This window comes from Morchella sextelata (genome assembly GCF_020137385.1).
Source record: "Morchella sextelata strain SCLS chromosome Unknown scls_6, whole genome shotgun sequence".
Classification (NCBI taxonomy): domain Eukaryota; kingdom Fungi; phylum Ascomycota; class Pezizomycetes; order Pezizales; family Morchellaceae; genus Morchella; species Morchella sextelata.
Genome location: NW_025408621.1, coordinates 2,150,652 through 2,266,258, shown reverse-complemented (window position 1 = coordinate 2,266,258; position 115,607 = coordinate 2,150,652). Strand labels below are relative to the sequence as shown.

At 46.4% G+C, this 115,607-nt stretch overlaps 21 protein-coding genes across 21 annotated transcripts; 10 read left to right on the top strand and 11 right to left on the bottom strand.

Moving 5' to 3' along the window:
- Positions 1-1,996: 1,996 nt before the first annotated feature.
- H6S33_011690 (uncharacterized protein) lies at positions 1,997-5,512 on the bottom strand (the record flags this gene model as incomplete). The annotated part of the gene is made up of 1 exon (XM_044843079.1): positions 1,997-5,512. The coding sequence occupies one exon, from the start codon at positions 5,510-5,512 to the stop codon at positions 1,997-1,999; it is 3,516 nt and encodes a 1,171-aa protein (XP_044696458.1).
- A 577-nt stretch (positions 5,513-6,089) lies between these two features.
- H6S33_011689 (uncharacterized protein) lies at positions 6,090-8,018 on the bottom strand (the record flags this gene model as incomplete). Its single annotated transcript, XM_044843078.1, has 1 exon — positions 6,090-8,018. The coding sequence occupies one exon, from the start codon at positions 8,016-8,018 to the stop codon at positions 6,090-6,092; it is 1,929 nt and encodes a 642-aa protein (XP_044696457.1).
- Positions 8,019-9,293: 1,275 nt separating this feature from the next.
- Positions 9,294-9,566, top strand: H6S33_011688 (uncharacterized protein; the record flags this gene model as incomplete). Its single annotated transcript, XM_044843077.1, has 1 exon — positions 9,294-9,566. The coding sequence occupies one exon, from the start codon at positions 9,294-9,296 to the stop codon at positions 9,564-9,566; it is 273 nt and encodes a 90-aa protein (XP_044696456.1).
- A 1,554-nt stretch (positions 9,567-11,120) lies between these two features.
- H6S33_011687 (uncharacterized protein) lies at positions 11,121-11,789 on the bottom strand (the record flags this gene model as incomplete). Its single annotated transcript, XM_044843076.1, has 1 exon — positions 11,121-11,789. A coding segment is annotated over one exon (669 nt), but the record flags the coding sequence as incomplete, so codon positions are not given.
- A 2,693-nt stretch (positions 11,790-14,482) lies between these two features.
- On the bottom strand, positions 14,483-14,695 carry H6S33_011686 (uncharacterized protein; the record flags this gene model as incomplete). The annotated part of the gene is made up of 1 exon (XM_044843075.1): positions 14,483-14,695. A coding segment is annotated over one exon (213 nt), but the record flags the coding sequence as incomplete, so codon positions are not given.
- Positions 14,696-21,746: 7,051 nt separating this feature from the next.
- On the bottom strand, positions 21,747-21,965 carry H6S33_011685 (uncharacterized protein; the record flags this gene model as incomplete). The annotated part of the gene is made up of 2 exons (XM_044843074.1): positions 21,747-21,845; positions 21,910-21,965. Coding segments are annotated over 2 exons (155 nt in total), but the record flags the coding sequence as incomplete, so codon positions are not given.
- A 5,304-nt stretch (positions 21,966-27,269) lies between these two features.
- H6S33_011684 (uncharacterized protein) lies at positions 27,270-28,354 on the top strand (the record flags this gene model as incomplete). Its single annotated transcript, XM_044843073.1, has 5 exons — positions 27,270-27,394; positions 27,469-27,591; positions 27,654-27,687; positions 27,739-28,229; positions 28,306-28,354. 5 exons carry the CDS (start codon positions 27,270-27,272, stop codon positions 28,352-28,354), a joined length of 822 nt encoding a protein of 273 aa, XP_044696452.1.
- Positions 28,355-30,175: 1,821 nt separating this feature from the next.
- On the bottom strand, positions 30,176-31,040 carry H6S33_011683 (uncharacterized protein; the record flags this gene model as incomplete). The annotated part of the gene is made up of 2 exons (XM_044843072.1): positions 30,176-30,219; positions 30,299-31,040. 2 exons carry the CDS (start codon positions 31,038-31,040, stop codon positions 30,176-30,178), a joined length of 786 nt encoding a protein of 261 aa, XP_044696451.1.
- Positions 31,041-35,815: 4,775 nt separating this feature from the next.
- H6S33_011682 (uncharacterized protein) lies at positions 35,816-40,102 on the bottom strand (the record flags this gene model as incomplete). Its single annotated transcript, XM_044843071.1, has 1 exon — positions 35,816-40,102. One exon carries the CDS (start codon positions 40,100-40,102, stop codon positions 35,816-35,818), a length of 4,287 nt encoding a protein of 1,428 aa, XP_044696450.1.
- A 594-nt stretch (positions 40,103-40,696) lies between these two features.
- H6S33_011681 (uncharacterized protein) lies at positions 40,697-41,161 on the bottom strand (the record flags this gene model as incomplete). The annotated part of the gene is made up of 1 exon (XM_044843069.1): positions 40,697-41,161. The coding sequence occupies one exon, from the start codon at positions 41,159-41,161 to the stop codon at positions 40,697-40,699; it is 465 nt and encodes a 154-aa protein (XP_044696449.1).
- An 840-nt stretch (positions 41,162-42,001) lies between these two features.
- On the bottom strand, positions 42,002-43,030 carry H6S33_011680 (uncharacterized protein; the record flags this gene model as incomplete). The annotated part of the gene is made up of 3 exons (XM_044843068.1): positions 42,002-42,404; positions 42,462-42,584; positions 42,960-43,030. The coding sequence occupies 3 exons, from the start codon at positions 43,028-43,030 to the stop codon at positions 42,002-42,004; spliced, it is 597 nt and encodes a 198-aa protein (XP_044696448.1).
- Positions 43,031-53,636: 10,606 nt separating this feature from the next.
- H6S33_011679 (uncharacterized protein) lies at positions 53,637-55,804 on the bottom strand (the record flags this gene model as incomplete). The annotated part of the gene is made up of 4 exons (XM_044843067.1): positions 53,637-53,870; positions 53,927-54,695; positions 54,759-55,565; positions 55,629-55,804. The coding sequence occupies 4 exons, from the start codon at positions 55,802-55,804 to the stop codon at positions 53,637-53,639; spliced, it is 1,986 nt and encodes a 661-aa protein (XP_044696447.1).
- Positions 55,805-59,426: 3,622 nt separating this feature from the next.
- On the top strand, positions 59,427-61,139 carry H6S33_011678 (uncharacterized protein; the record flags this gene model as incomplete). The annotated part of the gene is made up of 1 exon (XM_044843066.1): positions 59,427-61,139. One exon carries the CDS (start codon positions 59,427-59,429, stop codon positions 61,137-61,139), a length of 1,713 nt encoding a protein of 570 aa, XP_044696446.1.
- An 84-nt stretch (positions 61,140-61,223) lies between these two features.
- On the top strand, positions 61,224-63,404 carry H6S33_011677 (uncharacterized protein; the record flags this gene model as incomplete). The annotated part of the gene is made up of 1 exon (XM_044843065.1): positions 61,224-63,404. One exon carries the CDS (start codon positions 61,224-61,226, stop codon positions 63,402-63,404), a length of 2,181 nt encoding a protein of 726 aa, XP_044696445.1.
- An 8,789-nt stretch (positions 63,405-72,193) lies between these two features.
- Positions 72,194-73,658, top strand: H6S33_011676 (uncharacterized protein; the record flags this gene model as incomplete). The annotated part of the gene is made up of 5 exons (XM_044843064.1): positions 72,194-72,287; positions 72,327-72,825; positions 72,889-73,117; positions 73,170-73,229; positions 73,290-73,658. 5 exons carry the CDS (start codon positions 72,194-72,196, stop codon positions 73,656-73,658), a joined length of 1,251 nt encoding a protein of 416 aa, XP_044696444.1.
- A 735-nt stretch (positions 73,659-74,393) lies between these two features.
- Positions 74,394-79,698, top strand: H6S33_011675 (uncharacterized protein; the record flags this gene model as incomplete). The annotated part of the gene is made up of 2 exons (XM_044843063.1): positions 74,394-74,878; positions 74,937-79,698. 2 exons carry the CDS (start codon positions 74,394-74,396, stop codon positions 79,696-79,698), a joined length of 5,247 nt encoding a protein of 1,748 aa, XP_044696443.1.
- A 3,848-nt stretch (positions 79,699-83,546) lies between these two features.
- Positions 83,547-84,404, top strand: H6S33_011674 (uncharacterized protein; the record flags this gene model as incomplete). The annotated part of the gene is made up of 1 exon (XM_044843062.1): positions 83,547-84,404. The coding sequence occupies one exon, from the start codon at positions 83,547-83,549 to the stop codon at positions 84,402-84,404; it is 858 nt and encodes a 285-aa protein (XP_044696442.1).
- A 3,094-nt stretch (positions 84,405-87,498) lies between these two features.
- Positions 87,499-90,428, top strand: H6S33_011673 (uncharacterized protein; the record flags this gene model as incomplete). The annotated part of the gene is made up of 7 exons (XM_044843061.1): positions 87,499-87,729; positions 88,701-89,258; positions 89,479-89,588; positions 89,641-89,760; positions 89,815-90,095; positions 90,159-90,304; positions 90,363-90,428. 7 exons carry the CDS (start codon positions 87,499-87,501, stop codon positions 90,426-90,428), a joined length of 1,512 nt encoding a protein of 503 aa, XP_044696441.1.
- A 3,030-nt stretch (positions 90,429-93,458) lies between these two features.
- H6S33_011672 (uncharacterized protein) lies at positions 93,459-96,103 on the top strand (the record flags this gene model as incomplete). The annotated part of the gene is made up of 7 exons (XM_044843060.1): positions 93,459-93,899; positions 93,969-94,184; positions 94,239-94,298; positions 94,357-94,635; positions 94,683-94,908; positions 94,968-95,243; positions 95,271-96,103. 7 exons carry the CDS (start codon positions 93,459-93,461, stop codon positions 96,101-96,103), a joined length of 2,331 nt encoding a protein of 776 aa, XP_044696440.1.
- A 6,849-nt stretch (positions 96,104-102,952) lies between these two features.
- H6S33_011671 (uncharacterized protein) lies at positions 102,953-106,271 on the top strand (the record flags this gene model as incomplete). Its single annotated transcript, XM_044843058.1, has 12 exons — positions 102,953-102,975; positions 103,075-103,188; positions 103,252-103,419; positions 103,497-103,775; positions 103,985-104,029; positions 104,092-104,264; positions 104,327-104,865; positions 105,027-105,255; positions 105,317-105,498; positions 105,544-105,776; positions 105,831-105,890; positions 105,944-106,271. 12 exons carry the CDS (start codon positions 102,953-102,955, stop codon positions 106,269-106,271), a joined length of 2,373 nt encoding a protein of 790 aa, XP_044696439.1.
- A 2,190-nt stretch (positions 106,272-108,461) lies between these two features.
- H6S33_011670 (uncharacterized protein) lies at positions 108,462-109,785 on the bottom strand (the record flags this gene model as incomplete). The annotated part of the gene is made up of 2 exons (XM_044843057.1): positions 108,462-109,493; positions 109,549-109,785. 2 exons carry the CDS (start codon positions 109,783-109,785, stop codon positions 108,462-108,464), a joined length of 1,269 nt encoding a protein of 422 aa, XP_044696438.1.
- Between the last annotated feature and the right edge of the window lie 5,822 nt (positions 109,786-115,607).

Genomic DNA, 115,607 nt, shown 5'->3' with positions numbered 1-115,607 from the left:
ACCCTAACTAACCCTAACTAACCCTAACTGAACTTGGCCTGTATCCTTGGCTAACCCTAACTAACCTTGGCCTGTATCCGTGGCTAACCCTAGTTAACCCTAGTTCGGCCCGTAACCCTAGTTAACCCTAGCTAACCCTAGTTAACCCTGATTTGGCCTGTAACCCTTATTTGGCCTGTCATCCCAGTTAACCCTATCTACCCCTAGCACTAGGTTACTCGAGCTAACAATCAACAGCCCCCACCAACTACCTCCGCTCCAGATATCACAATCATGTTGCCTTTTACCCACATACCTGACGATGCTGATGGATTCTATTCATTTTGCCCAACGTATAGCAACGGAATCGGGAATTGTGCGGCTACGGTTCTCGCCCAACTGAAGAATCCTGTCCTAAGTTGCCCTAGCAGAATGGGTTCTGTACAACCACCAACCGTTACGATCAAATCTTAACGCCCAAAGTCACCTCAGGTCTGCAAACTAACACCGGTGCTGCTGGACAAATCCGGCCTCATTCAGCTTCAGACCCTGAGTAATTCTCCTCGGAGGGGGCTGTGGATCACACCTTCGGTAAGACAGTAGACCGAAACCTAACTTTGAGACACGGTGATGTCTTTTAGAAGAAAAGATGCTACATCCCAAATCACTAAGAGCTCAAACCAAAAATCATGAGCGTCCTACATGATTCGAAGCCCGCAAGCCACTTGGGTCAATTCAAAACTGCAGAGCATCTTCGGGCACTGTTCTTTTGCCCAAAGATGGACAATGATATAGGAGAATACGTATGGAGTTGCGATACATGTCAAAGCAATCAAAGCTCCAGTCATGAAAAGTACAGGATGCTACCACATTTAGAGGTCCCCAATACTCCTTGCAGCTCCATCTCTATCCACTTTTTCGTTAGTTTGCCAGAATCTGAAGCCAATACCCTCATCGGGGTTATTGTTGAACGCTTTACCAAAATCTCCTACTTCATACCGCTCAAGACCGAGGCAACATTCAAGGAACTTGTGCATATATTCCTTCAAGAAATATGGCGACTACATGGACTATCCGAAGTAATCATTTCTGATCGGGACTTCAGATTCGAAAGCAAGTTCTGGCATTCATTGATCAAGCTTCTCGGAGTCAACCTTTGTCTGCCTACGGCATATCGTCCTCAAGCTGACAGGTAAACTGAGAGGGTCAATCAAACGCTAGAGCAATATTTCAGAAACTTTTGGTCCTACCAGTAGGACGATTGGGCAGGGTTACTCCCGCTTGCACAGTACGCCTACAAAACGGTAACCTAATAGTCCACTAAAGTATATCAGTTCTACGCGAACTATGGGTGTTTGGGGAAATGCCAATGCTAAGCGATAGTTCTGTAGCTTTTAAACTTGTAATATTGTAAACCGGATTCCGCTCGCTGAGTGACTGATGATGCCACTAAGACGAGGCGGAACCCTTCCCTATTTATACATATGGGAACCTATGCCAAGGCCCGCTTTCTAATACTAATGAGATAACGATAATAGAATAAGACAATCAACCCGAAGATAACCCCAATAGAAAAGCGCCCCCGCATAATTCCGTTCCTCCATTCTAATTCCGACACGTAACCATGAACCCTGCAATTGCCAGTAACCGAGCTGTATCGTACTATTGTCCCAGAGCTACTTCCCTAAGTAGAACGGCCTGCAGCCGTAAGCCCCGCTTCTATTCCATTCCGGGCGAGACGCCCAATAGTAAGCGTGCCCTCACCATAGCCTAATACTAGTGTGGTTGCACCCGGTGCCCCCACACCCCTCGGTACCTTCCTATGCTTGTTCCTTCGTTACCCGACCGTACTCGCATCACAACCCATCACTCATATTATCCTTGTTCCTTGACTTAGGAGCAGTGTTCGTATTTCCTGTAACACTACTCCCCCTTCCTAGACGTCGCCCTCGACCGTTAAAACCTCTCTATGATAAAAACCCTGTGGGAAAAGTCATAGAGTAGGAAAGGTATCGAGCTAGTCTTCCCTAGTCCGTTGTCGTTTCGGAGGCCGACTCGAGTCGATGACTGGCCCTTGACTCCGTGTGTGGGGCCGAGTATTCGTGGTTGGTTTGAAGTTCTCGTCTAAGAGCGCTTCTTGAGGATCGGGTGTTGCGAGTCGTTTTCGTGTGTTCTGTTGTCTGCCAGGGTTGGGATCTTCTCGATAAGGTCGCAACAACATCTCGTGGAATACGTCATGAACCTTCCATTCTACCGGAAGATTCAACCTATAAGCCCGGTTTCCTACAGCCGCAGCAACCTCGAAAGGGCCTGTAAACTTATCCGACCATTTATTGTAGCCGCCGAGGTTCCGAGTATCCAGCAAAACCTTTTGACCGATTGTGAACCGCTGAACTGCTGGCCCTGGCCTTGACGCCATCCTGTCAAAGGTTTTCTGCAGCGTGTCTCTCGCTGACTCATGGGCTAGGAGAAGGTCTTCCAGATAGGTACTTCCCTTGGCATCCAGCTGTCCGATTTTCGCATCCGTTGGCCAATCTGTCCGTGGGTGGAAACCATAGTTGCAGTAGAACGGCGATTGTCCTGTCGACGAGTGTTTCGCATTATTATATGCATACTCGCAAATCGGTAGTAGGTCCTTCCATTTCTTTCCTGTTCCTGCGGTATAGGACCGGATGTAGGATTCGAGGTGCTGATTGGTTTTTTCTGTCTGGCCATCTGTCTGCGGGTGGAACGAGGTCGAGAGTCTTCTACGAATCCCTAGTCGTTCTGTAATCGCAGCCCAGAATGCCGATACGAACTGTGTTCCCCTGTCAGAGACAATGCTCCTAGGAAGTCCGTGAAAGCGCCAAATGTCCTTGACAAAGGCGTTAGCGGTCTGTTCCGCGTTGATTCCCGTCATTGGAATGAAGTGAGCCATTTTCGTAAAACGGTCCACGACTACCAATACGTTACGGAATCCTGATTTCTCCTTTGGCATTTCTACTACGAAATCCATTGAGATATCAGTCCAAGGTGTGGTGGCTAACTCTAGGGGTTGAGGGAGTGACAAGTGTCTCCGACGTTGCTTGGCTCTCTGGCACACGTCGCATGTCTTGATGAAGTTGGCTACATCCGTGGACATTCCTGGCCACCAGTAGTTCCTATCGATCAACTCAAGGGTTTTATCCCTTCCTAGATGCCCCGCTACGGGTCTGTCATGATGATCCTCAATGACCTGTCTGACCGCGTATCCTGGCACTACCCAACGACCATCGTGGGTGGCCTCATTCGATCCCGGGGTCCATTCAGTAGCAAGCTCCGTTATTACGGCATCAGCTTCCTCTGTCCCGAAGACTTCAAGGTTTGCGTCAGGGAGAGGTTCATCCCGGAACACTCTCCGAACCCATTGTCTGTCCTGTTCATACCAGTCTTGTAGTGGCTGAGGCAGCTCAGTACCTGGTATGTCGTACCACTGATCCAACGGAGTCCATTCTTCTTCGGGGTTGCCAATAATTTCAGGGCCAGTTTCTACGCTGGTCCGTGATTTTCTGACAAATTGTTCTGCGCTGAGCAACTGTTTTCCAGGTTGTTCACGCATTACTCCCCCTTCCATAGCGAACTCTGGGCGCCTTGTAAGTGCATCTGGCTTGCCATTCTTTTCGCCTGGTCGGTAATGAATCCTGAAGCGAAAAGGTGCTATCTTTTCGGCCCATCTGGCTTGTCTTCTCGACAACTTCTTGGTCGTTGTGAAGTACTGTAGGTTCTGATGATCCGAATGTATCTGGATAGGAATGTCTGTTCCTTCCAGCCAATGTCTCCAAGTCAAGAGAGCAGAAACTATAGCGAGCATCTCCTTGTCATAGATCTCATAGTTTACCTCTGCCTCGTTGAACTTGCGAGAGTGGTAAGCTACCGGGTGTAGAATACCGTCCTCGAACACCTGAGAGAGTACTGCGGCCTCAGCCCAGTCACTCGCGTCAGTTTCTATGATCGCTTCACGGTGTTCGTCATAGTGTCGTAGTATTGGGGCCGACGTAAATTTTTCCTTGAGCTCATCGAAAGCGCTTTGCTGTTCACTACTCCATCGCCATACGGAACCTTTCTTCAAGAGATCGGTCATTGGTCGGCAAACTTCGGAGTACCTGTGGATGAACCGTCGTAGGAAGTTGGCGAATCCGAGGAAACATTGGAGTTCTTTGACCTTGGTGGGTGGTAACCATTCCGTAATTGCCTTCACCTTCTTAGGCGAGACCTGGTTCCCTTTCCCTGATAGTACAAATCCCAGGAATTCTACCTCCTGTTTGTACCATTCCGTTTTCTCGAGGTTCCCGTATAGATGGTTTTGTTGCAGTCGCCCCAATATCTTCCTCACAAGAGCCGTATGTTCTTCCTTAGTCTTTGAATATATTAGAATATCATCCAAGTAGACTACTACGCCTTGATCTAGAAGATCCTTGAATATGGTATTGACCATGACCTGGAACGACGCCGGTGCATTGGTTAAGCCAAAAGGCATTACCCTATATTCAAAGTGGCCGTACTTCGTTCTGAAAGCTGTTTTCCATTCCTCGCCAGCAGCAATCCTAATCAAGTTATAGCCATTTTTCAGGTCTATCTTGGTGAAGAACTCTGCTCCTTTCGTCGAATCGGCCAACTCTGTCATGAGTGGAAGGGGGTAGCGATTCTTGACCGTAATAGCATTTAAGCCACGAAAGTCTACGCATAACCTTAATTTTCCATTGGCTTTCTTCACGAACAGGATCGGTGCTGCTGCCGGGCTGGTGGAGGGGACTATTTTGCCAGAGGCTAGCATTTCGTCCAAGTACTCCCGGAGTGCCTTTTGTTCCACTGGGAAGAGCGCATAGATTGGTCCCCATGGAGGCTGCTTTCCTTCTATAAGGGGAATGGTGTGATCCCATTCAGAGTGATCAGGTAGTCGATCGGCTCCCTCCTTAGAGAAGACGTCGACGAAATCCTGGTACTCCATCGGTATAGCACTAGCGAGAGCCTCGCCTACCAATGCCCTTGCCCAGAAGGGGTGTTGCTCGATCATCATTTGTGTCTCGGGTGACGTCCTCAACAGCCTGATGACCAGCTCTTCTGGGTCTTCTTCGTATATATCATACATGGTCCTGAAGCATCCCTTCACTTGACAATTGATGTTGTCGAAGGTGACCTTGTTCTGACCCCAATGTATGGTAGGTTGATGCTCCTTGAGCCATCGGTGTGGTATGACGAGGTCTTCTCCTGGGAATGAGCCAACCTCACAGACGATATCTCTGTCTAGATGGTTGCCGACGCGGAGGGTAAGAGATTGGGTGATGTGAGTGCCGGAGTTAGGCATAGGGGTACCGTCAGCCTGTCTAATGATGAGGGGCTTGGGTCGAGGTTGAGTTGGGATCTTAAGACGATGGACACAGTTCCAGGACATAACCCAGTCCTCTGTTCCGCTGTCTAGGAGTGCATTGACTGTTTCTGCATGTTGGGTACTAGTTGCGGGGTGGTTCCAAGAGATCTCAATCTCAAGGCGGGTTTCTTGGTGATGTAAAGACATATTCGTATGTTTTTGAAAGTGTAAGGTAAGGTAGATTATTCTTGGGTATGAGTGGGTTGTTGTTGATGGTTCTTGTTCTGAGCGCGGGCGAGGGAGTTTATATAGCAAATTCGAGCGTTGATGAAGATCATAGTACAACACTTACGCACCAGGCGTTTCGGAATGTGACCCCGCTTCTCAAAGTGTGTGTAAAGAGAATTTTAAATTGCGCGAAATAACAAAACCGATAGAACATAACATAACCCGATCCCTTAAGGAAGTCTTTTTCTCAAACAGAATGAAAGCCGTAACACAACATAGAATAAAACACCGCATAAATAGAAATACCCAATCAATTTAGTCCTCCAAATTCGTAATCCTTGCCCTGAATGCCTCATTTTGTGGCCCCAATTTCCGTTTCTTATCACCCTCCCTTCCGTGGTCCTTTCTCCCGGAAGTATACTCTTTTCTTTTCAGGTTCGTTAACCTGACCTTACTCATCGCCACGCAATCCTTTACGAAGTGGTTATCTCTACCACAACGGAAACACTTTCCTTCTTTCTGCCATTTCTCCTTTTCTTCTTTGGTGACACCTAAGTCATCCGAGGTCTTGGAGTTGTTGGCTGATCCGGGAAAAGTTTTCCGAGGATTTGCGTTGTTGCGCGATTTCCGCCGTTCCGTTTTCCTCCTCGCGAGGTTTCACAGTGTCTTTACCTCGCAGGATTTCCTTCCGAGCCTTCACCTCGTGGTCCTTACGTCCAACTTTTCGTACCCAGGCTAACCAGTCCACGAAATCTTCAGGCTCCTCAATCGCGTTAGAGAGCCTCTGTTCCAGCGAGGAGTTTATTCCTGTTAGGATCATGGACCTCATGACAACTGGTCCAACTCGTGCATCCCATTCCAGGTTCTGCATCTCGTTAATGTAGTCGTCGATTGGGCCAGTTTGACGGAGCTTGTCCATCTTCTGCTTAGCCTGTTCCTGACTCGTACGATTGCCATATTGGGTGCGAAGTTCCTGTTTGAACCGTTCCCAGGTTCCGATGCTTCTATCCACAGCCAACCTCTCCGTAAAGTTCCGCCAAAAGTTCGCCGCACTACCGGTAAACTCGAGGGATGCCCACATAATCTTGGTGCCGTCATCCCATTGGACCTTTTTCTGGAGACTGATTAGAATCTCCATCTGGTCGATCCAGAGTCTTACGTCTTGATCGGCTCTTCCGGAGAAGGGAATGTTGGCCTTTTTGGGTGCATCGCCTACGGTGGCGCGAGGGGGATGCGAAAGTTCTTGCTCTTGTTGGCGCCTCCTTTCCTGTCTTCGTTTTTTTCGTTCCAGCCGCTTGCGGCGTTCGCCTTCCGAGTCCGAGGAATCCGATGGGGATGATCCGGGTGCTTCCGGGGCGTTACCTCCCTTATTGCCATTCCCGTTACCTCCCCCTTGTGCTCCTTGACCTCCTTGCTTCCCTTGTTGGCTTTGGTCTTCGAGGCCTTCACTGGATTCGGAGCCAGCTGGAGGGACGACTGGTTGTTGGGGAGGTGGTTGGGGAGGTGGGCCAGCTGGAGGGACGACTGGTTGTTGGGGAGGTGGTTGGGGAGGTGGGCCTGATCCGCCGCCACCCGTTTCTGGGGCCAGTGGTTTTTCCGCAGCCGCTTTACGGGCTGTTTCCTTCATCTGCTCCACCATTTCTTCTAAGGCCGTCTTTGTTCCAGAGAACCCATCTACCAAGGAGACCTGCTGCTGCATGGTCCTTTCCAATTGTGCTAGTGTGGCTGCTACGCCTTCTGGGACTTGGGCTGGACCATCTTTCGGCAGTCTTTGAATCCAGTCAGCCAGCATGGTTATGTGCTGGGCCTGCTCTTCCTGCCGCTGTTGATGGGCCCTAGTAGTGGTAACGATCTGTTCCAAGACTTGGCCGAGGTTCGTAGTGGTTGCGGCTGTTTCCGCCCGCACTTGCGCGAGGATATACCCCTCTCGGCGCTCCCGTTCTTCTTGGTCCTGGTTGAACTTCATCTGCAATTCGCGGATGAGTTTGGTCTGCTCTTCGTGCTGCCGGGTAAGCTGCGCCGCGTGCTGCCGAGTAATTTCCCTGATTGCGGGCAGGTCTTGGACGCTCATAGTGAGGTCTCCAAGTCCGCGACTCAGCTGCTGAACCACTGGGGCTCCTCTCCGTTCGATCTCTTGCCCGATGATTTCTCCAAAGGGGTGCTCGATTCGGCGTTCCTCTACGTCCATATCCGTATCCTCGTCTTCGTCCGTTTCCCTGGGGACCGAGGGCCTCGGAATAGAAGATCGTTCTCTGATTGGCGTTTTGTACGGGGAATAATCTCGATAGTTCCCTTGCCTGCGGGAGCGGGGTTGGCCATAGGATGCGGCCGGCTGAGTCGATCTGAAGAGGTCGCTGATCGGCATGTCCAGATCCCTCCTGTGGTGCTGTCTCGCCTGGGTCTCGACTATACCTCGATCTCTCACTGTGATTGAACTCTCCATGTTGTAGTCTTCCTCCTGTTGTTGTTGATGACCCCTTGACATCGCTAAGTTGCTCGATTCTGAGTTGTGGCTGTCTTCTGCACCAGGGTTGAGCGGTGAACCAAGGGATGGAGTGAGCTAATCCGTAGGATTGCTGACTGAGGGTGACTTTGATGGGGAAAAGTTCGGGATAGTTGAGGATCTCCGGGTCGTGTTCTTCGAACGTGCAAGTAGTACCTGCTTCGGTAAAAAACCCGGCGTACTCAAGGTATCCGCAGTAGAGGTGTTCGGCACTGCCTCTACGAACGACAAAAGAGGTGGTGCAGGTAAAGTTGTTGATAGCTGCTGTTGCTGCTCGGGGATGCATACGGTATCAAAGAGTCCTTCTAATAGACTACTTTCTTATTCTTTTACTTGAGCGCACGGTGACTATCCGCCACAAACAAAATACTCTCAAATATTGGTCTAAGCAAGTAGTTGTCTTATCGGGACGTTGATAATATGCGATCGATAAAATAATAGCGTAGTGGATAAGGTACAATATAGTGTTTGGGGAAATGCCAATGCTAAGCGATAGTTCTGTAGCTTTTAAACTTGTAATATTGTAAACCGGATTCCGCTCGCTGAGTGACTGATGATGTCACTAAGACGAGGCGGAACCCTTCCCTATTTATACATATGGGAACCTATGCCAAGGCCCGCTTTCTAATACTAATGAGATAACGATAATAGAATAAGACAATCAACCCGAAGATAACCCCAATAGAAAAGCGCCCCCGCATAATTCCGTTCCTCCATTCTAATTCCGACACGTAACCATGAACCCTGCAATTGCCAGTAACCGAGCTGTATCGTACTATTGTCCCAGAGCTACTTCCCTAAGTAGAACGGCCTGCAGCCGTAAGCCCCGCTTCTATTCCGTTCCGGGCGAGACGCCCAATAGTAAGCGTGCCCTCACCATAGCCTAATACTAGTGTGGTTGCACCCGGTGCCCCCACACCCCTCGGTACCTTCCTATGCTTGTTCCTTCGTTACCCGACCGTACTCGCATCACAACCCATCACTCATATTATCCTTGTTCCTTGACTTAGGAGCAGTGTTCGTATTTCCTGTAACAATGGGTTCGAGCCTGATTCAAATTGGTATTCGCACAGAAGGAAGCTGGACACTGCCAATGTTTCCAGCGCCATACTAGAGTCCAAGTGGAAAGCTCTTTGGAAAACTATGAGGAGTGATATTTTTCAGGCACAGGCCCGGCAGAAGAAATGGTATGACCAGAAGCATATGAAAGCTCCAGAACCTAAAGATGTGGATTAGGTGATGATGCACCGACGCAATATGGTTACCAATCGACCCTCAAGCAAGCTTGACTACAAGAAACTAGGTCCCTTTGAGGTTGATGAGAAACTAGTTGTTGCGTTCTACAGGCTGAAGCTTCCCTCTCAATGGAACATTTGTGATCTCTTCCAAATATTTCTGCTGGAGTCCTATCGGGGACTGAGATACCCTCAACGCACTGAAGTGCCTCCTACTCCAGATGAGGTCGAAGGAGAATACAGTCACGTTGTCCAAGAAATAGCTAATAGCCGATGGCAACAGGTTGGGCATTAGAAGATATTTGTAGAGTATCGCATTGTTTGGGAGGGCTATCGTTCGGAAGACTGCTGAGAACCATACGAAATTCTGCAAGGAACAGCCGATGAGGCCCTGAAAAAATTTCATCAAAAATACCCGCAAAAATATCGGAAAATACGGTGAAACTCTAGGGATCCTCAAAACATGGCGTGAGTAGCTCTGTATCCCAGAAGAAATCCGGGGAAAAAATCAACTCTCCTATACCAGGTTTTTCATCGTTCTGACAGAGCTCGGATACCATCTTTCCCTGAAAACAATGCAAGAAACGATAGAAAACTGAAGCGTGGGGAAACCCGCGTAAAAAAGACAAGGGAAAAAGAAAGATTCTTGCTAACATCGAAATCTCCACTAGTGAAACGGAAGGTTCTGCGACAAGAGTGGAGAATATGTCATTTTCTTTGTTTTTAAAAGGAATTTCATTTGAGAGTTTTCCTTCTCTGATGGAGATAGAAACAGACATGTAGTTTGTACGTAATCACCAATAGAGCTACAGTTCTTCTTCTATGCCAAATACCAATGTTACAGTAACACTACAGTGGACTCAAAACGACTCTACAATAGAGAGGACTAATGTAACAAGGCCACTATCAGGCTGTTACAAAAGAACCTATTCTATCAGTTAAGCCACCGACCCAAAGTAACAGCAGCTTGTTCTTCATCGACCCGTAAAGACAAGGGCAGTTAGGCTCCTACCTTTAGTGGTATAGAGGACAGTGATCTGAATGATTAAGAAGTCTTACAAGTCAAAAATAGGGGCTGAGCAAGCCTGGAACAGAAGAACAAAGATGGCTGATAGAACAGGGAACCCCGGACGGCAGTTCCATACCTGGTCAGTCGAATCTTTCAGGTTTCATATATCTCCAACCGATGCTCAAAGACCATGCTTTAGCACGACAGAAATAATTATGGCGGTGTCCCGGAGCTAATGGAAAATCTAATTCCAAAGACACGTTTTAATCCCCAACACTAACCTCCGGAGTGTCAAACTGTCGAAATGCTCCTGTTTTGCTCCGGAGCATCTTTGTGGAGTGGGAGTGCGACTCAAGCTACTAAAGCAAAACTTCGGTTTACAAACACCCAACTCGGTTCTAATAAAGTTAGAATCAACAATTATTATCTGGTCGGCTGTTTCCAATAGTTCTTGAGATTCCAACCACAGATTTCAGCAAATTGCATGATTTGACTCGGACAGAAGTTAATCCAAGGTGTCGTAGTTACTCTCCTCTCCCTTGATAGAAAATAGTTGCTGTACCCCTGACTATCAATAGGCAGACTGTCAGTCGGAAAAAAAACTTGAGCAAATGCGCCGTATTCCTATAAGGGACTCGGTGTTGCCCCAGGTTGGCCTCTCATCATCAACGGATCTTTAATAGAGAGAAGACCCCTTAAAGTTATAATTTTCTAGACTTGAGAACGTTCAAACATACAAACTCCCTTTTATTCGTTCTGAACGAGTATCATCAAAACTTGCTCTCTTTATTTACACTATTCGAAAGAAAATCACGGTTGTGCCTCATCATAACACGTCAGTCACATGTTTTTATCGATCGTCACTGACATGCTTGCATATGCTTCCAACATATTGGCTCTGTCCGTTCGATAGGTCATGATGTCTTTAAAGTTGTCAGACAATCTTTCCGCCAATTCGTCAATCTTGACCCCTTTATTGTAATGCAAGTGGGACACGTTTCTGATGAACTGCGAGTAGTAGGTGGCAAAGTCTCCTTTGCCTTGCCTCAGGGGGACGAGTTGGCGGTGGTTGGTACTTCGAGTGTTTAGTTCTCTAAATGAGCCTTTCATGTGGGCAACAAAGAAGGTGACGGAGGAAAAGAAGTCAGCAGGATTGGCGTTAACAAGTTGTATTACCTGATCAAGGACTCTTACCTCCAAAGAGCTGACCGCATGGATAACCTTTGCTGTCCCATTGCGGAATCGATCATGGTTGACTTCGTGCTTCATTTGGAGTTGGGTAACGAATCCGGAGATTTTGGTCCGGATGCCATCAAACTTTTCGGGGAAAGTTTCAGACCCAAAGGTGGAGACAGTGGTTGGTGCAGTAGCAGCGAAAATGGTGATAGGAACATTGGGGGCAGAGGTGGTGTGTTCAACATTGAGGTCAAGGTTGACCTGTATTACTTGCTCTTCCAGGTAGCCAATGGTTTTGTGGACGGCGGAGAGCAGTGTACGAGCACTATCCCTCTTATTTCGGATTATTTAAAACCTAGTAGGGAGGTGGTCAAACAGGGCAGCAGTATTCTATTCGTACTGATGGTTAAACTACTCGATTTTGTTAGATGAGACCCATGTAGGTCAGTTGAGGGTGGATATGGCGTATGGTGCGGATTACGACGCAACGTAATCCTAGGGAGTTGGGTAGCGAGTATTCCGCAGGGTACGGGAGATGGTCATAGGGGCTGGTAGGTCAATCAGCGAGAGGGGTTGGAGAAACTTACAGTAGTTTAGGTCTAGCGGTGTTAAGGACGGACAAGTGAGATGGCCTCCTTATAAAGGAAGAGAAAATAGTACTTGAATAGCAATAGCCAGCGTAGATTACCTAAGCCTTTGCGTACCAAAAGAAAGAGAAGAAAAGAGAGGGAAAGAGAATAGAATCGAGGGTAAAGCGCCTTAATATACATAAAGAAAGCTTAGCAATCACAAATCCCAAGCGACTCATACCCTTAAAATCAACTGAATCTTCTAGAAATCCATAGAACCTTTCTGATCAATTCGACCCTTTGTAACCTACTAAATTATTCAATCGATATCTGAAATCGGACAAGGTTTTAGGATCTGAATTGGGTTACACTGATTACGCTCAAGCCATTGAGTGCTATACTGACCGCCAGTCAGCTCAAATTTGATATTCTCAATCAAAAGAACCCATAATCCTAATTCTAAAGGCTTGGGGGAATTCAGGCGCATACTGTTAATAGGTAGGTGAGGTGGAACAGATGTTATCTTGCGGACATCATCAAATTCCTACCCGTTTACAAAAATACAAAATATCAGAATACACGTTATGAAGACTGTTATCAATTAAATAAATGAGTTTTAGAGATAAGTGCTCAATATTGTTCACTCTCAAGTTCAGAATATGATCATAGATTGTATATATTTCAGAATGGATTGGAAAGCCGCAACCTCGTGTTTTGGGAGAAGATATTTTGCAAACCATAGTGCAGTATTCAATCTATTCAACATTGATCCAGAACATGGTATATCAATCAAGCCATCAAATATATTGAGTTTCAATTTCAGTATTTTACTGTGCCAATAAATATTCATAGCTTTCAAACCTTCATGAACGATTGTAAGAAATGAGAATTTCAATTTCCGATACACTCGCTGTCCTGATACATACCCATCAAAGGATTGTAAATAATACAAAAGGTTTTGTTTGTGAATAACTGTTAAATTTGCTGTTCTGATAAGAACGGATAAGTATGAACCAATTATTAATGATATCAACCAATTTCACTGCTAATTACTGATTCGAATATTTTTCTGACAGGTATGGACTCCTATTTAGTGTTGAAACATCATACAGAAAACTTTTCTTATCGGTATACACTTTACTTGCCATTCCGATTTCTATGCATACGTATCAAGCGATTGCCAAAAATCCTCACAAATCTTATTTACTATTCCTGATTTACATTCTGCCACAACAAGTGTGCATACAAATCGAATCATAGCAAACCATACCAACAAATCTCAATTGCAAACTCTGATTCACTTTCTGTTTCGATTGATATTTATACCTCTCAAGCTATCACAAACAGTAGTAACCAATTTCACCATTAGTGTTTGCTTTACATGCTGTCCTAGTAGACATGCATATCTATCCAGCGATTCAATATTGCTCAGTAGTGTCTTGAACAATGATACGATACAGACCGAAGACTGGTAATTGCAACCTTCATGGTTATGTATCGGAATCAGAATGTAGGACAGAATACTGAATTGACACTTTTCTATCTGTTTTTGTTCAGGTCGTTATGTTATTCTATTGGTACAAAATTCAATTTTTGGTCAAAATGTAACAGATCAATCTGTATTTGGTGGTAGTTGAAACCTGGTTATGGGTAGTTAGGGTTACGAACGTTGAAAGTGGATTTTGTTACTACATCAATGTGTATTTGATGGTGATTGAAACCTGCTTGTGGTAGAGTTACGAGCGTTGAAAGTGTATTTTGTTAGATCTGCTACAATCTTCGCTCAAAATGAAATACATCAATGTGAATTTGATGGTAGTTGAAACCTGATTGTGGGTAATTGGGTTATGAAAGTTCAAATATTGTTTGGTTACGTGTACAAAATACAATGTTCGGTCAAAATGAAATACATCAATGTGTATTTGGTGGTGGTTGAAACCTGCTCGTGGGTAGTTAGGATTACGAGCATTGAAACTCAGTAAAGTGGTGACCTGGAGTATAGAATCCGAGAGCGTAAGAAGATACAGCGGAGACAAATAGTGGCATTCGCCCAATGCGGTAATCTAGAGTTCACAATCCGAAATATATATATTCCCTCGAAGCAGAGGATGGGGAAACACGGCATCATTGAATTTCGTGCACAGTCATGATCGTGGGCTCGAGATGGCTTGTTCGGTGCCATGCAGTCATCGATCGTTGTACCCGCCCGGTAAGTGGCGGTGCCGGGAGTGAACCAAGATGGGTTGCCAAGACTCATAGTGAGTAACCCTACTCAACAGTCCACAACCACCACCTCCGCCCCTGCAATCACAATTACGATCCCCTGTATGTATATACCTGGCGATGGGAATAGACTCAGGTCATCCTGTTCAACCCATAACTACCGAGCCGGGAACTGTGGGGCGACGGTTCTTGGGCAACCTTAAAATCCTGTCCGACATTGCCCTACAAGATTACATTCTCCCACTCGACAACCACGACCTCCAATCTGCCATCACGATCAGGTTCCATTTTAACGAAATATTTCACCAAGGAGATGGGTTCGGGTTGTGTTGCCCAATGCGTTATAATTCTAAATGTTGACAAGGTGGAGCTGGAGGTGGTTGCATCATTATGGATTATAACTCTTTCTATATCACAGTCTATTGCCCTCTCTGCCTTCCACTCTCTCTGCCTATCTTCTAATATATCAGTAAATATTCCTGGAGACCTATACACCATCAGATATGGAGATTTTTCAGGAAACGTTAAGTGCCGTCGTCATGTGTGGTCATATATATGGCGAAGGGCACTGGAGCGCTAAAGTGATTGACGAGTTCAACTGTCATGGTGTCATCATAATAGGTAGTTCCTCTCACATGATTAACCTGTTATCAACGCCAATGTGCTGTTGGTAGGACTCTGAATGTAACCAGGCTGCTAGAATAAATCACCCAGTTTTATAGAAATAAAGACTCCACGCTGCTATTGTTAGTTTTTCAGGATTGAAAACAGTGTGAAAGAGTCTCTCACTAGTAATATACTTACGTTTGTCATTGTAGGCGTGTAACCTATGGTATAAATTTCCAATGAGGTATTCCTATATCTGCCATAGAGCCAAATGTTTCAATTAAATATAGTTCAGACCAATTTGTTAGGGTTAGAATTTTTGAGACCCAGTACAGCCTGTCTGTGGATGGATTGCAGACGGGATATATCTTTATGAGTAACTGAAAAAATAACCTGCAAATCTCGAGTAGCGTTGTCATAGAGGTGGCTGAATCTAAAATGCTCTGCCAAATTATCAACTCCTACAAACAGAATCTCCAGGTCAGCTTGCAACAAAAGGTGGAATCAGAATTGCCACGGGCTATGAGCTCAGAAACACTGACCTAACTCTCGTTAACAATAAATAAATAATTTGTAACAGGATATCACTCAAATCCACCTGATCATGCGACATCACCCACATCCATCTACTCATGTGATATCACCCCCTTCTACCTACAATTACGTGCCAATTCAGGGCTTGATTACCTGCAGGTGTTGGCAGTTCTGTAGGATGCACTGTATTGATTTAGTGGGAGAAGCTGGTAACTATCAGTAGGTTTATAACCTATTATTTGCACAATCCCTGAAGATCGAGTGCTCAATTTGATGGTGGTGTACGTGTCGAATTGCTGCCTGAATTGCTGCAGAATTGCTGCAGATTTGATGCAGATTTGGTGCTGATTTGGTGATGGTGCAGGCACTCAATTGACTGCAGAGGGAGGTGCTTGATTTGGTGGTGAGGACCCAGTGGCGGAGATTCGTGGTGGAGAGCCGGTGGTGGATGTAATGTTGAAGTGGGCTTGTGCTCGGTTGCGGATTTGCGGCTGGTTGTGGATTTGCATGGTCGAGAATTTGTACGGAGAGGTTGAGGAAGTGCATGGAGAATCCGATTTCTATATAGAGTAGGTGAATTTCAATGTTTTGCACACTCAAGCTTGTGTGTGGTTCAAATCCAATTCATACATATAAATAAGTATTATATAATCATTCTAGCACCTATAATATTATTCAACTTGAATCAGGTATTGTACGCTCGGTGCACTACCTGGAGCAATGCCAAATTAAATACTGTACTGTGGTTCCAGCAATAGTAACATTGTCTAGATCGCAACCATACGGTCGTTACAGAACTTGAACATACACAATTTGTATCATTGCTAACCTCAACGCTGAGCTCACTTCCCTGAGTTTGCAGAGATACACTTGTCAAATCAGTCCCATACGGGGCAATTTTGCAGAGGCAGAGTTATCAAATACCTCCCGTACAAGAGAATTATATAGAGGTAGAGTTGTCAAATACCTCCTGTACAAAAGGACTTTAGAGATGTAGAGTTGTAAAATACCTCCCCTGTGGGGTGATTTTGCAGAGTCAACTGCCTGCACCTACATCCCGTAAGGGGTGATTTCTCATGGAATTTTCTGCTTATACTTTCTGTGCGGGAGGATTTTGCAGAGTCAACTGCGTGTACCTGGCTATCGTACGGACCGATTTTGCAGGGGTAGAGTTGTCAAATACCTCCTGTACAGGGTGATTTTTCAGGGAATTTTTTTTGCACACCTCCCATACGGGAAGATTTTGCAGACTCAACTTCCTACATGTAGCTCTCGTACAGAGCTATTTTGCGGGTAAATTTCTGCGTCTACCTCCCGCACGGTAGAATTTCACAGAGGCAGAGTTGTCAAATACCTCACTTGCAGTAGGATTTTGCTTAGGCAAAGTTGTCAAACCATTGGTCTTAATGGTTGAGACTAGCCATAGAGCCAATCGAACATAAGTGTTAGATACCTGCTTGAGCTAGTATTAGCTCAAACAGGGAGGCTCCGAATTTGACAGTTTCATCTTTCAAAAGCATACTCATTATTCCTATTATAATTGGTTCACATACAACTAACTTCAAGTATTATCTAGAGTACATGCAGCCGGCACGAGTAGTATCACGTGAATGCCTCTTCGAAATTATCGCTGTCATTCTTTAGAACCGCCAAGGCTTTATCAAGGAGATTTTCCGGTAGCCACATTCCCATTACGGCCCTCACTCCCGTTTTTGAGACACTGGCTGCGCTTCGGAAGTTGTCGGCATGTATCTCGGTAGAAATCATCTTGAGCTGTTCCATTCTTGTAAATGGCGTACCCCTTGGTACGTTCACAGATCCCCAGAATTTCCAGCAGTCTACCCATGTTCTTTTTGTGTTCTAAAGAGTAAAACAGGAAACAGTCAGTAAATCACATAAACATAATACACGTGTTACACATATTAACTATAGTAATCCTCACCTATAATCTTTTTGAACTCCTTTGATGTGCATATCTTATCCGAATATCTGTCTACTTGTTCTGGATCGCTATACATCAAACACTTAACAATGAAAATAAAATACTATTCGTCTTTGACTGCACCTGCTTTTCTACCAAACTCGAGCTTTTTATCCTGAAGTCTTATGTCATTGTACTCAATTCCGACAGGAGGTGGGCTACAACGAGATAAGATAAAACCTATCAGTAGGAAGAGGTTGTGCTGGGGGGTATTGAGCTGTAAGACACCTGCCCTGTGCCAGACAAAATTGGCTATATTCTGCTTACTCCCCCCGAAGCGGTGGGTCTTGTTGCCGGATATTTGTTTTCCGGATATCTCGTACTATGCTATGAAGCTTTTCATTCCAAAAACGTAATCAGCAGGTAACTTTTGAAGAGGTATCGCCAGGGGGAAAGCCACCATCTTCCTCGCTTGTTTTGCAAAGACACTCTGCAGTGAAGTGCGAAATTCTGCGCTGTTCTTGTAAAGTGTTATCGTGCCTTTTTTCGATACAGGGCTCAAGAGGCTATTGCCGTAGTTGGTGGTATCTATGCCGGTATAGTCCATAACGTGAGTGAACCGTCTCCTACTTATCGAACCGTTACATGGACCCGGTAAGATTCGGACCGACTCCTTTTTCAGCGCCTCAATGAGCGTGCTCTCCCATGCACGTTGAGTGATGGAGTACCTCCCTATAGTTATTGTCTCGATAATGGCATCCAGCCAATACATGCTGGGCTTGACAAAGCTCTTCCGCTGGATTGAATTTAGGCAGCCTGGCTTATCCACCGCATAATCCGGTAGGTCAGCCTACAGCAAAACCAATTGCGCCACCTCTGACTACTGTAAAACATCGGTTTATGCCTTTGTGAATTGACATGAACATCCAATCGAGAGTTCCTCAAAGGAACACTGATAGAAATCCTTTATCAACGGCTTGAAAACACTACAGTGTATGGTCAAAGTTAATTGGCTCCCATCATCATCACCACGACCAGCGGAATATACATACTGTTGATATAGCGGATAGTCAGACACAGCGTAATGCTTTAGCAAAATCTCTCTTTTGCGAGAATACTCTGATACAAGAGCGGACTGCTCCCTTGAAGATTGCTCCATGGAAGAAGAGGAAGTAGCGTAAGCGGATGAGATTGATGCGAGGTGGGCATGCTCCTAACGAAGAGCCTGTGTTAATATGTTCACTAGCTCAGATACCATAAAACACCTAATGGTTTTCGTTCCTTATATCTCACAGAAATTTTTGTCACATAGAATGGATGGTAATAGAACAGTTATCGATCTAGTAGACTAAGATCCAGCAAGAGCGGAGTAGTGTAACAGAAACATTTCAATTGTCTGATGTATGAGTACACATAGGGCCCGGTTACATACTGAGAGTTATTGTTAGAAGCCAGTTGCACAATGATATGTAAGTACCGGCAGTATAGTTAGCTACCATCTGTTAGAGTAACTACATTCTGGGCACTAGGAAGGGGATCTATTCATGGCAGCAATAACTAATGAGTCTTTATCTTACCAGTGACTAGAATGCTGGCCAGAGTGAAGCACTGATTGTCCGGTGATCCTCTGTATTCTCTGAGTATTGCAAGTCCACCGGTAGTGGCAGAGACTGTACCAGGGAAGTCTACAATAAGCGAAAGCTCCACAGGAATGATTAAGCTTACACATTAGTGGCAGCTCATTCATGCAGGCCCTGGTTGTGTGGCGACTAAGGCTGCAGGTATTACAAAAGCTTTGACTAAGATTGGTTGCCTTGAGTATCGGAAACATCTGCTGGCGCTTAGAGAAAAGCGGGTAGCAATTTTATGGTTTTCCGGATCAAAGAAAGGCTTCACCGAAACTTAGTAAGGAGTTAGGAGTAGAGAATAGAAGTCTTCAGAGTATAAGTACTCAGGTTTATTCTCGCCCTTCAGTGCTATTCTCTCCAGTCTTCATCAGAAAAAATCAAGTTCTTATCGGTGACATATCCCTTAAAGGTTATTGTGTTCTAGCGATAGTATCTTTGAATAATCTGCATCCTGATTGTATATCTTCCACGGCCATCTCTATTCTATCCAATTCTATTTTTTCTTAGAAAAAACCCCCGTTATACTTCCTTTGTGACATCTGAAGTATCTGGGAAAGTGGTAAAGTCGAAAGAAACCAGCATATTAAATGCATCAGCTTCTTCGAGTGCGGAGAGGCCAGAGTGGTCGGGAATCCAAGAGAGATCTAGTTGTGTGTGAAATGCAGTACCTGATGCGACGTTGAGGTTGCTAGATGTAGCGGACTTCTCTTTGTCTCTGAAAGCTTTGAGTTTCCAGCAGTCTTTATGCGTTTGGCCTTTTGCGAATTCGCCGTTCTTGGTGCATCATGTGCATGTGAGATCCTTTTTGTCTTTTTTATTATTCCGTGCCTTGCCGACTTTGTTGTTTCCATGTCCTGGATTTCCTCACCTAATGTTGTAGGCTTCTCCACCCGCTTGTCCATCGTTATTGCGCCGTGTGTCCAAATCCAACCGCTTTTTATAGACGTCATCAAAAGTGACGTTGGGCTTGGTTTGCAGGTTGTCAACGACTGATTCGAGGGATTCGTGCCGGAGTGAGAGGAGTAGGAATGATACCTTAGCTTCTGAGACTGATGCGAGTTGGTGGAGGTGGTAACCGAGTGGGTTTTTGATTTTCTCTGTAGAGTTACTAGTTCTAGTGAGGAGGGATGACCAAAGAGTATTGAACTGGGTTAGATATTCCTTGATGCCTTTGTCAGGCGTATACTATAGGGTTATAACGTTGGCAAGAAGCGAGTGGAAGGAAGATACAGTTTTCCGATCAAATCTGTCCTCAAGTTGAGTCCAGAGGTGGTGAGCGGTATCGGCCGGAGTGAGTGTGAGAATGACTTCAAATTTGATGTTGGATTGAAGGAAGACGACAGCGAGGTTATCTTTCTTGTCCCATTCACTGATTTCTTCGGTATTGTCTGTGGTTTCTTCTTCGTCCTCTTCTGCTGGTGTTGCTGCTGCTGCACCTTCTGCTGGTTGTTCTGCAAGTGGTGCCGCTGTAACCGTGGTGGTGAACGCAGGACGCTTACTCATACCATTGAGTAGATTCCACAAATCGTCAACTTTTAACATTCGATAAGCGAGGTCCCTCCAAACAGTGTAATGGCCTTGGCCAGACAGCTTGCATGGTAAAGCGGGAATTTTTACACTGTTGTTCGACATGTTTTTAAAGTGAAATAATAGAGTGTACTTTGATAGTAAAAATGGTTTGGAGTGTTTTAAGCGTAGATGGTCTCCGGGCTCATAACCTAGACAAAGTGTATGTAGAGAAGTGTAGTAATTGAGCGTGTTATTCCAACTAAGTAGAGAAGGGGGAATGCCCCATATTTATACTAAAGAAAGGTAACACAAAACATAGTAAATCATAGCCGTATGAGTAATAGAAAGACATGACTAATAAATACCAAAGAGATAATGAGTCAGAACCCGTGACTCATAATGACAAATGAGAATCCTCCAATACTATGAAATGTGCTGAGCGTACTATTTCAAGAGATGTGTGTTAGAATTCCATTTGGAGTGGAAAGTAGACCTTCTTATATGATCTCATCTCTCCCCTCTGAGGTTTTAATGTGGGCCTTCAGAATTTGCAATTGTGATCATTTCCGCAGACAACAACATTCTGCGAAGACCAGTCCACACGATACATTAGCTTGTAAAAATCCAGAAAGTAAAACCTCTGGTGTCAAGTTGCAAGAAAAAGTATAATCAGGCCAGGCACCAAGCCGGCATGTGGCTTGAACCGTGCCTCCAGGACGTAAACAAGGAAATTCTTTTTCTGTGGCGGCTAGTTATCTCCATTGTAATTGGGTAGTAGCCGTTGTTTCTTGCGCTGAAACATTCTCAAATTTGCCAAGAGGCACCAATGTCTTGATTCTGTGGCTGTGAAATATTCGGGTCTCAGATCCACAAACTTGACCCTGCGAGGAAACAAAACTCTATTTACGCCAAGAAGACCTTACATCTGCCTGCAAGAAATAAGGTTTTGACAAATCGATAATTCTAAATGCCACAGCTTTTGTTCGTTGTGGAATTACCCCACTATTTCTTTATGCATGTGATTTAGCGCCCAAGCCCGAGGTATTTGCAAAATACATTAATTACTTACCGGCAAAGGCAAATAAAAAAACTTCACAAACTCTAAATCCATAGCGATGGCTTCCACGTCCAGGGGAAAATAAAGAGTTGTATCTCAGACCGGCTACATCTATCTGATCTGGACCTACTCAACGGCTTTCTCCGCTGGATGCCGCTGAGAAAAGGCTTGTTTTTGCCTACGAGAGTCGCCTTGAGATCTAGACTGATTCATCTGGACCTGAGCTGCCTGGGACGACAGTACCGGAAGCCAGACTTCTTGTCCCCAGTGCATAGTTCGAAAGCCTTTGAAACCTTATAGTGGGATGAGATTCTATTGAACCTTCGTTTCCTGGCGCACGACCTGAGCCAATGAGGGATATGTGTACTTTAGGTCAGAGTTTGAACATTAAAGGATTTTCACTTACTCCGAGTCTATTTCAACCGAATTGTTATCGTGATATCCATTTTTGTATGTGTGCATATTCGAATCCCGTGGATATTTTGCAAGAGGGGGCAGCATGGAGCATATTTTTCCCCCAAACCCCTCACCCGTGTCAAGTTAAAGCAACTCATAATGTCTTTGATTGTGTGATTTGGTTGATCCAAAGCTTTTGCACGCCAGGAAAACCTTTAATCACTGCGATATGCGAATATGTGATGTCTCAGATCATGGGTTACAAAAGAACACGAGGTGATATGGTGCCAAGTTGGGGGAGAGAAATGCATTATTATGCTTATAAGAGATATCCGGGACACTTCGGAAGAACCTACCGCATGGCACATGTTTATCGAACGGCTTCGTTATGGAGGCGCTTGCAATTGCTCAATACTTGTACACAAATATGGACATTCGTGCAAAGTAAAGGTTAGCAAAGGCGGGAGTGCTAACCAGCAGAGGAAAGGAGGGAAAGGGGAGCGCTGAGCACCAAAGCTCTTTCACAAAGGGGGTTAAGAGTTTACTGTACGTATAGAGCGAAGATACCGAACCCATCAAAATCAGACCCTAGGGCAGACGGAAAATGGGCCCATAAAAACTGAGAAAACATTATCTGAGCGGCCTATGGACGCAGTATCTGCTCCGCATTCCCACCAAGAATACTTGTTCTGTGCTGGGTGACTGCCGTTGCCGTTGCCAGTTGCGACATATTTCTCGAGAGTACCTGTTTCAAACACACGCATAAATTAGATTCAATGACCTTCAGCCCACAATTCTGTTGTGGCGGCCTTACCTATATCTGACTAGTTGGCATTATGAAAATCAAAGTTGATTAACTAGCCTATATATCCTTCCCGTTCTTTGAGACATTGTCTCAGGTCTATCCAAGACATGTCCAGCAGCTTCTATCGGTTGAGAGCTGCAGGTACATACAAAATTTCGATACACGTCCCTCTTGAGATGCTTGTCTTTCCCCACGGCTTTAACTAAGTTCTCCGGTACTAATTTCCTCTCCGCTTCTCGGCGCGAGTACACACTCGGTGTAGATATCAAACATCAGACATGCGAGGTAGGTTTCTTCCCTGGCTTACAATCAGGTACAGGCGCTGAGCATTAACGTATATTGCTGAAAGGGTTTGGATACCAGGAACCCATATTCAGGAAACTTTGACTGATCCGGATACAGCCCATGAAATATGGAGAAGAATTTTGAGAGCCTTGAGAAAATATGAGACCCCAGTAAATACAGTCACCTGACTGCCTCCGAAAATCTCTCATGAGCACGCAATTCCGTGAGATTGGATTTTTAGCTAGGCAGCGTCTTTAGAAAGCCTTGTTTCCAACCTCTGTATCTAGATGTAGCACCTCAGGTATAGATTTCAATTAAGGTCCGATCCGCCCCGTCTCACCACACCAAGCTAGCGAGAGGGACGTTGGCCCAAGCACTAAGACCAGCCTTCTCAGACATGTTCCAGCCTGAACCTTAGTGGTTTGCTTGAGTACTATCACTCAAGGTGTAATGACGGATTACACCCAAAAGAGAACATTAGAGAAACCAGGTTCTTTCCCATTGGCCAAAGCACCCCTGTGCATGAGTGACAGTACTTAATCTGGTGTTAAGCTTCAATCGCTACTAGTGTTGAGCTGTCACAGGGTCTTTCAAGCCAGAACTCTGTAAATGTTATTCCCACCCTACTAAATAGATAGTCTAGTACATACCTGTACTTTGTTCACTATTCGAACGGGAGTACCTGCAAAGATCCTTGGCGGTATAGAGAACAAGCTCATGCCCGCTTCCCCGCGGCATCTTGAATATATCAAGGGCGAAAATTAGTCCCTTTGTGCGGACAGAGCTGGCTCCAAATTCTACTTGCATGATTGATTGATGGGAGGATCGGTGCCAATCAGGTTACCGGAATTTGGAGCTGGAGTCTTTGGCGCAAAGGGCCTATTATGTCTCAGGTTTTGTCTTTTCTAGTCTCACACTGAAGTCTTGTGGGGAGGGGCTGTTTTTCCATACCCGAACGAGATAGTCCCATCAAAGAGCTTCAAGGTAGAACTTAGGATCGATCTACGACGGCCATCAGATCTGTGATTATAGCCAAATATTAGAGATGTAACGAACAGGCAATAGGTTTTCAGTACCTCCGTTTATGAATTAATGAGATCGTGGGTACATAGCTAAGATATGAGGCAGTTAGCGTGGGTCTTGCATCTCTCACTCTACTTCTTATTTGAAGTGGAATGAACACAACGAGTGGTCGTACTTGTTTCAAGGCGGCATTGAAGCTATTGGCGGCCTTAAGCTTGGGAACAGGACTTGATGTGATCGAACCAATTTTAGTCAGGCCTCATCTCGTCTCTCCTCAATTCATTCCCATATTCAAACCTCGAGCCTTTTACCAAATTCTCTGCCTCAGTATTGGTGTTTTTGCGAAGTCTGCCCCACAAAAGCGGGACTGGGGTGTTCCCGATGATGCAAGATGCTGTTGGAATCGTTAGAACCATGTATCATTATTCGGACCTCTCAATACTTACAGAATGCTCTCTCGAAATCCAATCCAGTAAAAGGCCGGTTAATTTCGTCAAATCTCGAGGCCTTCGTTCTCACACCCAAATGAATTTTTTTCGGTGGCTACAGGGCTCGCCCCAGGACACAAGCTGAGATATTTCCGGCTTGAGCTATGCGCCAAGACTCACGTGCACCACTGCGCAGCACGCCGGCTTTCATACCATCTCCTTCCTTCACAGCAAGTAAACAAGCCAGACGAATAAACCCCTCACCGCTAGCGGTGAGTTACCTTCCCTTTAGACCTGTGTCCTACATCAGACCTGTGTCGAGCCTTTCTGTGCGAAAGAGACTATCTGCGCTTGGCTTCATGCAATATCGATTCGACCACCCACAGTCACGCCTTCACAACCCAACAGCCCCTTAGCGAGACCCCAGAATGAGTACTGAAGACTGCGCGGATTTCTCTATTGCCCACGCCGTGTGCCGCATCACGAGCACGACCATCCCCGTACGGTGAGGCCACAAAAACGTCCCGGGCGACGACAGTTCAGACGCGGCGTGTGTATGAAACTGCCAGCCCAACCCCCCAAAACCGAACCCACCACCGAATTACCGTAGTTTCACCGGTTGCTGGTGGCACGAGGGGGTTGGCGCGAGACCATGGCGTGTCTGTGTGGATCCATTAATGAGTTAACAGAAGGGAGGCGTGCCGGCAGAGGAACAGATGTACATAGATGCCGCACCAAAGAAGGGTCGATCGCAAGAGTGTTGTGATTGATGGATGCGGCGTCAGCTAGTATATATAGTCGGAAGTACAAAGACCGAGACGTCGTAGGCCGGAGACTGCAGGGTGAGATGTGCACTGCGGTGTGAGGTTGCGTCCTTGCAGATTGGAGGCTCTGAGGCTCTGAGGCTCTGCCAGGGTGCGGGTGCGGGTGCGGGTGCGGGTGCGGCTGCGGGGTTCGTTTATCTAATCTCAGATAAGCGAGAGGATCTGTCGGGAGTGATGACATCATCCCGCGTCACACACAGAACATGGGTGCGGCTCAACAACAACACAACCACAATCTACACTTTACAACCACAACTACAGAACCAGACTCTTACCACCGGCACCTGCTCCACCACCATGGCCACGATCCAGCAACACAGTAAGACAAACAACACCCATCAATCTACAATTCGGCCGATGACTAGTACTCCGGGTGATGCGTCATGACGCGAGTGAGAGCCGGTGAATCAACCGAGTGACCCGCTACGACGCTATCGGATGTTTCCGCGGTGTTCCGTCCGCTCAAAGAAAAACACCCGCGCCGGAACGTTAACAAAATCACCATATCCTCTCCCCGCGGAACTCCTATCAGGTTCTAAAGTTAGCCTAGGCTACTGCCATCCCGGTGTTCCACATCAATACATGTAGCTACAGACCTCCCCCGACGATCTACCCTATGCAGCTCTAAGACGTCAAATAGAATATACCCCATCGCAACCGTCGGCAGACTAGCTACATGCAGTTATCGGCCGCAGAATCTGACCACTCGGTCCGGACCTAGGGGTTAATGCGAATCTGTAGTTAGCTTCAACGAAACAGGTACATATCTTGTGAATTCTAAAAGGGAGAGAATGGGCACGCTCTCCCTTGGATCGGTGGTGTCCCATCTAGGGTTTTGCATTTGTTTTGTTTTCTTTGATGCGATATACCCCTCTGTCCTGTGGGGTTAATTCTGTTTGCGCGTGCATACATGTACTTAGTTATACGTAAGATCTACTGTATCGTTATCTCAACACAAATTTTCCTATATAGCTAGAATCAAATCCCTACTACATGACAAACCACCAGGTGAGCCAGTAACTGCATGTGGCATCAGACACCAGCTTTAGCAAAGTCACAATTGAAGGTATGTTGACAGTTCTTTTTGATATCAATCATGTAGCGGAAACAGGCTCATCTAAGCCACATGGAGCCCCAAATTCTGCATCGAACTACATGTAACCTTACGATCGACAGATGTAGAGAAAGCAATTGTATCCCTTTACGTAGTAGAACTTGCAGATTCCGGGACTTTGCCACTGGAAGGGCCTGAGATAGGAAGCCGCGGCATCGGCAAGTTTCACGGCCGTGCCAAGAGATATACCCGGTTCCGGTCAGCTTCACGGTGTTTACTTTGTCCATAGAATGTACATGTTTTCTTCTCAATCATGCCCGTTGGAATCATGTGGTGCCTATCGGCCCTTCAAGGGACATTCTAAATAAGTACATGTAGTTGGTTTTTTTCTGTCGCTCAATTTGTTCTACTATTTTGTTGGCTTGTAGGACGTATTTAAAGGGACCATGGCGGCTCTCGGAATCAAGATCAAGTGATTCTAAGCCCAATCATCATGTAGTGTACTCGACGAGTCGGCTCAAGCCGAACCTTGCCCATAGCTTGAGCCAACCTGTCTCGTAGAAGGTTGGGCTCGTGCTCGTGGGAAAGATCTCAAGCTCTCAAGCTAGGCTCAAGCCGAAATGATGAGTTGATTTCTGAGAAGATAAGTCCCATTATGCTTAATTGCGGGTACTCTTGTACGTATCAAAGTCAAAAATCAGAAGAAACGTCTGATTAGAGCTATTTCCACTGCCCAAAGTTACTCCCCTCAGGCCGGATATCTAACAATAGTAACGTACACATAGCCCAAGCTATATCTCAAGTCGATCGAGCCATCGATATAGCTGCTGCATACATGTATGTAGCGTTAAAACAGGTGTCACATGATTACGGTAGCTAGAGTGAGGTTAGTAAGCAAGGATAAGCGAGTTATAAGAACGGTTACAGTGGCCATGCATATGTATATACATCATGGATGCAGTTCCATCTACATCTTGTATCTTTCCTTCTTCTTCTTCCTATTTCCGCTCAGATATATCGATCATCATCCCTCATATTGGTTCAGAAGTCAAGGAAAGACATTGCATCATCAATAGGTACCTCCCTCATCTTTGTCCGCTGAAAAACAACAGGAAGTTTCCTCGTAATAGCGAGGGCACTGGGTATACAGTAACCGACAATCAACAACCTCAATCCGCTGCTCCTTCGCCTCCAAACCGCCCTACGTTCCATCCGAGAACACAATCATAGCGCACATCATGTTCAGCTTCGCCAGAAAGGAAATATGGCCTTTGTAAGTTCTTGAATCCCCCCCAGTTCTCCTCCTCCTCTAGAATCTCACACGCACCTTATCAGTTGTAGCAATGACATGCGGACGAGATACTCTAAGGTCCGCTCTTTCGTCATGACCTATCGTGCGGAACTCGCTAGACGCACTCAGATGCTCACGGAGGCCTGCTTCCTGATTGTGCATTGGAGTGGTCTCCACCCTTGGCTGACACTCACGGGCCGCCGCTCGCGCCACCCATACGGTGCGGTTAACGATATATCCCGATTCCTGAACCTCAGTCCGCCACCGACAACGCGGTACCGCGCGCAGGACCAGGAGGAGGAAGTCAAGGCGCTGCTGTGCTGGCTGGAGGAGCTGGGGGTGGCGGGCAACGATGCGTTTCTGGGACTTTTTCAGGAGGTGGATACTCTGAAGAAGCTGGAGAGCGGAGGGGACCTGCTGCCGATGCTGGAATACTGGGAACAGCGGCAGGAGCGGATACAGGCGATGAAGCCATGGGCAGAGGAGGTGGAGAGGGCGATGTGGAAGACAAGAAGGCTCTTAGGGTCGAGGGTTCGGGGCGATGAGAAGCCGTGGGGACTCTTCGACGAAGAAAGCATTGCCTGGTACTATTATCGAGAGGAGAAGGCCCCGGCCCATACGTACATCCCCATATAAAACCCGTGCTCAGCTTCATCGACATGGCTTTTAAGGTTTGACTGTGTGTCAGGAGAATAGGGAGTTGGAGCCCATTGAGTTTACGATCGTTCACTACATCTTCGTCTAGCTAGCATGTGCACCGTTACTCTATGTTCATAGACTTCACTCAAAGAAAGGGACAGTAGGCTTGCGGAGACTCCCCTTTCTTAATAGATTGTGTTAATCCCCCATCGAGGGAACACACACATGGCCGGCTTATCAATATATTATATATCACCCGCACACAAATCAAACAGCAATTTCTCAATGTGTAAGTACATGTAGTAACGGAATACTTAGTATGAGCGGTACCCGGCGATATAGTAAATGTATAGAACCTAAACCGCGTTCAATTTTGTCTGTTACTGCTGATGCACTATAAAAGGACCATCAATACTTGTATGGATTCATGTATTGTTACTGGTGATACAACGCATGATTTAATGATAAAACTTGAGCTCTTTTTCGATAACGCTCTTCAACGTTGTTGCGAGCACCTTCCCAGGAACTAATACGAACGTTTGGGGCGGAGCTTAATATTTCTAGAGATTATGCTGATTTTACTATCATTCGATATCATGCTACAGAAGGGTACCTTACCGTCGAAACGGGTATTTTTTTAAGCCTTATTTTAGGCTTATATAAGCATGATATTCGCCTTTTTTGACGATTTTCTCTTATTTCTTTTTAAGGTCCTTATTAGACAATGGTTTTGATAATCTTAAAATATTTTAAGGCTTAACGGCATTGATCAGTCTTATTTAAGGTATTTTTTGAAAATAAGACTTAATAATGTTTATTCATGGGATCAGCATGATGGCCTGATAGGTATGTTTTTACACTTATTCGCCATAGTAATTTTCGGGAATGAAGTTTTTATTAATACTGGATTTAATATCTACATTGATATAAGACAACCTATTATCTATCTATCCGTCTACCTGCCTGCCTGCCTGTCTGCCTGCCTGCCTATAGATACCAATTCGCCAAATTTGATGCATTTGGTGCTAGATTTGGTGCTGTATTCGGTCTTGCATTACCTGCTTGATTACTTGATAGATTAGCTGATGGATTTGATGCTTCGATTCGTTCGGTGTTTAGAGCTACATACCTGCTTGATTCGCTGCTTGATTCGCTGCTTAATTTACTGCTCAATTCACTGCTCAATTCGCGGATTAGCTAATGTTTTAATATTGATTTTGATTATTGGGAGAGGGTTTTGGGGGGGGTAGCGGAATCCGGGGTGGAGGTGGTTGAGAGATGGAGGGGAGGAGGTGGAGATGGTAGAGAGGTACGTATAGGGAAGAGAGGTTAAAGAACAGATAGAAGGACACGGTTTGATATTTGCTAAGTGACTAACCCTAACCCAGCCTTACTACCCTTAATCCTGACGAGTTTCCCTAAGTCTTATTCATTTGGTAAATCTAATACCAGAACAAGTCTTAAAAAAACCTTATTTGGAGGCAATATTAAACAAATGTCATGCTTTCGCCCAAAACAGGCTTATTTTTTTGCTTTTTTGACACATATGCCTTATTTAAGACTTTTCTACGTCTTAGAGCTCAAAATCAGCCTTATTATTTTACCCGTTTCGACGGTAAGGTAGTTCTTTGGAGCGAATTGTGCATGAACGAAGCTATTGCAGAATAGTTATCTATCTAACAATACTTTAAATCCTTATTTTCAAGGATCTGCTACCACCCCCTTCTCCCGCCCCAGCCTAAGCATAGAGACCTTCTAGTCTGAGGAGCGGAGAAGCATCAGTAAATGTGCCAGCTTTGTGCGAGAGAAAGTCAACAGCAAATTCCATTTTTCTCTGGGGAAGTTCATTATTTCCTACATACGGTTAATTAATATTATTGAAATTCTTCTAGTTTTTTATCTTTCTGTGTAGCTATGAACAGCCAAGTTATTGATTGTCAATCGGCGAAGACACCTTCACCTTAATTGTGCCTAAGAAAGACATATGTGCCTTTTAGTAACGAAGTTATGAGGGTCTCTAAACGGTAGACAAGGGTTATGGTTAAGTTACCAATCATTACGGACATTAATAGCTCTTGCAGCACTGGATCAGTCAATCGTTCCTTAAAGGGAGCCACATTCTCAAATACTGCACCACCACTGAAAATACCCGGTGTCATCACAGGCGTGGCTCTCACGCAATGGACATGACGGACACCTGCCACAATGGCTGGACATAAGGCATTGAAGTATCCCACTGTACCTTCTACCGGATCCGCTGGTTGGACAAGCCGGGCAATGAGAAAGGCCTGGCCCGCTTTGAAGCTTAGTGTCGATATAAATGCAATAAGATCGACTAGTAGAGCCGATGTTGTCACCGTGTCGTGTAGTAGGAGAATTAGGAACTCGGTTATGTTGCAAAAGACGTCCAATATACGAATCTCAATAGCCTTTTGTATCTTACCGGGATAGGTTTCGGTGCACGAAAATACGATCATTAGGATAGTGCAAGAAATGCTAAGAAAGAGGAAAGACATTTGTCTCAAGGCGAAGTTATATCCAAGTTTCCACACCTTCGACTTATGACGCTCTTGCTGTTCTTTTTGCTGACACGCTTCCTCGAGAAATTTATTCAAATCATCAATCATATCTTCATGGGCCGTAATAGTATCTTTGTTGTTCCTCCAAATTGTGAAGCTCTCTGCCGCGTCCTTATGAAGACTGTTCATGCTCTCATCTGAAAAGGACCTTTCCTGCCTCAAAGCTTGCTCAAAAGGTAGTGGTAAGTAGCTTTTTCCCTGCTTCATTTTCATTCCTACCGCTAAGCTGTGCTAAGAAGAAGATGTGACCTGTCTCGTTTATAGATCCGTTATCTTTGCTGAAGTTGAATCGGTACTGGATGATAGGTATGAGCTTGTTGTAGGAGGGGAATGTGATCTTTAACGATGAAGCGATTGCTATCTCAATGAAACGTATACCTTTAGCTTATTTCACAGCCACGCATTCAAGGGTAGGGGGGATATACTCACAGCAGATTTGAGGGTATGGTGTTTGCGGGAGTTAAATCAATAACGAATGGTAGATAGAAGCTTATTGCAGGGCCGGAGTGTGAATGTGATCTTTAACTGAGAATGTGATCGTTAACGATGAAGCGATTACTATCTCAATGAAACTTATACCTTTAGTTTACTTCACAGCCACGCACTCAAGGGTGGGTGGGTGGGGTATACTCAGAGCAGGTTTGAGGGTGTGAATATGGTTGGGGGAGTTATATCAATACCGAATGGAACGGAGACTGGTGTATACGCAATTCACGACCGAATGATGATGAAAGATCAACAATCTTGAGCTTAACGTACGATAATGACCAAGATGCAACGGGTATATGTTATCTGCAGCAGAAGAAAGCGTTCTTTTTGACGTGAAAGGAAGATCACTGCTATTTTTAGATGGAGAGCGGATAGGTTAAGTAGTTGGAAACATGTATCGTGTTAGGATGGAGAGAGGTGTAGTTGATCTATGGTAACGAGTGAAAAATTAAATACTTTTATTTAAGGCCGGGTACGTGGCATTCAACTGTACGTGTACGTAAATTGCGTACGTATACTTTGCACCCGCCCCCGGCTGTAAACATACATGTAATTTTGCTATAACCTTATCACGAAGGCGCTTTGGTACTAGAGCGAACGTTCTTTTCTTACGCTACCTGCAGGATGTCTAGAAATCAATTAAACACACATATATATACTACATATACACAAGTACGTAAATAAGCAGAGGTTTTAATCAATTGAGATAATATAGGCCTGCAGCTGGATCCATGGAGTTATACGGTCAATTGATCAAGCCCTGTACTTAGCCTAGTACTACGACGTAGCTAGGGCTTATTCCTGATATAAATAAGCCCCTGGCTTCATACGCAGTTTATAGGAGCCAAAATATCTGACATTTATTTCTGCACGTCTATAAGTAGCTAGGTCCTATTGGATTATATGAAAAAGGCCTTGGAATAATCTTACATATTTTGAGCATCGATGCATAGCGAAGAATATTTTTCAAAATGGTATAAATTTACGTAAAGCTTTAAAGGCCCGGGCTTCATTCCATACATAATACAATAGACAGGCCACCGCCTGGTTCCGTTTGGCGGGACCAGTCCAAGTTGCTTTTAGGCCGGCCGGGTCAGCCTATGAAAAACTCTGTAGATACATGTACAAAAGATGGTCACTTAGTATACATTCATACATGTATTCATGTATGATGCCCCTGTCTAGTGAAAGGTAACTAAAAGTGACGAAAAGTCAATCTCTAATAATCTTTCCAGCAGAAAACATAAAGATTTCCTCCATAAATTAGTAAAGGTGTAGTAGTAGTGATGAAGTTTAATTTGCTTTTAATTTGCAGGTTTTTGATATCTACATGTATCCTAGTATACGTACTTGTGAAGTTATTAGAGATTGGGATCGACTATTTTTGCATGTGAGTAGCGCAATAACTGTGCAAAGTGTAACAGTATTATCGGCATTTATACCCCCTCAAATGCGAATTGCGGCAGGAAAGCAACAAAGTGGCTAGAAATAGGCCCTCTGGTTGGCCTAGGAGTCATCTTGCAGCCACGATTGTTCAACTTCCAGATACCGCTGTATCACCTTTTAAGATTGTCTGCACCATATTATCTCTATATATATCTAGATCTCTTCCAAGACCCCACTATAGTACTAAGTACGCGATTAGATACTTCAAACGATTATAACCTTAGACACCGCCTGCGATTCGAGCTAATTTGAGCGAGTATTTCTTTTCTAAAACGCGACTTGGTCATTAAAAGTCAAGGGCAATGCCTACAGTAGTAAAAGTCGTGGTGAAATCACTACTCTAAGCTGCCCTAATAATATTTTCTGTACTTCGGACCCACCTGAGATCAACTCTGTCTCTCCTGGTTCCTCATGGAAGGAGAATGCTACCCCAGAGTTGAGCTATTTGCAGATATAGTCGTTTACCTATAAGTGACGGCGGATCCTGTCTGGTGATTCTATTTATGAATTTAGCCTTAGCAGTCCGAAGTTAACTCTGCCATTGGTCTCGAATCCCTGGCTCCAATCAGACAGGAGCCGTCCTCGCCCCATGGAGTTGCATGGATTGATCTCTACCACATCAGCAAACCTGCAGCCTTCGCCAGATGCCCGAGGTGCTCAGGGCGCTCAGGGCACTCGGTAGGTAAACTACCTCTCCAAACATACCGCAAGCACTCCTGGTGAGTTCTGGCGTACGGTTGTCCACTCCAGCATACACTAGTCCACCCAACGTGCCCCGATACCTAATCAGAGTGCTCGGCGCAACCCGGATGTTAGTCCGGTCGTCAGAGAATACCAGTTGCTCGCTAGTATATCCTGACTGCTCTTGGAGCACTCCCGACTACTTCTGGAGAACTTCCAACTGCTCCAGTTGGCCCTTGGATAGAATAATTGCCCTGACCCCCCCTGACTTTGCCGGATTAGGTGTTTTGAAACTTGGTTCACGCTCGACATACTGGTTCCTATATGTCAGCGCCCCATTCTCTCCAGGCATACACTTCTCCACCGTACCGCCCTCTGGTATTCACAATTCCCCCATGAGATTACCAACATATCACTCATACGACGATCTCTACTGCCTCCAGAGCACTCGCGGCAGCACTTTTAGAATTGGTCTATTCAACAGCATGATCCTCCAACTAATACTAAAACAATACGCTATTTAACACCCTAACTAATCCTAATACAATATACAGAAAAGAACAAATCCTCCACTATCTTCCTTAGTGCTCGCTATTGTTCTACACATCCTGCTCCTCCCCCTTTCGTAATCCCCCGCTACAGATAATTCCGGTTCCTCTTCTTCCTCTTCCCCTTCCTCTTCGGTGTCAATGCCGCGAAGTTGAGCATTAATCACCTCATCCTGGGCACTGTGGGAACCAACCCGACCTCCTGGAGTACTCATGGGAGTTCTCCGAGCATCTCAGAATGCGGCAAGATCTGCACCCAGTGCTTGATCGTCCTCGCTAAAACCCTCCTCCGGTATCACCTCAATAGTTCCACCATTTTTGTCTCGTATCTATTAGGGTTAGCATTTAGAATACCACTCGCATTACCGGCATCTAGACGTATCATAAATTTTCTCGAAGGTTATCTTTGATTACCTCCAAGGTGGCCTCCCAGTTCTATTCACTTCTTCTCAAGGGGGCGAGTAGCGAATATTCCGCAGGGTACGAAGGGTGTAGTAGGGATCGGTGTGGGAACTCGCAATAGGGGCCCTAAGGGACTCTAGTGTCAGTAAGGGTCAACGGGACAAAGGGCGGCGAAGTGGTGGTCGTCCCAAGTAAAGAAGAGGAGGATAATATTGTAGAGTAATAGACAGCGGAGAGTAATAGACAGCGTAGATAGAGAAGACGTTGCGTAAGGAAAGAAAGAAAGACAAAAGAACAAGAAATAAGAAAGAACCCCATTAATATACCCAAGGAAATTCTAGCGATGACAAATCCCAAGTGACTCATACATTAACGATCAACAGAACCCGGTAGAACCCAATAGAACCTTTCTGACTAACCCAACTCCTCGTAACCCAGTACATTCCCTAATCGATCCATGAAACCTATTTAATAATGACCTTATCAAGGTCTACTCTGCACCTCACTCAGCGACTTGCAGTTGCCCACATGCTCACTACCAGTATCGAAAGTCTTGCTGCAGGTGGAAAGAGCTCATATAGAAGAATATGCTCCCCAATTAACACGATTCACACCTTCTCAATTCTCTGAGCCTGGACTGAGAGCACATATGCATTCGTAGAGTTAGAGACCACAGACCTCTGAGTCAATTAGCTCGAAGGAATGTTGTCAGTATTCTCAAAGACATCGTGAGTGTCCTCTAGAATATTAACCTCGCTTCCTGGAATCAATAACCATCACTTTCCGGCATCGGAGCACTCTTGTCCTCCTCTATAGATGAGGGAAGGTACTCGATTTGGTAGACTCTTTGCGATTGACCTTGACCTTGAAGTTGGTTTGAAGGAATCTGACGACTGCTCACAGAGTGCTCGCCAATTACCCCACTAGACAGTGAAGAACGATATGTCCGGTGAGTTGGGGACTACTCCCCGTGTCGAGAGCGTATCGATGAAAAATCGATATAGTGCGTGAAAGAGGTATACTCATGACGATAAATAGGTGCAGAGGCCCTATACTGTGAGGGTGTTAGGGGTTCTCTCTGGGATGCCAGGAGTGCTACCTGAGATGCATTCTAACTGAGTGCTAAAGTGGATGCTGTGGATTGGAGTGTGGGAGAATAGACGACTTGAGGAGGGTTTGAACACGTGACCTTTGAGAGGGATATGTTTATAGTGCAAAGAAGATACTATTGCGCCGCTGAGTTCCAGCGACAACTATGGGAGTTTGTTACTCCTTATATACAGATAGTTCTTAGTACCACGTGATCCCCTGATTACATAATCCTAGCGCTAAGCCTCCTTGTTCCAACTATGAGTCATCCCTTATACATGAGTAATTACCATACATAACCGATGTCGCAATGCCATATTTTTACACTTCCCCTCACTTGCCACATCGTATCAATTCTGACAATTTTTGGTGAGCTGGTTTTGGTAGTCCTTTGGTCATTATGTCCGCGACATTGTCTTCGGTAGGGACGTAGAGGATTTCGAAGGTTCCGGCTTCGAGTTGTTCACGTGTATAGTGGTAGTGAACGTCGATGTGCTTGGACCGATCGTGGATGCGTGGGTTCCGACAGAGTTCAATAGAACCTGTGTTGTCGGCGTGTATGAAGTACTGGTATTGTTGTTGGAGTTCGAGCAAGGCGTTACGAATCCATACCAGTTGTCGAGCTGCGAGGGACAGGGCCATGTATTCGGCTTCTGTTGTTGAGACTGCGACTGATTTCTGCTTCCGGCTTCTCCAGCTGATGGCTGACTTCCCTAGTCTGAACACGTATCCTGAGAACGATTTTCTGTCATCTAGGTCTGAAGCGTAGGAACTGTCTGAGAATCCGTCGAGTGTTCTAGTATTCCCCTTCGGGTAGAACAAGTTCCAGTCTTTGGTTCCATTGAGGTATCGGAGAGTTCGCTTGGCTGCTCGTAGGTGGTCCTCGGTTGGACATGAGGAGTACTGGGAGAGAGCGGTAACGGCATGGGTGATATCAGGTCTGGTAGCTATACTCGCGTACATCAGTGATCCTATTATGGATTGGTACTCAGTTGGTTTCTCGATTTGGTCTTCCGGTTCGCCTTTGTGAAGGTTGAGGTTCGGTTCGAGTGGTGTGCCAACTGGTTTGGAGTTACTCATTCCAAATTTATCCAGGATCTTGTTGATGTATGCGCGTTGTGATAGTGTGATACCGTTGTTGGTTACCGTTATTTCTATTCCCAGTATGAACTTCGAGTTACCGAGATCCGTACATTCGAAATCTGCCTTGAGTAGTTGTCTGATTTCTTTTCTGAATGGGGAGTCGGGTCCGAATATCATGATGTCATCTACATACACCGATATGTATAGATGGTGGTTCTTATGTATGAAGACACATGGGTCGAATTTGGCTGGGACGAATCCTTTCCGTTGAAGGGAGTCTGCTAGGCAAGCATACCATTCACGGGGTGATTGCTTTAGTCCGTATATGCATTTTCGAAGTTTACAAACCTTGTTGTCCTGCCTGTAGCCTTCAGGCAGTTCCATGTAGATTTCCTCCTTGAGTACACCATACAGGAAGGCTGACTTGACGTCCATTTGTTGTGGTATCCAACCGTTGTGTGCAGCTAGTGCCAGTAGGAGTCGTAGGGAATCATATCGTGCGACGGGGGCGAAGGTCTCATCGTAGTCTTGGTACTGTACTTGGGTGAAGCCTTTACCAACGTACCTTGCTTTGTACCGCTCGATTGTTCCGTCCGCGTTGTGTTTCACTTTGAATACCCATTTTCCTTTGACTACTGCTCGGTTGGATGGTCTGTTGACAATATCCCAGGTGTGGGCTTTGTCAAGGGCGTCTTTCTCAGTCTGTATCGCCTTTTTCCATAGGTGTTGATCGTCGCTCTGCATAGCTTGATTGAAGGTGGAAGGTTCTGTTACGAGGTGTATATGGTAGTTCGGGGGGAGTTTGGATACGTCTTGATATTCCGTGTCTAACTCAGCCCTATAACGTCTGAAGTCTTCTTTGTATTGATCGATTAATTCTTGTTCAGTGGCTTTGTTTCCTGGGCCATTTTCTTTCACATCTTCGATATAACTTGTAAGTAACTTCTGTTGTTCTACTACCTTCTCGTCATACTCCTTCCTTCGTACTTCTATTTCAATTTCTCTATTTTTTCGCTGGCGTATTCGATCTGATCGTTTTGGAGGTTGTGGTGGTGTACCTTTGGGTGTCGTTGACACAAGTGGTTTTCCTTTGAAACCTTTGAATGGTACGACTGGTGCTGGAATTTTCTCCCAGTTGTCTCTTGGGTCTCGCGATTGTCCCATAGGTACGGCAGGTTGTTTTCCCTTGTCTGGTGTAGCCGGTGGTGGTTTTCTAACCAGTTCCGGTGATTCCGGGAACAATCCTGGCATTTCTGTACGGTTCTCTTCGATTGCATTTGACTCGGGTTCTGGATCAGACCTGTCTTCTGATTCGTATCCGTCGTCTGATGGTGCATTTGCCGTTTCTGGTTTCAGGCTGGGGATGAAGTCGAGTTCCACTGAGACTTCCCCTGATTCAGGAGGGGGGAATGTGACGTCCCGACTTTCAATTACCCTATGTTGTGTTCCTATCCAGATACGGTATATTTTATTACTGTCTGAGTATCCAACTATGATTCCTTCATACGCTCGGGGTGCTAGTTTGCTTCCTGCTGGCCTAGAGTTTTCTGGGATGTGGACATAGCATTTTTTGCCGAATGGTTGAAGGTGTTGTATACTTGGCTTGGTTCCTTTCAGGGCTTCAAAGGGGGTTTTTCCCTTAAGCGTACTGTGAGGTAGCCTGTTTTTGAGGTAGACAGCTGTTGCATATGCTTCCCCCCATAACGACTTAGGGTGGTCCATGATCATGCACCTGACCATTGTGGTTACCGTCCTGTTGAATCGTTCTGCAACTCCATTAGATTCAGGAGTGTATGGGGGAGTCTGTTCGTGAACTATTCCTTGTGAATCGAAGTAGTTCGTTATGTCCTTGTTGATGTATTCACCACCACCATCCGTTCTGAATCTCAGTATTGTTGTGCTATACTGTTTCTCGATCCTTGTAACGTAATCCTTGATGGCCTTTTTTGCGTCTTCTTTCTGTTTCAGGAGGTATATCCATGCGAAGCGGGTGAAATCATCGATGAAGGACATATAGTACTGAGATTTTCCTTGTGACTGTATACTGAACTTTCCAGATAGATCGGAGTGGATTAGTTCGAATGGTCGTTTGGATCTAGTACTAATTGGTGCAGGTTTCTTATGTACGCTTTTTGATAGTGCACATTGACTGCAGTGGAAACTTTCTGGTTTGGGAGGCAGCCTTTGAATGTCGTGATACAAGTTTTCTAGTGTCGCAGGGTGGCCTAACGCTTGATGCCATTCATCGTAAGAGGTCAAACGAACTGTATTGCTAACTACTTGTACATTCCAAAGTCCCTTCTCCAATTTTGCCCAAATTATTCCTTTCTTTTCTTTTGTAACCAACTTGCTTCCTCCTCCTGACTCCGTTCTAAATCCCTTTTTGTCGAGCACGGTTTCAGAGACCAATCCCACATTTCCCAAGGTTGGGACCAACAGCACATCGGTGAGGAGTATGGAAGATCTACTTCCATCGGGAAGGTGGCAGCTGAAACTAGCGCTTCCCATTCCGGTGACAGCGTGGTTGGTTCCATCAGCTGTTCGGACATTGCCGGTGTGAGGTCGGATGTTGATGAGTTGGTCTTGGAAGGGTGTGACGTGAGAGGTCGCTCCAGAATCAAGGATCCAAGTAAGGGGTTGGGAGATGTCGTGGCGTACCATACAGATAGTGGTTGTAGAGTCATTTACTACAACCGATGCCGAGTTGTCCTTCCTCCTTCCCTTTCTGTTCTTGTTCTGTTCTTTGAGCTTTCTGCACTCCGTGTACTCGTGGCCTTTGTAAGGCTGTCCCCTTTTCTTGCACCAGGTGCATTCCTTGTCGCTTGTGGTACTCCTGGTATGGAGCACTTTGTTTCCTGTTTGAGGGGGTACCTCATCCAGGTTCTGTAGTCGTTGGCGTACGTCTTCGTAGGTAACATCCTGCTTGGTCTGGATGTTGTCGACGACGTTGCTCATCGATTTGGGTAGCGAGCTTAGGAGGAATGCCGCCATGGCTTCGTTGGATTTGGTGAGTGGTAGGAGGGCCTGAGCGAGTTTGTGATCTGCGCTTTGGCATCTGGACTTGAGAGTATTCCAGTTCGCATCGAAGGTCGCGAGATGCTCGGTCAGTGATCCGCCTTCTTGCATCTTCGTGTCTAGGACGCGGCTGAGGAGGGTGATCGTGGTGTTGGGTGAGACACGATCGTAGAGGTCTTTGAGCGCCTTCCATGCGTAGAATGCATTTTCGGCGGAGACGACTGTTGGTTGTATTTCTTCGCATACAGCAGAGATGAGAAGGCTGTGCATTTGTTTACGAGCCTTCTTTATCTCGGTTTTGCTGAGTTCGGTGTCATTCTCGTCAGGATTCTCGATACTCAACGCTTCCCACCAGTCTACAGCGTCGAACGTTATCCTCCAGGCACTCGCCCAAGTTTGGTAGTTGGATTGCCCTTGTAGTTTAGGGAGTCCATCAAACTTGAGACGAATGTTACTGGTAGCTGTTGTCTCTGAGGGTTTAATCTCAGCAGCCTTGGATGACGATTCTCCTTCTGAAGGCATGATGTTGTATGAAGTGTTGTTGAGTTAAGCGAGGTGGCGATGGTGTAGTGCGGATTCTATTTGGCAGAACCCGGGCTCATAACCTGTGGATTGGAGTGTGGGAGAATAGACGACTTGAGGAGGGTTTGAACACGTGACCTTTGAGAGGGATATGTTTATAGTGCAAAGAAGATACTATTGCGCCGCTGAGTTCCAGCGACAACTATGGGAGTTTGTTACTCCTTATATACAGATAGTTCTTAGTACCACGTGATCCCCTGATTACATAATCCTAGCGCTAAGCCTCCTTGTTCCAACTATGAGTCATCCCTTATACATGAGTAATTACCATACATAACCGATGTCGCAATGCCATATTTTTACAGATGCTACTCTCTCTTGTTTATATATTACTTTTGAGCCCCATCGAGTTCCCCTCTGAATCGTTAGCCACCAGTACTTACATGTTCAAAAGCATCAGTGAGTGAGATAGAGTCGAACCTGGACCACGTTCACCAATACCTTGGAAGAAGCAATGACCTTCGCTGCCGCTGCAGTTGGTTTCCTCCGAGCATTACTCAGTGCTCTGGCAGTGGTTGAGTGAACTGTATGAGGTCACTTTCCGACAGTCTGAGACCTCTGAGTGGAAGAAGGGGAGGGGGCTTGAGGTTCATTCTCTGGTTCATCCTTATCCTCTTCAGAGCTCTTGTTATCGTTCTCCGGAGCATCATCATGGTCTGATTGGCTAGTATCAACTATTTCTTCCATCTCAGGCACCTGAATTGCCTCAGGCTTCTCCTGCGCTTCAAAATTATCAGTATGATCCTTGAGGAGATGAAATTCTACCCCCCAAGGACTGTTCCTCCCACTGGGGGTTTCAGAAGAACCGAGAAGACCTTTCCAAGTTATTTGGGTGGCGATGGTCGATTGACTACTCTGAGTGCGGGCTGGCACTGTAGTCAATGGTCGGTAAAACATCTCAGACTTATCGGTCTCTCCATCTTCTTCAGGTAGTCTTAGGAGTCGTGGACGCTTTGGTGCATGAGGTGCTGTACTAGAAAAGTGCTTGGTGGGAGCCATTCTGATGACTGGTAGGAATATCCGCAGTGCTCTAGAATCACTCGCGATATCTTCAAGTAGAAATCAATTCTTGGTGAGAAAATTTGCGCCGTTAATCTTCACAAGGCAAGGATCATCAAGTGTTACCGTTATTTCCGCACTCAACCACATCATTTATCATCACTCGTTTTACTGCACTTTCTGAAGCGGTACTGATTGCTTTGAGAGCAATCTAGGAGTTTGATTCGACTTTGAAATAAAAGCATTGCAATTACTATCTGGACTAATCTAATTTAATTTAATCTAATCTAATCTAATCTAACCTAATCTGATATAACCTATCCATTGATATACAAAGGGAAATCCAAAACACCAAATTGTGTCGCACTTCAACAGCTAACGTGAGTGCTCAGAGAGTAATCATAACAACTATTTTAAGGTTAGTGATAATTCCACAGGAAGGGAAGTTAGAGATTATACCAAAGGGAATTAATGATGCCCGTCACCATCACCACCACCACTATTGACACTGCCTCCAGCTGGCCCATTCTCAAGGGGGTGTGTAGCGAGTATTCCGCAGGGTACGAAGCGTAGAATAGGGGATGGTATGGGAACTCGCAATAGGGGTACTACGAGACTCTAGCGTTGGTAAGGTTCGACAGGACACGGAGAAAGCGAGGCGATGGTCTTCTTAAAGGAGGAAGAGGTCGATAATATTGTATAGCAATAAACAGCGTAGATACAGAAGACGTTGCGTAAAGAAAGAAGAAGGAAAAAGAACGAGAAGTACAAGCGACCCCCCTTAATATACTCAAGGAAATCCCAGCGATGACAAATCCAACATAACTCATACATTAACAATCAACAGAACCCGATAGAAACCAATAGAACATTTCTGACTAATGCAACTCTTCGTAATCCCGTACCTCTACTAGTCGATCCATGAAACCCATCATCTCCACCACCATCACTGTCTCCAGCTGATCCTCCACTAGTACAGCCTCCAGGAGGAGGAGGAGGTCCTAGACCACTACCACCACCACCAACACCACCACCACTATGGCTACCTCCACCACCACTACCTCTACCACCTCCAGCACCAGCAACCGTGAGTGCATCAGCAGCTCTCTTGGCTGCTATCCCGGCAGGTGTCCAAATTGTCCCCTGTAAGAAGTTTGGGTAAGCAAGCCTGACATCCAAAGGATACTTCCTAATGTATTTGGGGTCTAAATCGTCGGTAGCATCCTGCTGTCTATTGCGATGCCTAACAAGAGTCTGAATTAGCATTTGATTACTGGCATCAGTTCTAGACATATATAACCTTAGTCCTTTGGTATTTATCCAGTGCTTTTCCTCCTCGTAATCCGAATCCTCTGCACGAATATCGATCATGCTAGAATCATCTTCCTCCACTTGAGGGAAAGCCGGGTTCAATGGGGGGATTCTGCACCACTCAGGTTAGCATCTGCACCTGCTCTGTTGATGACTGCCAATATCCTCCGAGGCTTGGCATTGCTGTTCTTCAACCAACCTTCGAGCTACTCTGAATCCGTAATTTGTACCTCCACCGGCTGAACGGGAGAAACAGCTGCTAGGAGGATATTCTCAATTGCTCCTCAGATAGTCCTGATTGCTCTGCCAGATGCGGTGTACTTCATGATCAAGTTGCATAACTTGGGGAAAGTTATCTTGGTCAAAATTCCGATGAACAAAGGTTCGGTCAGGGGATCATTCCAGGCATAAGCAAGTAGTGATACAAGGATAAAGACTGCCCTAGACCATCGGAGTCGACCACGGTAACCATTATGGAAGGTCAAACGAGTTGTGGGGGTACTGCACACTCTTTTTCTTTGCGTTAGTCTCTTCCAGCTGCCTGACCACTGCCGTCATTGTCATCATCACTATCACTGGCAGCATCTTTCAACTGATAGTCTCCCTGTCCCCTTGAGGACTTATCCTTCGTACCAATATCCACGATGAGCTACTGTAGACTACTCACTAGTGCTCTATAGGTATCAGCGTCACCCCTAATTCAAATTGTCAGAAAACTATTAAGGGAGGGCGGGTTCATTAAGTAAAGGCATAGGGTATTAGACGCAGCCAATCCGGAGGTGTTTTTATTGGCTCAACCTAGATTTTGAATTTCCGTCTTTAGGCCGTTGCCGATGCTGGTGTACAGTTTAGGTAGCTTGATTAGACCTAAAGTCATATTCGCTTTGGTTGCTTGAGTTATCTTAAATGTCCTCGAGCTCGAGGATATCTCTTGAACAGTCGGGGATGTCTCTTGAACAATCGGGGATCTCTTTTGGAGAATCGGCGATGACTCAGGTCTATTTCGTCTCTGTGGTACTGGTGAGGGGTGGTCTATTAGTTCAGATAGACTTGTACAAGAAAATAACCGAGAGGGGCATCGGGGCTTCAATATAGGGGTCTCCAGTGCAAAAGCCTTTGGTGGAGCACTGATGAGTGTTGAAGGAGTAGTAGAGCCTGCTGGGTGTGTTGCTGGGCCTGTTGCTGCTGGGCCTATTGAGCGGACTGGACTAGACTTGGACCGAGTGAGAACTTGACCTGATACTATGATCTTCTGGGCAATGTTTTTTCATGTAGCACTAGCGGGTGGTAGTGGGGTAGCACTAACCCTAAGTACGGTAGTCCGTACAAGGGGCTCTAGTGAAGCACTAGTGTGTGTTGAAGAAGCAGTGGAGACTGCTGCTAGTGGTCCTGTTGCTGGGTCTATTGCTGGACCTGTTGCTGGGTCTTGATTGGCGGAATCAGTTATAGTTGCTCCCCAGTTACTCGGGAAGATCCCTTCAGTGTCCAATGGAGCTAGATTAGTATTTGGCGGAGTGTGGGGTTCAGTCTGGATTGGTGGAGGTACATGGTCTTGTTTTCAGCTCTTGTCGATCAGGATGAACTCAGAAAGCACAGGCGACTGCCTCCAGAGTATTTCTGATATCTTCTCCAGGATAGGCTTTACAGTTTTGCAAGACAATTTGCGACCTGAGGAACCTCAGTGTTTCTCATGTTTTCGGGACGATTTGTCTTTCTTGGATTTTCGTTACGTCTTTTTGTTATCGTCTTCGTCTATGTCACACAAGGAATTCTTATTGGGAAGTTGATTTGTGTTCCTGTAGCTACCGGGAGTGCTCTGAGTGGTGTTTGGAGTCTGATAATATTAACGTATTACTGTGGTGAGTATGGTTCTGAAATTAATTAGATTAGGAGAGAGCAATACCATCTTATTTATAAAGGTTGCAAAGGTTGAATCACTTGAAAACGGAGGAACTTGAAGGATGAGATTTCACCAGGTAATGTTGAAAGCAATGGAGAACTTGAAGTGATAAGTAGAGGAGAACTGAAGGTGTTTAGGAATTTCTCATGAACTTGAAGGAAGGGAGGGGTGCTCTTATACAGAGTACGATCAGCTTTTTTCTTGAGCCTACCATGCTTCCGAGAGCACTCAAGGATGCTCTAGAAGCACTCCGATTCGAGGGTGCTCATACTCAATGTTTGCTTCAATACATGATGTTGATGATCTAAATGCTCCAGGCGCATTCGGAGATACTCAGACGGTATCAATGGTGACATTGATAACGTTCTGGTGTTGGAGTTGATGTTTATACGCTTCTTAGTATTGGTGCTCTGTCTCCTAGGAGGCTGATTCGGAGAGAATGTATTCTTTGAGCTCGTAGTCAATATTAGTGTTGAATTTGACGCTGAGAACACTGTCTTGATCTCAAGACACTCTGCGAGTACTCAGGGAAAGAGTGCAGATGCTCAGGGTAATAGAATCTAGCATAACTGGCCGCCTAATTGGGGTAGTGAGTGTTTCTTCATGTTGGTGTTTGTGTTTGAATTGGGCTGATGTATGACATCAGATTCGTACTGAAAGTCAGCCTTGCCGACGGGGTGCAGGTGAGAGCCTCATTGGCTGACAAATCAAATCATTCGAGCACTCTGCATCCGCATCTGCAGGAAAGTGCCTCCTCAGCCTTGGCAAAAACAATTCTTCAGTGCTGTCGGGAGTACTTTGGTACCATTGTGAGACTTCAATGAAATTGTATTGCCCTATTTGCAGCAATTGGTGCAGCTCCTCCGCGAACTTCGATAAACATCTTCGAACTACACATCTATTTGAAGCAGATGAATGGCTGAGAAACTAGTTTTTACTCCTGGAGCGCGATCAAAAGATACCCAATAACACTCACGATAGCCCGGAATGGATTTACGATTCCTATTCAGATGCCCATGACCACTCGAATAGTTCGGAGAGCAACAGTATCAATTATCATGACCAAGATACTGATAATAATTCAGATCTGGACTTCAAATCAAATTTTATGATGGAAGAGGCAGATGGAGATGCAAATAGGCATGAGGCAGCGACAACGATTTACGAGTGTGTTGGAGAGCGTCTCTACCACTCGGATCTCAAGGGGGTGAGTCGCGAGTATTCCGCAGGGTACGAAGGGTGTAATAGGGGACGGTATGGGAACTCGCAATAGGGATACTACGGGACTCTAGCATTGGTAAGATTCGACGGGATATGGAGGAAGCGAGGCGGTGGTCTTCTTAAAGAAAGAAGAGGTCGATAGTATTGTATAGCAATAAACAGCTGTTACAAACCCTACCGCTATACTAAATGTATGAGTTGCTAGGAAGTCTGGAAGGTTCCGTGGGATTAATAATCGGTTGTCATCTGCTTTGTTATAAGAGTCGCTTGTGTCTCCTGTTGTCTTTCTTTGTCTTTCCTTACGCAACATCTTGTATTCTACTTTGGATTATTACTTTGGGGGTTCGCTCCGCTTCAATACATTACTTTCCTCTCAGTCCACGTTACGTCTGCTGTCCCTCCTGCCTGGTACGTCCGCTGTTATGATCTTCGCCGCCTCTCTATCCCTCGCCGCGCCCTTCTCAGTTCACCGACCGACCGCCGTTATCCCCGTCCTCGTACGGACCTTTACCTCTATCCTCGTACAGATCCTCGTCGCTGCCTTCTCCTCTGTCCTCGTACAGACCGCCGTCTCTGCCTTCGGGTATATCTCTACACCATCCCTCGCCCTCGTGTGAGGCCAGTCCCTTCCCTCTGGGAACCTAACCATGTCCCTCGACTCCTCAGCTTCTACCTCACCCATGGTTCTTTACAACAGCGTAGCTACAGAAGACGTTGCGTAAAGAAAGAAGAAGAAGAAAAAGAACGAGAAGTACAAACAACCCCCCTTAATATACTCAAGGAAATCCCAGCGATGACAAATCCAACATGACTCATACATTAACAATCAACAGAACCCTATAGAACCCAATAGAACCTTTCTGACTAATCCAACTCTTCGTAACCCCGTACCGCCACTAGTGGATCCATGAAATCAGAGAACTACGATGAATGGTCACAAAACCTTCTCCGATACCCATAGCACCCATTCAACTCAGCATATAAGTTTAGAATGGCATGTTATTTCATACTGTCGAAGGCCTCACAATGAAATAACGATAGTTTCTTCCCACACGCTCCATCAAGCAGTAGCAAATGCTCCTACAGGACTGTATGAGGTGTTATAAAGAGATTGGAGGAAATCAAAAACATATTGGGAAAGGCGAGCTGGCATCATTCAGATGTGGATATTGGGGAAGAGAAAACCCCTTACTATTACCGGGATCCAATAGTAATTGTGCGATATCTTCTACGCCAATGGGCCTTTCGGGAGTCATTGGGGTACATACCAGTGGTAGAGCATAATGAATCTGGAAAGAGAATGTACGGAGAAATGCATACGGGAGATTAGTGGTGGGAAATGCAGGTCCAGTAAACCTCACAAGTGCTCTATGAGCAGTCGCTAATGCTTTCTGGACAGAATACCTTACCGGAGGGGTTGACTGTGGTACTAGTTATATGTGCCTCAGATGGCACACATTTGACAAATTTTAGTGGGGACAAGAAAGCCTGGCCAATCTATTTTACCATCGGGAACATCAAATTATCGGCCCCAAGTAAGCCCATTGGGCATTTGTTAATTCCCCTAGGGCTACTGCCAGTCCCATATAAGCTCGGGAATAACTTACTCGCTAATTCCGCTCTACGACGTCAGAGTCAAATGGTGCTGCATTGCGCCCTTGGAGAGATCTCTTTGACCATTCAGGAGTGCTCTCAGGAAGGAGAGCTAATCACATGCGCCGATGGGTACGAACTTCTATGCTTTCCGATGTTGTCGGGTTGGATTGCTGATCAACTTGAGCATGCAAACTTATAAAAGATTAGCACTAGTTCTTGTCCAAGATGCGAGGTGGAATTCCAGAGTCTTGTGAGCACTCGCCAGAGCCCTATGCACGATCACTAGGATTGCCGGGAGAAGGTAAAGCTATTGAGGGAGAACCTGAGAAACCTGAGACCGGTGGAATATCTTGTCACGTGATCAGTGAAGACACTCTTCAATGCTTTCTGGTATACACCAAGTATTAATATATACGATCTCAACAAACTGGGCATTCTTCACAATATCTACCTAGGGATATTGAAGTACATGATGGAGTGGGTTCAGGCTTTCTTGAAGTAGCACAATCAATTGGAGGAATTTGACAAGGCTTGGGCCTCGATTCCACCTTATCCTAGACTGGCAGTACCGAATAAGGCATAACATGCTACAACCCAATAGCAACTGAATGAGATAAGAAATCTGGGGCGGGACATTCTTGGAGCACTTGCGGCTGCTTTGAGAAACCCGGAGGTGGCTGTTAGGAGCGACTTGGGAAATGCGTTGAAATGTGTACGAAGCTTAATCGACTTCCAATTAATAGCGCAGTATGGGAGTCGTACGATGAATACAGTGAATTATGTGGAGAGCTATCTCGAGGATTTCAATAAGCACAAGGATATCTTTTTGGAATTCCAGACGTATAAGAGCACGGTTAAGGATGCGAGAAATCGGACAAAAGCCTTAAACGCCTTAGGCTCCCAGAGTGCTCAGTGAGACTTAGAGGAGATTCACGAGATAGGAGAAAGGTCTCACTTCAACTTCATCAAATTGCCCTTGTTATCGCACTATCAGGAACGTGTCGAGCACCTTGGGAGCATTCCCCAGTACTCCACTGACATCGATGAACTCGTATATATACGTCAGATAAAAGATGCATACGGAGCATCCAACAAAGTCAATACTGCAATACAGATACTGAACTATGTGGGGCGGCGGTTGGCGTTAGCGATTCGAATGCTGAATCTGAAAGACATTGTTGGAGGTCCTGAGAGTACTGACGATATCCTTTGGAGCCATTGAGATAACCTGAAGGAGTTACATGAGATTTTTAAAATCGAAGACTGGAAAAAAACTCCAAATGAAGGTTCCATAGTAGAAAGAGGTTTGCCTCTAAGGCGTCTTTGCAACCACTCCACGAAATCGGAAAGTATTTTCAATATCGTGGATGGACTGCAAATAAAATATACCACTTTATATCGCCTGATAAAGGAGTATGCAGAGGATGCAGGATGCTCTCAGACCTTTGACGGAAGCTCTGAGAGTATTTTAGAGCACCGAGTGGAGATATTCATATGTTTGCAGGTTCCGATACCAATCTTCCAAAGACATGAGGTGTAAAAGGTTCACAATATTAGATGTACGGGAAATGCAGCTTTTAGGAAAGGGAAAATAAGAAAGGATTGGGTATGGGTGTCAGTAGCATTCTCAGAGGAGTGAGGAGTGTTTCGGGGATGCTTATCAGGACGTGTGGTGTAACGGGGGTCCTTTCTAAGAGAAATGGAATGGGATAGAATAGAGACGGCCGTGCAAAATAGACAATCAGGTTGCAGATTATTCAAAGATACTATCACTAGAACTCAATAATCTTTAAGGGGTCTGCTACCGATAAGAACTTAGCTTTCTTTCTGATGAAGACTGGAGAGAACAGGACTGAAGGGCGAGAATGAACCTGAGTACTTATACTCCGAAGGCCTCTATTCTCTGCTCCTAACTCCTTACCAAGTTCCGGTGAAGCCTTTCCTCGGTGCCGGAAACAAAACCACCGCTACCCCGCTTTTCTCTAAGCGTCAGCAGGTGTTTCCGATACCCAAGGCAACCACCCTTAGTCAAAGCCTTTGTAACGCCTGCAGCCTTGGTTGCCACACAACTGAGGGCCTGCATGAATGAGCTGCCGCTCAGGTGTAAGCTTAATCATTGCTGTAGAGCTTTCACTTATTGTAGACTTCCCTAGCATGATCCCTGCCCTTCGGCAAACTCACAATGCTTAGAGTATACAGAGGATCACCGAGCAATCAGAGCTTCACTCTGACCGGTCTTCTAGTCACTGGTGAGGCTTAGACTCGTCAGTCATTGCTCCCATGAATAGATCTCCTTCCTAGCGCCCGGAATGTAGTTACTCTAACAGCTGGTAGCTAACCACACTACCGGTACTTGTATATCACCGTGCAACTGGCTTCTAACAATAACTCTCAGCATTTAACCGGGCCCTGTGTGTACTCATACACCAGAGAGTTGAAATGGCTCCGTTACACTACTCCCCTCTTGTAGGATCTTGGATTCCGAGATCTATAACCATTCTATTACCATCCATTCTATATGACAAGAAATTCCGTGATATGCAAGGAAATGAAAACCTAAAGGAAAAACTACACCCCAACAATCCGCTTGTCCTTGGGTTTCTTAGGATACCTCATATGGAAATCCCGAAGGGTTTCTTCAGCATTCTTCTTGAGATGCTCCCAAGGTTCCCATGTAGCATCCTCGTTGTCATAACCTTCCCACAGAACTTGGTATTCCACTCATCTCCCTTTCTTATTGACCCGGCTATCAGCTACCTCTCGGACAACCTAGTTCTGTTCTCCTTCAATCTCCTCGGGTTCTGGGGGTAGAGCTCTTCTCTCAGCATCTACCGGCACTCTATAAGGTTCTAGAAGGGAGACTTGAAAGGCCGGGTGGATTCCCATTTGAGGGGGAAGAGAGAGCTTGTAGGCACGGGTACCAATAGCTTCTAAGACCTTGAAGGGTCCCATCTTCTTCTGATCCAATTTTCCCAAAGGCCGCTTTGTTTGCACATTGCGCCGGTCCAACATTACTTCATCTCCGGGCTTGATTTCAGGCGGTGCCAGGGCATGAGCATCATACTATCGGGCCATCCTTGATCTAGCTTTACCCAATCTGGCATTCATAGCCGTCAGATAGATTCCCATTAAAATATCATTACCTCGCTTGCTGGATTGTTCTATTCTACTCCTTCCTTCGAGGCCAGCCAGTTGGTCCTGGGTTCATAACCATAGTTGGCATAAAAAGCCGATACTTTGGTAGACTCAGAGACCGCCGAGTTATATGCATACTCTGCCAAAGGCAAGAGTTCTGCCCAGTCATCCTGTTGGTATGAATAATAACTTCGCAAGTAATGTTCCAGGGTCTGGTTAACTCTCTCTGTTTCACCGTCCGTTTGGGGGTAGAAAGATGTGGACATCTTCAGCTTCACATTGAGGAAACTCATGAGAGATTGCCAAAAGTGAGAGATGAACCTGCTGTCTCTGTCCGAGACTATGTCATCAGGTAAAACATGGAGTCTCCAAACTTCCTTCAAGAACAACTTAGCCAAATCTTCTGTTTTATTGAGTGTAGGAAGAGGGATGTAGTGTGCCATCTTCGAAAAGCGGTCCACTATTACTCAGATCTTTATAAACCCACTAGATTCCAGTAATCCCACAATGAAGTCCATAGAGATGGAAGTCCATGGCTGATAGAGTATATCCAACGGTTGGAGCATACCAACCTTCTTGTCTCTTGAGGTTTTATTCCTCTGGCAACTGTCACAGCTCCGGACATATCCCTCAACATCCTTATCCATGTTGGGCCAAAAGAAGTTATTTTTCACCCATTCTAGTGTCTTAAATTGGCCAAAATGACCAGCCACCTTAGAGTCATGGGTATCGGACAGTATTTCCATCTGAAGCTTCTTATCTTTGGGTATATACCATCTATTCTTGTAGAAGATGAGACCGTTCTTGACCGACAAGTTCTGGTCCAAATTTGGTTTTCTTTCAATCAGGGAGCGGTGCAGTTCCTGCCAGAAACTATCCTCTTTTGCTGCCGCATATAGGCGCTCTAAGAATGTATTCTGCAATTGATTCACTGTGACAGCCGCTAGCTTTGCAGGATCCAAAACCAATTGACCTGGCCTAAAAAAGATCTGTGGCCCCGGCTGCAGAGTTTCACCTCCCTCTCCAACGCGGTGATCCCAACGCCTAGATAGGACATCAGTCTTACCATTCTTTTCTCCCGGTCTGTAGACAACTTTAAAATTGTAGCCTGCGAGGTCTTCAGACCATCTAGCTTGCCGCCTAGTAAGAACCTTGGTAGAATTAAAGTACTCCAAGTTCTTGTAGTCTGTAAAAACCGTGATCTCCTGTTCGCAAGATTTGAGCGTGTATTCGCATTCCCGGAAAGAGGCTACAATAGGTCCCATTTCCTTATCATGAATGTCATAGTTGATCTCAGCAGGGGAGAGCTTTTTAGAATAGAATGCCACCGGATGTAGCGTTCCATCATCCCCATACTGAGAGAGCACCGCTCGCTTAGCGAAATCACTGGCATCTGTCTCGACCACAGTTCTCCTACTAGGGTTAAAATGAAGGAGGATTGGAGCACTTGTGAACAGCTTCTTGAGTTCTTCAAAGGCTTATTCGTGTGCTGCCGTCCAATACCATTTCTTGTCTTTTTGCAAGAGATCAGTTAATGGTTTGCAAACTTTACTGAAGCCTTCAATGAAGTGGCGATAGAAGTTTTCAAATCCGAGGAATACCTGTACTGCTTTGATATTCTCAGGGACTGGCCATTCCTTAACTGCCTTCACCTTGTCTTCTGACATAGATACTCCCTTCTCCGAGATGTTATAGCATAGGTACTCTACTTCTCGGACATGGAAGGATGTCTTACTGATTGAGGCACAGAGCTTAGCTTCCCTAAACTTCTGTAGTACCTTCTTGACCAGTAGCTCATGCTCTTTCTCAGTTTCCGAGTAGATGAAGATGTCGTCGATATAGACAACCACTCCTTCATCCAGTAGTTCCTTCAGCACATCATTGATCATTACCTGGAAGGTGGAGGGAGCATTGCATAGTCCAAACGGCATCATATTATACTCATACAGTCCATAGCGGGTTCTGAAAGCGGCTTTCCACTCATCACCTTCGGCTATCCTTATCAAATTGAAGCCGTTCTTCAAGTCTATCTTTGTGAAGATCTTGGCCTTGAACAACCTGCCTCTGAGCTCACTCATGATAGGCAGCGGGTACTTGTCCTTGACAGTGACCTTGTTCAATCCTCTATAGTCCATACAAATCCGCAAAGTCCCATTCTTCTTTGAAATGAACAATATGGGCGCCGCAGCAGGGCTATTAGATCTAGAGATCTTTTCTGAAGACAATTCTTTGTCCAGGTACTCTCGGAGGGCCTTCAGCTCTGGAGCGGAATATGGGTACAGCGGGACAAATGGGGGAGTAGTCCCAGGCAAGAGTTTGATCTTCAGATCATTATGGGAATGCGGCGGCATTTCTCCAATCTTCTCTTGACTGAACACATCAGCCCATTCCCGGTATAGGTGGTGTATTTTCTCAGCAATATCACCTCCGTTCTCATCATGCCACACTGAAGCAACCAATTGATAGACTGTCTCTTCTTCTTCCGACATCTAGTATGGAGAGATCAGTTCGATCTTGGTGGCCGCTGGGAGACAATTCTGCTTGCAGTAGTCACTCCCCCAGCTCATGGTGTTGAGTTCCCAATTGATGTCTGGGTTATGCTTCCTAGCCCAACTAGTTGGCAGTTAACCAGTCATTCCTTCTTCCAGAGTAGCCACGTCCTATCGGAGTGTCTCCTTATGATCTCCCATAGTCATACGGACTGGGTGAGTGTAATACTAGCCTCCTCCCATCATGACATCTCCTTGAGCATCAAACATTGTCAGAGGTCGATCCCGCCGTACTAAGGGAATTCCATGTTTCCTGACAAAACTCTGGTTGAGGATGGCTCTTGTACAACCGGTATCAAACAGGAAAGACCCTTGGGTGCCTTCATCCTTTCCTTTGACCGTCCATGACAGTCCTGCCTTCAGTATAGGTCATTTTCCATGTACTGTTAAGGAGGGAAGCCCCTGTTCCAACCTTCTTTGCTTAACAGCGGGTTCTGAACTCGTTTCTCTTTGTCTTTTCAACATAGCTAATAGCTTCGGGCACTACTAAGATCAAAGATCCCTTGGTTCTATTCCCAAGCGATAATATAGCAGGTATGATGTGTAGTATTTTTTTGGTAGCGGTTTGGAAGTGTCTTGGTAGCAAATGTAACTTTGGTAGAGCACTGACAGACCAGCTGTTTCGGGTTTTAAACCCATCCTCAGAGTGCTTGGGGCAATTAAATAGGCAGAAACACAATCATAATTTATTCAAGAGAAATATAGAAACCGAAAAACCCATATAAAAGAAAACTAGTAAATATAGACTCAAACAGACACTTTTCTACCAGATGATTTCATTGTCCGAGTCTTGCTCAGGCTGAAAAACAAAATCTTCTGTAACCTCCAGGAGTACAACAAGTGGATCTTCTGCTACAACAGCAGCCACTTTAACCTTCTTCTGAGAGTTGGACTTGCCATTCCCTCTTTTCCCCTTTTGTACTCTCACTGCTGCCACTCGGACAACAGTACGTTCCTTAGACCAACAATCGGTCCATTTGTGTCTGGACTTGCCGCACTATTGCACAAGTCAGTCTATGCAATCTGCCAATAGGGAGTACCGAAAGGTCATACCTTCAAGCATACTTCTGCTTTCCTTCTTTCTTCTAGAATATCCCCCGGGATACACTTCAGTTCCACCGCTTTGTCCTTAGGTCCGGGGGCCTTCTCAGGTCCGGATGAGCTTGCAGGTTCTCTCTTCCTCTTAGGCTGCCAGTCCTTCTCAGCAGGAGGGTCTTTCTTGGTCAGAGGGGGTGCTTTCTCAGCTGCCAACCCTTGATACCTCTCATGAGTGTGCTCTAACTCTCTTAGAGCAGCTATGCGCTCCATCAGGGACTTTGGCTTGGGATTAAAAAGAGCCCAACTCATGCCTAGGTCCGGGAGGAGGGAATTCTTGATCTTATCATCCACCAACTGACCCTCATAGCCAGTCTTCCACATCAGCTGAATAATAGTACTCAGGACGAGATCGATTCCTCCTCGAGCCGTATGGGTAAGAGTATTCCAATGGGCTACAGCATCATCTCTGGAGATGGTTTCACCGAAGGCTGCCCTGAAAGCATCCACAAAGGAATCCCAGCGCTTCCATCTCTGATCCAACATCACCGGCATTCCAGCAAGATGGTTAGCAGAGGTTTGATCAATTGAATTGTGGTATGCCTCATACCATCGGATCGCCGCCTCTCCTTCCATCAAGTTGCCTGCATATCGGATCTTAACCTCCTCAGAGGTGAATGATAGGCTTTCGATAGAGAACACGTTCTCACATTGGCGGATAAAGGTCTCCGATTGCTCCGCTTTGCCTTGGAATTTGGAGGGTGGAGGTGCCTTTGGTTCTCGGGCCCTGGTAGCAGTAAAAGGGTGAGAGGTGGCCGGAGGTCGTTACTGCTGGGACATCATAGCCAACAAATCCCTTTGTTGTTTCTCCAACTTCTTCCTAAAATATCTCCGCCAGCCTCTTCTGTCATCACCTTCTGGTTCCGAGTCTGAACTGTCAGAACTGTCCGGATCTCCGGGAGCAGGAGCACGGGCTGCGGCAGGTGGAGGGTTCTGGTTTCCACCGCTTCCACCTTGTGCATTGGCTGGATGGGGAGCAGCGGCCACAGCAGGAGGGGCCACAGGTGTTACCGGTGCCGGGTTACTGGCCAATGGTGAGGTTGCTGCTCCTTGAGCGGCTTCAGACATGGTGAACCTTCCGGGGTTCCTGGCTAGCGGGCTAGGAGGTCCTCGGCCTGCACCTGGGTAGAGCTCTCCTTCATAGTCAAAGGGTGGGCCGGCTCTTTGAAGGAATAAAAGTACTCCACTAAATCGGTTCGGAGGTAAGGGAGATGCTCCCACTACTGGCTGCATAATAGGGACAACTCTCCTAGTGGACCGAACGGGGAATGCTGCAAAAGGGCTGGTCTTTCGCTGCACTGTTTTTGTGGCTGTCCTGGAAGAGGACCTGGAGCCTGGATTTAGTGCCGGTGTTGCTGGTCTACCCACCACTAGCCTTCCTTCATCAAGGGCTCTCTGTATCTCGGCAACAAAGTCTGGTGGAGTGGCCGGGTTTGTCCACTCAATCTCCATAGCATCGGCATTCAGTTTATCTCTTTCCGCATATTTCCGGAGTTCTTCTTGGACAGGGTTGACCTCCAACTTCGTGTACTCTAGAGCTTCTACCATGAGAGCATTCTGTGCTGCCTGGCACTCTTGTACAAGAAGGAGGGCCTGACTGCCCCGGGTCAACTGATTCTGCAGGCTGTGCTGGAGGTAGGTCTGGAGCTCTGTGAAGAACTATTGGAGGGAAACTTCGTCGGTATCCTGCCAGGCAGGCTCACAGCCGGGAATGTAGATCTGTAGAGGGGTCCTGGGCTTCTTGACAAGCTGTATCTGCCCGGTGGCATCAAGCTGGAGGCGCACCGGCTGCCATTCAATCTGAAGGAGTGCATCGGGAGCCGCAAGGGCGGACATTTTGTATAGAGGAAGAATAATCTGAAGGTGACTTGAGCCTTAAAGATTATCTGTAACGGGAGTCCTTTCTAAGAGAAATGGAATCGGATAGAATAGAGACAGCCATGCAAGATAGACAATCAGGTTGCAGATTATTCAAAGATACTATCGCTAGAACTCAATAATCTTTAAGGGCTTTGCTACCGATAAGAACTTAGTTTTCTTTCTGATGAAGACTGGAGAGAACAGGACTGAAGGGCGAGAATAAACCTGAGTACTTATACTCCGAAGGCCTCTATTCTCTGCTCCTAACTCTTTACCAAGTTCCGGTGAAGCCTTTCCTCGGTGCCGGAAACAATACCACCGCTACCCCGCTTTTCTCTAAGCGTCAGCAGGTGTTTCCGATACCCAAGGCAACCACCCTTAGTCAAAGCCTTTGTAACATCTGCAGCCTTGGTTGCCACACAACCGAGGGCCTGCATGAATGAGCTGCCACTCAGGTGTAAGCTTAATCATTGCTGTAGAGCTTTCGCTTATTGTAGACTTCCCTAGCATGATCCCTGCCCTTCGGCAAACTCACAATGCTTAGAGGATACAGAGGATCACCGAGCAATCAGAGCTTCACTCTGGCTGGTCTTCTAGTCACTGGCGAGGCATAGACTCGTCAGTCATTGCTCCCATGAATAGATCTCCTTCCTAGCGCCCGGAATGTAGTTACTCTAACAGCTTGTAGCCAACCACACTGCCGGTACTTGCATATCACCGTACAACTGGCTTCTAACAATAACTCTCAGCATGTAACTGGGCCCTATGTGTACTCATACACCAGACAGTTGAAATGGCTCCATTACATGTGGAGACTCTTTTCAAGCTGCGGGATAGTTGAGGGCGAGCACATAGACTATGTACAGTAGAGCTAGTCAAGGCAAAGGATCGTGGTATTGCTGATAGCTCACATGGGCTCCTGAAGGTTTGTAGGAGGAGGAGGAAGAGTATGTGGGTCGTTAATATTCGGAGTATATTGGGAATGGCCTATTTGTTTGAGGTGGAGACTGGTAATTATTTGGTAAATACTAGGATAGACTTGCGTACATGGAATGAATTTAGTTGAAAGCTTGCAAGGCTATGAGTGCATTCGTAAGTGCTCTGGGGATTGGAAGAAGGAGGGAAAGTTTCGGCCGCTCAGTATTTGAGTCTGGCTATCCAACAAGCTCACTCCAGGAGGGCAATGCCAGTCTATATTTGCTGCTTATGCATGGACATTGAGCTTTTCAGATGAGCCGTACCATGGCCTCGACCTCAAGACTAAGTAAGCTTTTCACGAATCGACAGAAACATACACCTCTGTTAAAGGTTGTCTAATTGTTACCAGTATACAGGACAGTGCTCTTATCAGCATTTCGCGACTTACCGTACAGCGTCGTTGAGGTACCCATGTTAGATATCATTTGAGGGGCTGGTGCTTTCCTTTCCTTGGACGACGGCATATTAATACAAAGGGGGCAAAGTGAGGGTTGCTTCACCTTAAGTGGGTATGACGAATACCTCAGCTCTATGAGCATTGGTGAGTGCTCCGAGAGCACTCGGATGAGTATTCGCGGGAGCATTCGCAGTGCGGTGAGAAAAATCGCCATGTCATGAGAGCATTCGTCGTGCCGTAGGATCATTCAAGAAAACTGTGAGAACATTGGAAAGTGCTCGCTTGGTATTACAGACATAATCAAAAGAATCAAAAGTTCCATAGGTGCTGTGGGTGTGGTCACTCCATCCTAGCATCTCCGGAGAGGGAGGTAATCTCATTGCGGCCCAGGCCAGCAGAGCATTGGCGAGTGCCCTCCGGACATGAGCCATATCTCCTGGTAGTGCCGGAAGACTAGGTGCTCCTGGGGTGGAGCCGGGCTCGATCGGTATACCCTGGTGGTGCTAGATGTGATAGGCGCTCAAGGCGCAGAACGTATGCCAGGACGAAGGGGCTGCACCCTGGGTAATACGCGAGCTTCCTGATGTTGCATTTGTTGTTTCCTTACTTCTTTCCTGCGGGTGTACACTGCACATTTGCGTTGTGTATATAGGTGATCAGGTTGCGTTTGCAATCACATATACAGTTGTGTAAACTCGTGACTTTACAGTGAGAGGTAGGATTATTGCAGAAACAAGGGTCTAAAAACAGGGTTTAGGTTGCTGACTCGGCCAATAGGACTCTTGACATACTTCTACAGTAATTTCACCTCACCCCGCATGTGATAAAATTGCGGAATAAATTGTGTAAAAAGACATAGCTAACCAGTAAAGTTTCACAACTCTATTGTTTAATATTAACACAACTCTCCTGTGTATCTTTACACAATTTGTTTTGTACCTCGGTATTTAAATAAGAATTTTCCAAACAACTGGTTAAACTATCAGTGATTGCTGAAGGAACCATGTTTCTAGCATCGACAAGTATAATGTTCTTCTTATCTCAAAAAGCGACCCGCATGAATTGGTAGGTGAGAATCCGAACCCATCGCTATTTATATTTTCAAGCCTCTACTAGGTATCAACTCTAGATGCTGATAATTGTCACCCGAACATCTTCTCCACTATTATGTGCATCTCAAGTAAACCTCCTACTGCAGCAAGGATTTCTTAGTTACGGCTCATTCTTAAAAAATGGTACTTGGTGTTAGAAGGCGGAATTCCTTTGATCTATTCGAGAAGTTGGGTTCAATCTTCAAATGATCATGTTTTTAATGATAGTTTTAGCCAGTAATACATGTACTTAGGTACATGTAGATATAATTAAGAGAAGACACCTGTGGAGATCATCCGAAGGGCATCTTCCCACTTATCCCCACCCCGAGGTTCAGTTCATGAACGTTTTCACTTGTGTTTTTATCAAGAAAAAGAAAATGATTTGTCATAGAATCATTCTCCTCCGGACTGAGATAGAGAGCGGGGTCGGACCTAGGTACAGAATGGTTTTGTATTAATGTAGCGGCGCATTGTGAGTACCCCGTGCGGGATATTCTAGCGAGGATCTCATGGAATACAAGAGCAGGAGGAAGAACTGGTTGGGTGAAATGAGCCATAGGTGAACACTACTGGACATGGACGGCAAATCTTTAAACCGTCATATATGTTGAATACAGAGCAATGGACAAATTTTTATTCTTGCTGTACAACTATATACATCCAACAACATGTATACATGTGTTAATGGTGTTTGGTACCTATGTACCTTGTATATTATTTCCAGGACCGGAATTTCACTTCTCACATGACTTAGTGGGTAGCATGTGTAAAAATATGGCATTGCGACATCGGTTATGTATGGTAATTACTCATGTATAATGGATGACTCATAGTTGGAATAAGGAGGCTTAGCGCTAGGATTATGTAATCAGGGGATCACGTGGTACTAAGAACTATCTGTATATAAGGAGTAACAAACTCCCATCATTGTCGCTGGAACTCAGCGGCGCAATAGTATCTTCTTTGCACTATAAACATATTCCTCACAAAGGTCACGTGTTCAAACCCTCCCCAAGTCGTCTATTCTCCCACACTCCAATTCACAGGTTATGAGCCCGGGTTCTGCCAAATAGAATCCGCACTACACCATCGCCACCTCGCTTAACTCAACAACACTTCATACAACATCATGCCTTCAGAAGGAGAATCGTCATCCAAGGCTGCTGAGATCAAACCCTCAGAGACAACAGCTACCAGTAACATTCGTCTCAAGTTTGATGGACTCCCTAAACTTCAAGGGCAATCCAACTATCAAACTTGGGCGAGTGCCTGGAGGATAACGTTCGACGCTGTAGACTGGTGGGAAGCGTTGAGTATCGAGAACCCTGACGAGAATGACACCGAACTCAGCAAAACCGAGATAAAGAAGGCTCGTAAACAAATGCACAGCCTTCTCATCTCTGCTGTATGCGAAGAAATACAACCAACAGTCGTCTCCGCCGAAAATGCATTCTACACATGGAAGGCGCTCAAAGACCTCTACGATCGTGTCTCACCCAATACCACGATCACCCTCCTCAGCCGTGTCCTAGACACGAAGATGCAAGAAGGCGGATCACTGACCGAGCATCTCGCGACCTTCGAAGCGAACTGGAATACTCTCAAGTCCAGATGCCAAAGCGCAGACCACAAACTCGCTCAGGCTCTCCTACCCCTCACCAAATCCAACGAAGCCATGGCGCCATTCCTCCTAAGCTCGCTACCCAAATCGATGAGCAACGTTGTAGACAACATCCAGACCAAACAGGATGTCACCTACGAAGACGTACGCCAACGACTACAGAACCTGGATGAGGTACCCCCTCAATCAGGAAACAAAGTACTCCATACCAGGAGTACTACAAGCGACAAGGAATCCACCTGGTGCAAGAAAAGGGGTCAGCCTTACAAAGGCCACGAGTACACGGAGTGCAGAAAGCTCAAAGAACAGAACAAGAACAGAAAGGGAAGGAGAAAGGACAACTCGGCATCGGTTGTAGTAAATGACTCTACAACCACTATCTGTATGGTACGCCACGACATCTCCCAACCCCTTACTTGGATCCTTGATTCTGGAGCAACCTCTCACGTCACACCCTTCCAAGACCAACTCATCGACATCCGACCTCACACCGGCAACGTCCGAACAGCTGATGGAACCAACCACGCTGTCACCGGAATGGGAAGCGCTAGTTTCAGCTGCCACCTTCCCGATGGAAGTAGATCTTCCATACTCCTCACCGATGTGCTGTTGGTCCCAACCTTGGGAATTGTGGGATTGGTCTCCGAAACCGTGCTCGACAAAAAGGGATTTAGAACGGAGTCAGGAGGAGGAAGCAAGTTGGTTACAAAAGAAAAGAAAGGAATAATTTGGGGAAAATTGGAAAAGGGACTTTGGAATGTACAAGTAGTTAGCAATACAGTTCGTTTGACCTCTTACGATGAATGGCATCAAGCGTTAGGCCACCCTGCGACACTAGAAAACTTGTATCACGACATTCAAAGGCTGCCTCCCAAACCAGAAAGTTACCACTGCAGTCAATGTGCACTATCAAAAAGCGTACACAAGAAACCTGCACCAATTAGTACTAGATCCGAACGACCATTCAAACTAATCCACTCAGATCTATCTGGAAAGTTCAGTATACAGTCACAAGGAAAAGCTCAGTACTATATGTCCTTCATCGATGATTTCACCCGCTTCGCATGGATATACCTCCTGAAACAGAAAGAAGACGCAAAAAAAGCCATCAAGGATTACGTTACAAGGATCGAGAAACAGTATAGCACAACAATACTGAGATTCAGAACGGATGGTGGTGGTGAATACATCAACAAGGACATAACGAACTACTTCGATTAACAAGGGATAGTTCACGAACAGACTCCCCCATACACTCCTGAATCTAATGGAGTTGCAGAACGATTCAACAGGACGGTAACCACAATGGTCAGGTGCATGATCATGGACCATCCTAAGTCGTTATGGGGAGAAGCATACGCAACAGCTGTCTACCTTAAAAACAGGCTACCGCACAGTACGCTTAAGGGAAAGACCCCCTTTGAAGCCCTGAAAGGAACCAAGCCAAGTATACAACACCTTCAACCATTCGGTAAAAAATGCTATGTCCACATCCCAGAAAACTCTAGGCCAGCAGGAAGCAAACTAGCACCCCGAGCGTATGAAGGAATCATAGTTGGATACTCAGACAGTAATAAAATATACCGTATCTGGATAGGAACACAACATAGGGTAATTGAAAGTCGGGACGTCACATTCCCCCCTCCTGAATCAGGGGAAGTCTCAGTGGAACTCGACTTCATCCCCAGCCTGAAACCAGAAACGGCAAATGCACCATCAGACGACGGATACGAATCAGAAGACAGGTCTGATCCAGAACCCGAGTCAAATGCAATCGAAGAAAACCGTACAGAAATGCCAGGATTGTTCCCGGAATCACCGGAACAGGTTAGACAACCACCACCGGCTACACCACACAAGGGAAAACAACCTGCCGTACCTGTGGGACAACCGCGAGACCCAAGAGACAACTGGGAAAAAATTCCAGCACCAGTCGTACCATTCAAAGGCTTCAAAGGAAAACCACTCGTGTCAACGACACCCAAAGGTACACCACCACAACCTCCAAAACGATCAGATCGAATACGCCAGCGAAAAAATAGAGAAATTGAAATGGAAGTACGAAGGAAAGAGTATGACGAAAAGGTAGTAGAACAACAGAAGTTACTTGCAAGTTATATCGAAGATGTGAAAGAAAATGGCCCAGGAGACAAAGCCACTGAACAAGAATTAATCGATCAATACAAAGAAGACTTCAGACGTTATAGGGCTGAGTTAGACACGGAATATCGAGACATATCCAAACTCCCCCCGAACTATCAAATACACCTCGTAACAGAACCTTCCACCTTCAATCAAGCTATGCAGAGCGACGATCAACACCTATGGAAAAAGGCGATACAGACTGAGAAAGACGCCCTTGACAAAGCCCACACCTGGGATATTGTCAACAGACCAACCAACCGAGCAGTAGTCAAAGGAAAATGGGTATTCAAAGTGAAACACAATGCGGACGGAACAATCGAGCGGTACAAAGCAAGGTACGTTGCTAAAGGCTTCACCCAAGTACAGTACCAAGACTACGATGAGACCTTCGCCCCCGTTGCACGATATGATTCTCTACGACTCCTACTGGCACTAGCTGCACACAACGGTTGGATACCACAACAAATGGACGTCAAGTCAGCCTTCCTGTATGGTGTACTCAAGGAGGAAATCTATATGGAACTGCCTGAAGGCTACAGGCAGGACAACAAGGTTTGTAAACTTCGAAAATGCATATACGGACTAAAGCAATCACCCCGTGAATGGTATGCTTGCCTAGCAGACTCCCTTCAACGGAAAGGATTCGTCCCAGCCAAATTCGACCCATGTGTCTTCATACATAAGAACCACCATCTATACATATCGGTGTATGTAGATGACATCATGATATTTGGACCCGACTCCCCATTCAGAAAAGAAATCAGACAACTACTCAAGGCAGATTTCGAATGTACGGATCTCGGTAACTCGAAGTTCATACTGGGAATAGAAATAACGGTAACCAACAACGGTATCACTCTATCACAACGCGCATACATCAACAAGATCCTGGATAAATTTGGAATGAGTAACTGCAAACCAGTTGGCACACCACTCGAACCGAACCTCAACCTTCACAAAGGCGAACCGGAAGACCAAATCGAGAAACCAACTGAGTACCAATCCATAATAGGATCACTGATGTACGCGAGTATAGCTACCAGACCTGATATCACCCATGCCGTTACCGCTCTCTCCCAGTACTCCTCATGCCCAACCGAGGACCACCTACGAGCAGCCAAGCGAACTCTCCGTTACCTCAACGGAACCAAAGACTGGAACCTGTTCTACCCGAAGGGGAATACTAGAACTCTCGACGGATTCTCAGACAGCTCCTACGCTTCAGACCTAGATGACAGAAAATCGTTCTCAGGATACGTGTTCAGACTAGGGAAGTCAGCCATCAGCTGGAGAAGCCGGAAGCAGAAATCAGTCGCAGTCTCAACAACAGAAGCCGAATAGATGGCCCTGTCCCTCGCAGCTCGACAACTGGTATGGATTCGTAACGCCTTGCTCGAACTCCAACAACAATACCAGTACTTCATACACGCTGACAACACAGGTTCTATCGAACTCTGTCGGAACCCACGCATCCACGACCGGTCCAAGCACATCGACGTTCACTACCACTATACACGTGAACAACTCGAAGCCGGAACCTTCGAAATCCTCTACGTCCCTACCGAAGATAATGTCGCGGACATAATGACCAAAGGACTACCAAAACCAGCTCACCAAAAATTGTCAGAATTGATACGATGTGGCAAGTGAGGGGAAGTGTAAAAATATGGCATTGCGACATCGGTTATGTATGGTAATTACTCATGTATAAGGGATGACTCATAGTTGGAATAAGGAGGCTTAGCGCTAGGATTATGTAATCAGGGGATCAAGTGGTACTAAGAACTATCTGTATATAAGGAGTAACAAACTCCCATCATTGTCGCTGGAACTCAGCGGCGCAATAGTATCTTCTTTGCACTATAAACATATTCCTCACAAAGGTCACGTGTTCAAACCCTCCCCAAGTCGTCTATTCTCCCACACTCCAATTCACAGCATGAGGTATATGCTACCTGCAAGGCTCTGGATTCAATCCCCCTCTTTTACTTTTTCCCTTTTTCACTATCATGGATATAATTATTATTCCAGAAATAATCCTTTGATATCAAATGATCGTTTCTGTGGCTAATAATTATCCAATTCAAGAGCTTATTAAGCAATTATATAGGAAATAATAGTTATTGATGGATAATGATTAAGTAACGATTACTTAAGCCTTTAATAACGATTATCTTTTTACCCGTCTCGACGGTAAAGTAAGCTCTTACCCCGCATAACCCTTCACTTCGTTTAGAGCATCTACTTCGTTTAGGGTACTATGAATAAGTCTATGAAATTTGCTTGAAAGGACCACTAATCAATACATATCACTCAAAATGAAGTAACATAACAGTCGTTAAAGAAATTCCGTGATCCCATCTCCTAGCGTCTCGGACGGATGCATCCCCCCTGTATAATGAAATCAAAAAAACCAATTAAGTGTTTATAAGTTGAATGTCTCACAAAAAAGGTTTTACAGATTGCTTGTAACAGCATCAACATCATACGGAGAATAACCAGAAATAGGAGGAGGAGAATGACCAACGGGAGGACGAGAAGGACCAACGGGAGGAGGAGAAGGACCAACGGGAGAAGGAGAAGAAACAGGCGTAATATCAACCATCTCTTTTATCTTATCCTCTGAAACCCCATACTTCTCGATACCAATTCGGGGATTCTTTTCCACCTCGGCCTCCGTAGATAGAACCCTCAATTCTAGGTGTTTCGAATTCATCTCGTTTCCAATTGACGCATATGTCTCTCTAACCCCAACCAAAGTTTGCAGGGTTGTGTTTGATTTGATTCCTGCGCATGCGTTTCCGAGCAGGGCGTTGTCCGGGCTTGTATCAAGGCACAGAGTCCTGTACTACGCAACTGTGCCCCACGCTTTGATGACATCGCCTTTACGTGACTGCCGAAAGGATCCGAGAATGGCGATAATAATATGTAAAAGTAATGCTACCATACTGAGTATTTTAGAGATACTTTTCCATTGGTAACCGTAAACATTGTGAGAGACCGTGATGACTGTCTTTTCATATTTACACTGGGTTGTTTGTTCAATCATAAGATCTGCCGGATAGTGAACATCTCTAAAAGAATATTCGGTAGAGTTCTTATGTTAACTTCTATTTCTACTCAGCTCCATATCCAAAAGTGAGGTGTATTGCGTATTCAATGGCATGATCCTCAAGATAACTGATAGGAAAGTACCGCCAATAGCTAGTTCAAGTTCCGTAGGGTCTGGGGATGTGTAGTTGGGCCAATTTATTTGGGCGAACCCCCCGTCCATAAACTCTGATCGCTGTTTTGAGGGAGCTCTAACATGTTTCAGGATGGATATTTAGCCGCTGTTGAATCATTGGCATAGATGTAGTTATCATAAGCACCCGTATAATTATGAATATAGTCGAGCCACTCCTTATGATAAAGAACCTTTTGCGGGGGAGAACTACTATTTCGACTGAGAAAGTAGTCACGATGGTCACTGCTGTTCCGGAACTCGCTGGGGTCAAATCTGACTGCGGTTGAGATTGCTTTGGTATTTCTCATAGTGGCCTCGTTCGAGCAGACTATTAACGAATCATTCGACGCATCGTTTGCGAGTACGACCAAAATCGTGTCAGTGAAATTGTTATTGGTCCTCTCCATTGAGCCTTCCGTGATCCAAATCTTCGTAATATTGATAGTCCAAATGTTTGCCTCCAGGCCAATCCGCTGGTTCGATTCATACAATAGAAGCAGACGACTGCTATCGATGTCGGAACGATCGTTGAGATTAGATCCAACGGAGCTGAAGGAGAAATCGGTAAGACTGGTGCCAGGGCGCCGACTGCAGCGCTCTCTCTCTCTACATACAGTTTTTAAGGACAGTGCTGTTATGTCTGTGACAGCTCAGGCTGGTGATTGTGCGAGCTTTTTGGGCGCTTTGTACTCCTCTTCGAGCATTGCATCAATTGCGATCGAATCCAGTAGTATACTAGTTGTAAAAGTTGTTCGCTCGTCCAATTGCCCAAAACAATGCACTCCCCACTCAGCCAGGAGGTATTGACTGTCACCGGATAGCCCCAATTTCTATAATGATGTGTCATATTGTCGTAGTTTGTAATATTCCTTAAAATTTCGGCTGAGAGCTCGGACGGGTCACTACCATGATTCGAATTCTGAAGAGCCTGCCAGAAATTGTAAGTGGGATATGGGCTCATGAAGATAGCATTGAAGTAATGGTCGAGGTTCGTCCCCTCAGAAGTACCCAACGCAGGATTGATCATGATGTAGGGATAGCAACGAGAACCATAAGTATAGGCAGTCCCATTCAAGTTCAGTGGCTTCTCCTCAAACCAACCGAGTTTAGGAACCATCATCACATAACTCGACGGGCCCACCACTGTGCAAAGACTGCAAACAACAAAAATGACTGCAACGATTTGGCGAATCTCTTTTTGCCGCCCACCCCGGCCGGAAAAGCCATATTTCAATGCGGCGCGGAACTCCGGTTTGAAGACAAAGACAACATTCTGGAGGGATTTTTCAACGCTCAACAACCCAAGTAATATACCGCATTGAGTCAATCCGCGCTAGATGGCCTGGCGAGCTATATTCAGCAGCCTCAAACCCATTAAAATTTCGTGAATTTCTGCGCATCCTGCGGCGACTCCAAGGACGACGTCCGTAGCTTGTGAACCAGCTCCAATCTCCCTACCGATAGAATAATTGGAGATATTGAGCCAGAGGATAACTGCAGTAATGAAACATGGAATGAATGTCCAAAAATGCCAGCACATAATAACCACCCAATCTTTTGATAACGCTCTTTTGGTGGGTTCTGTGCGAGGTCTCCCTAAGGTAAGTTACTAACTGTTAGAATTCATAATTTGAGCTAAGATCATTAAAACATATATAAGATTAAAACTTACTTATTTTATTTCGGATCCATTGACGTATCCTTCCTCGATTAGGACTCGCATCGGTTCCTTGCGGGTGTGATTGCCCGTTTTCGTGGTCGGCATCGCTCATATTGTTATCGTGCATGGGGCCAGAGGAAATCAGAATATGATGGTTTTTCTAATCAAGAATCTTCGACGAGAGAGTTGAGGGAAAGCCAGAATAGTTTTGATGGCTCTTTTGAAGGATCAGGAACGGTCGGGTATTTGTACGAGGTTTGAACTATTATCTCTTTCTCTCCCAGGCTTGTTCCCTTTATGTATTGTGAATGGGATGGGTTTGTAAACATCAGGGAGTGGGAGTCTATATCATTCATCTGTGGCCATATATACTCGACAGGCTGACTATCTCTTTTAGATCGATTTTCGATAAAGGATTTCTTTACCAATAACTGCTCACGCTCGATGACCCACAAAATCACCAATAGAAGCTTGGCCGCTCCTGATACGAGCAACCTACTGGAATCGTGTTTAATGTCAACATTGATATTGCGCACCGCCTATACATACATCTGCAAAATAAATTCCATCCATGAGTTCGGGGTATACTTTAGGTCTATAGATCCTAGAAGCACAGTATTTCGCTTTGGGCGTATTGTCCTTGTCAGATCGATACCCTCATCGATATATATCCATAGGAGGAATAATGAGCTCACTATAGCTTGTTGGCCGGTGGGTGGTTTTCAAATACTCCTTAATCATGCCTATCTACCCCAGCTCGAATTATACACCACGCATATAGAGGTGGAGACTCGCCATTTACTTCATTAAGGACAATTTCAAATCCCGGGGAGTATCAGGAACTCTATATTCGCCAAGCACAAACCTGCTGTCATTCTTTTTAATCGACGCTGGTTCATGTAAGCTGCAAGATACACCTTGTAGATGATTTGATACTTAATAGGAAGATCAAGAACTATTCTGGTGAAATGAGTGGTTACCTTTACGCCGCTGTCATCTTTTCTTTCGAGTTCGCAGTTATGTCTAGACTGACGGTCCTACCAGCTTCAATTTTTGTGTATTTTGACCACAGACTGGAAAAGTTTACTCTGGACAGGTGAATACTACCGGATAATGTAGGTTTTGGTTCACCAATGGCTGTGTGCGCCTTCTAGGCGTAAATGGGTACAAGAAGGAAGCAGAGATCGATACAACTTCTATTGTGTAGTGCTTTCTGTCTGCCCCCAAATATCAACCCCCAAATATCAACCCGTACGCGTACGTATCTGAGCTAAGACACCGTGGATATGCCCTACGATCGGCCTATTGTTGGTCATTTCAGCTCTGAAGATATCTAAGGTCGTAAAGGCACTACAGTCGTTCACCGTCGCTTGACGAATACCGTCAGTTAACGAACAGGGGACTTTGGGCCAATAGAAATGGAAAGGACTGGACATCTCGCAGCTTGGTAGTTTTTTGCCATACTTGGAATCCCTGTTCATCAAATTAATGGCAGTATTCGTGATCAAGAGACGGTGAACGGCTGTATCCCTCCATCTATCGATTGCTGCCCCCTATAACTGAGAAACTGAATTTGAATGGGAGATCTCTTACTTTCTCAGAGATTTGTTGGTAATGTCACACCGGATTTGCTTTTTCCTGGATGGGCAGCATTTTGTCGAAGGATAGCTAAGTGTAGTTCCTGAAGGCGAAACTTTGGCGAAAATCACGTGACTGCCAAGAGGTTTGGGGATGGGATCCAGCTCACCTCTCTACATCACCCCTAGAACATCAAAAAACAAGGTCGAGTATAAATTCCCGCCTCGTAGCTCACCATGCCACTCGGCTGCTAACGTTCAATCAGCCACCAGGATTGAAGGGTTAGCGCTCGGCAGACTTTAAGGTCATGCCATGGCCAGGATGTACGAGTCGGCGGTTTAGACATACTCTACAGGGTGGATTCATGAAAGAAGTGCGTGAGCTGTAGACCTCTAAATCGCTACCATACTACATTTATCAAGCGATTTTACAAATTTTATGGCGTGGTTAGCCGGACCAAGAGCACCTAAACGCGAGGCTCTGCATCTGGGGAATCACACTCCAGAAACCCACGGCGGGCTTAAACCCGAGATCTTCATATAATGTCTCATCACTTAACACCAAAACTATCGACCCCACCCGATTCAACTCCCCGACGTATCCCCAGAAATTGCAACTACATATAGTCGCACCTCGCTATCTCGTAATTCGATATCTCGGATCTCTTGCTGTCTCGTACGGATTTGCGAGACAGGTACTGCCCTTCTCCACCAAAAACTATTTGCTGTCTCGTATATTTGCTATCTCGTAGGGGTTTGGCTCCCAGAGTAAGCTAACGACATAACGAGGTGCGACTGTACATACACGCTCTTCACAACCCGAAAAAAGAAAATAGGTTCTTAGTCCGACAAATCCTATATCTGCATCTGAAACACCGGTTCATGGAGCAATTGAGTGGGTGGATTCAAGTACACCTATCGATATCGCCGTGCAGCGTGCAGCTCGCGTGTTTGATGATGGTGATTGGGGCACAGGGCAGCTCAGAACAGCAAGCAAATGGGTACATACAAAGATGAGGATTGAGGAGAACCCTTTCTTCTAACCGGCCAATGTTAATGGAACACAGGTGGCAGCGTGGGAGCGGAAGTAGTAATGGAGTGGGGGGGTGGGAGTGTTTTTGTATAGGCAGCAATTATATACGGGTCCCTGATATGGGATCGGGTGCTGGAATGATGGAGATGGATCGAAACTCTATCTATGTACAACCCTGAACTCTGCCAATTCTTCACTCCCTCCAAACATTCACTGCGCATTCTGCCCAAGTCACCATAAGTGTAACAATATTGATAGTATAGAACTAGAGCTTCTGGACATATTCTGCGGGGCTATAGCATATCCCATTAAGTGTTATCGCCCGTGATGCTACTAGAGACCTATGAAGGTTGACAAAGTGCTGTTCTCTAATAACTACCCTAGTCCAAGAGAACGATATCCAGGCAGCAGGAAATATGAAAAACTATCATCGCCATTTACCCTCATATTCCAACAGGAGTCCCGATAATAATAAACCAGTTCGCTAGAGTCCCTGTGACAGTCGAACACCATTTCATAAAGGTCCCTCATCAATATCAGGATAACACCATCTAAGACGACATGACTAAAACCCTAACCCTGGGCTAATAACGAGTGACCAGGCATGATTGCATTGTTGTTTCTGAGATGACTTTATTGCAGCGCCGTTTAGCCTATTCTAGAAGAAGCAATCTTACCATGCCGCAATGTTGGAACAGGAAAGATACGAGCTCTTCTCGTGGGGCTGTAGTGGCATTGTTGGTATCTCCTATACCCCCCGTAGCGATATGATAACAGGTAGGTGGGAGAGAAGGAAGCCAGTAGCGCTAGTGAGAGGTAGAGTGTCCTACCCGCTGAGTGGTAGGCAATGGTCTTTCTGTTGTAAATATTGTGAGTTCTGGTAGACAAAGAGGGGCCGAGTGTAGTATCAAGCGCTGCCCGCCTCTGCCTGTACAGCGGACTTTACCTATCCCATGCTGCGGCAGCATAGCTTCCAAGAAACTAGTTGGCGAGGAACTATATATGTGATCAGGCCAGCATAGAGTACGTCCCTTATCCGCGGCGTTATAAAATGCGGTAGGAATCTGCTGCGGAGTAACGCCAGCCCGCAGCCGCAGAATACCGCCTGATCGCTTCACACAGGGCGTTCAGAGGTTCCGGAGAGCCGTAGAGGGGCAGGCGGGTATGAGAAAGGTATATGCTGATAGTAGGTTGTTGCTAGGACGGGAAATCCTCTTCGTGGGAACGGGGAAAACAGAGGATATGGCTGAGTCTGTCTCGGGGTGAAAGTTCTGAGCCTTTGCGCAGCGCTATGACAGCAGAGTTTGTGGGGCTGATGGGTGGAATGGCGTAGGGAGCAACTACCCTCGAGCGCTTCTGTAGTTAGCGTGTACCTTATTGTGGAGCAGCGGCGATGCTGTGTGTGTAATGGCGCGGGGAGGAGAGGCGAGAACGGAGGCTTCTGTGTAGTAGCTGTTGGTGTAAGTGCCGGTAAGGAGTTGCAACAATGACAGTGGCCATGGCACGGTGCGCCGGCGCCGACGGTGGTGGTAGTAAGTACGCTCTGTATGCCATTAGGTACGACGGCCGTTGACGAGGACGGATGGAATGTGTTGACAGTGCCTATGGGCTCGGGCACAGAAGGTGTTCTCGTAGTAGCTTGACAGAACGTACTGGGGGAGGGGTCGGGTGCTCTAGATCTCGGTGCAAGGACATACCCCATAAGTACATACATGTAAAGAAGGAAGCCGAGAGCGGGTACATGCACATGTATGTATACGTATGCTGTAGAAACAAGAAGTGCTGGGTGCCGCAAATTCTAGGGACGAGGATGCACGTGCATGCTGGTCGTGCTGATATCGATATCAAGACATGTAGGTACATTAATACATGTATTATATAGAGTACATGTAGCCACGTGATCGCACAGCCGCCACGACCTGAGACAACATCGAGGGAACTGTTGACCAAACACGCACCTTGGAAGTATGACCTTTGTGAGAGCTTTCACACACAGGGACCTGATATTTAATTAAGCACGGGATATCACTCGATTGGCCGAGTGATGCCTTATGACTCCAATTATCCCCGCAGGTGTCCTTGACAACAATTGGGCTATAGCTACATGTAGTAGGCAAAGGTCAAGGGTCAACGCATGCCCATGTAGTATAATATAGAGTACATGTATACATAGTTCCTAGACATAAATCACCGTCTTTCCGCCAAAAGAGACAAAAGTTGATCAGCTAATCACGTGAATACATGTATGTCTTTTCCACCTCTCGCGATCGCGAAGCTATAGTCGTTTCAAGACCCATCCTCGTACAAACTCACGATAGGTTATGTCCTGTCTTCGGATGGGGGGTTCTATTAGCTTGAAATATCTAAATAAATGGAGATCTTAGATATGGAGGTACTACGAGGTGAATTCATGAACTGAATTGCGACCAATCAGAGGCACCATGGCTTTTACTGTTTCGATTCCGATTGGCCGATGAAATGTTCCCTGCACGGTGAGGCTGAGACTAGGCGGAGGTCGTCTACCCTGTGAGGCCCCCAACAACCACATCCAACTTCATCCACCAACAAATCCGTTAAAATAAGCTTTGTGAGAAAACTCCAACCACTCTTGACGCACAGAATAGACTTAGCAGCATGGCAGAGCACCCTGTGAGTGGAGAGGCGACAACTTTGTTGCTAAGCGAGCGAGGTGGCGGAACGTCTGATACGGTCGCTAGCAGTAATCAAGGTTAGTTGGGACGGTTTTTGATTCTCCTATCGTTTCTAGCGCTCATGAGAGTGGTGGCTCTAGAGAGCGTGCGTATAAGCCCTAGGACTCTTGACATTATAAAGCACCTACCGCCCACTATCAACTCGCTGCTGGAGACTGGGACCGAGCTTGGGAATGTACCCCCGAACGATGAAAAACTAGCCTTGAGAATTTCAAACATTCCTGCATCTGTCACTCCGGAGCAATTAGCCAGGTGGCTAAATGATTTGAATGTATACGAAGATGGCGCCTCGAGCTCGCGTGGACCAAAGCGTCAGCGGATCGACAACATCCGTACACTTTCTCTAGCTCCGTCGCCATCGTCGGACTACGATCGCTACCAAGTGGCCACGGTCAACTTTAGGAAACTCCCTTCCGAACTAGAAATGTGCAGACCTCCTTCGACATCACTGGTGCCAATCCAGCTGGGGGAAGAAGAATCCAGATTTTCAGCCCTTTTCGACTCCCACTTTGAAGGCCTTACACCACTCAATAACCCCAATAACCCTGCTCTCGAGTATGTTATGAAGTTCCATTTAAAAGAGCTTACCCTTCTAATATGACCCTCATTTTCATTTAGTATCATTGCAGTTACGGGACTCGCAGGTCATGCTTTCGGTTCATGGAGGTCTCCTGACGGTCCAGAAATGTGGTTGCGGGACTTTGTCCCCAAAGATTTAGAACATAGCGCCAGGATTCTTACCTATGGATACAACAATACACTAGCTACTGAATCCTCCAAAGTTAGGATAGGGAACTTGGCTACGTCATTCTTGGAAGCTCTGAAGAAAGCAAGAAGTCAAAAAGGCGTAAGACCCCCCAGGTTCCTCTACTGTGAAAGGTACTAATATTGCCGAATAGACTACTCAACGGCCCATTGTCTTCATTGGTCATAGCCTAGGCGGTGTAGTTATCAAGAAGGTCAAACAAACCTTTCATCATTTTTCAGAACCGAAGTTAATTATTTCCTCATAATATTAGGCCCTTCGCAAGGCGGACTGCAGTAGTATGGATCTCAAGGATATCCACGCCGATATTCTTCGTTCTTGCCACGGCATAATGTTCTTCGGTGTTCCTAATCTTACCCTTGAGGTTACAAATCTGAGAGAAATGGTTAAAGGGGGGCCAAATAACCACCTCATCGAAGATCTAGGCGGAACCTCCCAGTTCTTAGAAACACTCGGCGAGGAGTTCTGTCGTTATTTTAAACGGAGACCTATCAAGATAACCTGCTTTCACGAGCTAAAAGATACCTCGACGGTTCAGGTAACGTTAAACATTTACAAGCCATTATTACGTTTCGAGAAGCGCATGCTAAAGCGGAGGAAAAATGTAGTTGAACCGGACTAAAAACAAGTGGGAGAGGTCGGGCGCCCCATTACGGATGGTGACCGCGGAATCTGCAATACATCCACCGACACTTACCGGAATAGGCCTTGATGCAGATCATTCAAGCATGGTCAAGTACAAGTCTGTGTTGGAGAAAAACTACCAACTTGTTAGGTCATAGCTATGTGAATTTTCAGCGGGGATAACATTGGGACCATCATTGGTGTTGTTAGATAGTAAGTCTCCCAATGCATAGTTGGGGCACTGACAAAGGGAGTAACACTTGATTCCTAATTTCGTCAAACCTTTCTCAGACTCTCAAAGAGAGACCATTCTTCAGTGGCTTTCCAAAATTGAATACAAAAAACACCATGCGACTGCCAAAGAAACGATCTTGGATAAGACGGGTCAATGGCTTCTGAATAAGAACGAGTTCCGTGATTGGCGTAGCACTAGGGCTTCAAGTATACTGTGGCTACACGGAATCCGTAAGTGCTGCATACATTCCCTATTTTTTGGTCTGAAACTGGGTTGTTTCTTTATCATTGGTTAGTTTCTGACCTACTGTGAAGCCGGGGCAGGCAAGACAAAACTGGTGTAGGGTTCCCGATATTCCATAAACCTACAGGAAATGTCTTATTGGTGTGTAGATCTGCAGTAATCGATTTTTTAAACTCCGAAACAACAAGGCATGAGCCTATCGTGTACTTCTACTGCTCTCGAAGCGATCCTTCGCGCCGAAATTCAGCCATTATCATGCAGTCCGTGGTAAAGCAACTTTCACTCGTATATCCTCATCTGCCGGAATATGTGGTAGAGGAATACAACCGAAGGAGGGAAGATGATTTTGCTGCAGGCTTTTTGGACTTTGAAGAAAGTCAGGACCTACTTATCTCCCTCTTGAGCGCATTTCCTCAAACCACAATCGTCATTGACGCGCTGGATGAGAATGACGTAGAAGAACGGCTAAGGCTATTAGGCGCATTGCAAGATATTCTCCGCCGAACCAGCAGTATCGTGAGGATATTTGTTGCAAGCAGGGACGATCAAGACATCAAGTTACATCTTGAGCATGTACCAAACCTGTTCATCAAAGCAGAAGACAACCGGCATGATATTGAGAGGTTCATCCACCGGGAAGTAGAACACGCCATAAATACTAGGCGACTACTTCGTGGTCAAATTACCAATGAACTGAAGAAGCGAATCATTTCGGTTATCGCCGACGGAGCTAAGGGAATGTAAGAGCGCCTTTCTATACCCCGATAATTTAAATATTGCTCATGATCCCCTCCACAGGTTCCAATGGGCGAATCTTCAGATTAAACAGCTATATTCTTTAAACCTTGAGGAGGATATCTGGGATAGCCTAGGAAGGCTACCCAAGACCCTTGAGGAGACATACTCACAGATACTAGACCAAATATCCTCGAAAACCCCTCGAGAGCAGGAATGTGTAAAGCGGGCGTTGATGTGGATCATGTGCGCGGAAGCGCCACTCCATTGGGATCTCTGGGCGGCGCTCACATTTTTCCCTAATCCCATCCCCCCAGACGGCACAAATCTCCTTTTAGGACTTTGCAGTAATCTGGTTACGTTTGACCAGCAACTCCGCCGGGTGGTCTTTGCACATTTATCAGTTGAAGAATACCTTGAGAAGACCGATACCTTCAGCTCTCAAAATGCAAATCGTATGGCGCTCGCAGTTTGCCTTTCAGCATGTAGTAGTGAACGTGATGGATTTTTTATCCCAGCGAGTCTTGATTTTCACGCTGAATGTGTTCCGGCAACAATCCAGCTTACCCGATATTGCATTGTCTATTGGCCATATCATGCGGAACATTGTTATGAATATGGAATGGGTGATCACGAGGTGGATCTTCTTCAACGTTTTTTAGGAACCCCAAAAGAGCCCGGAGAATTTTATTTAGGGTGGATAAATCTTTCGAGAAGGATTCCACAAGGCCTATCATGGGTCACCGATCTATGGTACAAGCATCGTCGATACTTGTTATCGACGCCCCCCAGCCCAATCTTCCTACTACCATGCTTTTCCTTTGGAAAGGTGCTCCAAACCTGCTGGAAGTCTGCTATTCCAAATATCGACACTCAGAACGATATGGGACACACACCGTTGCTCGTAGCGACTTTTCAAGGGAACGAGTCAGCTATGAATTTCCTGTTAGACAATGGGGCAAATGTCAATGCGAAGCGAGGCTTTCCTGCTATAAATACCTTGATGGCCGCAATAATTTCTCATAAACCGAAGGCACTTCTCAAGCTTATTGATGCAGGTGCCAGTATAGGTGCTAATAGCTGCAACTACAGAACCGTGTTAGAAGCGGCAGCAAGAGATGGAGACAAAGACACTGTCAAATTAATACTATCTATTACTCGCAACATCGAAATAAACGAAGATGTCTTGAAGGCAGCAGCAGGGAATCCTAATCAAGGAGGCGAGATAATGGCCATTCTTCTTGACCAGCGCCCAAGAATTACTGAGGAGGTTATGGAGATAGCGGCAAACAATCCAAATGGCAGTGATATTTTCATGATCCTATGTGCCAACTACCCCTACCTTACAATAACAGAAGCAGTCCTAGTGGCCGCCGCTAGAAATTTTGCAGGCACTCTCATACTTAAGGCGCTACTTTCCAAATTTCCGGACACCAAGATATCCCAGGCAATTTTTATGGCAGCAGCAGGCACTTGTGGGGGTAACGAGATTACACAGACTCTATTAAATAAATACCCGAATATCGAAATCACCGATTCGACTGTTAGAGCTGCCTCGAAACACTCGTTCCCCAGAAGCTGGGAGGTTATGCAAATGTTACTCTCCAGAATTACCAAGATTCTTTACGACCCGGAGGACATCTTTTGCGGCATTGTGGAAAATTGCTATAGCAGCGATACTCTTCATATGTTACTCACAATATCCCCGAAGTTCAACCTCTCTTGGGATATTATCAGAGCGATAGACAGGAGCAATGATTGCAACGAGATTAGGGAGATATTGAAGTTCCATGGTCTCATGAAAGCGAGAATTGAGCTGTTATCAGCAGCGGCGGAGAGGAGCAAGATTGATCATACACGCGATTCGCCGTGGGTTCAGTGGCCGCCCAGCCTTTTAGTACCGCTGTTTTCTGTATCATCGCTCCCTGCGGCTTCTGTCGCGCGTCTAGCAGATGAATATCTGAGTGTGCTAGAGGACACTCATCACGGTCGTGAAATGATGAACTCGCTGTTGTCTACTTCCCACGATTTAGGTCGCTGTCAACTTATTCTAGAGGCGGCAACCGAGAGTAAGAGGGGTGCAAAGATTATCAGCTTGTTATTAGAAAGGTATCCCGAAATTGAAATTACCGAGGCCATTCTGCACGCTGCAATAGAGAAGGTCTATCCCAAAGATGTGATAGAGTTACTCCTATCAAGATGTCCCGACCACTTGATCACCGAGAAGGCTTTGATCATGGCGGCAAGGAGCAATTTTCGTGAAGCGAGCTTAAAAACGCTAATATTCAGGTGCCCTGAGGAGCAGGTCACAGAATTTGTTGTGGGGGCGATTGCGGACTATACACTTAATTGGATTAGCATTATACTGTCCAGATGCACGGAGCTCGTGGCCACGGAGGATGTCATGTTGAAGGCAGCGCAGGGCGGTACGTACACCGAGGTTGTAAGAATATTGTTAAAACAACACCCGAATAGCTTGAAAGCTTTAGAGAGATCTTTGACGAGTAGGCCACCCCGAAAATCCATCTTGCATCTGCTGCTCAACCAATATCCCCGCACAATGATCACCAGTCCAGTGTTGATTGCGACGATTAAGAATCCTCGGAATTATCCTACTGACATTAACCTCCTGCTCGATCGGTGTACTGCCGCTATAATCACCGTTCCGGTTCTCACCGCAGCAGCGGGTATCTCTGAAACCCTCTTTACGCGCCTACTAGACTTGTTCCCTAATGCTGCGGTCGCCGAGTTGGTCTTGGTTCAATTGGCTGGATTCAAGAATGGTTTTCGAAAAATGGAGCTCCTGCTGGCGCGATTCCCCGATATCATCATCACAGAGGTGTCCCTAATTACGCTCCTCATTACGGAAATTGATTCACATTCTCTATGTCGGAGTTTAATGTTCGTTCTGAATCGTTCCCCCAATATCTCGATCACTCACTCGGTCTTGAATATGTTGGTAGATATCTTGGTTCGAGGTAAGCTTTCCAGGCTGTTGCTAGACCAGTTTCATGATATTGAGATAACTGAGTGGGCCACCGCCCGCGCGGAGATAGGTGCATTCGAGGGAAGTGAGGTGGTGATGACGCTCCTCCTAGACAGAAACCTTCACTTCATGATAGCCGAGTCGGCCTTGGTTGCGATGATGTCTAGGTCAATCGGTACTGAGACAATAAAACTACTTCTGAGCCGATGCCCGGATGTGGTGGTGACCAAAGCAGTTTTAGTTGCTGCAGCAGGTAATCTACACTGTGACGCATTGCGGTTACTTGTGGAGAGACACCCTGATATCGTGGTGACCGAAGCGGTTTTGGTTGCTGTGGTGGATGATCAGGACTCTGAGCTGCTGCGGTTCCTCCTGGACAGACACCCCGATGTGGTGGTGACCGAAGCGGTTTTAGTCGCTGCGGCAAGAAAACATTGGACCTCTGGGGTGCTGCGGTTCCTCCTGGACAGACGCCTGGATATGGTGGTGACCGAAACGGTTTTAGTTGCTGCTGCAGGTAATCCGGCCTCTGAACCGCTGCAGTTCCTCCTGGACAGACGCCCCGATGTGGTGGTGACCGAAGCGGTTTTAATTGCTGCGTCAGGTCATTGGAACTCTGAGAGGCTGCAGCTCCTCCTAGACAGACGCCCCGATGTGGTGGTGACCGAAGCGGTTCTATTTGCTGCGGCAGGTCATTGGAACTCTGAGAGGCTGCAGCTCCTCCTGGACAGACGCCCCGATGTGGTGGTGACCGAAGCGGTTCTAGTTACTGCGGCAGGTCTTGGGGACTCTGAGATGCTGCTGCTCCTCCTGGACAGACACCCCGATGTGGTGGTGACCGAAGCGGTTCTAGTTGCTGCGGTAGATAATGAGGCCTCTGAAACGCTGCAGCTCCTCCTGGACAGACACCCCGATGTGGTGGTGACCGAAGCGGTTCTAGTTGCTGCGGTAGATAATGAGGCCTCTGAAACGCTGCATTTCCTCCTGGAGAGATACCCCGATGTGGTGGTGACCGAAGCGGTTCTAGTTGCTGCGGCAGGTTTTGGGAACTCTGGGATGCTGCGGTTCCTCCTGGACAGACAACCCGAGTTGGTGGTGACCGAAGCGGTTTTCGTTGCTGTGGTGAAGAGATTTTGGGGGTTTGAGATGCTGCGGTTCTTCTTGGACAGATACCCGGATATAGTGATATCCGAAGCGGTCTTAGTTGCTGCCGGCGCCGTAGATAAGTGGGCCTCTGTGATGCCGCGGCTGCTGCTGGACAGACGACCGGATATGGTGGTGACCGAAGCGGTTTTAGTTGCTGTCGTGCCTACTTGGGGGTCTGAGTTTCTGCAGTTCCTCCTGGACAGACACCCCGAGGTGGTGGTGACCGAAGTGGTTTTGGCTGCTGCGGTAGGTAGTGGAGACTCTGGGGTGCTGCGGGTACTCCTGGACAGAAACCCCGATGTGGTGACCGAAGCAGTTTTAGTTGCTGCAGCAGGTAGTGGACACTGTGACGTGTTGCGGTTACTTGTGGAGAGACACCCTGATATCGTGGTGACCGAAGGGGTTCTACTTGCCGCCGCAGGTAATCCGGACTCTAAGCTGCTGCGGTTCCTCCTTGACAGATACCCCAATATCGTGATAACCAAATTGGTTCTACGTAAGCTCGTACAAACCAGACGTCGCATGGACACTGAGACCCTGGAGCGGATAATGGACAGATACCCCGAACCTATAATCAGTGAAGATTTTTGGACTACTCCATCCCATTTAGTCACACAAATGAAGCTTCTGCTGGCGCGACGAGACCTTATCATCGAAACTCCCTCGGCCGGAACCTGTATTAATCCAGAGTGAAGAATTCGAGCTACATGATTGCTAGCACTAAGATCCAATCATTAACTACTGGTACACGAATACCCAGTCCTGGATATGCGAGAAATATTCCGCAACTGCCATGCTAGGGAGGCTTGGAGTATTTGTGGTTCAACTTCTGGGTGACTACATGTAAATGTCTGTAATCATTTTGAGCTTTGTGTTTCCTTCAGCGCAATCGCAACTTATGTATGGGCATGTATCTCTCTTTATACTGTGCTGGGCACATTTATATAAATTCTGTGGTCGGTATAGAAACTAGGGTGCCGATATGGGATGGGATGGTTTTTGTTTCTGTTTTTATTTTTCAAGGAAGGACAAAAGAGAGTTTTTGAGAGTGATGTTATTAGATAGATTCAGGTTTACGAACATGGGCATACTATACTAGCGCAGCATAGAAGCTACATACCTTGGACTTCCTATATCGCTACTCGGTACAGCTATCTAACTACAAGCACTAACATCGCACTGGGAGACCAAGGCGTCTTTTGTAGTCTGAGGGTGTACTTTAACCTCTAACATACCCAGATACGAGGGTAAAAGTAAAGTACAGGTAACCTTTTAGATTCAGTGATGAAACATGGCCTCGTTGCACACGCGTGTAGAAAAAAATAATAGTTCAGCTACAATTTAATGGCCCCTACATACTGAAGTCAACAGTCTAAAGATCCACATAACATCTCTCATGCTGTAAGCATACCAAACTAGAAGCTTCTAAGCCTCCATAAACATACAGAAGTCTCCCTTCGGCGGTGGAAGGATAACCGTAGCTACCAAACCAGATATTGAGGACCGAGTGATACATGGTGGCTCACTCGTACCAAGAACACGGTGCAGTGCTTCCGAGCTTCGAAGTTCTATATGGTTATCGCTATGTGGTCAGGGTAGCAGATTCTATCGTCATCTATGTCGAGAGTTATAGGGGTATATAGGACCCCTTTATTGTTACTGTATAGTATTCATAGCGGGGCTCATGATCAGGCGCCGCTAGCGGATTCCCTTAAACCGTCAGTTAAATGTTGACCCCTCGAAAGAAAAGGGTATTTGGTGCGGCTTTACGAACAGATCTTCCTACTATACTTATCAAATCATATATCCCCCATACAATTTCATGCATACATTATAGGGGGTCAGCAACTGACAGTCTAAGGGATAGAGTAACGGGGCGGTGAATCTTGTACGCTACCGCAAAATGTTTGTAAAGTACCTAGAAGTTGGTGCATAAGCACTCGGCCTGTTAAGAAGCGTCAGGTTTCCAACATCGATTAGAAAGTTTAGAAGGAAATCACTACCAGGCTTTTTAATGGGCTGGACCGGTCCATATTTGACCTTGGCCCGGCCCGGCCCAGCCCACCAAAGGGTGGGCCCGAACCGACTGGCCCATATAGCATCAGGACCGGCCACAGAAATATAAATATATGGGCCCCCCAATGATATTTATTGAAGGCGAAGGAGGAAAAAAGGTATTATAAAATTGTTGTATTGAGTGTTTACCTCATAACGAGTGGAGAAATCTAGTCATAAACTAGCCCATACATTATTCTCCTTGACCGGTCCAAAAAGCCATCCGGACCGGCCCAGCCCAGCAGAGAAAACTCCAAGCCCGGCCCACCGCCCGTATACTTGGACCGGTCTGGCCCGTATATGTGGCCGCCCATTAAAAAGCCTGATCACTACTGACGGAGGAGTGCTGTTGAAGGTTAAGATCTTGTTGGTTTCCATGAGAGAGTGAGTACCGTCTTTTTCGGCGCCTTGGAATCCTGAGTACCGCCATCCACATTCAGAGAGGGGTGAGGCCTGTCGCTGGCGGCAATGTGCGCAGATGAGATACTGGATAAATAATGGGGTGAGAGGTATTGTGCAGACACCATGATGCAGGCCAGCCTCTCGCTAGCTAACTAGGGTGGTACTGTTAAAAGTGGTGGAGCATGCAGAGATGGGTTGTTGGTCATGGCGGTTTCGATACAGGTTGTTTGCGAGGAGAGGATCCGAAGGTGTGATATTTAACGTATGAGGTTTGGGGAGTTCTGCATGATTGGGGGTCGGTGGTGGGGTGTTGGTGAGTTAGGTGGATGGTAGATACATGTAGTGGGGGGCTGGGCATGGGTGAGTAGGGGAGACGTTATAACCAAAATGCAGTAGATGTGGAGGATGATGGGAGCATAGTAAAAAGGTACGAGGAACGAGAAGGAGAGGATTTACGGTCCCACAGCGCTCGGCAGAGATGAAGGGGCAAAGGCCTGACTACATGAATGGGCGACTTTTCTTCGTGTGTTTGAAGTACCCGTTCATGAGAAGTATTCTCAGTGTACTCATCAATATATCGATTTATACCCCAGATCAAGTACCCTGCGGTGAGTGCAAAACCCCCCCGCCCGGCCATGACCTGCGAGAACGAAATAACGAACTACTTGCAGGGAAACGATTTGAGGACACATTATACGTTTAACCATATTAATACACGTGTCCTGTAAAATCATCGACTCTTTATATTTAGCGAGTTTGACTAGATCATTGTTATCAATATGTAGCATCGCCTTGAAAAAAGATTTCCATAGATCTAACTACCACTACGAGATATACAACCAACTTCACCATCACACAGTCTCCTTCGAGTCCTAATTCCAGTGTCATTTCACCTCTCCCATCCTCACCTCTGAGATGCTACAACTCTCGCTACAGCCTTGAGCCGCGTGCCTATAAATAGCCCACCAAGTTCTATTCCTAGAGAAGCCATCATGGCCCTAGCGGCCTGGCAGTCAACACGTATTGCTGCAATACCCAAGAGGCGTTCTGTACAGTACTCTCTACTCAGCCCCTAAAGTGCCCTTGTTTGCCGTCTGTATGTCTTCAGCCCTCAAGTGCACTTTTGTGCTCTTGTATGGCAACCAGCATACCACATACACTTCAAAGCACAACTCGACTGCCGTAAGGGACTATTTGCTAAGATACGAGTTTTGGATGGTAATATATCGCGGGGTTTGGATTTTTAACTTGTGACTGTATCGATCTTGTGGACCTATATGTACCGGCCCAATTGACTACATAATATAGCTAGGGAAGTACTTTCCAATCGCTTAGGTTAATTATTTTAGCGATGCCTAGTTCGACAGCAAGAACGTACAAAGGCTCTGTCTTTGACCCTGCATATCGCGAAAGACGATTTCTTTCGTGCTTCTGTGGGTGCCCGTTGGTGCACTCAGCACGGGGTTCATTGGAAACCTAGGTCCGCTGTCCAGATTGTTGGGATATCGAGGTCCTAGTAAGGGTGCAAAATAACGCCAGGGCGTTCTCCAGCAGGTGATTCGACAGCTTAAACCATCCCAGGAATGTCGACAGCCTTGTCTCGGCCAACGTGTGGGGGCGCCAAGACTATGTGAAACATGTGGCGGTAATCATTGACGTAAAGCTTGACTGCTGAAGAGCGGGTGTTATTGGTTAAATGCATGCTTTGAGAGGGGGTCGCTGGAGCCGCAAACCTTTTTTGTTGGCATATCCCAACAGGGCGAGACTCAATGGCTCCGACGGCATTGCCTCGTTGCACCGGCGAGCGTGTGGACCATTGGTGGTTTTTTGTATGTCCTTCGTTGGAAGGCTGTGGGGTTTGGCAGGCTCATCCAGTTTCGATGTTAATCCAATCAGTGTCTCAGGTTGGTCGAATCAAGAGGGAGCCCGCCAGAACTCCGGCCTGTAAGGCACGCTTCTTGTCATTCACGAGTAGCAGTTTACCCTCGTACCTCCATTATTCCCTTCCTATCCTGGCTTATTTATTAGGATGGCCAGATCCTACATTCACGACGCCATCTCCACCGCCCTAAAAGACCCACAATATGTCATCAGTGTGCGCCTACCCCGTGTCCGGTAACTATGGCATCGCCCCTCAAAACCTTTACCTTTCCCTCCTACTCCTCGGCACAGTATGGCACAGAAAAGCCTGGTTCGCCGAAGCCATGCTCGGTGGCGCCATGGTCTACAGCTCCGTAGCCGCCGTCCACGCCCTATCAACAATCCATTTCGATCCACCGCCAGTAGCCGAACTCGACGCCATCCCCATCTACGGCGTCATCTACTTTGCTCTCTGCGTCTCTCCATGGGTTCTTATCCGGTCACGAAACTTTAGGAGAGAGTTCCTCGGCACTCGCGCGGTCGTGTTCTCGTGGATGGTAGTTATCATGGTGGGTGGTTTCGCGGCGGCGTTGAATGTCCGATTCTTGCCCCGGGCATTGCCGGATTGCGACCCGGAATACACAGGACGATTGAGGATCGGGCAGCAGACGACGCAGGCGTCGTTTCCGGACTCGATGGCGAGGTTTATACGGCTGCAGCGGTATGCGGCCGCGGGTCCGGTGGTGCTGGTCCCGATTACGATCTATCTCAGTGAGCTGCGGAGACACCAGAAGGCATACTCGACGTTCTTGAGGAAGATGTGCGAGTGTTGTTGCGGGTGCCTGATGGTTAGTAAAGGGTGGGTGCTTGTTTTGACGGTCGCCATCCAGTTTATTTGTGCCTTGTGGGGAGGGTATGTGCTGTACGTGACGCAGGTCGCAATGTGGCGGGTTCCGAGAGGGGAGAGGATGGATGCGGTGGGGCAGTGGGGGCCATTTGTGGGGACGGCGTTTGTGGTCATGGCTGCGGTGGTGGTGCGGTATGGGGATGAGATGTCGTGTCGCTGGAGGGAGGTGGAGTGAGGCAAAAAGAGGTTGGCACTGAGTAAAAGTAACCTTTTTCTAAATCTCTGGTGGTTTATACATACGCGGTAGGCACAGTATATATAGAGTGGAGATGTAGTTGCTGATGTCTGGCTGTTCAAGTCTCGGTCCTCCTCCTCCCTCTCCTCTATTTATAGATACGGGTTCTAGCCATGTGTACATGTTCTTTGCCTTCATGTAATCTTAGCTACATGTAGTTGTCTTTATACGCTGTCTTCGTCTATCACTGATCACAGCTTCCTTCACACGACGTAGCACACTTTCTTTAGATGGTTTCTTACCTAACTCAGCAGTTGCATCCACATCTTTCATCTGAGACACAAGAGCTTTAGCTAGGAACAAGAGCTTTAGCTAGGAACAAAGCTCTTAACTTTCTGCATGATACGTACGTACTTCCAAGGGTTTCGCATTACGGGCCGGATATACGTGGCACATATATTGCTGGCTGTTTTCCTTTGGCACGTATGTACTGATTAGCGTACATGTAAATCGTTGTCTGTGCTACTTGTCTTTTCATTCAGTATAATCGGGGGAGTGCCCTGTTGCCCACGTGGCACGTGTTCTCTGTCTTTCGTGTGCACAAAAGGGCTCTCTCCCTTCTTCTTCTTCTTCTTCTTATATACAGTCGGATTATTCAATGCAATACCCCCCCCCCCCCTCCCTCTCGGAATACATAAATCCGGTTCCGATAACGTGTATTGTCTAACCAAGCTCGGAGTCCTTTGCCCTAGGTGTGTCTCGCGAAGGCGGTGGCCCTACCCCGTCGAGATATCGAGACGATAGATGCAGCAATGTAGTTTGTTTGGCCTACTACTCCGGGAACAAAATGATTGCCCTGGTATTCAAATCAAGTGTGTATATTTCTCTCCCCTCACACCTGCAATGCCGGATATTTAAATAAAATAGACCCTTGATAGCCCGGCTTAAAAGCGTTTCATCCAGAAAAGGGCCCAATTGTCTCCATACAACGCCAAGCAGAACGCCAAGTTCAATATTCAGACAGCTTCTGGTTCGAGACAATCTTCATACACCTATCCACGAACTTCGTACTGACCGGACGTATGATCAAACGCTTATAGATTCCGTCGACTGAAATCGGACATCTTGACGAAATGTTCCAATCCGGATGGTATTCGAGCATGGCCTAGGCGATAGGCATACCACTGGCAAATGTCCCACGCCATAAGGTCATATCCCTCGGCGGTTCCTTCGAGTCTCAAATATTTAATTACCGGAGTGCGTTATATCCCCCTGGAACAGAGTTCCATTTCCCTGCACCATCAACAGCGCCTAGAAATAATCCTAGAGCCATCTATAAGTTCCAACGGTCTTGCCCGGGTCCCATATTCCAACGCAGTATAATATTGATCATACTGCGTGGGTAGGCAAACCGGTGCAAACACCCGAAGACCTTCTCATCTCCCCATTCTCACTTCCACCCCACAAGCCGGTCGAACACCAAACCCCCAACGACAGGCGTACAGAAGACAAGAATATCCTTAACCCTCAATGTTCATTATTGCAATATACCCCGCCACCTATTCCAGAACTCGACGGCTGTCCCTCCCAAGACCCACAGCTGAGATATCTCCTTTCCTGCCCCAAAGTATAGCCCAGGCTACGATACTATTCTTGTATGGCGGAGTTGTCGGTTTCCAATATTCTTTAGCAAACTCCACTCCACCTAGACACTCCAGGTCCCCGGGACTCACCGCACGAACATGGCAGAACTCGCTGGAAGGGTCAGAAACCCCGGCAACAGGCGATAATGGGCATGTTTACTTCCTACGGGGCCGTCTGCAGAATTGTACGGTCTACGGGAGTGTACGGTGACTCCCTGTTTCCCTTCCTTCTTCGATGCTCCATTCCCGAATGTTCTCCCGCGGAGAATCTTAGAGACCACGAAAATCTAGAGGTCTCCTTCTTTCCTCCCTTCTTCAACATCACCACCCAAATCAACAACCAAATTAACACACATCAAAACCCGCATCAACATCGGCAAGAGGTATGGGGGGTTTATATAAGGAGCCCCTCCATCACCGCTTCCTCCTTCTCTCCTTCCCACCCAACAAAATCTCGCCGGGTCAGAAATTCTCGGAAACGAATAGAATCACAGAATCCGACAGAAAGTTGGAGATAATGAGGGCTAGGGTTAGTTTTCCTCGGACTAGGGGTATATAAGAAGCCCTCCCCTCCTCTCCTCCTTCGTTTCCTCCCTTACTCAACATCAACACCGACACCGACATCGACACCGATATCGACGTGAACTTCAACGACGGAGCTTCCAACTGACGTAGGAGCTAGTCAGTCATCTCATCCTCCCCCCACCCTGATTCCTGATCACGGCCAACGAACACTCGCAAACAACAAAGGTAAGTCCTCCTCCTTCATGCTTATATTTTATCGCCGGCCCCCCCTCCCTCGCCCCCCTCGGAACACCGCACGGTTACTAGCCGTGCGGTGCGCAAGTCATCAGCTTGTGTCTCCCAACGGTGCAAGCTATTAGCTTGTGATTGAAACAAACAACCGTAAAAAGTTGAAACCAACGGGACAAGTTATTAACTTGGAAAAATTCCGGGGCGGGCGAGGCGGGGGGAACCGTGTAGTCTGCTAATATGGGCGTGATAGGGTCGGATCGAGAGTGAGAACTAAGAGTGATTATTGAGGTGAGTGACCTACATCCTGGATGAGATGACATAAAAAGAGTGCTAATTTATTTATTGTTTATAGCAGTTAGACGATATGAAGAAAGAATGACGAGAAGGAGCTTCATTTGGTGGGGTTTACCGGGATTTGGATGTGAAAATTGAATAACGGAGTAAATGTCAAACGGGGGGGAGTTTTTCGTTTCGTCCTATGTCCCTCTTAGTATTTTGTATTTTTAGTTGTACGAAATGCGGTCGAAATAAAGTTGTAGGGCCGGGCTAGGCTTCAACCTTGGTGGGTGCGCATGCCAAGACTTGGCATATCGACCGACCCCAAAGCAGCTAGCGTCCCCAGCCACGCACATCTAAGCGAACCAACCACCACTAAAACCACCAGCATCCTCCCAACTCAACTCAACACCATCGCCATGTCAGCAGCATCCATCCCGACCTACTTCACCACCAACGCCGACTACAAGACATGGACGCTCCTGGCCTTCCTCACCGCCGAATCCGCCGCGCTCAAAACGCCCATCGACACGGAGATCAAGCGCCACCTCGGCGACGCGTGGAACAGCACGCTGCTGCACTATGCGAACGACGCCGAGAACCCGCGACGCGCGGGCTGGGCCGAGCGCCTCCGCAGGGAGTGGAAAGATGTGAGTTCTTGAATGACTGACTTTACAGCTTTATCTATCGTACTCTGCGGGCGGGCTTTGATGTGTGGTCTTTAGGTTCGTGATTGTTACTCCCCTCCCCCCGTTTCTGTTGTGACGATGAGATGTCGCTTACGTAATTACAGGTCTTGGCGCCCACACAACTTCTTTGTCTTAACGAGCACCCCACCTCACACACTTCATCTCCCCTCACCACCACCACCACAACCACCACCACCACCACCACCACAACCACAACCACAACCACAACCATCACAACAACAACCACTCGATGATCACGAATCCACGATGCGATGCCCGCCGTTTGACTACACTGCCCACAATGCCTTCTAGCCAACTGCTGGGGATTTACGGTCGCGATGCCTTCTAGCCATCGCTTCTTTCCCCAGTACGACGCTTTAGCCATCTGTGGGCGCTCCATTGTCGCGATGCCTTCTTGCCATCACCACAAGCCACTCCTCGCCCACGATGCCGTCCTGCCATCCGTGTGCCAGACCATATCTCGTTTGGACCCATGATGCCGTCTCGCCATCTATCGGTCCAAACCCCCATCTTTTCCCCGTCCACAAGTGCCGTCCCGCCACCTGTGTACAGCGACTGGAGCCTCATGTCAATCGTCGCACGGTGCCTTCTAGCCACTCGTGCTTCGGACTGAACGCTACCTTGTCTATAACGTCCTCTTTGGAGGACGGATCGGAGAGCCGCCCCATAAATGCCGTCTCGCCATGATTGGGCCGGTAATCCGCTTTGCTCTTTGCCCTTTTTTTGCCCCGTGTAGGGTACCTGACAGATGTTGGCCGGTAGAATTGACGATGAAGGTGCCCTCTGGCCACCGGATTCACTCTCTTCGCTGCCTGGTAGATGTTGGGTATCTTGCATGATTCCACTCCTCGCTCGTCCCCTGGTGTAGGATAACTAACTATAGTAAACAAGCATGCTAACCATCTCTGTAGAAATCACCTAACACACAGGCCGCCTTCAACAACTGGATCCTCCAGCAACAATCCCCCGCGGCTCCCGATAAATCCCCCACTGTTTCCGACAAATCCACAACGGTTCCAGACAAATCACCACAGCCAAACCTCCGCGCGCCCCGCAAATCCTACAAACGCCCGCGGCCCTCCCCCCTCTCCCGTGTCTCCTCCACATCCACAACCTCCTCGTCTTCGGTGGCACCTTATGACAGTGTCTCAACAGCCGGCACAGAATCCACCGCCACCTCCACGAGCAGCGTGTTTCCGTGGTGCAACCCCACGCTCGAAGATCTCACCGCACAGCTCGCTGCTATGAATAACCTCCTCAATGTCTCTGAGAATGAGACACTCGAGAGCATCGTGTTCGCGACAGCCAAGGCCGCATACGAGAAGGAGGAGTTCGACCGTTGCCAGCTATGGATCCTCGATTCGGTGGTTCGAAAAAAGTTGTCCGACAAATCTCAAGAAATAGTGAAAATGCCGCAGATCCCGGAGGTGCCGGCGAAGCTATTGACCTATCTCGAGAGGTACCGCGAGGTGGGTTTTATTTCTCGGTTTTTGTTTAGCATAGTCAAGAGGGATCGGAGGGGTGTGGCCGGAAAGCACAAGCGCTCAAAAAATTCAAAATCAATAAAACACATTACATTACCCGTTCCCCACACTTTTGTACCTTGACCTGTTGATGGCCCTCATGATGAGCACCTCCTATGAAAATATACCGCATCATCTATTTATCAAATGCTAAGGTGATATAAAGGTCAAAACTCTCGAAGACTGCTTCGCCGTCGCCGCCAAACCCCACGCCGACCTTTTTGACACAATCACAGACACAACCAAAACATGGATTGACGATGTCATGAAGTTCTCGTCCGTCCCACCTCTTTATCCTCTTTATCCTCTTATCACTAACAGCATCTAGTTATAAGCTCATCACCACTTCATTCCTCACCCTGCCCCTCCATGAAGGTTGCTACGATTCATCGGTTCACCCCCTCTTCTGGCAAAACTATTTCTTGGATTCCCCGCTATTCTGCCAACAGTTCGTCCCCCTCCCTCCAGTCCACTCTGATCTAAACTGATAATTCCCGAACAGAAAGGAAACGAAGCTTCCAACGCCGAACCCGACCTCTCCTCTTGCAGCGCTTCGCTGGGATGGGATATTTCTCCCCAAGCGCGCCCTCATCAACGGCACTCGCCCCGCTTTCGGCCTTGTCGAGGTGTGCCGTGACATTGGCACCGACGCCGTCAAGTCCCGGCGTGACTGGCAGAAGCTGCTGGTTGGATGTAGGGAAATACTCGCGGTGTTGAGGTGCGCTGTGGAGGGTGATGCGAAGACGATCAGCGAGCTTGCGGTCGTGGGAGTGCTGATGACGGGTATGTACTGCTCTTTTCTAAGTTTATGGAGAGGGAGAGGGGACTAATGTGTGCTGGATATAGGTGCTCAGACGACAGTCATGGTCATGGGCTGTGTCGGTGAGAACTTGTATGCGGTTGTTGAGGGGGGAACGCATGTCTTTCCTCCGGATCTGAGAGGCATGGCCAAGGGCGTGTCCAAGTACGTGCAGCCGATTTGGAGAGCGAAGGTATGTTAGCTTTGTTTTATAAACATGGTTATGACTGTGCTGACTGGCGTGGGTGAAGGAAATTATGTTGAGGTCCCATGCGCTGGTAGAGGCTTATTTTGAAGATAAGAATTACGAAATTTAAGTCGCCATATTGACGTATAATATGCTGTGTCCTCGATCATGTGATGCGTTGATGTTCTAGTGGTGTTGTTGTGATTGTAGTCTGCTGGTGGGGTGGAGCTTGTTTCTACTTATCGTCCATATTATACCCGCCTGGAGCAACGAATTTTTCTATTATCAGCCTGACCAGGAATTTGTCCATCTCTATCCCTGCATGTTGCTGTGGTTCGTGTATTAGAAATTTTAGGCCAACGATCAATTTTGAAAATTGTCATTTGCTACCCAGCAAAACGGTTCCCGCAACTAGCTGTTTTGAACCCATTTTTGTATGGGGATCGACATGGAACCATCAATTTTGCTACCCGCAACCATCAATTTTGCAACCAGCATTTTTCAAAATTGATAGCTTAAAATTTCTATTCTGCAATAAATATATCAAAAACTATATTTCATCCAAAGAAAAGGAATGGGATCTGGCGTGCTTAGTGTGAATGAGATTGTGCCTTGGTATTCGACAGTATCACAGTATCACATGGAGTTTTTGGACGAATGAGAAGCTTCTACATACCCCGCTTTTTGGGTCGCTTTCCTCCGAACCGATTTTGAGAGTTGGTCACTTTGGGCAACTTTGAAATGCAATACGTACCAATCGGGTAGTGTGTCGCAACATAAATGCGCACTGTTTAATATCCTCGGGGCAGGCAAGAAGAACCTGAAAATGACTTTTGATGGTAACGACCACTGATTCGCGGCTGGCGAAAAGCTACACCAAATTGCGTCCCTGCTTGCAGCTTGCATTTTCAGGTTCTTATTGCCTGCCCCGAGTATTAAAACATCCAGTGCATGTACCTACATACTCGCGACAAGCATGAAGTACCCGAATATGCAGCTGCAAGTTTTTGGTGTATTTTTGACTTCTACTCCAATGGAAATTGCAGATTAGGACGTGCATTTTCGGGTACTTTTTACCTGCTGCGAGTAGAGTACCTCTACCTACCAGTCCAGTTGTAAACCGGACAGGCTGGCCCGGCCCGTATTGTAGCTCCCGCGCAGAGATCAATGCAGGTTTCTCCGGTCCAATGGGCTCTCCTCTTGACTATCCAAACTTCTCTGTTCGACCTAACGTACCCCCTCTTCTTTAGCTTAGGCTCTGTTCGGACGGACGTGGTATTCAATACTGTGGTAGAGTAAATTCGGTGGCATGGTGTCATGCTCTGAGATAAAATGAAGTATTCGCCAAAGACAAAAAGGTGTTCGGATGGGATTGAGATATTGTTGGGGAGGGGCATGAAGATACGAGAGAACGAAAAATAAATACCTCCAGAGGTATTTGTTAAACCATGGTATTTTGTGGCGTATTCATGGTATCAAAACACTCAAATCTACTATGTACTGGATTATGGTTTTGCGGAACGCTTGCGCATTTGATTGGCCGAAAGGTGCAGGGGTCGATTTAGTCAGCACTTTCCCATAGCAACCGGCCCAACCCACCAAAAATTGGGAAGTACAGATACTGGCATGCCCGGTATTAACTTGGTATGAGGGTATCAATTATACTACAGGAGGTGGAAATACTACGGGGGGTGGTCAACTATGGCGGGTGGGCAATTATATGAATCGAGGATGAGAATTATTGGAGCTGGAAAGTAAGAGTAATTTTTGGATATGCACTGGACTGATCGAGAGCATCAAATTTCGCTAGAAACCGTAATTCAAAGCACAAATAAATGGGCAACTACCGGGGGAGGTGGCCGGAGCTGGCCAAGTACTGGAGCTGGCCATGGTCAACTGCGAGAGCTGGCAACTCCGGGAGCTGGCCATGGGCAACTACTATACTGGAGATGGCTAAGGGATATATTAACTACTGGAGATGGCCAAATACTCACTATGTTCACTGGAGGTGGAAAGTAATAAATGTAGGTGGGCCACTACTAGTACTAAAGTACACTGACTTACTACACTGACTTACGCACCTTCTCATTCGGCAACTTTCGTCCATAATTCAGCAAACTTGCAGGTCAGTCTAACCACAATGCAGACGGGTATCCAATCGTTTTATCTGCATCATATCCTAGTTCGCAGGACTCGGCGCAGGTTGCAAAGAATGAAAATGAAAGTTGTGCCCAACTAAAAGCCTCTAATACCATGACCGCATTATGGATTGGATTACCGATAGGCCAACAAATACAGTCGCACCTCGCTATCTCGTAATTCGATATCTCGGATCTCTTGCTGTCTCGTACGGATTTGCGGGACAGGTACTACCCTTCTCCACCAAAAACTATTTGCTGTCTCGTATACTTGCTATCTCATAGGGGTTTGGCTCCCAGAATACGCTAACGACATAACGAGGTGCGACTGTAGGTAGAGTACACACAGCGTTTCCGTTATGTGCTTGCTTCATAGGGACCGAGCAGAGAGGGCCTCCACCACACAGGATGTTTCTTGGCTGCAGGCTTAGTGCTAAATTTTATATCAAATTGTATGGTGGAGGTCCTCGCTTCATAGGGAAACGCTGTATTGCAGACGCGCACCCCGCCCCGAAGAAACGGGCTGACTGAGAGTGAAAAGTGAGCCTAAGGCCAAAGGACCTAATTCCTTCACCAGCACTGAATTCAACTCATTTATAACCTGCAAAGATTATTTGTGCCCTCAATCTCACCTTTTTAATTATGTGTAATCACCTACTAACATGTTTGTAATATATTGATCCTGCGCGTGCTGTGGGGTCGTCCTCTCATGAAGATCGATGATCTAGGCGAGGATCTTGTGATAACCTACCGTGGGCTGGTTTGAAATTGTAAAATCTCACAAGTCGGGACAAAGTTTTATCGGCCAGTTCAAAAAGATTTGGGGTGTATGTGTGTAGGTCGGTATGTACATACCTACATACTTATTGTCTCCACCCCCCAATAAACGGGGCTCGGCTAGCTAGGCCTCTATATTTTGGAGGTAAGAAACGGCTGCTTCCCCCAGCTCTAGCATTAAAAATACAACACTCACTATCTCCCTCATTTTTAAACTCGAAAAAACAGCCACCTACGTTGGAGCCATGCCCTGGGAATATTTGTTCAAATGGGCCCCTGGATCTAACTCGGGACCGCCCCCAAAGGTAGAAGAGATAGTCAAAAGTGTAGAAACTACAGCTCCAAGCGCGGCGAAGATAGTCCCCCAAAAAGGAGCAGTCTTCAGAGTCGCAGGCATCCCTCCAGCGGAAACAATCGGAGATCTAGATGATATTATTCGCATTTTGAAGGGTTCGTTGTCAGAGGCATTTCCGGGGGACACGTTCGATATCGAGGCCACACTTAGTGGATCCTGTTACGATAATACTCGCACTGCTCTGGTCAGTTTCACGCCGTCAGCGCCCCCTGAGTTGAACGGACTCGCCAACAGTGGCACTCTTGAAATCCCTTACAACGGTACCCGCAAGGCTTTGATCATAGACAGGGACTTTTATGGTCTCACCCAGCTCTATCAGACGAAGGGAGAAGTACGAGCAGAGTAGGCTCCCACCCCAACGAGACTTAGTGACATGAGCTAACCTTTTATAGCGTTGTAGCTGTACCTAGGCTTAATGGCCATGCGTATGGTTCATGGAGGGGGGGGTAGGCTACAAATGATGTGGCTTCGTGACTTCCTTGAGGAGGATTTGCCAGAGTGTAGAGTTATGATATATGGGTATAACTCAAAACTTGCAAGCAACTCCACCCACACGATTCCGGACTATACGGATTCGTTTTTAGAGGAGTTGAAGAAGGCGAGGCAATCGGAAAAGGTAAGCTTTTGTACTAAGAAGTGAGGATACTCAAAATCTAATATTCTGTCTCAGGAAAGAAATAGGCCAATAATATTTATTGGTCATAGCTTCGGTGGTGTTATCATTGCTCATGTGATCGATACTCAAACGAATCTTCAGATTGTGTGAGATGCTTATTTACACGGCCTAGTCTATTGTCAAAGCAAAAGATCATCCCAATATTCACGGCCTCCTGTTCGAGAAAACTCGCGCTACGATCTTTTTTGGTACTCCTCACCGTGGTCTTATAGTCGACGATATGCTCGCTATGCTTGAGCTTGATTCCCCTAGAAAAGAACTGGTTTTATCGCTTAGTAATGCCTCCAACAACCTCGGATCCGAGTTAAAAAGATTTATCAACTATACCACGATGACAAATCTAAAGATAGTCAGCTTCAAAGAAATACAACAGACTCGGAAACTAAAACGGGTACGTCCAAGTCATTCTATAATGATTTATGACTAATTATTTGTTAGGATGAGAATGGCATCTGGTCCAGGAGCGGCGAATACTTCATGGCTGTGGATAGTGGTTCATCCGTACTTCAACTTCCGGATACAATTGAAGAGTCACTGTCTGTCGAGGGAGACCATTCTACGATGGTCAAGTTTGAGAATAATCGAAATCCGACATATACCAGTGTTGTCAGGCACCTCAGGAATTTTATTTTGGATGGCAGTGCCATGGCTAAAATCAGTGAAGGTGAATAGTACATGCATATACCATGATATTAGAAGCCATAACTAAGAATATCTCAAAAGAACAGTTCCCCACGGCATGTAGTGCTGTGATTGGTAAAAGCGTTACCAGCCTAGAACGAATTCTAAAAGCAACACCGTCAGTTGCGAATACAAGGCAAATGAATGGTACAACTACACTTTTGCATTTGGCTGTTGAAACTGGAGACGAAGATATTGTATACCTTCTCTTAAAGTATCAAGCCAGTATGGAAGCTGTAGACGAGAAAATGGAAACAGCATTTCACCTAGCAGTACACAAAGGATTCAGAGGGATAGCTGTATTGCTCCTGAAGAACGGTGCTAAAATCGATTAACCTTGCAAAGGCATGACGGCACTGCAAATCGCGGCGGAGAGCGGTGATAGTAATATGGTCGTGTTGCTTCTGCATAACAGAACGTATATCGCGGCGGCAGACGACAAAAAGCGCACAGCACTATACCTGGCAGCTATGGGAGGGCACATCGATGTGGTAATGATACTTCCGGAGAAGGGGGCAAACCCGGCGTCTACTGATGTGGATGGATTCAATGCCTTGCACATGGCATGTAAAGGGGAGCACGAATGTCATGACAGAGTGGTGAAGGCTCTTCTAAAGAATGGGGCAAATATCGAGGCGGTGACCAACACCAGCCACACAGCACTGTATCTTGCAGCGCTGCATGGGAATAACATTAGCATAGTAGACTTCCTCCTGAAGAACAGCGCAAATGTCCACGCCACAACCGACACTGGAAATACGGCATTACACGCTGCAGTAGAGAAAGGGCATCAAGAGGTAGTAGAGCTTCTTCTGAACAGCAAGGCCAACGTCCACGCGAAAAACAAACTCGGTATTACGGCACTGTACCTTACTGCAAATCACGGGCATAGAACCATTCTAGAGCTCCTTTTAAGGAATGGTGCCAGCGTTCATGTGGCGAGTAGTACCGGACATACGGCACTACATAATGCTGCGTTTCAAGGATATATAAGCATTGTAGAGATCCTTCTGATAAATGGCGCAAACGTTGACGCGGCGATCGATGGCGGATTCACGGCATTGCATAATGCAGCGTGGGGAGGGCATCAGGAGATAGTAGAGATGCTTCTAGAGAGCAAGGCTACCGTCAGCGCGAAAACCGAAACCGGCCAGACGCCATTGCACTCTGCTGCATGAAAAGGGCATACAAGCATTGTAGAGATCCTTCTGAGGAATGGCGCAAACATTGACGTGGTGAACAACAGCGGATATACGGTATTACATGATGCAGCATCCCAAGGGGATGTGAAGGTATTCGAGTTCCTTCTGAAGAACAACGCAAACATAGCTTTAATCGCAGGGACTGGATATGCTGCTCTACACATTGCAGCGCAGAACGGACATCAGGGGGTAGTTGAGCTCCTTATTGAACATCTTCGCGACAACAACGACCGGCCATACAGCAATGGCACTCGCAAGCCACAACGGACATAACAATGTAGTACAACTTCTTCTAGCGAATACATTTCAAGTGGGGTTTTATAACAACTTTCGAGGTATTTCTTGAGAAACGAAGTATCGCTCTATGTGGAGAATTGGGAAATGGGCATATCGTGGAATCCGTGGAAGTTCTCGGTTCTTTCATTCTTTCATTCTTTTCTTTTGTACTCGGTTTGGATGGTGATAGAGATTCCACATTCTTTTTTTCTCTTCCTTTTGTCAATGCTAAATTCGCTACTGCTAATAAAATAAAATAATCACTGGCGTGAAAAGCCTATAAAGAGGAATAGAGTTTTAAAGCCATTTTTTAATAAAAACATCTGTTTAATTCCTATGTTTGTTGAGGATATACCGTGTTATCCGACGCCGTCTCCGCCAGTACTGCTATGCAGCGAAAGGTGGCATATTGTCCGGTTGGACTAATAGGGCTCCTCCCATATTTCTACCCTTCGCGCTCTAGCACCCCGCCACTCCGATGCGACGAACAGTACCTAATACATTCATGGTCCAGTTAGTTTTTGCTCATGTTTTTTTACCCTAACTGTTGTGTTGTGACTTGCTCTGGCGAAGTGTCGAGGCTTGGCACATAAACTATCACTCGATCATGGTGCAGACCCGGACATAAATTCTCACTCGGCTGTGGTCTGGCGTCATAAGGTATCACTCGATATGACGTATCTTGGCGAGAATCTAGATTACGGGAAAGTAGGGAGGGGAGTGAAGGCGGGAGGATTAAAAGGTTGAATAAGCTGTAGATTGGGTATTTTGTGTTCGGCTGGCGATGACGGATCTATGTCCACCGTGGCCGAAGATGTATATAAAACACAGCCTGGGGTATTAAGCAGGCGCACAGCTATGGTTAGTAACTGCTGGTCGTTTATTCTGAATTCATGTTATTAATATCCTGTCTGAATCTAAGTCTGTGCCGTTGGATTAATCGGAAGAGAAAAGTGATGTTTGGATGCGTTGGACATTTTCAGGCTGCTACTGATCGAGGTTCCACTATTTAAGGTCTAGAGAGCCTATCGCTATAAATATCTGGATGCAGGAAGATAAGAGTGATCATAGTTTAATTAAACGAGTTGACAGATGGGCGTTAGATGTGGTTTATAGACCGGTCTTATGAACGATCGATTAATTCCATCTTCTATCAAGCTCAGTACTTGATGTGATGCGATAAGGTAGCTAGCAACAATAGCTCTGAACGCAGAAACTTTAGCTCCGGTCGGCTGGCGAGGTATGACGAGAGTTTTTGAATATGCCAGGACCGAGCTTCAACGTGTAGCTTTGCTGTCTTTTTGTTTGGTCCTAGAGAGGGCATTTTTTATTTCGTTTTCTCATTGCTTCTTCAGCTGGGGTTACATCTCGGTGGAATGGCGTTTTATATAGAGATAGTTCAAGATGATCGTGATAAGCTGAGCCGTTGAGTGGAAACTGTATTCAATGGACGTCATTAGCGAAACTTGATCGATTCATGGCTTGTAAATAATGGCTGATTGCTTCATACGAAACATCCACGTTTGTGGCGGGCGGTAGTGTGAACACATAGAATAACTACATGTAATGACAAATAGCACATGTATATATCAATGCTATCTTTGGATCATCGGTTGCCGTCGCGTGAATGGAGTTTTACTTTGGCCAGATTCTTCATATTCGAGTGATGATTCATGATTAGATGTATGTGATATCGAAATGTAGTGAAACGGCGGCCCGAATCACTATCTGAAGGGAAACGGAGAATTCAATTATGAAGTTTTTGGGTCGAGATGTCTAGATTTAACCCCGCCTAACCCTAATCCCTTCCTTCGTATGTTTAACACCGCATCAAAATCTCGCTGTTTGCCAGCCGTGTAGAAGTATTGCAAATAGGAGTGAACATTCTCGAGATCCCCCTGTCTTATTTCCAGGCTCTGGAAAGTAGTATTTAATCTTTTGGGGGGCCTATGAACCATCACCTGTTGTTCAGATTACTCCGCTGCCCCGACCCTACGCTTTCAAGCTGGACTTCAGCTCAATAGACTTTTAGATCCCTATAAGCTCTTTCGGTAAGCGACTCCAATAGCTCTCTCGTCCCGGGGTATGTACTACTAGGTAGGCAGTCTTCAAAATCTATATCATGCAAGCTCCTCCGCCACAACTTCCGAATAGCCTCAATAACCATGTGGTGAAACGTGTTCGGGATATTGATAATGGGTGTCAAAAAGCTTCGGCCACTTTCTCAGCCCACTACTTGTGCAATTAAAAGGCCAATTTATGTTCCACAATATCAAGAAGAAATATTGCTCCAGTAATTTCCCACTCTAGTACTGCCCTATTCCGCCGCCGCCCGCGGCTCAGCGGTAGCCATAGAATGATCTGGCCAGGAATCATTCCCGGCAGTCAGAACTAGCGGTACACTCTCCTACATAAAATCGTTCTTTGAGCCATGTTGGCTATTATTATTATTCGATGTTTCTGTCGTCAATATTTATAATGATGTTCGCTCGTACTAGAGCCGAAGCCAGCCACGAGCTCACTCATAAAGAGCAGTTTATACCGACTAACGCAAGGCTCAAGCCGATTCAATGCGGCGGATAGTAGCGGGTGAAGCTTTTCCCGGTGCTCTTGCGCACACACTTAAAAACACCAGGAACATGATTGATACCCTCCACCGCCTGCGATATCATGTTCAGACATTAGCGTAAAAAGGTCGAACCTTTTAAGGAGGTACTATGTCAAGATCTTTGGTATCCAGCGCGCAATTCCTAGCAAGTTTTGAAGCCCGATCCGTGCTGAGACGGTGTACAGTGGGTTAGGTCCGGTAGAGTGTGTTGATGATAAACCTTTTCTGGGCAATCTTTCGATTTTTGGGCACAGATGTCGCTCGAAACTAGTTTGGCCGCCGTAAATGCGGCCCTCCGCGAGCGTCGACCGGAGGTTTGGTGGGCAGTAATCCTCTTAGATCCTCTTCGTTGTGGTAGGCAGCGGGCACGCCAGGTGTCATGGCCTGGGCGGCCGCGCTCGCACCCAAGCAGCTAGCACTACTTCCGCCAGGTACCGGGAAATTCTACCGCCGTTCGATTCGGAGTCGCGGGGAAGCCGTAAGTCAAGCATCGAAACAAGGTCGGCGGGCTGCGCAGACTACCATAATGCTCGCCGGTGATGCACATCACGAATGTTGGCAGGAACGCTGTCATGTCAGCGGTGGCGTCATGGATCTCGTGTATATATGTATGGCGACACTCTGTCGTCGGTTGGCAACTTGGCGTAGTGGGCATTGGTTACATGGGTAGGAAGTGCGGCAGCGGAGGCGAGTTCGGCGGGGTTGGCCAAGCAGAGGTCGCAGACACTTCCGCGCGAGGCACCCAGCGTTCTTCCAAGCAACAGCCATTCCAGTAGTGGGGAGACATGAATCATGCAGTGAGGACAACATATCAATGTCGATCCTGACCGCAGTGCAGGGGGCCTGACGTGGGGGCGGGGCGGGTGCACAGGGGCGCGCGGGTAACATGCTGTATATATTATATATACGGGGATGTGCAGTCCGGTGGGTGGGAACAGCAACCTCAGGCGTCATTCCCACCCTACACTCCCACTCCCCAAACCGATATGTCCGCATAGAGGTTGCCCTAATCTAAGATCCTGTGCTGGAAGGGATGGTTCGCTGTTAGGGCTTCACCCAAGTAGGAAATTTTGATTGTGCAGACCTCGATGATATTAATATAGAATGGCGCCAAGCCCCGTTCGTGAGATTAATATTCGATATGACACGTGACATTGCTCCTCTTTGCTGGGAGTTTGCTGAACTGTGGTGTTTCTAGTCACAATCTACCGGTGAGTGAGGAACAGTTAAAGGTGAAAGTTAACGTACATACGGTTACATTCTCTAGAGGAGCCGGCCCGCAGCGGCGGAAGGTCAGACCTTTTTCTCCCAGCACCGTTCACCCCCGGCCCCGGCTGAGGGCCATCCGCAGGTTTGTAATATAAAGACTTCAATACCAGGAGTACACTCGAACATAGACACTAGACCTGTGGGTAAAATGTGTGCAGATATATGAATTGCCTTGCAATCTGTTTCTGTCGGAACCCCGGATTATGCTGGTACATCTACGGGTGGATTGATGAACGAAGTAACGAGGGGAGAGTATTGGTGGAGAGGTCATGATCGGCCGGCTGTGGGGGTGTACGTGGGGTGGTTTACGTATTGTTCCTGCGTGGGTACTTGTTGCGGTCATTACATGTATCTTTGCGGGCCCACGGTGCCTCTTGGTATTCAGCTCGCAGCAATAGGCCCCGAGTTTATAGGTTTCAGGGTAGTATGATAAGGCGTTTCATGACCGGTATCTTTAACTCTATATGTATATACCTTAGTGTACTGTGTTGGTATCAAGACTATTAAATAACCGGTGGGAGGTAAAAAAAACTTGAAGAACGTAAAAGGATTACGTACCTCGACCTCCCTGAAAAGGTGATGAAAATGCTCGGATTTGGGCTAAAACAGTAAACATAGCGGTCCAAAGCCACGACCACCACCAGCAGACGTATGGAATAGGAGTCCCATAATCTATAGTATGGGAGTCTCGATTGATGGAGGAGGAGGTTGATTCCAAACAATCTTCTCGTACCACTCTGTAGATAGCGCTATTGAGTACAAGTAGCTTCCACGTCATGGTTTGAGGTTCGGGAGTCTCTGAATAAGGCTGACACTATTAGTCAGCAGTCCTACAGGAGGTGTTTCTGTGTCCTCGGGTTTCAGAAAGCCAATAGTATCTCGGCTTGGAAATACTCGGATCTCTCTAAACCATCTCCTGTCTCATCATCGTTCAACTCAACTTTGCGCAATCCGACATCTCATCTACTATCCCTTGGACGGATGAAACTCTCAAATTCGCAGCTTCCCTCTTTCAGCTAATACTAGCCCTATCCAGTAACTCGTGCTGATTTTTGATTGGCTGTATTATTATTACCGCACACAAAAAGCACGAAGGTTACCTGGCTAAGTGCGTGCACGGTCCAGGCTGCGAATTTGAGAGTTTCATCCGTCCAAGAGATACTCCCTCACAAATTGAGCTTCTTCGCTCTCCCCCGCGCCGCCCTTCAAATTCAGTGGGCAAATTCTGAAGTCGCTAATTAGCTAACACCTCAATTCTAGTTTCAAACACCATAACTCTCTTGAAGTTCCAAGCTCTAACGACATTGACAATGTACAACTCTTCAGTCACCCCCGTCGTGTTCACAGCCTTGCAGTACAACTATTCCGGTATCAAAGGGCTATCAGATCACCCCCCATGTGGATGACTTTCAGCTTACTGCGCCAAGGCCTTTGATCTAACATTGACGAGGCCTATAACCCTGACCTGAGCGGCAAAGTAAGTGGGGTACCGGACAGTCACCTACGCTCAACAATGTACTTTAGAGACCTGTACCAAGCTGGGTTTTAGCCCCCACCTGAAAAGGGCAGAAATATTTGTCGCCGGAGGGGTAGGTAATCATAATGAAGCATGCCTAGCTGTGTACGTGTGTATGTAGGCAGAAGAGCTTTGTCGAGTCAATCATATTCAGGCTTTCTTCAAGAGCCTATCGTGATTCGACCTCATCAAGATTTCTTTTTACAAATCATTCAGACAAAGTCTATGTATGTCTTACCGGAAAACACCCCGTCAATAAAAGACAAGTGATTTTCGGGCACGGTTGAAGGAGTGGGAACGTGGTCTGTTGTAAAGAAATGATACCTTCGTTACCTGCCTTTATTATGGTCCTCATGCTCAGCAGTGCGATAAATCACCAGAAAATTCGGCCGCCGTGGAAATGGAATTGGCAACGGTTCATTGCTGCAGCTGCAACTCCCGAAGGCATAGATTGATCCCACAAGGCCTTTCCGGGAGGATCCGCAGCGTGGGTAAACCAGCTGCAGAGAATGGTGTATATAAAGGTAATACAATACTCGATCTTGTTTCGATTCTAGAGTCATCCAGAGTGCTATTCTTTGTGCTCACACGATGCTCGTGCTCAGTTTCGAGTGTCGGTATTGTTTATAGCCTACGTTGTCATATCCTGTGTAGGTTCTCAAAACTGCTCCTGCAGACGCGATAGTTAACACAGTCGGCGTGCAGGACATGCGATTGGAAGATGATGCTGGTAGGTTCGCCGTTACACAATTCCTTTCGAGGATGTTATGATACGTCAGTCTCATTGCATCATCATTTTGCATGGCCCGTTAATAAATGCAATGTTACACGGTTCCTTCCTCGCAGCCTTGTTCCTTGGCTATAAACTTGCATAATATACATGTGGCTTCGGTGGAATGATTTCTCTTGATGTTTCGTGTGTATGGTGAATGACCCTGACAACCCTGTTCTCACCCTTCATCGTAATAGGTATCTAAAAGAATCTGTTGAAATAGTCGCCCTCTGGCGCTTCCTCTCGCATAATTACCTACCTCTCACCGGCGGACCTTGGTATTAAGCACCGGATTGACGATATTTAAGATCTCTCTGTCCTCTCTTGTGGCATCGCAAATTCAACCACGAAATCATTCATATTCACAGCGGTGAAGAGGAGAAAATGGAAGAAGATTTGGGCTTTCCGTATGTACATTTATTTAATTCACAATTGGCCGACGTATGCGTGTGCGATTATCAACCGATTCTCAAAGTCAGTTTACTAAACTTTTCACTCATCTCAAGAACTAGTAAATACCTCGGCGGTCTTCCTTATCACCCTCTTGAGGAGCCCATAAGACCTGAAGAGAATATCGGCCGGTCGGCGTTCCGCTACATTGCTGTTCTAGACGACTATATGTAAGTTCTTAGGCGGATATATCTGGTCAATATATATATAACAAAATCTGACTAGACCTCAAGTGAAGACTTGCCAAATAACTTGCATATCGACTATGGAGCCTGCGGTTCACGCCAGATGCGGGAGGCGTATAACGATGATCTCCCCCAGCCGGGCAATAACAGTTATCATGAATATCCCTTCGTCGTCGTGAAAAGAAAGAACAACGGGGATGGGAAGCACAGTTTGAAGTATTTATTTACAGCAGAGGCTTACGCGAAATGATTTTGGAGGCTCTGGGCTTGGATGGTGCCCATGATATGTCTAGACTCCAGGATGGGGCATATCTCCTACGAGCCTGGGATGATCTTCGACAGTATCTTTATAAAAAGAGGAAGACTTACAGAACTCCAGCAGGTCCCTGGAGTCCTGGGGGCGGCGGAATCGCAAAAGAGATCACCGGCCTCCGCCATACAATCGCCGAGCTTGAACTTCTGGTACATGTGTTTTTGGAGAATTGGGATATACTATCTGCTGTCGGGATTAATGAGCTCCTTGAACAAGGATATATAACCTCGCACCATTATGATGCTATTAACGAGAGAATGTCTGTTCATCGAGAGCTTGATGACCTAGCAGACACGTTCCGCCAATCTGGTGATAGATCAGAACTATACTTTGATAATATGAAATCCTGGTCAAATAAAATGCAGATAAAACTCGACACGCTTAAAGCTTATTATAGGGACTACCCATGTTCTGCATGCCTGAGGGAGAGGAGTGATTGAGACTTTTCGCTTTCATGCTTAATATGAGCGGGCGGACCGGGTGCCACTGCCACCCCTCTGGGCGGCCAAGAAAGTACGTCCTTTCTGGCATCTTTGATTTTGTGTTACCATACAGATCTAACTAAACTCTCACAGAGACTTGGAAAAGTCGGTATCAAAACAAAGAACGATGGGCCTTATCAGGATGACTCTATACTGCAAAGCAGAGATAGAAAAGGACTTCTACCTTGAGAGGGTTGTTGATCTGGCAATTAGGGAGGAGAGGGGCGACCTGAGTATTGCAATTGGGTACTTTCAGGAGGTTATAGGTGATTGCATCAAACGCTTGATAAGTAACGTCTAACACTAACTATAGACTTACCGTTTTTAGAGGGCGAACGTCGAGCACTAGAGGACAAACTTATTAATACGAGAATCCATCAGTTGGAACAGGAACAGTCCCGGCAAGAAAATATAAAACTCCTGCGCCTAAAATTTAAGTTGGAATACGATATTATATCACAATATATTCAGGGTGCTCGGACTGCCAGACCGCTCCGGGAGTTCGCGGCTCGATTTCCACACTCACGAGACTTTTGGGATAAGGGGATCAGCATCTTCCACCAGTTTCTTGATGGTAACCCGCCTAGTACGCTTATACGGGCATTGAGTTCAATCTCCGTCTCGATCGCGATGGCTTCTGTTTTGGATACGGTTGGAGAGAGTTTTGGGATGCGGGACGACGTTATTGCAGATACTGGCCGATGGGGAAGGGAAATTCGCTCCGCCCATGAAAAACTATTTTTCGAACGAACCTGCAAGAGTATCTGGCTTAGAAATTCCAGTGTGGAGGGATCCGACCACGACTATTCGGAAAGTGGTTATACGCCGCACTACCGAGATTCGCTCAAGGAACTAGCCAGAAATCTGGTGATTCATTCTAGGGGGCTTTATCGACCCTCCTCCATTCTAAAGGAGAATCCTTCTTTCAACGATGATTCCCCAGGTTTTCAGAATGCTGGTCAACGATCATCTCTCCAATATCCAATATTTCCAACGGGAATAGCGGGGGGGGGGGGGGAATATTACAGAATGAATTTGTCCCGATAACCGAGGAACTTGAGGACTATCCGGATCCGCCTAACTTCATGCCAAACAATATCACGTGCACCTCCATTCCGCATCCCGATATCCCTATCCTAATCCCTCCGGATCCCATTCAACCAGCGCCATCGGTACCAGGAACGGATTCAGCGCTGGAGTGGTTCCTGGTTATAATGGCTGGTGCTGTCTTTACCGTCATCATAATTTTCCTGCATTGTTTGTACTAACTATCCCATTTCTATTGATCAGAAGGGTGCTAATGTTCTACGGGATATAGTTATGAGAAGAGGATCGCAAAAGTTCCAAGACGTTGTGCAAAGCGAACTCTTTGACGCTTTGAGGGGGGACAAGAGATTCACCTGCTTTGATGGGGTCTTTAAAGATGTACTGACTGAAGTGAAGTCACAAAGGTTAACCGGGTTCTATAGGGTTGTTTCATATATCCAATTGGAAGCTCAGGTATGTTCAACTCACATATATAAATGACGGCGCTGACAGGAGAAGTTGCATTGCCTTGACGAGATGTATGACCAACAGCTGTTGTCCCTCCGCAAGACAACCAAGGCCTTACTTTTTAAGTGTGTTCATCAAGCGGTCTATACATATATCGGGCTTCAATGTGCGGAGCTTGAGATTAATCCCCCCCGGATGGCGATGAAACCACACGATGGCATCCTTGATGAGACCTTCTCCGGTGCGGAGGAATCACAAGTGCCACTGGAGGAGAATGCTCAAAGGTATGTTCAGGTGGGACTTCTTGTAAGTGTCTACTCTAACGACTTCAGGGCCAGGGTCCATACAAGCCCTGGCGTTGATGCAAAAGTCGATACAGTCAATCCTGCCAGGCCTGTGTCAGTAGTCTATTGCCTTCATCCGTGAGCCGCTCTTGCTAATTGGAGATTAGCGATCGCAAACGGAAAGCTCCCCCGTCAGTTCATGAGAAACCTTCTCAGCCGACTCAAAGACCTAAAAGGCAGGCGGCCGAAAACAAACTCACCTGCGATGAGTGTGGTAAAAAGTATTCGAACATAGGGAACCTGAATCGCCATATCGACGTTAAACATAATGAAGAGAAACAAGAACTTCGATGCGAATACCCGCCTTGTATTACAATCTTTGCCCGGCATGACGCCCGTGATGTGCATCATCGGAAGTTTCATTTATCCTCTATGGTCTCGGAGGGAGGTGATTCCGGGCTCCCACTAAGACATTTGTTGGGGCTCAGAAAATGAGAAATGAGGGGGAGTGGGAAGGATCTCTAACGCGTTAGATGCGCTTAACGTGGTGGGGTAATAGGTAGAGGGACCTCAGGTGAAGCCAGGCATAGTTAAAGCAGGAAGATAAGACGGCACTAGGAATCTGGAAACGATTCACCAAGTGGCGAGATGAAAGAGGAAGAGATGAGGATAGAGAGGAGGAACCTAGGGAAATGAGAATGGGGTGGGGTGGTCTGAGAGATAGCCCATAGACCCGCGGGGCAAGAGATCAGGTGTGCAGAAGGACAAATTGTTAATCGCAGTTTCTCGCAAGCTACGATTTCTTATTTTCATAAGTTACTATTGCTTACTTTCATCAAGTCACGATGATTTCCATTTGTTACAGGCTACTAGCCTAGGCGACATGACAGAGGAGGGAGAGACGAAAACAGAGAAGAAGAAGCCAGAGAAATAGAGAGGGGCTGGGGCAGCTTGCGGGACAGCCCGTAAAAATTATAAATTGTTTAGAAGTTACTTTCCTTATGTTATAAGTTGTTAGTTTAAGAGTTGGGTTTGTTTTGTTTAGTTTAGTTTTTTTTAGTTTTGTTTTGGTTCGTATTTTGAGAGCCGGAGGAAGTGATTGGGAAGTTCCGGGGTAGTGTGATATTGTTATAGACTACGGTCTGCATACAATTAATGAATTAAACAAAAAAAAAAAAAAAAAAAAAACCGTAGTAGCTCGGGCGAGGATTAGTCAGTGCGCGAGTGATGTTCGGTGATCGAGTGATTGGCCGTGAATAAGTGTGATCCTGAGACGAGCGGGGATGACGGATCATTTTCGTTCCGTTCCAGAAAGTGAAAGGGATAACTATATTATTTATCGCCTCCAGGAAGTCCAAAGTATCCAATCTACCAAGTCGCATCGTGCCGTAGTTTCAAATAATCTGGTTCCTAAAACTCGCGATGATGTGCCTTTGCGCGGAGGATTAGATACAATTGGGAGACCACCAGTGATATACTAAGTGTTAATTAATTTAAATATCTCTTGATATATATAGCCAGAAAGTTCACTCGCCATCTTCTAAAGAAATGTGAAGATCACCGGCGCTTGTTAAGCGTATGATAAGTTAAACGTCGTGATCTAGTTGGTGATTCGATTGGTTTCTAGTATGTAATCGGGTTGTTGTGGTATTTTGGGTGCCCAAGTGTTATTGCTTGTTCTGCGATGCCTGTTGATACCGGTTCCTACGTAGGCATTTGTGGTTTAATCTCAGATATTCATAGTTAGTATACGGCCACCATCATGCATTCGCAATACGATGCTGCCATGTTTTTCCTTAGCTTTACCTTCTGCCGACCGAAATTAAGCCTTTACCACTGTACACCGCCGGAGATCTGTTCTAGCAGCGGTTCTCAAGAACGTATATATGGAGTTCCTTAACCTGATTATGCTATTTTTCGGACCCAGTATGATCTTGAAAGACGGCTAAGCCGGCGCACGCGTGGGGAATGCCAATTCCGGAATCGTCACTAGTTTATCACGGGACGAGCGGTGCGTAGGCGGGATACCTGGAGGCATCGAGGAGGGGTTGTGGGGTTTGACGATACAGAGAAGAGGGTGGGAACTAGCAGAAGTATCGCCTGAAGCCGGGTATCAGATCGGAAAGGGCCAGTAGTCGACGTGCCTGTCGGGACTAGCTTTTAGCCTCTTGCTGCCCTCGAGTGTGGGAATATATGTACCCGACAACGTGATTCTTCCCAACTGACCTTAACAAAAATGAAAGGTTTCACTAAGGTTGGGCTGTGGTTCGGTGTCGAGGCGGTCACATCTCATAAGCAAACAATTCCTCTCGTAAGAGCAACGTATCTGCTCTGAATGAGTCGCTTGGTAGATACATGTAGGTTTGTCCTAACGCCATGTGTATCTTTTGGGCTTTTAATTATAAACAGACCAAACATCGTTGCGCGCGCCGGACCTGATCGCACAGCCCCGCTGAGCTGAGACCCTACCACTATAGCCCACATATGCCCCGATAATAACATGCTATCTATCAAGTTTGGTGTTCTTTTTCATATAGTTCTACATTTTGGTTAACTCCATGTACGTATATAGGATGTATAAATACATGTATATGTACACAGATACGTTATAAATTACATGTAGTGATGCCTCTCGACAGCCATAGATCTTTGCTCTAACATGTTATATATATAATATACAGGTAATCACTGTCCAAAATAGTCAAAATATGCCTCAGAATCCTCAGAGTCAGTAGGATGTAGCGACTCCTCAGGTTCACTAGGGTGTAGCGACTCCTCAGGTTCACTAGGATGTAGCGACTCCTCGGGTTCACTAGGATGTAGCAACTCCTCAGGCTGATTAAAGTCCCATTCATCCTCCGATCCTATCTCTATCACCGGCATCTTCCCAGCTCTCTCTACCTTTCGTGGCTGTTCGTCATCCGACAATATAACTATAACCTCGCTTTCCCTTTCAATCGTTTTGATTTCGTTCGTCTCCCTATCCCCTAAGCCTGGCTCTGCAGTTTCCGATGTCTGTACTGCATTTTCTAGCTTCTCTGTCTCTCTCTTGGTGATGCCCGCTTCTTTCTCTTCAGCCCTTAGTACGTCTGCCTCTTCTTGCCCATGGGCTACATCCTGAGCGCCGTCGGTCTTTTCGTCCCTCTTCGGCTCCCTTTTTTCTTTCTTATTAGAGCCTATCTGTGGAGGGAACCTTATCTCTTCATCCCTTCTCAATTGCTCCGCCGGCTCTTCTTTATCAGAGGCTATTCCTGGATTATTCTTGGTCGCTTCATCCCGTTCCACCGGCACTGTCATTCCACCAACCAAAACCCGCATAGGTTCCCTTTTTCTTCCCCTGATGCTCCTTTTTCGTACTCTACCTTCCTCCTCACTATTGCCACCGTTCTGACTGCCTCCTTCTATCTCTGTTCTCTTTCTCTTCCCCCCTTCCTCTCCAACCGTCACGATCCCAGCTCTACAACCATCGTCCAGACTACCCCCTTCATTCTTTCTCTTCCTTTTTTTCACGGCCAGACGTCTTTTCATCAAAACCCAACTCTTCTTCCCTGCCTCATTTATGAGGCCCCTTAACTTTCTCCTACACTCCACCACCTCACTCGCCTCCGCCGGCAACACCATATTCTCTAGAATATGCTCTTCCACTTGCTCACGTGCCTCCTTTGGTAGGTCTAGCCATCTATCGCAAGAATTGTTCCATACTTTGCGAAAGGTACCCTTTGAATTCCTAATTAGCGGCAATTATATCGGGGTGGATGCTCTGTAAACATACCTGTAGATCCAGAACTGTCATCGTATAACCGGTCCCAATAGCTAACGCTACAAAAGCATCATCAGAGGCGCGATTCATGGTCTGAGTCGCTGCGGATAGGGTCAACTCGCTAATGCGGGCATGCCAGTTAGGATCGCGAGATGCAGGTGGGATGCTCGACAGATTCTTCAGTTTTACTTCGAGGCTGGAGAGCTTGGTGGTGAAGTCTTTAGTGGGAATGAGTTCTGTCCGTATCATTCGCTACGGTTTTGTTCCATCAGTGACCAAGGCTTCGAAGAGTTGCATTGTTAAAACAGCATGCGCAACTGCCCCCCCTCCCCACCGGGGGGCGAAAGAGGGCGCGGCGCGGGCCAGGGCTTAAGTATTGGAACGAAAAGACACGACAAAGGAAATATAGCTCTACCTTTAATCTATCGCTGGTCATAGGGTCTCCGAGCGCTGACAAGAGCGATCTAAAGGGATTCGCTTCCATATCTTAGTGCTGAATGGAGGAATGACTGCCTTGTCTCCGAAATAAAGGTATATTTTGAAGTACCTGATTTTTTTCCCATAGGGCTCTTAAAGGCTTTAAAGTCAGATGTACATTTATTAGGAAACGATTGAGCAAGCCAAGCGCATTAGGGTTCAAACAGGCAGCGACAATAACAGGCCAATGGCCTTGACAAAGTACACGCGCAATGTCGCATTCTTCAGGCAGACCATATGCGATAAATTAAACGCCAATGACTCATGCATGATGAAAGTTGTTCCGTCAGGGAGAAGAGATATGCATGTGAACCTTTCGGGCACTCCATGACCCTAAGCGCTCAAGGGCGCGACATAAAGTGTCAAGGATGCAGCGCAGGGATAAGTGCCGCCTCAAATAGGATTTGCAGCAGGCACGAGATAGGTTTTGACACGAGTTCACGCGTTCTGCATAGTTTATTTCTTCGCCCCATGGGATGGCGGCTACGCTACCCATACGGGGGTACATTGAAAATTTCTTTACTTACATACCGCTTTAGACGCTACCTTCAAATAGTTTCACGACTTACCTCCCCCCCACCCCACCCCCAGACGGATGATACCAAGCCCTGTATAGCGAGGAATGTCGCTTCGGACCCCAAGCTGTCTACTGGTGATTGCCTGGTTATTCTTTTCCCCCCGGTTATAACGCATATCGTAATGGGATAGAGTTTCAAGGGTGTTGTTGAGTGGATAGACATTTAGTTGGCGCATTGGGCTGTGTACCGCTACCCGGACCATGTCAGCTCCAGTACGTTGCCCCACCACCCGAAATACTTTGATGGCTTAAGCTTTGCCCCAGAGGCTGGCTCTGCTGCATGAGAAACAGATTTCCAAAGATATGTCAAGCCTACATATATCTGGAGTATGTTGCCCCACCTCCTTGCAGGCTTCGTTATCTTTGGTGTAACGAGTTTTGTATCAGGAGGGAGAGGTCTTAAAGTGGTGGCTTCGGCATCTGCAACGAGATCTAACTTAATCTAGTAAAAAATCTATATAGTATCCGGCGCAGCCCAATGTGAACGTTACCTGACGATTCAGTGGACCAGATAGCCAAGATTTGGACCCAGGGCCATGGGTCTGAAGCCTTTGGATTCCTCTGAACTGTCAGATTCCAGATTCTATCGTAATAATATGTGTGTTACAATAGAACTTGGAAGATCCTCCCTTTGAGTACATCTTAATTCTTTATTAGATATATCAATGACGGAAGATTCCTGCCAATTCAAACCGCACTTTACTCGTTTCTCGGCTTACTATTCGGTGTATCAACCGAAAACTACAGAAGAATTCCAATATCCTTCTAATCAGTATCTAGATCGATCTCCGGGCACACCACACTACGTCAAGCTCAAAGGCCCAGGTACCATCGGGTGGGAATGACCCGTGACGATGTCCTAAAGTAGAAGGCATCCCAAATGAGCAGCCCCTGTAGAGTAGTAATCAATCTGATTGAGCATTGATTGTAGAGGCACATATTTGTATTACCGGACTCTCGGACTACTTATCAAAAGATTTGGGTAGATGCAGAAGAAAGGAGTCCAACAACATGAATGACGTGCTCGTTTAAATTATACCATGGTCCGTTAAAGCTGATCAGCCTTATTTATTGGTTCCCAACGAATAACAATAACGGGAAAGATGGTGATCAAAGATTGATTCAGATCGAATATTTAGTAGGAGAATCGGAAATTTGTTAGTGAAGTTGCACTATTTGGCCTGCCAAAAAGAAGATCGGAAGGCCAATGCAATGGCGATAGGCCAACGTACTACGTACTTACCACTAATCCCTTCAGTCATGCAGATTTAAACATAAGTGGTAACTACAACCCTGATCATCCTCTACCAATTTCACTGTGAGCTTGTCATTTTATGGTTTTGGAGGTATCTTGAAACATTTACCAGCCTGACTTGATTTACCAAGTAAACAGTTAGATTTTATCTTCTATTGCCTAGAGCTAGGCAATGTATGCCAGCCTGTGAACTTCATTTCCTCTGAAACCCACGCAGTATTGCGTCAAGAAGATATACAACCAAGTACATTCTACTTTGAAGTAATATGGTACGACATGCAGGACATATGCCAGGATGACTGATTACACGAGAAACATCCTTATTTCTTTTATCTGTTAATATTGATTAACTACCCACCTCCGTTAGATACGGCTGACTAGGTGTGTGGTCCGCAGTAGGTCGTGTAAACCCATTTAAGCTAACCAGATAAGTAGTTCAGGATTGAAGCTCCACCAATTACGGGCGCCGAATATACAGCCGGTAGTAACGCTCCGTGTCTATCCCCTGGGCCGGTGAGACATGCAGATTCCAGGACTTCCTATTAAAGCAAGGCCCAGTCACGTTTCCTCGAATGATAGAGCGTGGCTTAGTGATTAAGCATCAGGCTCAGTGACTTTGCCACTGGAAATCACTACTGAGATAGGAAGTCCTGGAATCTGCGTGTCTCACCGGCCCAAGGGATACTAATATTTCGCTGACGTTTTTGAACTGGGCCATTATTGCATACACCCAAAATCATGAGCTTGGCATATTTTTGTATGGCATGCAATATCAGTCGCGTCCACAAACGTCAGAGAAATACGAGTAGGTAAAATCACCGCACTAGCTCCTGTCGATGCGTTGATCATAGGGCTTTGGGCAGTATTACACTTTGAGCTCTGGACTAATCGGTTCAGTTTTACGTATCTCATCCGAATAACAACAGTCCACGGACCCTCAAGGCAATTAGACAACTCAATTAGGAGGTGAAGTGAAGTCCCACCTTCCTTTCACAGACAGGAAAGCTACCACATAATGAAACCATTCCCGCAGGCTTCCTAATTGGCGTTGAAAGGCCTTGTCAATGCTTGCGCATGTGATACCTGAGCTTCTGCATGGTGGGTTGCGAAAGAGTCCCGGCCGGTTGGGCAGACCCACACAATGGGGTCCGCTATTGAGGATATTTTAGCCGTCTTAGTGTATGTGGGTTGATCGGCAGAGAGTTTGTGTACCGGGGGTTATGGGTTAGTCTGAAGAACTGTTTTTTGGCGTATGATTGGTTGAGGCTGCAGAAAAGATACTTGGCGCCAGAAAAAGTACTTGAATAGGCTACCCCCCATCTTTTGCAACGCAACCTCCGAGACCACAATTTTACTGTTGTTTGCACCCAGCTCCATCAGAAAACACTCCCCACAAGGGCCTATGAGCTCAAAATATTATCTAGGGGAAGCTGGGAGCCAAGGCTATTCTGCAGTTATTTTTTTGTATTTTTATCAAAATATTTAAATTTTTGAGTGAAGATATATGAAAGTTCTTCAGACTTTTTACCCCCATACAAATTTGGCGTGCTAAGGCCGGTGTGATTGGAGATAATTGGTTACTCGCCATAAAATCCCTGTATTTTCAACCAATCAAGCAGAGTTCTTCAGACTAATGGTGAACACCCGGTACAGAGACAGGTTTCAGTGCGTGGTTAGAACCGTACGGTCGGGGTTGTCTGCCTGTTTGAATGTTTCCTCGTTCGGTGCTTGGGTGTTTACCTTCTTCTCCAGGTATTGTTTGTTTACCATATACCTGGTTGTCGCTTTGCAATTTGCCTGGTAGTTTCCTTGCCGGTCTCATACCAGATCTGTTTCCACAAAGTGCAACAACAAGGACAGTCTGGGAACGGGATTACTATTCACCTGTTTATCTGACTGCCTACCCTGGGCGCCTCGTGGAACAATACCGTACCGATTACGCCAAGCCATGACGTCCCCAACAGGAAACAAAGAACGTACCGCAAAGGGATGTTGTTGTTTATTAATCGGGAAACTCATCCTTTCTTCCCTCTTTACTTCCTCTCTACCTTTTTATCATTATTGGCCATGATCACTCCCCCTCATGAGAACGTTGAGATTTGATTACCGTGTTCTGCGGAGGTCTTTTCTCTCTGCGTCTTTTGTCCTTGGTGAAGGGTGATTGTGTGCAGGGTTTAGAAGGTGGTGATGTTTTCTCTCTTCGTTTTCGTTTTTTCTATGCTCGACGAAACATACAAGCGGCAACTTAGGGGCCTGCTTCTCATCCTCGTGGTATGTTACAGGAAACACGAACACTGCTCCTAAGTCAAGGAACAAGGATAATACGAGTGATGGGTTGTGATGCGAGTACGGTCGGGTAACGAAGGAATAAGCATAGAAAGGTACCGAGGGGTGTGGGGGCACCGGGTGCAACCACACTAGTATTAGGCTGTTGTGAGGGCACGTTTACTATTGGGTGTCTCACCCGGAACGGAATAGAAGCGGGGCTTATGGCTGCAGGCCATTCTTCTTAGGGAAGTAGCTCTAGGACAATAGCATGATACAGCTCGGTTACTGGCAATTGCGGGGTTCATGGTTACGTGTCGGAATTAGAATGGATGACCGGGACTATGCGGGGGCGCTTTTCTATTGGGGTTATCTTCGGGTTGATTGTCTTATTCTATTATCGTTATCTCATTAGTATTAGAAAGCGGGCCTTGGCATAGGTTCCAATATGTATAAATAGGGAAGGGTTCCGCTTCGTCTTAGTGGCATCATCAGTCACTCAGCGAGCGGAATCCGGTTTACAATATTACAAGTTTAAAAGCTACAGAACCATCGCTTAGCATTGGCATTTCCCCAAACATGGTAGAAGATGTAGGGCCAGGAATTCAAACCATCTTTCCGTAGAATACTCCACCCATTTTCACCTCGACCTACCTTTCCTCTCCCTCCCTCCATTTCTTGAGAGTTCTCGCCATTTCGCATACCGTCCTTTTCTGTTTACGTTAATGCTCCCCATTAACTCTAATTATTAACCCCGTTCTCGCAACACCACTGTGCAGTATAACCCCGCGACAGCAGCTTCTAGATATCTTTATATCAGTGAAAGAGCCCTTCTCCCTATGCCTGACCGCGGATCAATACATGAATCCCAAGCTTTAAGTTATCCTGATAAGTGTGAAGCCTGTAGATATTATCCATAGCACCTTTACGCTCCACGCGGATCTAGAGCTTTCGGCCTTCGGACTTTGGGAACATACGGTTCTGCTAGTAGTGGTCTTGCCCCACATCTGAAATGCGGCGATATAGTTGGATTTTAGGGTGTAGATTATGGTTGAACCTTTCAGTATTGTTAGTCCGGGAGTCATGGGTTGGCTGTAGATGCAGTCTTGTTTGTGTTAGGAAGGCCATCATTTGGTTGATACGTCCGACTTGTAGGCTGACCAGAGGCTTAAGGTCTCCATCCCGAGGCTTCGCGATGCTGTAGAAAGTAGTCCTTCGGGATCTCATTTCTGTACTTAGTCTTGCGGGGTGAGGCGTGGTGGACTTGACGTTGCAGTCCGTTTCAGAGAGATGTATGGTCGTCCGTAAATTAAATGACACGAGAAATTAAGCTTTGCTACTGTTGTCCTGTATTCACCCCTCGTGTTGTCCCGCCACCCCACTACATGTACTCAACGTTCTCTTTCGACCACTTGCGTTCTCCCCTACCCACCTTCACCCTCCGGCCCACCGCTACACGCCGGAAGCTTGGAAACCTTCACACCCGAATACTAACGA